The 144179-nt window shown below is 35.4% G+C and overlaps 9 protein-coding genes and 2 long non-coding RNA genes across 20 annotated transcripts; 5 read left to right on the forward strand and 6 right to left on the reverse strand.

Annotated features, from left to right (window-relative positions):
- Window positions 1–2671: 2671 nt before the first annotated feature.
- LOC105207480 (transmembrane emp24 domain-containing protein eca) lies at window positions 2672–4201 on the reverse strand. The gene is made up of 4 exons (XM_011176979.3): window positions 3867–4201; window positions 3472–3692; window positions 3168–3314; window positions 2672–3067 (listed from the first exon to the last, which is right to left on the reverse strand). The coding sequence occupies exons 1-4, from the start codon at window positions 3997–3999 to the stop codon at window positions 2918–2920; spliced, it is 651 nt and encodes a 216-aa protein (XP_011175281.1). The 5' UTR covers window positions 4000–4201; the 3' UTR covers window positions 2672–2917.
- Window positions 4202–6580: 2379 nt separating this feature from the next.
- On the forward strand, window positions 6581–9733 carry LOC105200467 (DNA excision repair protein ERCC-6). Its single transcript, XM_026142012.2, is given in 5 exon segments — window positions 6581–6592; window positions 6767–7081; window positions 7260–7457; window positions 7526–7675; window positions 8146–9733. Coding segments are annotated over 5 exon segments (939 nt in total). The 3' UTR covers window positions 8410–9733.
- Window positions 9734–9923: 190 nt separating this feature from the next.
- Window positions 9924–11308, reverse strand: LOC105200466. 4 transcript variants are annotated; one of them, XR_005576486.1, is made up of 3 exons: window positions 11241–11308; window positions 10525–10702; window positions 9924–10360 (listed from the first exon to the last, which is right to left on the reverse strand). It is a non-coding gene; the product is annotated as an uncharacterized LOC105200466 (long non-coding RNA). The 4 variants fall into 4 exon arrangements; XR_005576487.1 differs by having other exon boundaries at window positions 11237–11257; XR_005576485.1 differs by lacking the exon at window positions 11241–11308 and adding an exon at window positions 11126–11228.
- A 5946-nt stretch (window positions 11309–17254) lies between these two features.
- Window positions 17255–18175, reverse strand: LOC120359701. The gene has a single exon (XM_039458318.1). It carries the CDS (start codon window positions 18173–18175, stop codon window positions 17255–17257), a length of 921 nt encoding a protein of 306 aa, XP_039314252.1.
- An 8228-nt stretch (window positions 18176–26403) lies between these two features.
- Window positions 26404–71414, forward strand: LOC105201074. Of its 2 annotated transcripts, none has more exons than XM_039459212.1 (10): window positions 26404–26657; window positions 26731–26824; window positions 30467–30677; window positions 45032–45173; window positions 45258–45391; window positions 60001–60216; window positions 60404–60633; window positions 60709–60898; window positions 69659–70099; window positions 70183–71414. In XM_039459212.1, exons 1-10 carry the CDS (start codon window positions 26571–26573, stop codon window positions 71360–71362), a joined length of 2925 nt encoding a protein of 974 aa, XP_039315146.1. In that variant the 5' UTR covers window positions 26404–26570; the 3' UTR covers window positions 71363–71414. The 2 variants fall into 2 exon arrangements, with proteins under 2 accessions (XP_039315146.1, XP_039315147.1); XM_039459213.1 differs by having other exon boundaries at window positions 30524–30677.
- Window positions 28576–30424, reverse strand: LOC120359841. Its single transcript, XR_005576635.1, has 2 exons — window positions 30263–30424; window positions 28576–28980 (listed from the first exon to the last, which is right to left on the reverse strand). It is a non-coding gene; the product is annotated as an uncharacterized LOC120359841 (long non-coding RNA).
- On the forward strand, window positions 68044–69032 carry LOC105201073 (isoaspartyl peptidase/L-asparaginase). The gene is made up of 3 exons (XM_039459214.1): window positions 68044–68186; window positions 68345–68598; window positions 68687–69032. Exons 2-3 carry the CDS (start codon window positions 68361–68363, stop codon window positions 68998–69000), a joined length of 552 nt encoding a protein of 183 aa, XP_039315148.1. The 5' UTR covers window positions 68044–68186; window positions 68345–68360; the 3' UTR covers window positions 69001–69032.
- On the forward strand, window positions 69006–69796 carry LOC120359840 (isoaspartyl peptidase/L-asparaginase-like). Its single transcript, XM_039459215.1, has one exon. It carries the CDS (start codon window positions 69066–69068, stop codon window positions 69588–69590), a length of 525 nt encoding a protein of 174 aa, XP_039315149.1. The 5' UTR covers window positions 69006–69065; the 3' UTR covers window positions 69591–69796.
- A 44021-nt stretch (window positions 71415–115435) lies between the features above and the next one.
- LOC105199536 (DDRGK domain-containing protein 1) lies at window positions 115436–118790 on the reverse strand. Of its 2 annotated transcripts, XM_039458586.1 has the most exons (3): window positions 118537–118737; window positions 118000–118248; window positions 115436–117089 (listed from the first exon to the last, which is right to left on the reverse strand). In XM_039458586.1, exon 3 carries the CDS (start codon window positions 117085–117087, stop codon window positions 116296–116298), a length of 792 nt encoding a protein of 263 aa, XP_039314520.1. In that variant the 5' UTR covers window positions 117088–117089; window positions 118000–118248; window positions 118537–118737; the 3' UTR covers window positions 115436–116295. The 2 variants fall into 2 exon arrangements, with proteins under 2 accessions (XP_039314520.1, XP_011164983.1); XM_011166681.3 differs by lacking the exon at window positions 118000–118248 and having other exon boundaries at window positions 118537–118790.
- A 3622-nt stretch (window positions 118791–122412) lies between these two features.
- Window positions 122413–124785, forward strand: LOC113005425. Of its 5 annotated transcripts, none has more exons than XM_039458702.1 (5): window positions 122413–122552; window positions 123279–123453; window positions 123556–123788; window positions 124207–124378; window positions 124459–124785. In XM_039458702.1, the coding sequence occupies exons 2-5, from the start codon at window positions 123333–123335 to the stop codon at window positions 124608–124610; spliced, it is 678 nt and encodes a 225-aa protein (XP_039314636.1). In that variant the 5' UTR covers window positions 122413–122552; window positions 123279–123332; the 3' UTR covers window positions 124611–124785. The 5 variants fall into 5 exon arrangements, with proteins under 5 accessions (XP_039314636.1, XP_039314638.1, XP_039314634.1 ...); XM_039458704.1 differs by having other exon boundaries at window positions 122417–122552; window positions 123298–123453; XM_039458700.1 differs by having other exon boundaries at window positions 122428–122552; window positions 123204–123453.
- Window positions 124577–125982, reverse strand: LOC113006024 (the record flags this gene model as incomplete). The annotated part of the gene is made up of 1 exon (XM_039458705.1): window positions 124577–125982. A coding segment is annotated over one exon (417 nt), but the record flags the coding sequence as incomplete, so codon positions are not given.
- Between the last annotated feature and the right edge of the window lie 18197 nt (window positions 125983–144179).

Consider the following 144179-nt stretch of genomic DNA (forward strand, 5'->3'; position numbering starts at 1 on the left):
TCACTTATTCATAATCAATTTTCTTCTCCTCGGTTTATAAATTTATTTAAATATTCGTGGTACAAAAGCGGATATTTATAGGAAAAACCACCTAAATTTGATAATCCCGTAGATTATTGTTTCAAAAATTGTGAAGCTATATGTGCGTCATGCAATAATGTAGCAATTATAAAGTGTGCTTGGTGTGCAAACTCTTTATGCATTAATGAATTTTTTTTTTTGCATATCATTATTGTAAAAATTATAAACAATAATCTATTAAAAATATACAAAAAAATAAATTTAAAAAAGGTAAAAAAAGTATTAAAAATTAAAAAAGTTTAAAAAAATTAAAAAAAAATTTTTTAAATATTAAAAAACAAAAAAATAATGTTCTGCATTAGTTTTACTTTTTAGATAAATAGATTAGACATAGATAAAAATGTAAATAGGCTTTCGTCATCCATTCGTCGTAATAATAATTCCTCGTGAGAAGGGTGGTTTACCCTCTTGCAACAAGGGTGCATGGAAATTCGTACATGTAAAACTCTATTATTTAACATAAAAAACATTTTCAAAGAGCGACTGAAATTATTTCAGTACAAGAAAAGACAATTTTATTTTAAGGGCTGATTCACCCCCTTATTTTGGTTCTTTGGAAAAAAGAAAAAACACGTAACTTTTATTTTTTCTTGCTCCTTAATTTGGTATTTGTTTCATTAAAATCGGAGAATAATTTCTTCTGTTATATTCAAAATACTACAAAAATAAGCCATTTTGGGGGATGTTTTACCCCTTGCAACAAGGGTACATGGAAAGTCGGACATGTAAACTTTACTATTTAACATAAAAAACATTTTGTAACGATTTCGTGTTGATCGGTACATTATTTTTATGTGTAACATCATGATGATTCCCTAATACCCTCAACTTTGGGGGTCGATTTCACCCCTTTAATGTTGACCATTGCCGATAAAAAAAAATACGTGTCTATTATTTTCGCCTACTCTACAAATGTGCAAAGTTTCAATGAAATCGGTGAGTCCGGCAAAGGTAGGTTTACTTGTTAGTGATATATTCATTTTAAATGCCCGGGGAAAAATATTTTATATATAAAATATGTCCAAACATAAATATATACGATTATATATACTTACATGTAATTTATATTAGTGTTATGTATCTTTATATATAAATAAATATACATATAATTATATAAAATTGTAAATAATTACATATAATATAATTATATATACGGACATATTTTACATATAAGTGTACATAATTATATAATAATAATATATAAAAAAAATTTTTCCCGAGTGTCATTCTTTTATAACAAATGTAACAATTTTTAAGATCCATTTATTGCTATTAAAAAGTTGTTAAATCATGCAAATGATGTATGCATCTCTACACAATTTGCAGATCAAGATTATATACAGGTTATATGTTGATTTAATTGTGTATGCAAAAGAACACATATCGAATTCCGATATCTCGAATTTTAGTGCATAAAAACAATGTAATAAAAAAGTAAAATATATGTTATCTGTAGAAATTTAAATCTAACAAAGAAAATTCTTTTGTAAAGAGATGAACTTTTAACTGTATTAATAGGCTGATGAAGGCTAAGTAAAGCCGAAACGTTCCAATTATTAGCGACTATATTAATGTAATTGTAAATCCTGAATTAAATCAATTTTGCTCGTTAAATTGACCGTTTTCAATATTATACTTGTGTTTATTTATGAGATTTTGAGTTTAAATTTTGCTTTCACCTGGGCAAAACCGCTTCCGAGACGAGTGCCTTGGTTAATACGGTTTACAAAAACAATGCCCTGTCAAGGGCTCAGGTTTTTTGGTGGTTCAGTGAGTTTAAAAACGGACGAAAAACCGTTGAAGACATGGAGCGATCTGAACGCACTTCAACAAGTGGTTTGGCCAAAGTACAGGCACATTTTCGTCCAAACCACTCGTTGAAGGGCGTTCAGATCGCTCCATTTCTTCAACGGGCTTTCGTCCGTTCTTGAACTCATTGAACCACCAGAAAACCTGAGCCCTTGACAGAACATCGTCTTTGTAAACCACATTAACCAAGGCAATCGTCTTTGTAACCCACATTAACCAAGGCGATCGGAAGCGGTTTTGCCCAGGTGAAAGCAAAATTTAATCTGCTCCAGCAAACGCTCCATTTTTCTGACGTGACAAAAATTCAAAAACAGCTTTTACGCCACGCGTGATCCTCACTACGTCAGAGCTCGGACCATTGGATGCTGCTGCCGCCTGGTGTATTGCTTAGTTTAAACCCCCCATCGCAAATCCCGCCTGCAGGGAACGCGTTACTGGCAATTGGAGCGTCGCACAACGGCCAGTCTCATTACTTTATGGACAAACCATGTATTCTGACAACATATGAAAAAAATATTTTAATAGATTTTATACGATTATTCTGAATACATTATAGATATTATGTACATTCCATATAAAAACAAAATATTAGTATATCATGTTTTGTTAAAGGAAATATGCAAACACTATATAAAAATGCCAATAATCCATCTGAAAATATCTTTCCACATATGTAAGAATTTGGATACTACATAAAAATACCAGTGATTTGTTCGAAAAAATCTTTTCATGTAAGAATTTAAATGGAAACAGGAAAAAAATAATGTAAAATGATTTCAGATTAAAAAAATAAGTAAATATTTTATTTAAGATACTTATTTTATTCTTTTAACTTACTACATATTATGCAATTGTATAATCATATAATTTACTCTAGAAAATAACCGACAATTTCATACAAATATGTTGATATGAAATAAGCACTTTGCTCAAATATTATAATGGAAATTGCCTAAAGCTATAAATGTAATTTAAACATACAAATGATACTGTCCTTATTAAAATCATGTAGATTTTATCATGACAGTTAAACTAATTTTTTTGCCTCAAAGAAACTCTTGAGATGTTTCATTTGCCATGCACCCATAATTAGAACAACTATTGTCTGAGTGAGAGACCACCAAAACACCCTGCGATGAGTACTTTCTGATGTTTGCCTAAAGCGTTCTTCTCGGTACTGAAATATTATCAATGTTTTTGCATAATAATATTTTTTTCTTATATTTTCAATACTTAGGGTGTTTTTCTATATAGAAACTGTACATTTTGTTACATACCCTCTGGTAATTTTGCTCCTTGGTTATTTGCCCAACTTGATCTAAAAGCTGACGTATTCTAAGTTGGAGTTCTGATAATTTTTCCTTTTGTGCTACATTGGCATAATCAATTGCATGTTCTCCTACTTGAATATCTAGATGCACTCTCTGCAAATGTATTTTCAAACACATGATTTAATAATGTGACTTGTAACTTTTATTTCTGTTTTCTTTACATTTTAGCTGGATATGACAATAATTTTACACATACATACACACATCTTACATGCATACATACATATATACATGCATTTAGATGTCTTACCAATTGAGTACCACTGAACCAGGCAGTACTGTTGGAATACAAGCAGATCACATGTTCTCCCGGAGTATGCGAGGTAAAAGAAATTCGACCTTCAGAACTATAAACTCGAGAGAGAATAGGTTTGTCATCAGGATCCTTTATTTCAACATGCATACCAATGCCAGGACTACTTGGCATGAAACCTCCACTTCTTGGATCATAAAGCTCCACTTTATAATTAACTATAAGTTACAAGTAAATATTTGTTGAGTCAAATAAACAGTTGAGGCAAAAGAAAGAAGGAAAATAAATTCTTAATTTAATTTTGCTATAAAATGTGATGGAATGAAGAAAAGAAAAACAGTAACAGTCAAATTACTAACATAAGAAATAATGAAATTAGTCTTAAAATTTACCTAAAACTGTAGTATCATCAGGTATTTCTTCAATGAAACATTTCCGCTCAGTTTCACCGATATGAAAATATAGACTGGTCCCAAACTGGAGAATGCATAAAAAGATGAAAAAGATACTTGTATGTTTTAACATTTTTCGAGTGGTAGAAGATATCGTCAATGATAAAACGATGAAATCACGAATAAATGTTCGTATGCATGCCACAAGACGAGAGCCAACGAAACCGGAGCAAATGCAACCAGACGGAATATGAACAACAAATACACGTCACCTTCGAAAAGTGAAACAAAAATTCAGAGCACAAACTCACATGCATTACCATGAAATAGAGCTTAAGGTGCCTTTTCATGTTGAGGGTGATTTTACATATGTATATATTATAGCGTTTTTCATTGGGAAAACTAGTGCGCACTGAATGTGCACTTGCTACAGGTAATTGGGCGTTTCCATTAGCACCGTCATCGCGCAAACCGAAACGTCCAATTGCCAGCGGCGAGTGCACACTCAGTGCGCACTAGTTTTCCCAATGAAAATCGCTATTAGAGTCCTATATAGGCTGTGTTCCGTTTTTACTGGCAGTGCAGTAAATGTGACGTCATGACAGTACACTGTTACAACTGTTCCAATATTACTGCATTACTGTCAGCACTGCTATAGCATCGTATTTCGGAACAGCATTGCAGTAGCCATATTGCACTGTAGCTACCTCACCTTGGCTGCGTTCCGATATACACTGCAAGTACTGAAAATCTATAGTTCACGTTACGTATACTATAGATTTTCAGTACTAGCAGTGAATTTCGGAACGCAGCCCTTGGAAGCTGCAGTAGTCACAGTGGCAATATGGCTACCATTCATGACGTCATTGATGTTACTAGATGCTGTCGCAATGCGCTGCGTACCAATAACGGAACGGATTTTTCACCACTGCCAGTACTGGCAGTTATATCGGAACACAGCCATAAAGAGAGAAGCGACATCAGCGACATTGATGTCCGAAGCTCTGATTAGTAATCTGATTGATACTTGATTGGCTACGCGAGCAACCATATTGTGACCACAGCTGTTTGTAGAATGATACGAATGATGTTTGATGATGTTAGAGCGGTCCCAAAATGGTGGTGGAGGACTCAATTGGATACTGAAAGTTGTGGTGGGGGTTCGATGTCGCTTCTCTCTTTATATAGGACTCTAGTATATATGTACACTCAAGGACTTTGATTCTGTCCATGGGGAAATTTTCCAAACTGAGAAGTCACCACTTTCTACATACTTGCAGTTTATGATTAATGAAACAACTAGAGCTTATTGGTCGTTACGTTAATCATGAACTGTAAATATGTAGGTGTACACCCAAGGACTTTGATTCTGTCCATGGGAAAATTTTCCAAACTGAGAAGTCGCTATCTTTCTACATATTTACAGTTCATGATTAACGTAACGACCAATAAGCTCTAGTCGTTTTATTAATCATGAACTGCGAGTATGTAGAAAGTCGTGACTTCTCAGTTTGGAAAATTTCCCCATGGACAGAATCAAAGTCCTTGGGTGTATATACACCCACGGAATTTGATTCTGTCCATGGGGAAATTTCCCAAACTGAGAAGTCACCACCTTTCTCAATACTCACAGCCCATGATTAACGTAACGTCACAGCTTACGGCCGATCCGGCCGCTTACGACCACATTTGACATAAATGGGGTTAAGTAACCCAAAATCACCCGAGGTAAACATTGCTAATTTTTGTTTAACATGAATTTTTGAGTTAGAATTATAAATTTAAATGTTCAATTAAAAATACAGATATAAATAGATAAGGTAATTGTTAAGAATACCCACTGCACCTCCGATTTTGACGAAATTAGGCTCATTCGACGCGTTTTCACTCAAAATGAAAGAATCTGGCAAGAAAAAGTGTCGCTCTGGCCCGCGAACCGAGATATCAAGCGTTAAAGTTGGTGATTGCACAGGTTAAAATACCTGTCATCTCGGCGTTATGTAGCAAACTGAGCATGCGCTGTGATCACGTTTGCATGCTGGTGACCGCATGCGCATGCGTTTTAGTAACTTAATTTATTTAAAAAGTGTTAAATAAAAATTTTGAAATTTATGAATCTGTACAATATTTCTTATAATAACCCAACCTGAATCTTAGTTTTAAATAAAAAATTGTTTTGCATGAAAGTTGAAACTACCGATGTCTGTTTTACAGTGAAATTAACTTTTATCTTAATTTGCATGATACAAAGCACTTTCCACGTGAAGCGAGGTTCCCCATCCCACTTTCTCCACCCCCAGCGTACCCTCCCCCACAGATGTCTGCTTTGCAGCCAAATTAATTGTTATTTTAATTTACATGATATAGGGGGCTTTTTACGCGGAGCGAGGTCCACCCCCACCCCACCTTCCACCCCCACCACCCCCCGCGCATTTTGAGTGAAAACGCGTCGAATGAGCCTAATTTCGTCAAAATCGGAGGTGCAGTGGGTATTCTTAACAATTACCATAGATAATATATAGTATAAATATATAGTATAGTAAATGTTGCAGTTTATTAAAAAAATATATATATATTTTGCAATTTGAAATTAAAAGAAAACTTGTAAGGAAACGATAAAATTATATTATTAATTATATTATTAAATATATTATTAATTATATTAATTATATTATATTATTTCATGTTGTTTTTAGAACGTTCGGTGAGATTGGATGTCAACTATGGTAATTGAAGGTAATTAATTAAAAATTGAGTTAAGAATTAAAATTATTCAATTTCCATTTTTTACATTTTTACACATATTACTATAGTCTTATTATCTTGTATCTATTATTCTGCAAATGTTTGTTTCATAAGGGTTGCAAATATCAATATTATCTCTTATATTAAATTTCCAGGTAAGCCGAGCGGTGAAGCGATTCTCGACACCGCATCGATTGCTGCTGAGTGGTAGTCCAATGCAAAATTCCCTGAAAGAATTATGGTCCTTGTTCGATTTTATTCTACCTGGCAAATTGGGTACCCTACATGTATTTCTGGAACATTGCGCAGCTCCCATAACGCGAGGCGGTTATGCGAACGCCACACCGTTGCAGGAAGCAACTGCCCTCCAAGTAGCCACTATGTTGAAGAACACTATCACGCCGTACATGCTTCAAAGTACAAAGACCGATGTAAAGCATCATCTGACTCTACCACAGAAAAATGAGCAGGTTCTCCTTGTTCCTTTTTTATATAACAGATATGCGTTGTTAATATAATATTGTTCTTTGCTACTATATTACAAATAATATTGTTCTTCCATCTTATCTTTATCTGAATACCATTTTTTTTTAAATACCGACAAAACGAGCTTGTCAGTTGTTATTGAATAAATCTATTTTTTCCCAGGTATTATTCTGCAGTTTAACGGATGAGTAGAAAAAATTGTATAAAAAGTATCTGTGCTCCAATGATGTGTTTTTTTTTCTTCACGAGAGAAATACTTATCGCGACATTGGAAGATATAGAGCAAGATTTCTCATTGCCTTATCAGCATTAAGAAAGATATGCAATCATCCAGACTTATTTTTATATACTAGAGAACAAGTAAGCTCATGAACTTACATAGCATTTAATTTATAAGATTTATAAATGTTATTTTTTTTCTATTTAAGGATTCTGATGAAGATATCGATTTGTCCAAAGAAACTTTAGAGAAGTTTGGTTATTGGAAACGTTCTGGAAAAATGACAGTGGTTCGATCTCTTTTGAAAATCTGGCAGAAGCAAGGACACAGGATGCTACTTTTTACTCAGGGAAGACAGGTAATTCATCTTTTCTTTTTTTACATATAGATTTTATATATTCGAAATATTCATTGAATTTCAAAAGTATCAGTAGCATAGAATGTTTCTAAAAAAGAGACAAGTAAATTAAAATATGATAAACAATTTAGATAAACAAATTAAAGTGATGATTCTTTTACAAAAGATAGTTTTTCAGATAGTTTTTAGAAAGATTCAGTTTTTGTAAATTATTTATTAGAATTACGATATGTTAGATATATTTATCTAATTAATCCATTAAATATCTCCCTTTCTTTGTACAAATGATACATATTGTGGAGTCTCTTTTTCAATGCGAGGGATATACTTATTTGAGAATGGATGGAACAACAACGATGTCTCAACGACAGCAAACGATTCACAAATTTAACAATGTACATGTTAATCGTTGGACAGATTTATGACCGAGATAAATATTCCTGAAAAATTAATTTTTCTTTTTTCTAAAGGACACGTCGTATTTCGTGTTCCTGCTGACGACGCGCGTAGGAGGCCTGGGAGTAAATCTGACTGGGGCGAATCGAGTGATCATTTACGATCCTGATTGGAATCCAGCCACGGATGCTCAAGCGAAGGAACGCGCATGGAGAATAGGCCAGAATAAACAAGTCTATAGGTTAATTACCGCTGGTACGATCGAGGAGAAGGTTGGTACCAGCAGATTAACATGTTTCACCAATTTTAAAGAAAGATGTTACACAATGCATTTATAATATTTATAAGATTTGATCAGTCGAGTAACAATAATCTGCCTCTTTTCAAATATATCACAGACAGATTTTCAAGTTACTGCTTTCGAACAAAGTTCTTGACGTACTAAATCAACGTCGCCTATTCAAAACGACGGATCTGGTGGAACTGTTCAATCTGAATGTGCCGATGGACGGCGAGTTTTCCGAATCGGATCGCTTATTTAAAAAATCTAAGTTGACACTCAGTGGCTTTTCGTGAACGTTTAAAATTTTTATGAAGATATATAATGTTGAAAGAGAGCAAATAGAATCATCGCGAGCAAAGTTTATAATTCCATGGTAAAAGACATAGAAGAAAATTTTACAATAAGGTGAAATAAGAGTTTCCTTCTAGACATATTGTATCTAGCGTTTGATGATAAAACCAATGGCAAGAGCGTCATTTAATTCTGTTACATAAAAATTTTTATTTTACGTAAATATTAAAAAATTCAAACGTACAAAATTAAGAATAATAAAAGTTCAGTGAAGGCTTCCTTTTCTAAATTAATAATATCTAATGTTCATGTGGTTTAAGTGTACTTTTTCCACGAACATTTCAATAGTCTTAATAACGCTATGTGACTGAATTATGACATATTAAGATTGTACTTAAGACAATCTTAAATATAAAAATGGATTATGAATACCAGCCTTAATTGTAATTTTGTTATTCTTAAGGGTTTTCTTTATTTTTGTTATTTTATCATCTAGAATCATTCTTTAAATTTTTTCTTACCTATTGTTCCATATGCAGGATAAAGAAATAAAGTTATGTTTGATTCTGTTATAATAAATACATCTATACACGTACACACTAGACAAATACATTATATATGTATGTTTAATCTTGAATAATTGTCCATCTTTATAAACTTATATATAAACTGAATAAAGAATTTTTTATGAATATATATGTATGTACATTCTATATATGTATGTACATATATAGAAAATATTTGAAGAAACTTCCGCATTAGTGAAAATCTTCATCCGCTAAGTGGGAACGTTAGATAATTAAAAGAGAAAATAATATGAGAGGGTTATCTTCATCCTTATCTAATGTTGGACGCGCATTGAGCTGAATGTAGCTGACAAGTGAGGAGCTATCTCTTTCTCTCGCATCGAGACTATTGAGGGGTCTCTCATTTTCTGTCTCCTTCTATTAGCTTACGCATTTGTGGCTACCTTTTTCACTCTATATACAATCTCTTTGTAGTGTCCTAGAGACTTGTAATTCTAAGCAGATTTGCTTGTGTTGGTCGAAGAACCATTTTTTAAAAAATAAAGTGCAGCTGTTTAATGATATTAAAATGTCTAAGATCCAGGATTTGTCAACCAACCCATTAAAACCAACCATCAGAAAATTCAATGACAATTTAATAATAGTGAAAATGAAACATTTAATATAAATTATTATAAATATAATTTAATTTTATAAATAAAATAAATAATATATAGTAAGATTGGTGAAGAAAAGACATCATAAAACTTTATTTAATTAATTTGTTTTTAATTTTTTTTATTTTATACATTTTTCTTTTCATATTTTTGTTAAAAAATACAATTTATCTTTGTAGGCCGCTAGAAATACAGTACAATAAATTGTCACACAAGTTTAGTGCAGCGTAAAAACTGCCAGGAGATAGGTGTAGAAATATGAAATAGGTAAAGCTGATTTGTTTCAAGACCAACAATGTTTCAACATGCATTCAAGATGCATGACTCCGGCTGAAGATGAAGCAATTATTCAGCAAATAAGAGTTAACCCTTTTCAGCCAGCAAATAAAATACCCGAAACTCTTGAACTAAACATATCAGGTCAGACAGCTCAAAACCGGCTGCTGCATAATTCTTTCAGGGAATTTTGCATTGGACTACCACTCAGCAGCAATCGATGTGGTGTCGAGAATCGCTTCACCTCTCGGCTTACCTGGAAATTTAATATAAGAGATAATATTGATATTTGCAACCTTTATGAAATAGACATTTGTAGAATAATAGATACAAGATAATAAGACTATAGTAATATGTGTAAAAATGTAAAAAATGGAAATTGAATAATTTTAATTCTTAACTCAATTTTTAATCAATTACCTTCAATTACCATAGTTGACATCCAATTCTCTCATAATCTCGTAAGACTTTTCCTTGGAAAAGTCGCCATTGCTTGGCAAACTCTTGATATGTACGTATTTTTCCATGTATTATTGTCTACTAAAATAGTATGATTTGTCATCGCAGTTGTCTGATACCCATAATCTCACTGAACGTTCTAAAAACAACATGAAATAATATAATATAATTAATATAATTATTAATATAATTAATAATATAATTTTATCGTTTCCTAAAAGTTTTCTTTTAATTTTAAATTGCAATTTTTTTTTTAATAAACTGCAACATATACTACACTATATATTTATACTATATATTATCTATTTATATCTGTATTTTTAATTGAACATTTAAATTTATAATTCTAACTCAAAAATTCATGATAAACAAAAATTAGCAATGTTTAGCTCGGGTGATTTTGGGTTACTTAACCCCATTTATGTCAAATGTGGTCGTAAGCGGCCGGATCGGCTTTAAGAGGATGCTATACTGACGGAAATTACCGACCATTACAGTGTTCATTAATTTTTGAATTGGCTTTACAGATCACAAAATCCTTTTGCAAAATAAAAGTACGCACCAAAACAAAGTCTGCTCTGGTAAATTTTATGAGAAAATCGATCAAAAAGTTAAAAATTCATTTATTTTCGACTCGTGGATCTGACAACCAAGGTTAATTTTTGTTATTTACTGACGTTCTGCAGCTCGCATGTATAAAATGAGACCAGGGCGAACTTCAGAAAACTCTAACACACAACACTGACTGTGTATCGTTTCAGTCAATAACCTAACAAAAAAGTTTAATAGGTGAACAGCTGTATGTTGTACGTGTCCAAATTTCGCTTAGCGCACGTAAACGATGGCAAGAAGAGCAGTGGCTGTAGTTGATAGGTCTTTTCGCAGATGGCGAAATAATCGAAAAACTGTAGCGACTTAATGTATAAATCACTAGATTTATTCGAGAATGAAAGATATTTATTATAAACGTGTTCATTCCTTGACAGACAATATATTAATAAAGAAGTAAATGTTTTTAACAAAAGATGTTTAGTGTGTTGCTAAGTAACAAGTGTAGAAAGTGTAAGTGTAAGAATAAATAGTGTAAGTGAAAGAGTGTAAGAATGCCACAGTACTCCCCCCTAGGCTGCGTTCAGATTCCCCACCCGAGTGCACCCAGGCACCTAAAGAGCGTTCAGATTCCTTTAGAGTGCCCCTACCGGACATTAGGTGGGTCGTTCACTTTATCACTCTGTCTATCCCGAGAGAGTGGAAAAACCACATGGGTCCTTGAGCCGGGTGAAACGGGTGGGTGACGTAAAGGTGCGTTCCAAAATGTATCGCTATAAAAATTTCTATATATTTGTGATAAAGCTCGTATATTTAAAACAAATTTAAAATAAAAAAATAAATTTAATTTAAAATATTATAGTAAATAAAAATTAAAATGTATAAATATAATAAAGAAAAACGTTAATAACCAAGTAAAGTTTAAACGTTTTGTTTATTATTCTGTTTATGTAATTACAGATTAATAAATATTAATCTTTTATTCTATTAATGTAAGGTTTCTTGGTCTACAGTCTCACAAAATCGTTATATAAATATTTATATTTGAGATTAGTATGTTAAAGATTTTTAGTATTATTAAATATTTTCTGATACTAATAAAATATACTGTTTGTTTTCTGTTCCTGAACTCCCTGAATTAGTGTGCACTTAAAGTGAAATAGTTATATATTTGAAAGTTAGTGAAAACAAGAAGGAACGTTCCAGTGCAGTCTAGTGCAGGAATAGAAAACAAGCCTATACATATAATAGATGATATGCGCAATATATATCTTCATCTAATTTGTTAAAATAAAAATTTATTTTCATTGTTTAAATTGATTCGTCCTATTCTACTAACATTTAATTTTCATCTACTTTAGTTATATTGATAAAAATATTCATAGTAAAATATTTATGTATTATCTTTATCGTTTATCTTAATTTATTATGTAATTTATTCTGAATCTGAGATATTTATGTTACTATTTCTCAGCGTTATTTGCTAAACACACCCAATGTTTGAGAGTGCGTTCAGATTCCATAAACCACTAGGGAGCTTTTCATTAGCTCCGCCCATTTACCCAGTCACCCAGAGATCACTCACCGGGTGGAGAATCTGAACGCAGCCCTAAGCGACGACTACGTTGCGAAATGAACTTTCTTCTTATAGCGTTTTTCACTGGGAGAACTGGTGCGCACTGAGTGCGCACTCGCTACGGGCAACGTGTTTCACTGAACGTTTCGGTGCGCATGAAACCGGTGCGCGCTGTTTCACTGGGAAGGCTAGTGCCGAATTTTTGCCCTTTCGTGCAAGATTTCGGCACGAGCTCCCAGAGACGGTGCCAGTTCAGTGCAACATGGCTGCGCGGGACGCACGATTAGCAATTGCATTACTAGATTTGCTTTCTTCATCATCATCTAGCAGTGATGAAGAAGAAGTATTAAAAAATCCACGGAAAATTCCGAAAATCAAAAATTTTGTTCAGGTGGTGCATAACTTAACGGATAAAGATGTAAATACATCTGTTTTCATTGTTTCTGCAGATTATATTGTATTACACGTGAAGCAATAATATATATTGTATAAATATATAGTATCAATACTACAAATAATTATCAAAATATTTAAGATAGACTTGGTAGTATTAAAATTAGAGAATAAAACGTAGGAAATGCGAATCAAATGCGGTAGTTGGTGCGTCAATAATATAAATAGTAAATATATTTCGCTATCAGTACATAAATGTGAATACAAATAACGGACGCGTTTCGACTTTCTTTGAAGTCATTCTCAACGATAATTTTAAATTAACAATTAGCATATATGATTTTGTTAATTGAAAATTATCGTTGAGAATGACTTCAAGGAAAGTTGAAACGCGTCCGTTATTTGTATTCACGTTTATGTATTAATAGCGAAATATATGTATTATTATATTGACGCACCAACTACTGCGTTTGATTCGTATTTCCTACGTTTTATTCTCTAATACAAATAATTATATTATTAATAATTGTATTATTAATTATATTATTATTATTACTATTATTACTATTACTACTATTACTATTACTATTATTATTATATTACATTATTATTATTAATTATTTTTAATCTAATGGAGTCTGTGGTACTTACCAATTAATTTTATTATTTTATTAATTTTATTATTATTTTTATTTATTAATTTTATAGAAATTTATCAATTTCTTTTCTAACATGTGCATTGAATAACCTCAAAAACCAAGATCATAAGTATATACTTACTCTTTAATTTATTATATAAGTCCGTTTCAAGCGGCTCAAGGGTTAAAGTTAATATTTCAGTATTTATTCTAAAAGAAATACACAAACTAATCGATCCTTCCATATTAAATTACAAATTTTTGTGATGCTAATGTTCAAAAGGTATCGAATATAATGCGCCATAAAACTGCACGGAAAATAATGGACGTGTTTAGCTGAGAGTGCAAGAAACTCGCACTGTCAGTGCACTCGGGCAGTGTCGCCTGAACTCGGCGAGTTTCCAGTGCGCACTCAGTGTCGTCCAGTGAAAAACGCTATTAGCCGGGTAAGTTCTTAAAGGTCTTGAAACAGGAACAGAAATAGAAGCGGGAACATCCAAACTGGTTACAGGTTCCGTAGAAGAAGAGCAAGGTAAGGAAGTAGAAATTGCAGAGAAATCTTCTCTTGGAAGAAAAGCTGGTTTAAGCCGTTCCGTAGAAACATTAACAATATTACCTGAAACGTTTATAGAGAACAAATAATCAGAAATACGTTTGACAACAAGAAAAGGCCCAGAATAAGGAGGTTGAAGAGCATTCTTGACAGCATCATCACGAATCCAAACGTGAGTACAATCACAAAGATTTTTATGTACAAAAGGAGATTTCTTGATGTGATGACTGGTTGGTGAAGATCTAACATTCCTCATATGAATTCTGTGTTTTTCTAAAAAGATTTCAGGATCCGCAGGAAAATCCTCTTCAATAAAAAATTCTCCAGGAATCCGAAGAGTGGTTCCATAGAGTAGTTCCGCAGGTGAAGCTTTTAAATCTTCTTTAAAACATGAACGAAGACCCAGAAGAACTGAAGGAAGAGACTCTAGCCAATTCTTCGTCTGATGACACATAATGGCAGTCTTGACAGTCCTATGCCACCTTTCCAAAATGCCATTTGAAGCAGGATGATAAGCCGAAGTTCTTTTCCTGTTACAACCAATCAAATTGGTTAAAGCCTTGAAAAGAGATGCTTCAAACTGCGATCCTTGATCCGTGGTGATGGTTAAGGGAGAACCGTATCTAGCTACCCAATGAGTATAAAAAGCTGTAGAAACAGTATCAGCAGAGATTTCCTTAAGAGGGATAGCTTCAGGCCAACGTGAAAAACGATCAATAATCGTGAGGCAATAACGAAAATCTTGACAAGATGGAAGAGGACCAATCAAGTCTAAGTGGACATGTTGAAAACGTTGATCCGGAATCTCGATTCTAACAGGAACATTCTTCGTGTGTCTTGAAATCTTGGAACGTTGGCAAGGCAGACACGTACGAGTCCATTCTTTAACATCCTTTTTTAAAGATGGCCAAATAAATTTATGCAAAAGTTGTTTAGCTGTTGATCTACCACTGGGATGAGCAAGACCATGAACAACATCGAAAATCCTCTTGCGAAGAGATTTAGGTACATAAGGACGAATTAGTTCAGAGGAACAATCACAATAAATAGGAGAAGTTGAACCAGAAAGAATAAGTTTCCTTAACTGAAGAGAAGAGTTCGAAGAAAGTAAGTCTTGAAGTTCTTCATCTTCTTTTTGATAATCAGCTAACTCATCAAGAGAAACTATAATTGGCATTGAAACTGATTCAATTCTTGAAAGAGCATCGGCTACAGAATTTAACTTGCCTGAAATATAAACAATATCAGTAGAAAATTGGGCTATAAAATCCAATTGTCTGATCTGTCTAGGAGATGCTTTATCAAGTTTCTGCCGAAAAGCATAAATCAAAGGCTTGTGATCTGTTCTAATAATCAGTTGACGTCCTTCAAGTAAATATTTAAAGTGCTTAATAGCTAAATAAATACTAAGTAGTTCTCGATCATAGGTGCTATAATTCTTCTGAGTTTGATCAAGTTTTTTAGAAAAGAATGCAATAGGTTTACTAACATTATCAATGGTTTGTTCTAGAGACGCTCCAACAGCAAAATTAGAAGCATCACAAGTTAAAATCAAAGGAACATGTGGAGCAGGATGAGAAAGAGTAGTAACTCGGAGAAGTTCTTCTTTACAATTTTGAAAGGCTGTTTCAGTTTCATTATTCCAAGGGATAACTCTTCTATCTCTCTTGCGACTATCCTTTAAAAATTCAGTAAGTAAAGCTTGATGTTCGGCTGCATTTTTAAGACAGCGACGATAATAATTGATAATGCCAATAAATCTGCGCATATCATGAATTGTCTTAGGTTTAGGAAAATCAATAATAGATTTTACTTTTTCTGTTGTAGGTTTAATACCTTGATCTGAAACTAGGTATCCAAGGAAAGAAAGTTCTTTTTGTCCAAAAAGACATTTGGATACATTAATTGACATTCCGGCTTGTAATAAACGATCAAAAATAATGCGCAAATGGGCAATATGTTCTTGTTCATTTTTGGAAGCTATAAGAATGTCGTCAAGATAGCAAAAAACAAAATCTAAATCACTGAGCAGTGAGTTCATTAATCTTTGAAAAGTTTGAGCTGCGTTACGAAGACCAAAAGGCATGACTAAAAATTCAAAAAGTCCAAAAGGTGTGGTAACGGCGGTCTTGTGAATATCCTCTTTGGCGACGGGTACTTGATAGTACGCTTTTACTAAGTCAATCTTGGAGAAGATATTCTTACCATAAAGCCCAGAAGTAAAATCTTGAATATGAGGCAGTGGATAACGATCAAGAATGGTAGCCGAATTTAATGCACGATAATCACCACAAAGTCTCCAAACATTTTCCGATTTGGGAACCATATGTAAAGGGGCTGCCCAAGTACTACTCGAAGGTCTACAAATTCCTTGTTCCATCATAAACTTGAATTCCTCCTTGGCAAACTTGAGTTTTTCCGGAGAAAGTCTTCTGGGAACTGAAAATTTAGGAGATCCTTCCGTGATGATACGATGTTCAATTCCATAAGACTTCACCGAAGAAAGAGGAGCAAATCGAGTAAGTCCAGGAAATTCCGCTAAAATCCTGTGATAAGGAGAGTCAGGAGACATGGTACATATGGATAATTGTGAAACTTCTTGGATCTTTCCAAAATGTTTAAGGCCAGTAACAGAGTCGACCAAGCGTTTGTTTTTAATGTCAACTAGGAGATTAAAATATCCAAGGAAATCTGCACCTAAAATGGGACGTTGAATATCCGCGATGCAAAATTTCCAACGGAAATTTCTCCTGAGGCCAAGATCCAAAGAAAGAGTTTTAGAACCATAAGTATGAATTTGAGTACCATTGGCAGCAAAAAGTTTAAAATTAGCTGGTAATGGTTTAAACAAAACTCTCTTAGGTATTAAGGAAATATCAGCACCAGTATCAACAAGAAAATGTAAATTAGTTGATTTGTCAAAAATAACGAGGCGATGACAAGGTAAACCGTTGTAAGCAGCCTCAATCTTCAACGGCGCTTCTAGTTTTCCTGAGAGTCGGTAAGAGTTTTTGACATCAAGCAAGGAATGGTACATCTCTTTGCCTTATTACCAAATTTTTTGTGATAAAAACAAATTGACTGATCTTTAGAATTAGATCTTTTATTTCGTGAATTTGATCTAAATTTTGATTTGCTTCTAGATCGGCTAAAAGATCTGCCACGACGATGAGATACTTCAAGCGCAGCGATTCTTTGTTCCAAATCAGCAAAATCAGATTGTTTAGAGGTTGATTGCGTATTAACTTCCGCGACTTGAAAACCAGTATCACGTTCAACTATTTTATCCGCGAGTTCCGAGAGCTTGACTAAAGGTACATTTTCAACCACTGCAAGAGTCGCTTGAACTTTATATGGTAAACGTTGTAGCCAAATCGAATGTAAAATGTTATCTGCTAAAGAACCACCGGATAATTGACGGATTTCACGTAAAAGTTCTGAAGGCTTTTTGTCATTTAACTCAATACCAGCTAATAATTGTCTCAAACGTTTTTCTTCAGAATCCGTGAAACGATGAATGAGTGCTTTCTTTAACTGATTATATTTATCAATTTCAGGCGGATTTTCAACAATCTCCGAAATCGCGACTAACGCTTGTTCATCAAGATGACGAATAACTGAACTATATTTAATATCCTCAGAACGGATACGGTATACAGTAAATTCACTCTCAATCTGAGCAAACCACAGCTTAGGTTGTTTATGCCAAAAGGTTGGAAGTTTCAAAAGGCGAAATTCATTTGAATGGATCTGAGTGGACTCACCCGATGACTGATGTTCAAAACCAGAAGATAAATTTAAAATCTCTGTTCCGACCTGTTCTTGTAGGCTTACGGTTGACGCTGAAGTAGTAGAAGTTGACGGAGTTGACTCAGATTTAACAGGAGTTCTGTCCACAGGCATTTTATTAAACTGATGCTTCCAGAGAAGAACCAAGACGATCCAGAAATCAAAATTCGAAGATTCTTGTAGACACCAAATGGCACTTCGGAAATCAAACTTCCCGCGTCAAGAGATATTTCAGCTCACACCGTGATCACGTCGGGGTCACCAAAAAATGTAGCGACTTAATGTATAAATCACTAGATTTATTCGAGATTGAAAGATATTTATTATAAACGTGTTCATTCCTTGACAGACAATATATTAATAAAGAAGTAAATGTTTTTAACAAAAGATGTTTAGTGTGTTGCTAAGTAACAAGTGTAGAAAGTGTAAGTGTAATAATAAATAGTGTAAGTGAAAGAGTGTAAGAATGCCACAAAACAAAGACAGATCTATGCGTTGGACAAAGAGCGATAGCCTGGTCTCCCTCGAAAAATAATCTGCAATGCCGACGTCGAGGAAGTTCTTCGGTCACTATAGCATCCTCTTAAGGGCCTCGCACATGAAATGCATAACATAACATAAGCAAAACATAAGACCGTCGGACCAATGAAAATGTTATGTAACTCAATATGGCGACTTTATACTGGATGCTCATTGGTCTATCGGTCTTATGTTGTGCTTATGTTATGTTATGCATTTTATGTGCGAGGCCCTATAAGCTGTGACGTTACGTTAATCATGGGCTGTGAGTATTGAGAAAGATGGTGACTTCTCAGTTTGGAAAATTTCCCCATGGACAGAATCAAATTCCGTGGGTGTATGTACACCCAAGGCTGCGTTCAGATTCCCCACCCGAGTGCACCCAGGCACCTAAAGAGCGTTCAGGGGGTCGATTGTGTATCTTTGTCGACTTTTCTCACTTCTCGTATTTTCATCTCATATGATTGAAAAAATACGCGCGATTGGCTATGAGCATAGTGAAAATGCGATATCCCTATGCTCACGTGAGTGAAAATCACAAATGCGAGTGCGAGAAATGGTAGAAAACTTCACATAACCTTTAAAAAACGGTGCATCGTCTCTGAGTTAAGCCTGCCGCAGACGATACGTTTTTTCTTACTGGATTTCTAACTGGATTTTCTTACTTGCTACCGTACGGGCAATGGTACTGGCAGTGCTACTGGCCGTGGCTTCACACGGTGTGAGTTTTCGTACGGGCTGAGCAACTGAAATTTGTTTCATAGAAGCGGCACGCTTAAATATGGATGAGATAGATGAGATGGATGAAATTATTGCAACAGTTGTACACCCAAGGACTTTGATTCTGTCCATGGGGAAATTTTCCAAACTGAGAAGTCACCACTTTCTACATACTCGCAGTTCATGATTAATGAAACGACTAGAGCTTATTGGTCGTTACGTTAATCATGAAGTGTAAGTATGTAGAAAGATAGCGACTTCTCAGTTTGGAAAATTTCCCCATGGACAGAACCAAAGTCCTTGGGTGTACATTGTCGTAAAATTGCTATTGCGTTATTTTTAATTATTGAAAAATTGCGACAACAAAATAAATATCGCCGACGTTTATGGAGTCGACAGTCAATACATTCTTTAATGCCTTATTTTTACTGTGCTTATTATGGTAATTTGATGTGTTTATCGCATATAAACATGGTTCCTATTAGTAGGCCTCTATTAAACATAAAATACTTTTTTTGGACTATTTTGAAGTATTTTCATTTTTACACAACGTCATGTTTGCGAAATGAATCCACGTTTGAACTTTGACAACACTTCGACAGTATAACCTGGTATAACCCAGTATAACCTATACAGACTGCGTCTTGATTGGCTTTCACAATAAACCAGTACAGAATCACGTAAGAAAAATAGGACATGATCTATTACGAAAATCCAGTACGCGAGCCAGTAGCGTAGCCCGTAAGCTACCCATTTCCAGTACGGGAGCACGTAAGACTGCCAGTATAGGAGCACGTAAGCAATCCCGTAAGAAAAAACGTATCGTCTGCGGCAGGCTTTAATCTCCAATAATCTCAAAGTCCCTCCTGTTGACGACGCGTGTTCCGAGTAAGATATCAATTAAAAAAAAACGGTGCGTAAATATTGCATAATTGATTTACAATATATACTTATATTATTTATATCTTATTATTTATTTATTGTTATTTATTATTTATATACTTATATAATTATTAATTTATTTATATACTTTATACAATTTTACAATGTATTATCTAGAATATATTATCTAGAATATCGAATGTATCCTGAGTATCTCTCAGTCTCTTTCTTAATAAATTTAAATTTCTTTTTCTAATTCTTTTTCTAATTCGCATTTTCCTCTTGATCGATAAAAAGTAAAAGGTACTCCATTCTGCACAACAATACAAGACTCCGCAAACTCGACCAAATTCGACACAGTTTGATTGAACTCGACATCAAAATACTTGCCGAGCAATGTCACGTGAGAAATGTCGCATTTCCACTACGGTGAAAAGTAGCCAATCGAGTGAGAGCTCACTTTTACCATTTTCACTAGGTTTTGGAATACGCAATCGACTCCCTGATTCCTTTAGAGTGCCCCTACCGGACATTAGGTGGGTCGTTCACTTTATCACTCTATCTATCCCGAGAGAGTGGAAAAACCACATTTGTCCTTGAGCCGGGTGAAACGGGTGGGTGACGTAAAGGTGCATTCCAAAATGTATCGCTATAAAAATTTCTATATATTTGTGATAAGCTCATATATTTAAAACAAATTTAAAATAAAAAAATAAATTTAATTTAAAATATTATAGTAAATAAAAATTAAAATGTATAAATATAATAAAGAAAAACGTTAATAACCAAGTAAAGTTTAAACGTTTTGTTTATTATTCTGTTTATGTAATTACAGATTAATAAATATTAATCTTTTATTCTATTAATGTAAGGTTTCTTGGTCTACAGTCTCACAAAACCGTTATATAAATATTTATATTTGAGATTAGTATGTTAAAGATTTTTAGTATTATTAAATATTTTCTGATACTAATAAAATATACTGTTTGTTTTTTGTTTCTGAACTCCCTGAATTAGTGTGCACTTAAAGTGAAATAGATATATATTTGAAAGTTAGTAAAAACAAGAAGGAACGTTCCAGTGCAGTCTAATGCAGGAATAGAAAACAAGCCTATACATATAATAAATGATATGCGCAATATATATCTTAATCTAATTTGTTAAAATAAAAATTTATTTTCATTGTTTAAATTGATTCGTCCTATTCTACTAACATTTAATTTTCATCTACTTTAGTTATATTGATAAAAATATTCATAGTAAAATATTTATGTATTATCTTTATCGTTTATCTTAATTTATTATGTAATTTATTCTGAATCTGAGATATTTATGTTACTATTTCTCAGCGTTATTTGCTAAACACACCCAACGTTTGAGAGTGCGTTTAGATTCCATAAACCACTAGGGAGCTTTTCATTAGCTCCGCCCATTTACCCAGTCACCCAGAGATCACTCACCGGGTGGAGAATCTGAACGCAGCCCAAGGACTTTGATTCTGTCCATGAGGAAATTTTTCAAACTGAGAAGTCGCTATCTTTCTACATACTTACAGTTCATGATTAACATACCGACCAATAAGCTCTAGGCGTTTCATTAATCATAAACTGCGAGTATGTAGAAACTGGTGACTTCTCAATTTAGAAAATTTCCTCATGGACAGAATCAAATTTCGTGGGTGTATAGTCGTGAGCTAAAAGGTTGCAACACATTTTCTTCAATGATTTTTTGGAATGTAGACTTGCTCATTAATCGGCAAAAGTAATTGGTTGGATTCACAGGTAAGACCCAATTACGTTGGCCGGTCGATAAACAAGTCTACATTCCAAAAACCATCGAAGAAAATGTGTTGCAGCCTTTTAGCTCACGACTATACAGTCGTATTCATTACAATTGCAACACTTTTTCTTCGATGGTTTTTGGAATGTAGCCTTGCTCATCGAGCGGCGAACGTAATTGGTTAGATCCAGAAGTAAGAACCAATCACGTTCTCAGCTCTCGTTATAGTTGCGCGTTCAGAAACGCATCTAAGAAAAAGTGTCACAACTATAATGAACACGACTGTATACCCACGGAATTTGATTCTGTCCATGGGGAAATTTTCCAAACTGAGAAGTCACCATTTTCTACATACTTTCAGTTTATGATTAATGTAACGACTAGATTTTATTGGTCGTTACGTTAATCATGAACTGTAAGTATGTAGAAAGATAGCGACTTCTCAGTTTGGAAAATTTCCCCATGGACAGAATCAAAGTCCTTGGGTGTACAGTCGTGTTCATTATAGTTGTGACACTTTTTCTTAGATGCGTTTCTGAACGCGCAACTATAACGAGAGCTGAGAACGTGATTGGTTCTTACTTGTGGATCTAACCAATTACGTTCGTCGCTCGATGAGCAAGGCTACATTCCAAAAACCATCGAAGAAAAAGTGTCGCAATTATAATGAACACGACTGTACACCCACGAAATTTGATTCTGTCCATGAGGAAATTTTCTAAACTGAGAAGTCACCACTTTCTACATACACGCAGTTTATGATTAATGTAACAACTAGAGCTTATTGGTCGTTACGTTAATCATAAACTGTAAGTATATAGAAAGATATCGACTTTTTAATTTGGAAAATTTCTCCAAGGTCAGAATCAAATTCCATGGGTGTACACCCAAGGACTTTGATTGTGTCCATGGCGAAATTTTCCAAAATGAGAAGTCACCACTTTCTACATACTCGCAGTTCACGATTAAGGGTGCCGTCACATGGGGCGTAACTTGCGTAAGCGTAACTTGCGCCGACCAATGATATTGTTTTACTAGAACATCAGCTTCCGCCTAGTTACTTTACGTTTTTTACGTTATTAGCGTTACGTCGAATCCAATTTTCACCTCAGTGAAGTTAGCCGAGCAACTTCAACGTATCGAACTTTAATTAATTGCATTCGTTTGGTGGTCGTTTGGTGGTCTTTGGTAGTCTAGTCCGATCATTTGGTGGTTAGTCGTTTTCCTGTAAAATAAAGAAGTAATTTTCGGTGTGAAGTTAGCCGGACAATTTTTATTTTTCAACCGATTTAACTCAAACAGGGCTCATTCGACGCGGAATCGTTTGGTGGTCAACTGTTTTGTTGAAAAATATATGTACAAAACCCATATGCCCACTTTTTTGTTCATAAACGATTCGTTTCATAACGAACGATTTCAAAAATAGGTACCCAGGACGCGATGTGAATCAGCCAGTAAGTTATTGCTCCGGCCGTCACGATATATTTCATCATCAACTCGTGTGCAATTAAGGCCGTATCAGACTACGCATTGAAGATTGAGATTGAAGATTAAAGATTGAAATTTGACCAATCAAAACAAGGAAATTTTAACTCCTTTTATTTTGATTGGCCAGAACTCAATCTTTAATCTTCAATCTCAATCTTCAATGCGTAGTCTGATACGGGCTTTATGCGTTCTTGCCATACAAAATTTTGTATCATCGCGATATTCGTGACCACCAAACGATTCCGCGTCGAATGAGCCCTGTTTGAGTTAAATCGGTTGAAAAATAATATTTATCCACCAAATTACACAGCTTAGGTCACGTTTTCATGCAACCCATGGCGTAAGCGTACGGTTTTTTCTATTTTCCGGAAAAACGATTGACCACCAAACGTTTTCATCGCGATATTCGTGACCACCAAACGATTCCGCGTCGAATGAGCCCTGTTTGAGTTCAATCGGTTGAAAAATAATATTTATCCACCAAATTACACAGCTTAGGTCATGTTTTCATGCAACCCATGGCGTAAGCGTACGGTTTTTTCTATTTTCCGGGAAAACGATTGACCACCAAACGTTTTCATCGCGATATTCGTGACCACCAAACGATTCCGCGTCGAATGAGCCCTGTTTGAGTTCAATCGGTTGAAAAATAATATTTATCCACCAAATTACACAGCTTAGGTCATGTTTTCATGCAACCCATGGCGTAAGCGTACGGTTTTTTCTATTTTCCGGGAAAACGATTGACCACCAAACGTTTTCATCGCGATATTCGTGATCACCAAACGATTCCGCGTCGAATGAGCCCTGTTTTGAGTTAAATCGGTTGAAAAATAAAAATTGTCCGGCTAACTTCACACCGAAAATTACTTCTTTATTTTACAGGAAAACGACTAACCACCAAACGATCGGACTAGACTACCAAAGACAACCAAACGACCACCAAACAAATGCAATTAATTAAAGTTCGATACGTTGAAGTTGCCCGGCTAACTTCACTGAGGTCATTATCTCTGGGAAGGTTCCGATAGCGCACAGTACTATTGCACGCAGTCATATGGCTCTGGCAGACCAACGCGATTTGCGACACGCGACGCACGATTATCCAATAGGCGTTTACAATTTTTTGAAAAGACGTACAGTCGTGAGCTAAAAGGTTGCAACACATTTTCTTCGATGGTTTTTGGAATGTAGACTTGCTCATCGAACGGCGAACGTCATTGGTTTTTACCTGTGGATCCAACCAATTAAGCATCGAATCATCTAATCATCGAAGAAAATGTGTTGCAACCTTTGACTATATAAATATGGACTGCTAGTACCCCTCCACTTTCCTATGTTTTCGTGTAAGAAAGATCTGCAACGCTTCCATCTCCTAAATGGCAGAAATGTGAAACAAAAAAGCGAGACAGCAATAGTAGAAAATCAGAAAAGAAAGAGACGGAATACAATATATTGCTTTGAATTTATACGTTCACTCCAAAATGTGCGATTATATTTCTGTAAAATAAGAATTAATTTCACTAAATTAAAAGAAAATAAATATAAAATATACACATTTTATTATTAAAGATATATATAAAAAATTATATAATTAATATATATATATATATATATATATATATATATATATATATATATTTATATATATATATAAAATAATAAAATATATAAAGCAAAAAATAGAAAGTAATTAAAAATAAAAACAAATAAGTGATGTCATATAAATAAAAGAAAGCCTCATTAGAGAACCGTCATTTTCGGGTAATAAAGTGTACAGTATAAATTATTGCCCGCTGAAAATAACAGTTTTAATTAAATTACGTTTTATGAAGTCTTTGCGTTCATTCAACGTAATTATTTTACATTCATAAGCTAATTTAACGTTCGAATAATACGTAATAATTAATTTTATTATTACGTATTTGTGATTCTCTAATATTTCTAGATCTTTAATATGTGTGTCAAAGTTAATAAATAATGTATCTAATCTTAGATTTCTTAATGTTTCTTGAATCATTGTAGGAATTATATTTCTCATTTTTAATTTATTTTTTAATTTAAAATTACTTTTTAATTTAAAAATTAAAAAGTTTAGGTTACAATGCAATTAACTGATAACTTACCCAAAAAATGGTACAGGAATGTGTTTCTCCTTTACACTTTTATATTTGGTTGATTTACAACCATTTATAAAACAATATAATACTATAGTAGTATATCACTCAATCGTACAAATGTTTATTACTGTCGCGTATAAAAGCCACACACCACACCATATGTTATTTTATACTGGAAATCGTCGCTTAGGAGATGATGGCGCTGTAGATGTTTCTTACTAGAGTCCCTAGAAGTAGAGAGTCTGGACATTTGTGGATTCCACGTGATTGGATGCACGTGACTGTGCACCTAAAATGGCAGCACCAATACGGATCCCTGTTTAATCCTCTTTAGCCAATGCGATAACAGTATACAATACGTTCAAGTGCACACAATGATAAACATACACACACATAAAGCTCACATACATACACTGACATATTCATCACCGACATTTTAGGGGCAAATGTCCAGACTCTCTACTTCTAGGGACTCTATTCTTACAGCCTAAAAGAGCCAACTAGCAGTCCATATTTATATAGTCAAAGGTTGCAACCTTTTAGCTCACGACTGTACGCCTATTGGATAATCGCGCGTCGCGTGTCGCAAATCGCGCTGGTCTGCCAGAGCCAATAGACTGCGTTCAGCAGACTCAACATGTTGAGATATTCTTCTAGATCATCCAATCAGACTTTTAGATTTAGACTTTAGATTTAGAAGAATACACCAATAACAGCAAGCGCTCACTAAACTGTTGAGTCTGCTGAACGCAGCCATAGGCTCAATGCACACAGGATGCGTCAACGCGTTACGCGTGGCGAATAGCCAATCATTTTTTCGTTTTTATGACAAGAAATAAGAAAGCAAAAGAATGATTGGCTATTCGCCACGCGTAACGCGTTGACGCGTCCTGTGTGCATTGAGCCATAGTCGTAACGTTCCTATAACTGTGGGGACGGGTACCAATAATTTAACTGAACTGAGTGTTTTGTGTAATTTGATTTCAAACAAATCAAGAAAAATGCTGAAGTGTGGAATTTGTGGCTATAGCGATTTTTATAAAGCATCCGGTTATTTCTTTTGTACGATATGTCAAACGCAAAGCCAGGTAAAGTTTTTATTTATAATATGAGTATCTTGAAAAGTACTAATACTATAATTTCAACTTTTAATTTGCTTAGGATGTTGGAGAAGAGGTAGAGCTGGAACTACCCATAGAAAGTACTGCAAGGTTGCGAAAAACGAAAATCCATCGTGTTAAAAATGACAAAACAGGTTTATTTTTATACATTTTGGAAGAAGACAATACAAACCAATACATATTGATAAATAAACACATTTCAGTTTAATGTATTATCATGATTAGTGTAGGCTACAGTTCACTTGATACTATAGATGCTAAAAATACATTCTTTAATTTATCAATTTGTAAAATTCTTTATTTTAATTGGTCAATGAAACGTTTCAAAGCATTTGTACTATCAAGCAACTGTAATTATGCTTTGATGTTAGAAGTATATTTGATAATTTAGATCTCCATTTTACCTCCTAATTTTGATGAAATTAAGCTCATTCAACGCGATTTTGAGCGAAATGAAAGGATTTGGTGGAAAAAAGTATTGAACTGCCCTGCAAATTGAGATCAATTGTTAATGTTAATGATTGTTCAGGTTTAGGTTAAAAAATTTGTCATCTCAACGTAATGTAATAAGCTAGGCGCTGTGTATGTATGTGCATTAATGAGATCCTTTTTTGGTGTAGCTAGTGCAAAAGTCAGCAATTTTAGCCCATCAGATGAACTTACTAAGCCAATGACAACAAATGATTGGTTAAATTGCTGGAGTTTCTATATAGAAAAAGGACCTCATTAAAGGTCTGTCTACAATGATGGTAGTAATATTGAATTAAGGAGTAATGTCGGAGTAAGCAAATGGGTAAAGGCCATTTCCTATGATCTACTCTTACTCTCAGCTAATGACAGCTCAATAATAATATGAAAACTAGTGCGATTGACTTATTATAACTTTTATTATACGTTGCTATGGACACTTGGCCATAAGAACTTCTTAATTTTATAGCCTATGTCTAATGCTTACTCCTTAATCCACTACTTCTGCTGTTGTAGAATGATCTTAATGCACCTCATTGTATCGTGCTAGAAAGTGCAAAATTTGAAATTATACTGTTTTAATTATATAAAATATACTTGTATAGTTAAAATATGATAACATTGAAATTTTGTCTTACTAAATTGATGAGTCTATCATATACTAAAAATGTAAACTTAGTAAAAATTAGCAAAGGCTCCTATGCAAGGTATAGCAAAATAACATTTCACAAAATTATTGCTGAAATCTTTTATTTTACTGAATTAATGAGTATAAAACAGATTAAAGTAGGCAACAACTGTCTGCTTTACAATAAAATTAATTTTTACTAAATTATATTTTTTAATATATAAGACTTATAAATTAGTAAGATGGAAGATTTTAACATCATATTTTAAATATAGTGTATTTTATATATAATTTATGAGTATCATATACTAACAAAGAAAATTTAGTAAAAGTTAATTTTGTTGTAAAGCAGACATCTGTTGCTTGCTTTAATTTAATACATTTATACTTATCAGTTTGGTAAAGATGAAAGATTTTAGCAATAATTTTATGAAATGTATTGTTCTGTTCCACATGGGTTTGCGACTTTCCATACAAAGTGAAGTCACTCCCTTCTTTACTTAGGGGCGAAACAAGGTCCTATGATTATTCTGTTCCACATGGGTTTGTCACTTTTGATACACAGTGAAATTTATCCCCCCCCTCCCCTTAGGGGCAAAATGAGGATTGTAACTGTACTGTTCCACATAGATTTTGTAATATTTCATAATACTATTGCTAAAATCTTTCACCTTACTAAACTGGCAAGTATAAAATATATTAAATTAAAGCAGGTAAAAGATGTCTGCTTTACAACAAAATTAAGTTTTACTAAGTTTTTATTTTTAGTATATGAGACTTATAAATTTAGTAAGGCAAAAGATTTTAACATTATCATATTTTAACTATGCAAATATTTTATATAATTATCCAGTAAACGACAAATGATTAGATTGGATAAATTTATATGAATCAAGTTTCTGAATCCGCGAAAAAGATATGGAATTTTATAGAAATTGAACACATTGAATCCATTTCCTATATCTCTAGTTAAATATAATTTATTGCATTTTTTCACATGGATCTTTCAAATGGAATCTACGTAAGCAAAACAACATTTTTGTAATATTTTTAAAAACAATTTTTGCAAAAACAATTCCATTTTTTAGGAATTTTTTTTTTCGGAAATTTTCAAGCGTTCCCCTATCCAAGTCGCGACTCCGGTGAACCTTGCTTGACCTCCGTGATTGTTGCGAATTGATCCCTCCTGATGACCTGTAAACACTTAATGCTGATATGTGTATATAACTGATAGATCAGGTTAATATAAAAAAATTAAATATAATATATGTATAATTAAAGCCCATTATTTATATAAACAAATATAAAATTATAGTTTTTTTAAATTTTACAAATGCAGAATGGCATCTGGAATAACTTTTCTGTTATTTGTTTAAATAAGAATGCAATTAGAAAATATATATTAATATAATACAATAATTAAATATGAAAAAATTTTTATTAAAAACCAATTAAAAAATATTGTTTGCTCATTGGGATCTAGATCGAGGTTTCTTCATATTTCTATTGATATGAATATTTTTGTTTCTCAACAATACATGATGCACACAGGATTACAGGACCACAGGTGCCTTTTTCTAGATGTCTTAAAATCAACATTTGAAAGACGTCTGCAGACGTCTATGCAAAGTCCACTTGCAGTTAACTCTGAAAGCCTGACTTAGAAAAGTTGATTTATAATTGACATATGGATGGTTATGCTGTTAGAGTAGTTGTTGAGTTAAATATAATTCATTGCATTGTACATTGAATATTATACCAAAAGCAAATGGCCAATTCACAATTATGGATTCAAACGATAATGGACGTACGTTCATTGCATTGAATATTGAACATGATAACAAAAGCAAATGCCCAATCCACAATTACAGATTCAAACGAATTGGTCGCACGTTTATTGCATTGTATGTGCATACATTGAATATGACACCTAAAGCAAATAACTAATTCACAATTACGGATTTAAATGAATAGGTCATATGTTTTACTTTTATGTACATTGAATAAGATACAGAAAGCAAATAGCAAATCCGTAACTATTGATTCAAATGGATTACGGATAGAAAACGGATTCGAAAAATCCAAAAATTTGATTCAATTTTGTTTCATTTAATAATTCTAAATATTTTGCAATTATTTCTCGATTTCTGGATAAATACTTATAATTTTAAATTTTGCACACTTCTAGTGCAGCACATACACAGCGCATGCTCAAGTTGTTACATTAAGAACCTGCATACAATAGAGGAATAGTAGATCTTAGGCATTAAAATTTTAGGATCAGTTTCCTCAATGAATATTATAGATAAAAAATATTGTATTTTGTACGACATGTCTTATGTTTTATTCGTATCCAGTGTTGATTATATTTAATATTCATTGAGAAAACTGATACTAAATTTTTAATTCTTATTTCTAATATCTTATATTTCTCTATTGTGCGTAGATTCTTAGCCGATATAGTAGGTTTTCTAACCTCAATAATCGTCAACTTCAACGCTTGATATCTCGATTCATGGAGTAGTCTGACACTTCCTGCCAGATTCTTTTATTTCATGTGAAAACGTATCGAATGAGTCTAATTTTATTGAAATTGGAGGTGAAGTGAAGAGTTCTAAATAATTACTCTTTTCTCAAGCCATGAGTGAAACAGACTTCTCTAATATCTCTCTTTTCTTAGATGTAGGTGAGGTGCTCGAATGGACGTCCTGGGAATTATATAATTTTGTTTTAATAGGTTTGACAAATGAGTTTATTGAGCTCGGTATATCAGCTGATATAAAGATAACAGTATTACAATTATGGGCTCGATATCTGGGAAAACTAGAAGTAGCTTTCATCTCTGCAAAAGAGAAACTGATTCCAAAACTGGCCAGAAGATATAAGAAAAGGTGTTTACAAATTTTTGTATATTATTTGTTTCAAAGACATTACAATCCTGTAAATATGTTTATTTCAAGATATTTATTCTTATCTTATTTAGATTTTATCTGATAATTTTACTTAAAATCTATTTTCAAAAATAGATACAAAAATCAATACACTAATCTTTCAATTTATGTGAAGTATCTATTTTATGTAGTTTTTTTACACAGTTGAAAATTTAATGGACATGTTGAGACAAACAAATTTTATTCATTGTTGTTCTGAGTACTGTACTTTAAAGCAGTCAATAAATATAATTAAGTAGACACTTTTGGCACATAATTTTTAAAATAATAAATAGGAAGTAGGGACTAAATACTGAAATAATTTTATTAGCAATTTTATACCAGTATTGTATATGCTACGGTAAATTTGATGAATACGGTTATTATACATAATAACTGGTTAATATGCATAATAATCGTTTTGGTAAATTTGATGAAAGCAAAAATGTCCAAATTAATTAAACGAAACGAGGTCTACAAATGTACTGTTCCACATGGATTTACGATTTTCCATGCGAAACGAGGTCCACCTTACCCGCCCCCTCCCCTGCCCTTGCGAGCGAAACGAGGTCTACAGATGCATTGTTTCGCATTGTGAAATAAAGTATACTCGTATAAATGGATAAATATATTTTATTTACGCGCGCGCGCGCGCACACACACGGAGGGGGGTGCAAGAGGGTAGACTATAGGTCTTGTACCTTCCTTCGTGTGCGTGCGCGCGTGCGTGCGTGTGTGCCAACGTACGTTCGTCTCTTAATTTAATATTTGTACGGAATTCAACTTGTAGGCTATCGAACTGTAGGCAAAAATTTTGTGTGTTATGTGATTTGTGCGCAATAATGTCATGTGTGCTAACGTACATTAATTTTTTAATTTAATATTTGTGCACATTAGAGCTTGCAGGCTACCGAACTATAGGTAGAAATTTTTGTGTACGACAAATTTTGTGGATTTAAATTTTTGTGTACGAAAAAATTAGGGGTAAATGTGCATTGGCTATTGACACTATAGATTTGTAGGCAGCTGGGGCCCTCCCAAATGTAACGTTGAAATTAAAAGTGAAATAAAAAAAGCCAAGTAGTACTTTATCTACAAGTCGATACTATGTAACACTGTCACAGTGTTTGACTGTATTTTGTTGTTGGAAAACACCCTCAGACTGCCGAGAAAATAAAATGAGATTTATTGAAATAATCGTTTGGCATTGCGAATTACGTATAATAACCGGTAAATTTGATTTACTTACTTTTATTTATCATATTATTCAAACAAATTGGGAATTATTCATAATAACCGGTTATTATGTGTAATATAACCGATTAATCAAATTTACTGTAACATATACACTACTCAAAAAAAAATAGGGAACACTTTCCAGACACCAAAAATTAGGCTATTTTCAAATGACTGTAACTCGGTGAAAAATCATCGTAGGTAAAAAATAAAAAAAGTATTTTGAAGCTTGAAGATCGAGCTTTAACGTTCTACTAGCAGATTTTCAAAATTATTTTAATTTCCTTGTCTTACGCAGTAAAAAAGCACACCTTGTTTTGTTCGTTAAAATTTTGTATGTTTGACACTTTGCAGATCGACCAACAAATTTTTTTTCGAATAATTCAAGTAAAATTTCATAAACTACAACATTTTATCTACAAAATGCTTTTTTAAAAATTTTTCTACGATTTTTTTTGACCGAGTTACGCAACTTTGAAGCTAAACCTGCATTTTTTACAAATGATATCCGTACTCCGTGAAAAATCATCGTAGACAAAAAATCAAAAAACCATTTTAAAGCTCGAAGTTTTAGTTTTAACATGCTATTAATAGTTTTCAAAAATTTTGTCAATTTCTTAGTACTATGACCCAAAAAAGATACACTGTTTTTTCCTTAAAATAACGTATATTTAACAGCCTGTAGCTTAATAAAAAAATTTTTCTCGACAAATCCAATGCAAGTGCCATAAAGTATGACATTTTCTCTACAAAATGCTTTTTTTAAAGTTTTTTCTACGATTTTTTTTGACCGAATTACAAGACTTTGAAGATATACATTTTTTACAGTACATTTTTCCGAAAAATGACGTCTACCGCCGACATTAGCATTACCCAATGTGCACCACGTGGAGGTTGTCGGTCGGATTTTTGCACATCGTGTGTGTGTGTGTGTGTGTGTGTGTGTGTGTGTGTGTGTGGGTGTGTCACAGCAGAGATAAGGACCCCGCAGTTCGTCACTTCTGCAGTATTTAATGACTCCAAACCCTCTCTGCTGTGTGTGTGTGTGTGTGTGTGTGTGTGTGTGTGTGTGTGTGTGTGTGTATGCGTGCGCGCGCATGAGTGTTCAATAGTGTGTATTTTCTTTTCTCTGATCAATTACTGCTTGCAAGCGTTTTCGCATATTTATACATCTTGCAATACGATCTTGCGGAATGTTGTGTCAAATTTCCGTTAAAATTTCTCCCAATTCTTCTAAATTTCGCGGCTGTTCCTCGCGACGCCTTAATCGTCGTTCCATTTCATCCCAAATGTGCTCGATTGGATTTAAGTCCGGGCTATTGGCGGGATGATTTAACAGTCTAATTGCGTGTCGTTGAGAAAAACGTCGCGTTATATTCGCCGTATGAGGTCGAGCGTTGTCCTGCATAAAAATAAAGTTCCGACAGGTTCGATTTAATAGCAAAACGTGTGGTCGTAGAATATCGTTGATATAACGAACACCCGTCATTGCCGGAGGTGGCAGGATCACTAGATCACTTCGTCTTGTAAGTGATATACACCCCCACACCATCACAGAACCGCCGTTGTAGAATCGTATTGGCATAACGCAACGTCGATCATAGCGTTCATTTCGTCGACGCCAAGTACGTATACGAGCATCATTGCCATAAAGGCAAAAACGTGATTCGTCGGAGAAATAAACATTTCTCCAATCCCTAGCGGTCCAATTTATGTGATCGCGCGCAAATTGATAACGTACTTGGCGATGTACGAGTGTGAGTCTTGGTACTTGTGCACGAACACGAGAACGAAGACCGGCTTCTCTCAAACGGTTGCGAATTGTTTGTTCGCACACATGGCGCAAATGAATGTCATCGCGAATTTTTCTTGCGGTAATTATTCGTCTTTCTAATGCATAACGAACAATGGCTCGATCTTGTCTATTTGTCGTTAATCGAGAACGACCACTACTTTCACGTCTCGTGTAATTTCCCGTGTCTTGATATCGTAACCAAGCTCTACTCTACTATTCTACGACCACACGTTTTGCTATTAAATCGAACCTGTCGGAACTTTATTTTTATGCAGGACAACGCTCGACCTCATACGGCGAATATAACGCGACGTTTTTCTCAACGACACGCAATTAGACTGTTAAATCATCCCGCCAATAGCCCGGACTTAAATCCAATCGAACACATTTGGGATGAAATGGAACGACGATTAAGGCGTCGCGAGGAACAGCCGCGAAATTTAGAAGAATTGGAAGAAATTTTAACGGAAATTTGGCACAACATTCCGCAAGATCGTATTGCAAGATGTATAAATATGCGAGGACGCTTGCAAGCAGTAATTGATTAGAGAGGAGGAAATACACACTATTGAACACTCATGCGGGCGCACGCACACACACACACACACACACACACAGCAGAGAGGGTTTGGAGTCATTAAATACAGAAGTGACGAACTGCGGGGTCCTTATCTCTGCTGTGATATACACACACACACACACGATGTGCAAAAATCCGACCGACAACCTCCACGTGGTGCACATTGGGTAATGCTAATGTCGGCGGTAGACGTCATTTTTCGGAAAAATGTACTGTAAAAAATGTATATCTTCAAAGTCTTGTAACTCAGTCAAAAAAAATCGTAGAAAAAACTTTAAAAAAATCATTTTGTAGAGAAAATGTCATACTTTATGGCACTTGCATTGGATTTGTCGAGAAAAATTTTTTTATTAAGCTACAGGCTGTTAAATATACGTTATTTTAAGGAAAAAACAGTGTATTTTTTTTGGGGCATAGCACTAAGAAATTGACAAAATTTTTGAAAACTATTAATAGCATGTTAAAACTGAAACTTCGAGCTTTAAAATGGTTTTTTGATTTTTTGTCTACGATGATTTTTCACGGAGTACGGATATCATTTGTAAAAAATGCAGGTTTAGCTTCAAAGTTGCGTAACTCGGTCAAAAAAAATCGTAGAAAAATTTTTAAAAAAGCATTTTATAGGTAAAATGTTGTAGTTTATGAAATTTTACTTGAATTATTCGAAAAAAAATTTGTTGGTCGATCTGCAAAGTGTCAAACATACAAAATTTTAACGAACAAAACAAGGTGTGCTTTTTTACTGCGTAAGACAAGGAAGTTAAAAGAATTTTGAAAATCTGCTAGTAGAACGTTAAAGCTCGATCTTCAAGCTTCAAAATGCTTTTTTTATTTTTTACCTGCGATGATTTTTCACCGAGTTACAGTCATTTGAAAATAGCCTAATTTTTGGTGTCTGGAAAGTGTTCCCTATTTTTTTTTGAGTAGTGTATATTTTTATTTTTGTAATAACATTTCCGTATTCTTAGACATCTAGGCATGTAAGAGTACGTAAAGGCTTTAATCAACGTTTAGGTATTTTTTGAACTTTTTTAGATGAATGTTTTTATTTTTATTTTTGTTTTTTTTTATTTGTCAACTTGAGTAAAATATTTTTTTTTAGACAGATTTTGTTCAAGTTGAAATTTACATGGAGAACAACTAAGTATTTTAAATTTTCTTTTTTTTTCTTTTTTTTTGTTCTATTTGACATCCAGAATAGAAATAAATAAATAAATAAATAATAATAAGTTATTTTGGACTGATGAAACAAATAAGTTTGTGTCAGTCAGCGATTTTTGGTGCTAAATAATAATTTTTTTACAATTTCCAACTTAAATTGCGCACCGCATATTTGTTTGTCTTGAAACACAGTCATGAAGGCGAAATAGTAATATTAATGCTTTTAGAATTGTGTATAATATCCTCCTTCCCCAGAAAAACTAAAGTATTTTATAACGAAGAAAATAGTATTTTAGCCAGGGAATGTAGCGGGGATAACCAACAAGAGGGAAGATATCTGGAAAGAAGTTAGGAAGTGGGATGTAATTATAATGAGCGAGACGTGGTTAGATGAAAAGGGGTGGATAAGAACTAGAGATTTTTTTCCAAGGGGATATAGATGGGAAATGCAATGGGCGAAAAGGAGAAAAAAATGAAGAGCGATGAGAATGGTATTAGGAATAAAGGGGGGGTTAGAGATAAGGAAAGTAGAGGCAAGGAAGAAAGAGGAGATAATTGAGATGAAAGTAGAGATGAACAAGGAGAATTGGAGGATAGTGGGGGTGTATTAATGGAAACATGGATAAAAAGATGAAAAGAGTGAAGGAATAGATGGAGGAAAGACTATAATAGGGGAGATTTCAATACCAGAGTTGGGGAGGAAGGTGGAGGAATAGAGGAGCAGAATTGGGAAGAGGGAGAGAGAGGAAGAAAATAAAGAGATAAGAGGATGAATAAGGAAGGAAGGATAAGAAGAATAGAGGAGGTGGGGTGGAGCGATCTTTAATGGGAATATAGAAGAGGACGGTTATGGGGAATGGACTTTCATGGGGGTAGGGAGGAAGATAATCGTAGATTATGTAACAGGAAGTATGGAGACTAAGGAGATAAAAAAAAATAGAAGGTTGGTGATAGAAGACCGTATAGACTCGGATCACCATCTATTGGTAGTGTGAATTGGAAGGGGCAAGGGAGAGCAGCGGAAAGGAGAGGGGAAGATTAGAGGAGTAGGATATGGTTGGAGGAGGGGAAAGAAGAATTTAAAGAGGTGCTAGGGCTGCTAATGGATGAGGGGGAGGTGGGCAGAATATGGGAGGAGGTGAGAGATCAGGTAAATAATATTTTGAAGAGAGGTAGCAATGTGTGTGAGAGGGGGGGGGGATAAGAAAAGGTTGGTGGAATGAAGAATGTAAGGCAAAGAAAAGAGGGACGAGAAAGGCATTGAGGAAGTGAAGAAGAGGGGAGGAATGTATGCAGAGATACAAAGATAAAAGATTAGAATGTTAGTAGAGAATTAGTAGAGAGAAAAAAGGAGGAGAAAAATAAATGGGAGAGAGAGTTGAGGAAAATCAAAACGGAAAGTCAGGTTTGGGAAATGGTGGAATATTCTACTTTAAAAGTTAGTCTTTGTATTATTTATATTATGTATTATCTTAAATCTATAAGATTAAAAATCTTAAGGCTTCTGGCGCCATAGCTGAAAACTCTGCGTTGACGGTGGCGATCTACCGTCGTGGACAAAATTAAAATTAACAGGCATGAAATGTGACACGTTGACGATGAAATTTTGTTTTGTATATTTTATTATGTGTTTTACTGTGAAAATGTGATTTGTCTCGTATTTACTAAATTTGTAAAAATGGGCCGCAAGTAAAGTTTCTTTGAATTTTATACATAAAAACATTTTTCGCTCCTTTCAACAATTGTGTTTTCCTGTCTGAATAGGCTCCACTTTATGTGCTTTAACAGCTATGTTTTCCTGTCTGAATAGGTTTCACTTTATGTGCTTTTTACGACTATTTACTGACTATTGGGTTGATTTATAATAGCCGTTACCGTAAGAAATTCACCAATCATAGTCGACTATTCTTCTATAAATCGATCGTGATTGGCTAATTTCTTACGGTTACGGCTATTATAAACCAACTTTTAAGCGGAAAAGGGATAAATCAAGGCTCATTTTTACGAGTACTTTCAAAGCAATTTTATTATTTTGTTTTATCCCAATTTTCTTTATTTATGCCATGGCTGAAACTTTAGCTTAATCTTTAATAGTTGTAAAAAAAACTTATGAAATGAAGCTTATTTAGGTAGAAGAACAGTTTTTCTGCCTGAATAAGCCTGAAAAAAGCTTTATAGATTTTTTTTTATTATTTACTGATTGTAGGGGGAAAAAGGATAGTCGAGGCTCATTTTTACAAGTGTCTTAAAGCGATTTTATTATTTTGTTTTATTAAAATTCTCTTTATTTACAAATATAACACAGCTAAAACTTAGGTGTTATTTCTCGCTTACAATGTCACGATTTCAATATGGTCATGCAAGGAGTCAGGAGCCTTAAAGCAGTTCTCGCAACAAAATGGACACCTCGGGCTGATTTTTGAGACGACGCCTATTATCTCTTCACTACTGCTCGAGACTAGACGACCCAGCTGCGTAGAGCGCTGTAGCCTCAGGGTCTTCTCATGTTAGAAATATACCCCTTTTATCAAACTGTTATTAAAGCATCTATTAAAATAATTTATTTTTAATTGACTAACAAAAATTAATAATAGGTAGATTGACCAATAAAAACTAGCAGATATTTTTGTGCAATTAATTTTGTATTTATTTATATAATTGATTGCAAAAGGCTTACTATAAACGCTAATAACGCACATTATAATAAATTACGTTTTGACTCACATTTTGAGTCTACTTCAGTACAGAAAATTGATTATGTTTTGTACCTTTGAAATATAGAAGCAGCTGTGTTATCATAACCGACGTTTTTGTCGTTCTAACAGTGAGTTCTTTTGGACATATCAAATTGTTACGTTGTTAGCAAAAAATAGCGAATTTGAACAGTTATTAGGAATGTGAAATAGATCAACCAAATATGACATATTGAATGTAATTACGAAATTTGTAACATATTTTTTAATTATAATAAATTAAAAATATTAAATATGGACATATTAACAAATTTTACAAAAAAGAAAATTTCTTTAGTTTTTCAGGGTGGGGGAAGGGTTAATATTAATTTCAATTTTAATAATACGTGATATTACTTAATCTTGTTCAATGTAGGGCTGTGTTATGACTGAAAAAACAATTTGGCGCACAGTTTATTGAATTTGAGGAAAGTATATAAAATAACAAACAATATAAGCACGAAGATCTAGCTGTGACTGTAAAAGGCGTTCTTGTGTAAGTTGTGTTTACAAAAAAGATTTACGTATAGAAAATTGCCAAATATGTTCTGAGATTGGGTATAAGTCGCTTAAGTTAAAATGAATATGAGAGATCATGTACACCCACGATCATCGATTCTGTCCCTCGGAAAATTTTCTAAACTGAGAAGTCGCTATCTTTCTACATACTTACAGTTCATGATTAACGTAACGACCAATAAGCTCTAGTCGTTAATCACGAACTGCGAGTATGTAGAAAGATGGCGACTTCTCAGTTTGGACAATTTTCTGAGATAGAATCGATGATCGTGGATGTAAATATATAAACATAAAGCTCAATATGACAAGTGAATACTAAGAGGGGAAGGCATTAAGATTTCTCTAACTTGTCAAGAATTGTATCATACATTCAATAACTCCGTATCTATCTATAAATTTAAACCGTGAGTTTGTCTTTTTATTGTTTTTGATATTATTTTCTAAAAGATTTTTTCTTAATAACAATTTGAATATTTTCTCAATCAAATTCATGTTGAAATTTTAATTTATGCTTACAAGAAAAACTCGCGATCAACGAGTCACCGATTTTAATAAATTTTTATGGATGTATTCATTCAAACTTTTACTGTAGTAAAGTCGTAAGTTGCGGATATTAGGCATTTTCAGGTAAATGACGATTAAATATTTCAAGCACCTACATGGTGATTATTAATGATTGGCACTATTTACCATAAGAGACGACTTACCGATTGCACTCCATGTAATTTATATCAGTACAAAATTACTTTTTCAAAAAAGGTAAAAAAAGGCGCCTATGTGTGTGCGCGCGCGCCTAAAAATCTTCATTTTTTTTAAATCAAAATGATATGTATTAATATTTTCTACAAAGTCTCTTATTCAAACCTAAGTAGTATTTACTTAAAATAAATATCTTAAAATTGTGTAATCTAATAAAGATGATATGCGTTTCTTAAAAAAAAATGTTATGGAATGAACCTAGTAAGTCATCTCTTGGAACAAGTATGGTAAATAGTTGTTTCAACCATTAATAATCACCCTGTATAGTACAGAAAAATGATTGTCAAATCAGCGGTATAGCGTGCGGCGTTAGGACGTTGACTGCTACTCTCGGAGTCTTAGGTTTGATCTCCGCGGACGAGACTTCATTTAAATTCTATATTTTTAAATTGTATGTATATTTAATGTTTTCCTTGGGGTTACATGTATTTACAAATTTATTATTATTATAACTTAACTCTACTTACAACTAACTTAAACTACACTTAATCTACGCATTGCCTTGCCGCACGCCTTGCTTATTGTATCACCACTCTCACTCCGCATATTTGCACTTACAATTTAAATATCTCTTTCTCTTTACCGCCAACTTCGTGACTTTCGCTTCCATTTACAATTTCTTGTTTTTTACATTCTTTACTTATTCCGTTCTTCATACTTATTCACACTCCCATCTCCTATTCCTTCTCCTGCTATATATGTGTGCGTGTGCGTGTGCGTGCGTGCGTGTGTGTGTGTGTGTGTTTGTGTATCTCTCCCCCCTCTCTCCCTCTCACCCTCTTTCTCCACCCCCTCTACGGCCTCTCTTTTTCTTTCTCTCTCTCTCCTTCCTCCCCCTTTCTTCCCCTCGGCCCCTTTTCCTGTCTCCCCCCTCTCACTCTCCCTCTCTCTCCACACCTCTCTTCCTCCCTCCCCCTCTCCCCCTTTCCTCTCTTTCTCTCTTTCTTATTCCCTCCTCCCCCTTCATTAGCCTATCTTCCCCCATCTCCCTCCCTTTCCCCCATCTCCCTCCCTTTCCCCCATCTCCCTCCCTTTCCCCCCTCCCTCTATCTCTCCCTCTCTGTTTCTCCCCCTCTCTACCTGTTTCTCTCCCCCCTCTTTCTCCCCTTTTTCTTCCTTTCCTTCCTCCCTCCCTCCTTTTTTTCCTCTCCCCTTTCTCCCTTACTCCCTCCCTCTTTTTCTCCCTTCTCTTTTCTTTCCCTCCTTTTCTCTTCTCTTTCTTTCTCTTTTTCTCTCCTCCCCTTTATCCATCCCGTTCTTTCCCCCCTCTTTATTCCTCCCCTTTATCCCTCCCTCCTTTTTTTCCTCTCCCCTTTCTCCCTCACTCCATCCCTCTTTTTCTCCCTTTCTTCTCTTTTCTTTCCCTCCTTTCCTCTTCTCTTTCTCCTCTTTTTCTCCCCTCCCCCTTATCCATCCCTCCCCCCTCTTTATCCCTCCCCTCCCCCTTCTGTCTCTCCCCTTTCTCTCCCTCTCTCCATCTCTTTTCTCCTTTCCCCCTCCCCCCTTTCTTCTTCCCCCTACGCTAAAATATATATTTTACTTTAAGTGCAAAAATGTTTGTAGATCTTAAGCAACGCGAATAAATCTATAGTTATAAATTTATGTCTAGATGACTTACAGTAGTAAAACGTAGAGCAAAATTTATCATATAACAAATTACATAACACTTACATTGCTGTTATTTTGTTGTTGCCAGAAGATAACGGACAATATAACTATTTCATTACAGAATTACATAGCGTAAACAAGAGACAATTATACCGGGTGACCCATTTTAAAGTATCCCCTAGAATATTTCGAAAACTAAGCATTTTCAGCAAAAATGTTTCAGACAAAAGTTATATGGTTTCGAGGGAGACATAAGTTGGTATTATTAATTTGACCTTGAATAGTTGCTTGAAGGCCACGTGAAGGTCACTTTCAATTTTTTTAATGGAATAGCCTACTTTTTATTACATATTCTTGTAGCTTATCTCGAGACGTTTTCAAAACACTATAAACAAATGTTTTTTTGTTAAGTATTTTTCGAGTTGTGAGGCTTGAAAGTTAATTTTTCAAGAATTACACTTAAGATCAAAAAATTAAAAAAAAACAGGTGTTTGATATTTTTTTAAATGCTATGTAATAATGGCTATATGTTTTCATCATACCGCCGGCTTTAGCGTTGCCCGATGTACACCGCGAGGAGGTAGCACGGTCGGATTTTGTACATCATGTAGCCCTTAAAAGGGCTGATGTTATAATTGATCTTTTTAAGCAATAAGATGCTCAAAAGTGGTACCGTTAACTTGTTGACAAAGCTGGATTCGGCGTTAAAAATGAGTAACAGTATGCAGAAGAGTATCGCGTGTGATATTATTGCACGCTATTCGAATTTTTTCTATTATATCGACTCTGGTGGTTGGTCTTTCTCGATAGACATAATCTTTGAGGAAGCTCCACAAGTAGAAGTCAGGAGCAGTTAAATTTGGTGACCTTGATGGCCACTTAATTGGACCTCCTCTGCCTATCCACTTTTCAGGATACATTTCATTAAGATAGTTTCTCACGACGTGTGCAAAATGTGGAGGAGCACCATCTTGCTGAAACCACATTCTCATTCTTGTATGCAGATCAACGTTTTCTAGCAAAAATGGAAGATCGTTTCTTAGCAGTCGCAAGTAACTTTCACTGTTGACAGTGTTATCAAAACAATAGGGACCTATGAGGTAGCCATTTACAATTCCGCACCACACATTGACGGTCCAGCGGTGTTGATGATCTATTTGCTGCATCCAATGTGGGTGTACGGGGGCCCAGTAGTGGTTATTGTGTCGATTTAATGATCCATCATTGTGAAATGTGGCTTTGTCAGAGAACATTACGAACTTGAAAGTTTTCATCGTTTTGAAGTTGCTGTACTGCACACTGACAAAACAATTGCCGTTCTTTGTGATCCTGCTCATTTAACGCTTGGTTCAAGGACACATGAGTGTTTACATTGTATTCACACTGTATCCACGTTACATCCAAGTAGTTACATCTGAACCTTAAAGTCATTAAAGTCTTTTGTTTTGTGTCTTCCTTGTGTGTAAAAGTTTTCATTATCTGTTACTTCGATTTCTGAACAAATTGTTAGATTTACATCATCTGAGAATCGGGCGGAATGGGTGATTACTCTCCGAATGAAATCGTGGATATTCTTTTTGTTCTAGGAGAATGCCACCGTTTTTATAAAAGAGCAGCAGTATTGTATTGTCGACGATATCCTATGCGACTGCATCACCCGAATGCTTTCGCAATTCGCAAAATTGAATCAAGAATTTGAAGAGGAAATAGTCGGCGACAACGAAAACGACGTATGATCGACGATTATTGTATGAATGCGCGCTTTCTTACAGTTTTAGCAGCAGTTCATTTGAATCCTAACATATCAACGCGCCAAATTCAAATTCAAATTGGTATCCCAAGAGAGACTGCACGAAGATACTTGGAAGTCCAACCCATACCATTTGTCCTTGAATCAAGCGTTAAATGAGCAGGATCACGAAGAACGGTTATTGTTTTGTCAGTGGGCAGTACAGCAAATTCAAAACGATGAAAACTTTTTCAAGTTCGTAATGTTTTCTGACGAAGCCACATTTCACAGTGATGGATCATTGAATCGACACATTAGCCACTACTGGGCCCCCGTGAACCCATATTGGATGCAGCAAATAGATTATCAACACCGCTGGACCGTCAATGTGTGGTGCGGAATTGTAAATAGCTACCTCGTTGATCCCTATTGTTTTGATAACACTGTCAACGCTGAAAGTTACTTGCGACTGCTAAGAGACAATCTTCCATTTTTACGAGAAAACGTTGATCTGCATACAAGAATGAGAATGTGGTTTCAGCAAGATGGTGCTCCTTCACATTTTGCCCACGTCGTGAGGAACTACCTTAATGAAATGTATCCTGAAAAGTGGATAGGCAGAGGAGGTCCAATTAAGTGGCCATCAAGGTCACCAGATTTAACTGCTCCTGACTTACTTGTGGGGCTTCCTCAAAGATTATGTCTATCGAGAAAGACCAACCACCAGAGCCGATATGATAGAAAGAATTCGAATAGCGTGCAATAATATTACACGCGATACTTTTCTGTATACTGTTACTCATTTTCAACGCCGAATCCAGCTTCGTCAACAGGTTAACGGTGCCACTTTTGAGCATCTTATTGCTTAAAAAGATCAATTATAACATCAGCCCTTTCAAGGGCTACATGATGTACAAAATCCGACCGTGCTACCTCCTCGCGGTGTACATCGGGCAACGCTAAAGCCGGCGGTATGATGAAAACATATAGCCATTATTACATAGCATTTAAAAAAATATCAAACACCTGTTTTTTTTTAATTTTTTGATCTTAAGTGTAATTCTTGAAAAATTAACTTTCAAGCCTCACAACTCGAAAAATACTTAACAAAAAAACTGTTTATAGTGTTTTGAAAACGTCTCGAGTTAAGCTACAAGAATATGTAATAAAAAGTAGGCTATTCCATTAAAAAAATTGAAAGTGACCTTCACGTGGCCTTTAAGCAACTATTCAAGGTCAAATTAATAACACCAATTTATGTCCCCCTCGAAACCATATAACTTTTATCTGAAACATTTTTGCTGAAAATGCTTAGTTTTTGAAATATTCTAGGGGATACTTTAAAATGGATCATTCGGTATAATCTTAATATAAATTGTATATAACAACTGTTATATTAAGTGTTATTCCCACGTTATATAACATTTATATTTGGTGTTTACTGGGAATAATACTGTAACTTCCAAGTGGTACTGTAACTTCCAACATCATAATTTCAAAAGTACTTTTTGACGAAAAGCCTCTTAATTTGAATAGTACTTTTTGAAAAGAAAAGATTTTTTTTGAAGTTATTATTTGATCATCAGAAAATATTTAACTACAAAATAAGATTTTTGAGTAAAAAATTGTGTTCACAAAATTCCTCAAATTTTGAAAAATTTTAAGCTTTATATTCGAGTTCAGCAGACCTAATAAAGATAGACCAATTTCAACCGTTTCTCAAACAAATTTTGATCCTTAATTGCGATCTTTCTTTTGTATTGCCTATAGAACACTACCTCAAAACGTTCAATATATGATTATTTTGAAAATCACGTATTTGTCACAATAGTAAGCACAAAGAATAGTAATCTCTCCTACTATTTAACAAATATCTCAGTTAGTGAAGCCATTTAGTAGTTTCTTCTAAAGTCTAGCCGACACTTATGTGACAAATCGTATATCGATGTTGCATCATATCAGTATTTATTATGAACCAATTTTTATTTTAGTTTATTATATAAAAACTACTGATATATTGATTATATTTTTGATATTATTTTAAATTTTTGATATAGGAAGATAGATTTTTGACTGTATAAAATGATCACCTAGAACTGAGACCATGTATAAAAATTACGTAAATCAAGGGATTAGTGTATTCTCAAGTTTAAACTAACGCTATTGAGAATAATAAATAATGATATATTTTTATAGGGATGCTGAAATTATATATGGCAAAGTTTTGTCGCAAACGAAATCCAAAAAGCAGAGAAAAAGTACAAATAACATAGCAGATTCCATACCTTCTGCCTGTCTAAATGAAGAAACTTCCTTGAGAGAATTAAATAGGAATAAAGTATGATTTGACAAATGCTAATAGCTAAGTTGTAAGATGTGTTTTATACAAATTTATTATAAATGTAATGTGTCTTGTGTTTAGAAACTTATGATTACTGCAGACTATGATAGATTTATGCAGTTACAAACAAGCTCAGAAAGAGATGTTCTCAGTACATTTAGTCAAAGTGTATATAGTACACACTCCAGTACAAAACAATCTTGTGAAAGTATGAGGTAAAGAAACAAGTATATAAGATTTAAATGTATAAAAATTATAATTTCACTCTTTTTATCTCTTATTGTTTTGGTGTATCTACTAAAAGTGTATCTACTAGTTGGAAATGCAACATCAAGAAAAAAATATTGTTTTGCGATATACACATATGCTGGGAAAAACATTGTGAACAAAATTTTAAGAGATTTGTTGTATTATTTGAAAAATATTAAATTTTATAATATTTTATAATTTAATATTGGGTATGGCTGTTACGTGCTTGAATACGCCCTAATTTTTGTTATTTGAACAAATGTCTAATATTATTCTGTGATGTTGTGTTCCAAGTTTGTTACACTTATCATGAAAGAATAAAAAAGAAAAACATTGTACTTAATACTGAACAGATTTCTGAAACTTTAATCATTTAATTATGAAATTACGGGCTCGGAGTTTGCTCATTTTGAGCCTATTCTTGAAGCAACACTTACTGCCCCTCTACTACTAATCACTGGTCAAGCCGGCGATCACACGGCAGGCGCTTTGCATCAGAAGCGTCCCTGGATGAAAAATACGCTGGTAGCGTACCATTCGAGAAATTTGTTGTAAAAAATTTTTCTTTCAACTTAGTTTTTATAATAACAATAATGTACGGTAATAAGAATTTAAACAATAGTTTTCCACATCACCTTTGAGGTACTATTGCAGATGCGTTTTTTTTATGTTTTATGTTTTATGGTTTACCCAGAAGGCCTAGTTCACTAAAAAATCTGAGAAAATGAAATATACGGCTCAAGATTAAAATATTTCATAATATAAAATACTTAATCAAATACAAACAAGGGAGAGTAGAATGTTTTTTTATATATTTAACTGCTTAAAACGCAGAATACATTTTTTAACAGGTTATTGCGCATAGCGCAGAATATTTTATTGCATTTTACTGCGTAAAACGCAGAATAGATTTTTCAACAATTTACTGCGCACAGCGCAGAATATTTTATTGCGTTGCACAATCCGTGCATTCCTCCCATATATGTTCCCACGTTTCCTTTCCCCATCCACATATCCTACACTTTCTTTCCTTTTCTTCTTCCCAATAGCTACCTCCTCTCATATCGTCTCCTAACCTAAACCTAAACCTTGCAATTTTTTTCCATCTTTCTTCCTTCTAATCCCTCTTCAAGTACTTTGGCACTCCTTTCCCCTTCACTCTGTTATGCCATCTGTCCTAATTCTTTCTTATCTTTCCTTCTTTTGCCGCCTTCTCTCTCTCTCTCTCTCTCTTGCTACCACCTCTTCCCCTTTTAACCCTTCCTCTTTTCTCAACTTTTCTATCTCCTTGATATTCCTCTTTTCTTCATAGAAATCTCTCCTTTCTTTCTTCCATTTTTCCATCATCTTTCCCTCCTTCGTTCTATCTCTTATCTCCTCCCCACACAACTTTGCCAACTCCCCCTCTGTCTTCTCCCAGTTTCTTTTCATAACTCTATGCCCTCATTTCTGCCCTTTCCTTTAATTTTTCCCTCTGCATCTTCTCCCTTACCATGTACCCCGGTGTGTACCTTCTCACTCCCATTTGAAATACCTGCCTGTATCCTCTCTACCCTTTCCCTTTCTTTCCATCCCCAAATTTCTGCACCATAATTAATTACCGTCCACACTAACCTATCAAATAACCACATCCTTCTAGCCCAGTCCTTTCCAAATTTCCTCTTTCCTATTCCCCATACCTTTTTCATCACCGCTTTTTTTTTACTCTCTTTTCTATATGCTCTTTCTGTCCCCCATTTACCATCATCACGTACTCCAAATATTTATACTTTTTCACTTTATTTTATTTTTTTTTTATTTCCATATTATCTTTTTTTGTCTCTTACCTCCTTTTCTACACCTCATCACTTTTGTTTTCTCCACATTTACTTCTAATCCTGTCTGTTCTACATATCCTTCTAATATTTTTATCAACCTTTTTATTCCTGTTTTATCCTCTGCCACCACCGCCACATCATTCGCATACGCCAGGGAATAGATTTTTCTTTTCTTCATCTTTACTTTCCCCCATCCCCCCTTTTCCAATTCCTCATCCAAATCCGCTAGCAATAGTGTGAACATGCATGGGCTCATATCCCTGTCTCACTCCTCTACTTGTCCAAAAGTTTCCCTCCTCTCTTTCCCTCACCCTTACTCTACTTATTATCTCCTCCAAAACTTCCCCACACCTCATCACCAGACTCTCTCACTCCCTTCCTCCTCATTGTCTGTACCAGTATCTCCATATCCACCGAGTCAAACGCTGCTTTCATATCCACAAACATCACTACTATTTTGCCTTTCGTTTCCGCTATTTTCTTATTTATTAAATAATTTAACACATATATGTGGTCTATCGTTCCTACCCCTTTCCCAAATCCCGTTTGACTCGGTGGTGATATTTCTTTATTTTCCACTTCTTCCCTCAATCTCTCCGCCAAAACCGCCGCGTGCACTTTATACGCCATTTGCGTAAGCGTAACCCCTTATAGTTTTCTACCTTTTCCCCTTCCCCTTTTTTCACTATCGGTACCACTATCCCTTCTCTCCAATCTTCCGGCCATTCCTCTCCCTTCCACACTCTATTACATATCTCCCACAGCCATTCCCTTATTTCTTTTCCCCCATATTTCCATACTTCATTCGTAATTCCATCCCCTCCTGCCGCTTTTCTGTCCTTCAATTTTATTATTGCCCTACCAATTTCCTCTCTACTAATCTCTTCCTCCTCTAACCCTCTCTCCATTACCTCTCCTCTTATCCTCCACTCCACTCCCCCCTTTAAAGTGTTTTTCCCACTCCCCCATTTCAATCCCTTCCTTGACTCTCTTTCTCTTTCTCCTTCCTTTATTTACTACCTTCTACACATCTTTTTTGGATCTTATACCTTCTATTTCCTCTCCCATTTCTTCTCTTCACAATGTTCCCTGTATCTCCTCCTCATTTTCTTATATTTTTTTTCCTCTCTCTCTTTCTCTTTCTCCACCTCTTTAATTCTTCCATAACCTCTCTTTTCCTATCCCTACATTCCTCATCCCACCATCCTCTCCGTTCCTTTTTCTCTTGTCTACTCTTTCTAATGCCTTCTACTCTTCATTTTCCTCCAAACCTCCCCTACTCTTTCACCATCACTATCCCTCTTCCCAAAGTATTCCTCAAATTTTTTTCCCTTTTCCGTCCAAACCTTTTTTTTCTCTTCCTTTCTTTTTCCCGGTTCTTACTTCCCTCCGTCCTCCTCTCTCCACCCATACCGTTATCGGCTGATGGTTGGAGTCCTCCCAATTCTCCATTTTCATCTTTTCCACCTTCCTTCTTGTCTCCTCATTCTCGATCACGTAATTTGTTACGATCCCTCCCTTCCCTCCTGTATACGTCCATTCCCCCTCTTCATCCCTTTTTACGCTTCTATTCAAAATCGATCATCCCAATTCTCCTATATTATCACATAGTTTCTTTCCTTCTTTATTCACTTTTTCATCTTTTGAGCTTTTCTTTCCCTGTTCTACCCCTCTCTCTTTATTCTCATCTACTTTTTCCCTTTCTTTTTTGTTCTAGCATTGAAATCCCCCCCCCTCCCCTATTAACACCCTCACTCCTTTCTTTCTATTCTCCATCCACTCTCTTAGCTGTCCCATTTTTTTCCTCCAAATTTCCATTCACATACACTCCTATTAGTCTCTACCACTCTTCCCCTAAATTTACTTTTATTGCTTGTAATCCTCCCTCTTTTCTTTCTTTATCATCCTTTTCTCTATCCCCATCCTTTCCTTTATCCCCATAATCATTCCTTCCATTGTCCTCTCTTTCTTACTTTTCCTTGCCGTTTCTTGCACTTCCCACACGTATTCTTTTGGCAGCCATTTTCGAACTTTTTTCCATCCTTTCTTCTGTAACCAAGTCTCACTCAGGAACATCACATTCCAATCTTTTAGTCTCCTTGAAATCCTTCTCTTGTTTTTCATGCCTGCCATATTCCAAAAGCCTATCTTATACTTTTTACTATCTTCTTTTTTTTATTCCTCCTTTTTTTCTATGTTTCTCATTTTCTAGATTTTTTTTCCCTCTCCCTCTCCCTCCGTCCAACACCCTACTAAAAATCCCTTTTTTTTCCACTCTTCTACCCTCCTCTATCCCCTCTTCCATTCTTTTACTTCTTTTCCGTGTCATTCCTTCAACTCATCCTTAATCTCATCCCATACCCATAATTTCTTCTCAATCCATATTTTCATATATCCTACTCTTATGGTACTTTCTTACTTTCCCCCTTTATCCTTTCCACTTTCTTTCGTCTCTACCATTCTATCTTTCTCTCCTTTTCTGTCAGATTATCTACTCTTCACTCCCTTCTTTCCCTCAGCTTCGCTTTTCCTTTCATGACTTCAATTTTTTCTCCTACACTTGCTAATTTTACCCATACCATTTTTCTTCCCTCCTTATTTTTCTTCCCTATACTTCTTATCTCTTCCACGCTTGCTGTCACCCCCGTCGCCCCCACTATCTCTTCTATTTTTTAAGCCTTCTATCCCTTTCTTCTTTGCTTTCACTCCTTTTATGATTATATTTTTCTTCCCTTTTCCTTTTTTTTCTCTCTAACTCTATTCTCTTCATCTTTTCTTCTAATTCCTTCATCTCTCCCTTTCTCCTTCTCTCTATCTGCTTTATCTTTTCCTCCTTTTTTTCACCCCCTTCCTCTTTCTCTTTCCTCCCCCTACCTTTCTCGATCTCTTCCACTCTTTTCTTTAAACTGTCTAATCTTTTCCTCATATCTTCCATCCACTCTCTCATCTATGCTTTCTCTTCCTTCACCTCATTTAATTCTGCTTTAATTTCCTTAAAACCCTCCTTCACTTCCCTTAATATCTTACTCAACCCTCTTTCTTCCTGCTTTTCCGGCTGTTTTTCCGGCGATCTCAATATCTTTAAACTTTTTTTAAAAATATCTGCCTGTGATGCATCTATCTCTTTCCTTTTCTCTCTTCTTTTAAACGCATTTATCAGCGGCAGACTGTATACTCTACCCTCATCAAATCTTCTGCTTTGCTCGGTTTTCTCACCTTTCTCTTGTCCCCCCCTTTCCCCTCTTTTTGCCTTCCTATCTCCTTTTATCTTCCTCTTTTTTCCTTTCTTCATTCCGTTTTTCTCCTATCTTACTATCTTTTCCTTTTTTAAATTTCCCGCGTCTCCGTCTGATCTCTTCCCTTTCCCTTCACCTCCTCGCACTCCACCACGTCTCACCTTATCCCCTAACATCTGCTTATCAATCACACTCTCCACACACGTCAATCACTCTTGCTACCGGAAACGGAAGTCCGCATTGCACTATGTAAACCGCAGAATAGATTTTTCAACAATTTACTGCCGACAGCACAGAATATTTTATTTCATTTTGCTGCGTAAAACGCAGAATAAATTTTTTAACTACTTTTCTAAAAAGTTAATTTGATCTTCTGGGTTGTTTGAACGATACTAAAGATGATATATCCACGGGGATTGTAGATGTACCAATTTGCATCAATGAAGACAATGATGCATCATTTAAACAGGAACGTTTATCCGTTTTTATGATCTTTATTTTAGAGAAGGAGCATTCACAGAGATATGTAGATCCAAACATAGAAAAAATTTGAAGACCAAAATTTCTAAGTTATGGATAACGCCATACATCTAAAATTTTGTAGAACTCAACTCCCTTTTTTTGTCGTGCTTTTAAAGAAACGTTACACTGCAAATCGCAAAGTTTTTTCTGAAATTCTAGGCTTTGTTTCTTGATTTGCACAGTGAGCGGATTTTCAAAAAGAATTAAATTAGTCTTAACCTTTTGAAACGCGTGTTAAGTTGACTTAAAGACTATTAAAGACTCAATTACATGAAATTGGTTTTTAAAATTACATTTTTTGTCGTGTTTTTTAAAGAGAATCTGGCAGGAAAGAAAAAATGAAAATTATTTTTTAAATGATTTTTAAATAATATTAATTTTGTGCGGAAAGAATCGACATGACTAACGAATTACGAAATGGTTTGGTTAGTTTTTTGCAGCTTTAAATTTAAAGTATTTAAATGATTTGTCATATTAGTTATTAAAAAAAATTTGTAAAGTGAATCTAAATCTTCAAAGAAAAATTTAAATTTATTATATTCAGTAGAAACCTGATCTTGCAAGAAAAGAAAGACCTTTTTTCTTATTGCGTAGAATTTTTCTAAACATTTTTCTGCGCTGAGTCACCGAACTTACAATAAAGGGGCACATCTAAAAGTGCGTTATGTTCCTCAAGAAAGTTTTGAAACTTTTAATGAAAAAGGAATTTGTGACTGCCTTTAATTACGTTAATAATTTTTGCATTACAGTGCATAATTTTACAACTTTTCTGCATAATGCTTCTTCGTATATAATGCAATGAATAATAGGAAATGTTAAACCTCACTGCTTTCTTTGACCGAAGAACCCATTTTTTGAACCTACCATTGCTTTTGCACCATCGATTACGATAGTCGAACATTTCGAAAAATCTATATCAAGTTTTTGAAGAGTTTGATTAACAGCTTTAAAAATATCAATTTTCCTTGTATTATATAATAGGACTACATCTAAAAGCTCCTTGACACGTGAGAAATTGTTTTTCACGATTCGAGCAAAAATACTCAATTGACTCACATGCCGATTGGTGTATTTATTGAGACATAATGAAAAGTAAGAGCAAGATGCTAATAAAGATTTTAATTTATTTTTTAAAGAAAAAGCAGTGTCTCCGATTCTTGATTTTATAGTTTTGTAACTTAATGGAATGCTGCTAGCTTTTTTAAGAGTCACAGAATTTCCGAACGACTCTACTGCTGTGATGACGCATTTTTTTATAAATTTTCCTTCAGTAAACGGCTTAAAATTTTTCGCACTTAAATTTGAAGTTGCGTATGACGCTGTAAGAGTTTTTACTGAAGGTGTAGCATTTTTGATAGAAGAATTTGAACTATAACCTTTTTAATAAACTAATTTTAAGCCCTCAATATCGAATTTTTCCTTGTTTACATATTCTGAATAATTACTCGAATGTTTGATATTATAATGTTTATGAACATTATATTTTTTTACAACGGATGATTCATAGAAGACAAGTGGTGTTATTGTTAATTGATGCAAAAAAAAATTTTCACGTCTTATCAAAAGATTGCACGTATTTATCCATACTTTATCTATCATACGTATCACTATCACATATACTACATGGGTTGAAAAGTCCCGGGATTTTTCAGTAGGTGGCGCCACTATAAAATGAACATGATTTATTTCGAGAGGTTTATCTATCACTAGTTTATGTGTGAAGTTTTATGACATTTTGTTCATTTGTTTACAAGCTACAGTCGTTTAAGTGTCGCTACCTTTGCTTTCGTAAAAAGAAATAGAAAAACAGAAATATCGCATATTGATCAAACATTGTTTTTTGATGGGAAAAACTCCTGAACAATCAATGAAATGTTATCCCACATCTGTTTCTTCGAGAACAACAGTTTATCGATGGTTTAGTGAATTTAAAATGAGTTGTACAAGCACTGAAAACGCACCTCGCTCTGGAAGACCAAAAGAGGCTACGAATCCGGAAATCGTAAGGCAAGTGCATCGAATCGTTTGAGTGATCGTAAAGTGAAGTTGCGCGAGTTAGCTGAGGTTGTTGGCATCTCAAAAGAACGGTTGGGATACATTTTACACGATGTTTTCGATATGAAAAAGCTATCTGCGCGATGGATGCCGCGTTTGCTGATCATCGACTAAAAACAGCAGCGCGTTGATGATTTAATGGCCGGTTTGGCGTTGTTGCAGCGTAATTGAGCGGACTTTTTTAACTTTTTGTGACGATGGATGTAACGTAGATTCTTTACCATACGCCTGAGTTTAATAGGCAGTTTGCAAAGTGGTTGAAAAGCCACGAAAGCCGACCAAAGCGACCAAAAGACCAACGCTCGGCCGGGAAGGTTTTGGTCTCCGTTTTTTAGGATGCGCATGGCATAATTTTTATCGATTACTTGCATAAGGGAAGAACAGTTACGGGAGAGTATGCAGCATTATTGGACAAATTGAACGATGGAATAAAGAAAAAACGGCCCCATATTGCGAAGAAAAAAGTTCTTTACCATCACGCTAACGCACCGTCACACAGGTCCTTGAAAACGATGGCCAAATTGGACCAATTACGATTTGAATTGATTGCTCACCCACCGTATTCTCCAGGTTTGGCCCCCAGCGACTATTATTTGTTCCCAAACCTCAAGCGGTGACTCCAGCGAAAGATGTTCACATCGAATGAGTAAGTCATCACGGAAACCGAGGCGTATTTTGAAGGCTTGGACGTTTTGTACTACAGAAAAGGCATTGAAATGTTGGAAAATCGCTATAACATACCAAATGTGTTGCACTCGAAGGCATCTATGTTGACGAATAAATATAACTTTGTCCTAAAAACGCTTGTTTTCAAAATTCCGGGACTTTTTAGCCCATGTAGTAGCACAATCACATATAGCTTTAACACGTTAATAATATCTTTTGTTTTTACACATTTACGAGGTGTGATCAAAAAGTAAGGTGACTTTTCATTTTTATAAAAAAATATTTATTTATTCATCCAAAATTATGTTATCCCCTTCAAAATAATCCCCCTCTGATACAATGCATTTGTGCCAGCGCTTTTTCCAGTCGTCAAAATATTTTTGAAATGCACTTTTGGATATTGCCTTGAGCTCCTTCAGCGATGCAGCCTTAATCTCCTCAATCGTCGCAAATCTTCGTCCTTTCATAGGCCTTTTCAATTTTGGGAAGAGGAAAAAGTCGCAGGTGGCCAAGTCTGGTGAATACGGTGGCTGAGGCATGATGATAGTATTGTTTTTGGCCAAAAAAGTACTCACTAGTAACGACGTGTGCGCAGGTGCATTATCATGGTGCAGAATCCATGAATTTTCTTTCCACACTTCCGGACGTTTTTTTCTTATTGATTCACGCAAACGCCGCATAACCTCAAGGTAATACTCCTTGTTTACCGTACGACCTTGTGGTAGGAATTCTTGATGCACAACGCCATGGTAATCAAAGAAAACTGTGAGCAAAACCTTCACATTCGAACGAACCTGGCGTGCCTTTTTCGGTCTTGGCTCTCCTGGGCTCTTCCACTGGGATGATTGGGCTTTGGTTTCGACGTAATAACTATATACCCATGTTTCGTTAACAGTTATAACCCTTTTGAGCAGATCAGGATCATCATTGACGTCGTTCAACATGTCTTAAGCGATGTTCATGCGACGCTACTTCTGATCAAAATTAAGCAGTTTTGGAACGAATTTCGCTGACACACGTGTCATACCCAAAACATCCGTTAAAATTGATTGGCATGAGCCAAACGATATGTTAAGATCATCAGCTATTTCTCTAATCGTGATTCGACGATTTTTCAACACAATTTCTTTCACTTCCTGAACATTTTCGTCGGTTTTTGACGTGCTGGTGCATCCAGAGCGAGGTTCATCGTTAACATTTTCTCGACCCTCTTGGAATAACTTATACCATTTATAAACATTTTTTTGCTCAAAATTGACTCACCGTACTCCACTGTCAACATTTCAAGAGTTTTTGAACACTTAATACCATTTTTTACACAAAAATTAATACAAACTCTCTGCTCCATTATTTTCAACAGCAAAAAATCGCTGAGCACGAGTCTAACCTTTATGCCTCTCACATAAAAACAACACATGCTATATAGTCAAAACTGTGAACATATGATCGTGACGAGTGTACCAACACGAAAAAATAAATTTTGAAATTAGAGTGTACAGAGCGCGCGAAATTCAAAAAATCACCTTACTTTTTGATCACACCTCGTACACTATGAATCCTTAAAACTCAATAATCTTAAAAAAATATAAGATTATACATATATAAAAATTATATGGATGTCCGATAATGTTTGCCTGTGGTCTCGTGGACTGAGCTAGTCAAATTGAGCAGAAAAGTCCTCTATTATTTTTCAATACTTGCAATAGTTACCGAGATAAAAATTAATAAAGTCGGTAAATGAGCACGTACTTTCTCCACCCACCGCACGCGGGGACCGCTCGTCGGCTACCGAACCAGTGGCAGGCGTGCGGTAAGAAGAGAGAAGCAGCAATGGCTGTATTACCCGCTTTACCGCGCCACGGCTGTTTGGTGGCCAACGGGCGGTGCCCGCGTGTCGTGAGTAGAGAAAGTACGTGCTCATTTGCCAACTTTATTAATTTTTATCTCGATAACTATTGCAAATATTGAAAAATGGTAATGAACTTTTTTGCTCAATTTGACTTGTTCTATCAACTCACGAGACCACGGGCGAACTTTATCTGACACCCTGTATAAAGATATAAGATTATATATAAAGGAATAAGAATTTTAACGTACACGTGTTGCTGAGACTCGCTGGTCAACAACCGTTGAGAAACAGCGAAAGAGGAAAAACAATTACATATCAGCACAACAGGAGTAGGTGCGCGCTATAAAAATACTACAAGCAAAGTATAATAGTGAATTTGTGAACATTATTTCCCTTTTTTTTAGTATAATATTACCATTAAATGCATTTAAGGAATGGATAGATACGTGTAATCTTTTGACAAGACGTGGGAATTTTTTTTGCATTAATTTATTATATAGGATGTCCCAGAAATGCACATTTTCCCGCTATGGGGAGATGAAACATAGAGGAGATGAAAAGGATCAAAAAAGTCTTATACCATTTTACAATATTTGCAATAGTTAACGAGTTATAAATTAATAAAAATAGCGGATTTAGTCCCGACCGCCGCGCCGCCAAATCCAACCGCGCGTTCGTGGTTGCCAAGCGCGCGGAGAGTTGTTGTTTTCTAACAGCAATGGCTGCGCAAGAACGGCGCGTAATGCTGGTTCTTTGTTTTGAATCGTGAATGTTCTCCGTCATTCTTATCAAAACGAAATCTTTTAACAGCATAAAAAAAAACTTTTGAGCGTATATGTAGGCGCGCAATATTATTTAATGTTAAATAATATTCTAATTAATATACTATAATATAAAATCATTTAAATTAAAATTATGTTAAATAGTATTTTTGAAATATTAACATAAATATGTATTTTCTTAAAATAAAATAAAATTTACGTACAAAATATAGTATGTAAAATTTTGTACCACACAAAAAAATGAGTTAAATATACCATTTATTATTATAATAATTATATAAAAAACAGTTATTATTTTAAATTTCAAAACTATAAGAATATTTTTATAATATTACATGAATATTAAAGTAATACATCAACAAGAATATGTAAGTGAACATGTAACATTAACAGAATATTTCTGTGATACTAAAAAGTATTAAATAATATTTTTTTAAATATTTATACTAATATTATTTTAATTTTTAATAATATTTATATAATATTCTAGGAATAATAATTCTATGAATGTTTGTTCTTTTACAACGCAAAAAGTAAAGTTGGATATGGCGGCGGGCGGGACTAAATCCGCTATTTTTATTAATTTATAACTCGTTAACTATTGCGAATATCACAAAATGGTATAAGATTTTTTTGATCCTTTTTATCTTCTTTATGTTCTCCATAGCGGGAAAATACGCATTTCTGGGACACCCTGTATAATAAAACCACCTGTCTTTTATGTAGTTATCTGGCGTAAAAAATACCATCTTTAGACATAATATTATTCAAGTGAGTATTTAAAATATATGGACAAGGAGAAATTTGATTTGATTGAGGGATTTTAAAATTAATTCATCAAAAAGGTTGTAGTTCCTACAAACATAAGGTTCGAATCCTTATGCCGATAATTAATACATCTTTAGTAGAAGCTTTTATAGCGTCATACGCAATTTAATTATAAAAAATTTTAAGCCGTTCACTAAAAGAAAATTTGTAAAGAAATGCCTCATTGCAGCAATAAAGTTGTTTAAAAATTGTTTAACTCTTGAAGAAGTAAGCAACATTTTATTAAGTGACAAAATTATAAAATCAAGAATTGATGAATTTTTTCTTTAAAAAAAAAATTAAAATCTTTATTAGCATCGTACTCTTTCTCCGCGTTAAAGATGATGTATGTTCCAGAAACGACATAGAAGATCAAATTAATTTTTAAGAAAATTAGTTAATTCTCCTGTGTTCGTGTTTAATTAAATGTTTTACATTAAAATATTTCATTCTCGAGCCGTCTATTTTATAATCTTCTTAGACATTTTTTTAGTCAAATAGATATATGGGAAAAATCACTTTAAAAAATGAATCTGCAAGTACCTCAAAGGTGATGCGAAAAACTTATTTTAATTCTAATTATTGTACATTATTGTCATTTATATTTTTGCAAAAAATATATATGTAAATAACAGAAAATTTTATTTATAAAAATTATGTAAAAAAGAAAATTTTTTACGACATATTTCTCGAATAATACACTACTAGCGTATTTTTCACTCACAAGGGGAAGATCAGGTGAATCACCTTGGGATTTTGATCCCAATTTTTTTAGTTATTCTAGAGACCAAAAAAAAGTTTACGTCTCCCGGCGTTTGATCGAATAGGCCTTAGTTTCGAAATAATAAATTTGTTTTGAAAATTGGCCATACCTGAATTCAAATTCCCTTCAAATTAAATTTAAATTAATGTTTAGAAAGTAATATTAAATTAAATTTTTTATTTTTGAAATTTGCATACTATATCAATATCATCAAGATAAATAAATACACTTATTTAAAAAATAAGAAATAAAAAAAATTATTGCATACATCCAGGAGCGAACCTGGATCTTACGATTGTGAAGCAAACACCTAACGCACGGAGCCGACTGCACTGGTTGGGAGAACAGTTACCGGGAAGGTTCATATGGCGCGTCGCAGTATGGCCAATTTTCACAAATTTATTATTTTGAAACTAAGGCCTATTCGATCAAACGCCGGGTGACGTAAACTTTTTTTTCATCTCCAGAATAACTAAAAAAATTGGGATCGAAATCCTAGGGTGACTCACCTGATCCTCCCCTTGTCAGAGACGTTCCTGGCGCAGAGCGTCAGCCGTGTGATCGTCGACTTAATCGTCGAGTGGCGAGCGGTAGTGGGGGAACAGTGGGCGACGTTTCAGGAATCGGCTCGAAATGAGCAACTAACTCCGATTACTGATTTAATTATACTTGTATAATTCCTTTAAATGATAATGTAGAGTTTTGTCCTAATCAGATTTTTTTAGTTTTTGGTGTTGCAATTTCAATTTTTGGCAATGTGAATTGCGTATGCAATTTGAATATATACTAAAGTTAATAAGTTAATATTTTATTAAACTAAATTAAGTCAAAGTTATTGCCTTATAAAATTAATTAGTTAAAAGTTGCGAAAATGAAAAACCAAATTTGAAAATGTTAATTTATACAAATAACGCATTCTACTTTTTGTAAAATATAAATCATCATTACTTGTTTAGAAAGTTTCCTTTTTTTATATTTTTCAACAATATTTTAATAACTTTTAATGACACTTAATTGTTTATATCGTTTGACTAATTTAATACAAAATCTATAGTGATTTTGATTTATAAAGTATTTTATAAAGTAGCGATAAAAAAGATGATGAAATTCATATTAATTTAAACAATCGAAATGTCTAATTGATTATAGCTAGATCTTAGAGCTGATATTTATAATGTGATTTTATATCTTGTTCATCAAATTTTAACGAAACTGCGCACCGAATAACTTTCAGACTTAAAACACAGTTCTAAGTTGATCAAGAAATGGTAATATCACGTTATTAAATTGAAAGTCAATTTTATAATAAATAATGTTAACAAGCATCTAATGTAGCAATGATGCTAATGAGAACCCTTTTTCTTTTAAAAATTGTAAAGAATTTGTTGCGAAAAATAACACTTTAACCTGGGACTTCCCGGGATATCGCATTATTAAATTGAAAGTAAATTTAATAATAAATGATGCTAACAAACTAATTTTACCGGTTGCGCAGAATATCACCACTGTTTCAGTGGTCGAGGTGATGATTGAGATAGTGATGATATTCTTTGCAACAACCAGTAAAATTAATCAGCATCATTTATTATTAAACTTTCTTACAATTTAATAACGTGATATTATATTACCATTTCTTGTTCAATTTAGAACTGTTTTAAGACTGAAAATTTATTTGGTGCTTTTCGTGAACTTGAAAAAGATATAAAACATAATAAATATCAGCACTAATAGTAAGAACTAGCTATGATTGATTAGGCATTTCAATTGTTTATATTGTATTTTGTTATATTGTATGTTTTGACATGTATCACGTCTGATTATTTTGTTTTATTATCGTAGAAATCGATAAAGTCATCCGTTTTTATTTAAAATTAGTTTTTTAAGAAACCATTTAATTTGTTTGAAGAGAAACTATATATATATATATGTGTGTGTGTGTGTGTGTGTGTGTGTGTGTGTGTGTGTGTGTGTATGTGTGTGTGTGTGTGTGCGTGTGTGTGTGTGTGTGTGCGTGCGTGCGCGCGCGCGCGCGTGTGCGTGTGCGTTTGCGTGTGTGTGCGTATGTGTGTGTAATACAGGATACAATTCAATTCTTCTGCTAAAGAGGAAACTAGCAGAATAAAGAATATGGCAAAAAAAGTACCAAGATATAAACGCAGCAAATATAAACAAAGTCATGTGACAACTCGATATAAAACAGGGCCGGACTTAATTACACCTACGAAATTGTGGGCAATTTTGTATCTGGCTTTAAGGATTCATAATCAGGATATACATTTAGGTGATATGATAAGGTAATTGATATTTTGTATTTGTTTTAAAGCTTTAAAATAAATAAGATTATTAATGCATATTGATATAAACCCTTTCTGTTAATGTCAATATTATGTTATGTTTTATCATATGCATTAAAAAATTATGTCTAATCTTTTAACAGTTTATTCTAATGTACTTATTTTTTACATATATACATTTTTACAGGTATGGTAGAGAAGGACGTTTATCTTATTACAGACTAGATCGTTTGATACCTCCTGAAGTGTCTTTAACAAAAAGCGATATAAATTTTTTATCACGAGCTATGGACATAACGCACAAAGGCATGAGAAGAATTATTGGACAAATGGCGAAATTTCTTGGAGTCACGAGAATAATTTGTCCAGATCTTTTATCTCTCGTTAATCGATATTGTACTGAATTAGCTCTACCAAGTATGAACATTTTATAAATTTCTACATCTTTATTATCTATGTCTACAAAAATACATACTACTATGATATTCATAGAAGACATCTCATCGTATGCGGAAAGATTAATAAGTTTATTTCCTCCGAAAATGATGTTTGATAAAAAATCCTGTATTCCTAATTACGAAGGTCGTGCCATGGCATTTATTATTGTAGTATTGAAAACATTATTGAGCTTGGATGACATTACAGAAAATGAAATTAGTAATGTCGTGGACAAAATTAATAGGTATGTATCCAAATCACTGTATAAGGTTTAACTACTCGTCCATACTTCGATTAAAAAGCTTTGATCAAACGAAGATAGTTGAGGCACAAAACCCTATATGGCAGATTAATCTTGATTTCAATAGGGATCCTTTAATATAGTATAAGGATATACAGTAGGAAATGGCGTCGGCATCTTTGATCTTTTTCAGTTGAGCTTTCAGGGTCCGCTGTGTTTTTGGGCTGCAAAATGTGCCAGTACAGTATCAATAATATTAGAAACCACTAATAATTTTATATTATATTTATATATCTCTTTATTGAACATTTTTTGAATAAAGAAAGCACAAAGTTATAAAATGTTAAAGCACCGTAACGCTTCATAATTGGACGTGGTACTTTATTTTATTAAGTTTAGTTATGTTTCTCTTTCTTTTTTATGATCAGAATGATGGCAATATTGGGATTCTTTGCTTTGAACAGGATTGGTAAGCCCAAATACACGGCCGTTTGATATGCAAGCAAATCTGCGTGTCTGATTTGAGAATGTCACATTTTCCTACTTTATATTCTTATATTATGCTTTTAGTAAGGGATAGAACAATAATCGATAGTCATAGCCGATTCTTATTTGAAGATCATCTTAAAGGTAAAACTTTATAAAAGGGGAGCAGCCTCTGACGACCTTGACCTTGATATATGTTTGTACTCCTAATATTTAAACAATATAAAATAATGGATAAAGGATTATAATAAATATAAAATTATTTACTTTTTAATTGAGGATATTTAACTTTTAAACAAGTATTATAAAGGTATTTTATTACTACAATCTTCCCATCTTACAAATGCATCTTTTTAATAAATACAAATTATATTCGTTGTATATACTCGATGAACTTCTGTCTATAGTATAATCGGTAGAATTCTATCTATTAATTACAATTTGTATTCATAATTATGTAGTATTAATATTTACTGATTTATCTCGAAATAAGTTTTACAATCTTCTATTCTCTAATTTTATAATAAACACAATTTTTTTTATATAAGTTGATGCCGTAAGAGCCAGCCAACACAATATATTCATGTGTAAATTAATGTAATTAACAAGCACTTATTACAATACAGACGTTTTGATCCTCAGTTTTAGATCATCTTCAATGTAAATATATTATTCCATTTTACATGTGATGGTTGAGATAATCAAACTTATGTAGCACAGGTACAAAAAATTGCTATGTCGCGAGCCAAAAATAATGTAGTATAATTGTGTAGACAATGTGGGTTTTTTTATACGTTACGCGTCGTTGCATAAAAAGTGAATAGTCATAACGATAAAGGCCGTTGTTTGACAAGTGAATGCGGATGAATAAAGTAACAGCAATGTGGTCGGAATGAAAGGTTACAGAAAACTTACTTCAGTCTGTATCACACATGAACATCTTGTGTTGGCTCTCACAGTATTAATTTATATTTTGATTTACTTCTTCAGAGCTTTTCCCAGTTTAATTATAATTTTCTTTATATAATATACATAGTGAAAAATAATATTTACGACAAAAATTTGATTTAATTGCTTTAAACTCAATTTCATCTTCAGCCTTGAAATTAGTGAATTTCTGAGTAAACGAGATGACGATTGATTTAGTTATTAAGGATTGGCATATTATTAAAACGACTTGAAGTTTTAATTACCCGATTTGTCTGGAATTATAACCGATTATTTTTTAATTCGGCCGCGAATTGAGTCGATTATAACCGATTAAAATAGATTACATTTTTAATCGGTTTTAATCGCACTTTTTCAAGAGGGCTGACATTATCTGTCCACATGCGCGACGTTTCTTCTTCTTCTTATGGTTATTGGCACCCGTTCCCACGCCAACGAACTGGGAGCGTTACGGCCATCCTCTAGTGAAAATGATTCAGCGAAAGTCCCTGTGAGAGTTCCGGATCGCGCCAGAATTTGTGAATAGGAACAGAATACTGTTTGTAACCGTGATCATGTTGAGAGCTTAGCTATGAAGTGATGTCCTCAGACAAAATGAAGCAGTTGGCAATTATAAAACATAACCGAGCGGGTAGGGGGGGGGGGGATATCAAATGTTTAGATTGCAAGATTTCAAAAAAGAGAGAAAAAGACGGCAAAGTTTAGCGCATGGAGTGATAAGATATAAAATATGCTGATAGGAGAATTTGGGAATTCAGTTTTGAGGTAGTTAATAAGATGCTTGGCTTTTTCTTTATAAAGAGGACAATAAAAAATGACGTGATTGATATCTTCTTTCTTTTTTCCACAATTGCTGTACTGACACTGTCGATATTTTTGCGATGTAAGCTGAAAGCAAGGTTGTAATGATCGCTTCTTATTTTGTTAACGATAACAATTTCTTCGCGGCAAAGATTTATTTTATGAAACCAAGTTTTTTTTTATTAAATTTCAGGTATAATTGGCCTTACATCCTGCCTTTACTTCTGAAAATATTTTTTTAAAAATGCTTGATTGTTTGGTTCTTGACTCTTGAAGTTTCGATGAAGAGGTCCGAATGCGGATTTTTGAAGCAAACTCTGCTCCCATTGCGTGCCGCTTTCTTTGCTACTTGATCAGCTACCTCGTTGCCGCAGATTCTTTTGTGTGCTGGAATCCACACAAATGCGATTTGAAGGCCATTAATTTGAGCTTGATGAGAAGCGTGTCTATGTTTAGCAATGATATGATTGGAGCAATTGCTTTGACAGTTTTTGAGGGCTTGTAAGAGGCTGAGAGAGTCAGTGAAAATAACCGTTTTTTTCCATGATCTATCAATAGCAAGAAGTACAGCTTGTAAGGCCGCCCAAACTTCGGCGAAAAATATGGATGTGCCTGCAGGCAATTATGTTGAATTCTTAGGTCGATAAAGGGCGCATATACTCCGACAGTATCTCTTTGGTTTATTAGAGCCGTCCCGTAAAGATCTGTAGAAAGTCGCTGAACTCATTGTTAATAAGCTCCAGTAAGAAAGGCTGGACTGCCTGTAAGGTGTCTCTGCGTGGGAGGTGAGCAATCTTGTCAACAATATTTGAAACGTGTAAACAAGCATTGTAGTCTGCGTTGATACTCGGGCAGGTTCCAATTTCGAAAATGTTGCGACAGTTGCCCGCAATTCTTAAGAAGCAGCCAAAAAGGGGGAACCTGGCAGTGACCTTGTTGTAGGCTGTAGGATCCATGGACTCGACTATACGTTTCAGCTTGGAGAGATGATAATACCAGACCTTCGGGATAAGCATAGATTTTGTAAGAGTATTTTCTGGATATCATAGCAAATCTAGCACTTAGGGTCGTGAGCCTCTGCCAGAATGACGTTAATTGGATTGAACTACCTAAAGCCGCATGCGGTACGTAGAGCCTTGTTCTGCAGTCGTTGGAGCTTAATAAACAGCGTGCGATTACCCGGGAACGAGAAAACTTATGCACCGTATTCGATAGCACTTCTAAAAAGACTGCGATATAAAGCTAAGAGAGTTTGAGGGTGTGCGCCCCACCATGTACCCGCGAGAGAGGCGATGATGTCTACAATTTTTTCCCCCTTTGGCATAAGAATTTGAGGTGTTCCTTACCGGACATAAACCTGTCCAGGATTATTCCGAGAAACCGAGTCTTGTTTACAATGGGGACCTTCTCGCCATTGATCTGAATAGGGAGAAAAGGAGCGGCTTTCCTACGCCTATCGATGACCATGAGATTGGACTTGAATGGTGCAACATTCAGCCTTTTGGAATTGAGATATTTTTGCAGGTAATTTAGCGCAGATTGAATTTTCTCTCTGGCAGTAGAGATGTTCTTGGAGGCCGTCATAATGATGATATCATCCGCGTATTGTAAGATGTGATTGTCTTTGCGCACTACAGAGACGATATCACGCAGATAGACATCAGAAAGTAATGGGCTTAGGGAGGAGCTTTGAGGGGTACCCTTGCGGGCGACGAGAGGGTCCACCAGGCTACCTTGTTCCACGAAGAAATTTTTCCTTTTGAATAACAAGTTAGCTATGAACTTACGAGTGAGAGCAGGTACTCCCAGCGCGCGGATATCCTGAAGAAGAATGTTGGGATCAACGTTGTCAAACGCCCCTTTCACATCAATAAAAGCGGCGACTACTGTTTCACCGCGAAGGAGACAGTCGTGAACGTAACCAAAGAAAGAGACTAAAGCGTCGACGCAAGATCTATGCGGTCTGAATCCGAACTGGAAGGGAGGTAAAAGGCTGTGCTTTTCCGCGTACCATCTTAGCCTGAAATAAATTATTTTATAACATATTTGTAATTTAAATTATTTTTTCCATAGTTTTGAACGTACAAGACATCAGAGAAATGGGTCGAATACTCCCTCCGTGCGGTTTAGGAATGAAGACCACTAAAGATTCGTACCATTCTTCAGGAAACATGCTCTGCAAAAACAAATCATCAAAAATTTCAGTGAGACGGATAATATAACTAAAAGGGAGATCCTGCAAGATATTATAATCGATCTGATCAATGCCGGGCGCGGATTTCTTTTTTATAAATTTGAGGGCGAGAGTGACCTCTTGCGTAGAGATTGGTTGATCGAGCGAAGGACAGAGGTTGTTTGCCTGAAAGTTTTCAATCCGCAATTAAGAGATCGAAACGTTGCCATTAGAAGTGCAGGCAGGCGGGCACAGTTTGTTAATAACTTTTTCTTGTGAGATAGCCAAATCAGCAGTCCCGAAGAGGGAAGATTGCGGAGCAAGATTCCTCTTTTTGAAAGAATTAACCTCCAAACTCTAGGAGTGGGAGTCTTATCGTTGAAGGAAGAACAGAAGGCCTTCCAGCTTTTCCTTTTTTCTTTTTTTAGCAACTTATGACTCTGTCTTTGGACCGCGAGATATTCGCGAAGATTCTCGATAGAAGTTGAGCGTCTATAAACGTCTAGGGCGGCTTTTCTTTTTGCGATCGCGTCTTTGCAATTCTCATTCTACCAAGGAAGAGGTTTAGAGTTTCTTGCTTTAGAGATCCTAGGGAATCTTTTGTTTGGAAGGATAAATTTGTTGACCAGACTGCAAATGTGTGAAAAGAACTGGCGAAAATCTTTAACTGGATTTGAGGGAGAACGAACATCCCCGAGACATCGTTCAGGAAGAGCCATAGAGCTGCATAATTGACTGAACATCTTAATTTGTGAGTCGTTAAGAGCAAGCTTATAAGAAAACCTACCTATAGAAGTGGCCTCCATGCTGACTTCAACATAAACCGGGAAGTGGTCATTGCCCCAACAATCACCCCCGGACCTTGGAGAAACACCAGACAGCTAGTTGTGGAGAGGCAATGCTTAAGTCAATAATGTTTGCACCCCTGGACCTGTCCTGCATGAGAGTGATAAGAAAAGTGGAGCTGTTTTCATTAAGCACGACGAAATTTTCGTTTTCTAAAACAGAGGCCAAAATTTTGCTTACGCTGTCCTCGAAATTACAATGCCAGAAACTGTGGTGTGCATTTATATCGCCTAAAACCAGCACGTACGGGTACGAATGTTGAAGACGAAATATATCAGCCCAAACGGCTGCTGGTGTCCTCTGAGAGGGTCCTCTGAGAGGGGTGCCTATAAACATTAACAAGTAAGATATCTTTATTGTGAAATTTGACAGATATGCCCAATAATTCAAGAGAAGAGTGTGACAAATAATCTAAGTTTACGGATAGGAGCAAGCTAGGTGATTGCGAACTAAAGTGCAAACGCCGCTGCTACTTTGAGCAGCAATGTCTCTTCTGAATATTTGGAATTCCTTGCATGAAAAATAAGTATGATTTTTAAGCGGAGATTCCTGTATGCAGACAACGTCTGCATTGAGAAGATAAGGAAGAGTGATGGCGAGCTTGTCTTTGAGACCCTTACAATTCTAATGAATTATGCGAAATTCCATGAAAAATTGAAAGCAAGTGTCAGAAAGAAAGAATAAATTAATAAAAATGCGTACGTGTGCGAATTACACAGAATTATTGGTCCCATAATCTTTTATTTATTCGTTCGTTTAGTTAGAATATCCTGTAGAAACCGCTACAACTCTCATATTAACAATGTCTCTCCTAGTAATTTAAGGATGTTCCAGTGGAACTGCCAGAGTTTAAGAAGCAAGCTACCTTTTCTTCAGGCCCAAGCTGAATTGTTCGATATATTATGTATCCAGGAAACCATTCTTTATGAGGACTCCACTTTCGCTCTCAAAGGTTTCCAGACTGTTAGAAAGGATGTTGTAAATCAGGGCAAGAGAGAGATTTGTATACTCATAAAAAACAACCTAGCTTACTCTGAAGTTCTATCGAAGGATGTTAGATGTGACTAGGATCAATTTCAGAGGATAAACGCTCACAGTTCGACACAGTCCAACTTTTAGCAAAACGACGCTGAAATTTAAATATTATATTCCAAATTAATTATCTTCCAAAAGTGAATATATAAAAAAAAAATTATGACTGAAAGGTTAAATCAATCGACATCATCTGAAAATACAAACGAAGTTAATATATATTATATACATATAGTAAGCATACTTTTAGGCTAGGTTGCTTTTTGTTTTTTATTTATGTTAGATAGCTTTATTTGTTATATTATGTTAATAACTGTGTCTTTAATATTGTAGGAAATTCTGTTATACTTCTGTTATACCCTCATATACTTGTGGTGTGTGCAAAACAATTGTTTGTACCATACAAGAAAGTGAAGAAATATATCGGCACTCTTGTATGGAGGGATATAATGAATGTTACATAGATAAAAATTCATATTATTTTTATCCTAAAAGCGGTAAATACATTAGTAACAATTTTGGCCCGATGCAAAAAAGAAACTGTGCTCATTACGATTTACAAAAATCGGAGCTACCAAAAACTTTTTTTTTTATCTATTTCTTTTTCTTTTTTTAACAAATACATTGCAGCAATTGCAGCAGCTATACGTCGTCTTCTAATTTCAGCTATAACTGCCACTGTGTGTTTATAATATTTTACAAACTCGATATATTGATTATAATATTCCAACTCTATTTTTGCGGTTATGTCAGATTATGTACTTAGCAATTGCCGCTTTTAACGCTGCTTTGCGATGCGGTGGAGTTGGGTGGAGAAAGAGTAAAACGCCAGCTTTTATTCGCTACATGAAAAGGATAGAGGCGATAGCGTTTAGCTTTTTAACGCTGCTTTGCGTTGCGATTGAGTGGGGGTAAAACGCCAGCTTTTACTCGCTGCGTGAAATTGCACCTTTAAAGGGAAAAAGTTTCATGATCGACCCCCAAGAAATAAACACGAAACAAACGGTAATTCGGAACGACTTTCTATGCGCTCTACGCACTTCAAGCGTAATTCGGAACGCACCCTATATTCATCTGTCAAATAATCTCAAATTATCTGTATTAAATTAATATAAATAATTTATAAATTTGATACGAAAATTAATTATCTAATTTGATATTAGATATTATTTAGACATTATGCAGTGTCAGTGTGAAAACTTCAATACTCCATGCATATTTGTACATAGTGATGTTGGAAATTTTCATGATGCACTTATTATTGAACAAACAATGAGTTGTAAAAGTGCAGCATCTGCTGGTTATCAAAGTTTATTAAGTGGCGCAAGTTCTGTACAAGCTGTAGAAATTGCATTACGATGGTTAGAATGTGATGAATTCTTTAATTGTGGTTATGGATCGGTTTTAAACAATATAGGTATAATAATAATATAAAATTATTAATTGCTTTAAAATACATATATAATAAAGCATAATTATATACAATATCATGTTGCACAAAATAGGAAATATACAAATGGATGCATGCATAGTAGATGGTTTTAAATCGGAATGTGGATCTGTAGCTGCTATATCAGATGTAGAGCATCCAATATCTCTTGCTAGATATGTTTTGAATAATTTTCCTGATTCCATCATAGTAGGGGAAGGTGCAAGAAAATTAACAGAATATGCAAAATTAAATTGGTTGCCAAAAGGAAATATGACAGCACCTATGGCATATATAGCTTATAATAAATCGGAAGAAATAGACAATTCCAATATTAATTTGGATATTGACGATCATTACTTATTAGAAATATTAGCAAGTAAATTGTAGATATAATATTTCAGAATGTCATTTTCATATTTATTATAATCTTCTAAGAAAAATGTTGTCGATACATGATTTTTATTTACATAGATAGTAGAAGCACAGTCAGCTGTATAGCTTATGATGGATATGCCATTGCTGCAGGCGTTACAAGTGGTGGTTTAAACAAAAAATTAGTGGGCAGCGTAAGCAACTCTTCTGTTCTGGGTTGCAGTATATATGCTAATCAAAATGTAGGATGTTCTCTAACAGGTTGTGGAGAGTCTATTATGAAACTTGGTTTATCAAGGATCATTATCAGCGATATTGAACGAGGATGTTCCTTACAAAAAGCTTTAAAAAAAAATCTCAATTTTATGTCAACTAGATATAATTATCCTTTTGGGGGTATTGTATTTAAGAAACCTGGAGAATGGAATATATATTTTACCTCACATAAAATGCCACACGCTATTATTATAAATAATTGTGTGACTTTTGGGTCAGATTTAGGTGAAAACAATGTGGAAAAATATACAGAATGTCACAAATATATTCCATGCACTTGCAATTATCCTTTTGTAAATAATATTATATTGCAATTTATCAATTTTTAATACACTGTTATCTATTTTACAACTTCTTCCTTATTGATGTAATGTATTTTTAATGTTTTTTTTTTCAGTGCAATTAGTGACGAAGGTATCTACGATACAAAACTATTTAGTTTTCGAGAATGGCAGAAATATGTTGAGTGTAGAAGAGCCGTCTTAATTAACACGCACTGTCCTACCAAGTTAAAATATAATCCAAATATACCAGATGTCAATAGTTTATTTATTAAATTTTTAGAATCTATTGGTTCTAAGACAGACAGAGAAGAACCTGAAACAATTATGGATAAGCATTTGATACCACGTGAACTTCGTCATGCAATGAAACAGTGTATTAACAATGTAAATTCAAATGACTTACCATTGAATGCGGTAAATGAATTTTCTTCGACATTGATGCCAAATCACTTATATCTTCAACAATTGTTGGAATATCCACTATATGATCTCCCGAGTATGCTTCGAAATGATTTTTCGTTTACAGAAAGTGAATATTTGACAAAATCAGAATCGTAAGTAACACTGAGAATTACCTACAACTTACTATTGTCAAATCTTATAAATCTTATAATCAATTGTCTCTTTTTCATTTTAGTGTTTACAAACTGTTGGCTTTACAATATAATATTCAATTAAATTCTATTGATTCAAATTTGCACTTTATCGAAAAAGCTGTACCACTTTTCGAACAAACAAAAATCATTAGTGTAAAAGATTTAAAATGCGATATTGCAGTAGAAGATTTTATGGCAAAAGATATAAAATGTGTTGCGAGAAAAGAAGATTTTATTGATTATCTACATAAAAAAATACCCTGTCGACTTAAAATTGATATAAAAAAAAGACAGTACTATGATAATATTTGGAATACAATGACAAATGTGAAAGCACTTTCGTTAGTCAATGAATCCGCATTAGTCAATGAGTTTATATTTAACGATATTCTCCCAGATGGTAAATTATCAATCTCAGGTAAATGTCCAGATAATAATGAAAATACAGATGATGATGATGATGATGATATATACTTGAAAGATATTGTTTTTGAACAAACAAAATTATTTTCCAAGTTAAATAAAACGTACAATACAAATTTCTCAAATACAGAAGAAAGAGCTATGTTTAAAGATTCAAATTGGTTAAAGAAACAGAAGCGCAAACTTATTCGAAATAGATATGGTAAATTTGTTCAGCAAAAAGATGCATATCTCAATATAGAAAAAGAACATAGTTCAAATAAAGATGATTATTATGCGGAAGAAGTTATTTCAGCAACAAACACTTCTAAAATTGAAAACATAATACCAGAGATACCTGATGTATTAAACTTGAGTACTAACGCATTTGTTTTTGATAATTTTATTCAATTTAAAAGCGGATATAACATGGATGATCAATCTGAGAAATTTTGTAAAGTAGAAGAATCAATGATTGATGAATCTTTTTTCACTTTGGATAAAAAACCGAATGACATTTTTACATTGTTTAAACCTTTTAAAGATTATTGGATGTATCATTGCAATTTTAGTCGTGTGAAGCCAAAGAATTTTGAATTACTCGAGAAAATGATGCCAAGGAGTTTTCGATGGTTACTAAATGAATGCGCGAGCGTCATCGAAATATCAACAAAAGACCTGTATGAAGAAGTGTGCCTCATCGAAGGTTATTACGCATATGTTTCGGAGCAATCCAAGATTTATTCGTCGAATACAACAAACAAAATTGAAAATTGTAACAACCAAGCATATATTAATACAATTTTGAAGAAATGGTGAAGTAAATTAATGAAAAATATATTGTCCGATATTTAATTGATACATTTTCGAATTTGGAGCAATATTTGTAATATACCGATATTAAATTTCTTTAAACAAACAATTAATAAACAAGTTAGTGCGAATCAGTGCGGGTTTTGAAGCGCAATAAACAATGTTCAAATAATTATTTTTTCAACATAAATTCATACAACGAACGTTTCGGCTCTTTTTGGAGCCCTCTTCAGCGTAGATTACGAGTAAAAAACTGTGATTCTAGTCAACATTTGTCAGTTTACGGGAAATAATCGAGTCACTAATGGTTTGCCAAATCCGCTGTGGAAGCATTGCCCGTTGCAGTGTCGATGAAATTGACATTTTTCTAAACAACCATTGCGTTTTTAGATAGCTGATCATTATTGATTTATTTACGTGACTCACCCATTAGAACTGATGAAGATTAGTGAAGCTTTGGATAAATTTGTCCATTGGAAAAGAAATCCGCTTGTCACAGTATACATTTAAACTTTCTATAATGCTGCGTGCTTACTGTCTCACGCAGAAATGTACTGACTAAATCTTCGCTCGAACATTCTACCTAACCGCTAACGAAGAATCAAACAGTCGAGAGTGTACAATAATAAATACATACAAACATAAATACGAACGGAGAAAAATAAGTCATTACAAACAAAACAAAAATAAATCGAACTAGAAATAAATTAGCAGACAATAATTAAAATGTCAAAGGTTAATATATTTTATCCATTTATTTTATTCACTAGTCTTCATCAGTTCTAATGGGTGAGTCACATAAATAAATCAATTACAATAATGGTCAGCTATTTAAAATCGCGATGGTTGTTTAGAAAAGTGTCAATTTTATCGACACTGCAACAAGTGATGCTTCCACAGCAGATTTGGCAAATCATTGGTGACTTGATTACTTCCCATAGACTGACTGATATTGATTAGAATCACATTTTTTTTACTCATAATCTACGCTGAAGAGGACTCCAAAGAGAGCCGTTCGTTGTATGGATTGATTCGTGTTAAATAAATAATTATTTGAACATTACTTGTTTATTGCGCTCCAAAATCCGCGCTGACTCTCACTAACCTGTTTATTAATTGTTTGTTTAAATCTTGAGAGTCCTTAAATACATTGTTTTAAATTTCTTTATACTTACTTTTTTCACATATTTCTATATATATAACATTAACCCTCAACTAACACTATATTGGATTTGATATTTTGCCGCACTTGGGTGTACACCCAAGGACTTTGATTCTGTCCATGGGGAAATTTTTCAAACTGAGAAATCGCTATCTTTCTACATATTTGCAGTTCATGATTAACGTAACGACCAATAAGCTCTAGTCGTTTTATTAATCATGAACTGCGAGTATGTAGAAAGTGGTGACTTCTCAGTTTGGAAAATTTCCCCATGGACAGAATCAAAGTCCTTGGGTGTACGTCACTCGACCATTTTCAATTGCGTATATCTCGTTACATATGCATAAAATTTAGACAATTTTTTTTTAATTAATACGCCAGAAGGTCAAGGAAAAGACTAACTAGGTGCGAAAATCGAGAAGTTGAATATATTTAATATACTCAAAAAAAAAGGAGCAAACGATTTATGAATACCAAACATTTCTGTAAACAGCCCAGGGGGTCTATCATGTAACATTTCCCCTAGGGCGGAAACGTGAAAAGTGAAAAGTTTCACGTGAACTGCACGATCATGTAAGATTCCACGGAATCATGTAATTCACTCATGAGCGGAAATATGAACTTTTTCACGTGAACTTTTTCGCCATCAGCCGTGATAGCGAAAAGGTGAAAATTTAGGGAATTAATAAATTGTATGTATTTCGAAATTAGAATAAAAATGTGATAACAGCGTGGTAACAGTTTGAAGAGGTATTATTGAAGGGGTTAACCTTTTTAGTATTGCATTGCGTTAATGGGATAAGCTAAAATGTACACCCAAGGACTTTGATTCTGTCCATGGGAAAATTTTTCAAACTGAAAAGTCGCTATCTTTCTACATACTTACAGTTCATAATTAACGTAACGACCAATAAGCTCTAGTCATTTTATTAATCATGAACTGCGAGTATATAGAAAGTGGTGACTTCTCAGTTTGGAAAATTTTCCCATGGACAGAATCAAAGTCCTTGGGTGTACAGTCATGTTCATTATAGTTGCGACACTTTTTCTTAGATGCGTCTCTGAACAAGCAACTATAACAAGAGCTGAGAACATGATTGGTTCTTACTTGTGGATCCAACCAATTACGTTCGCCGCTCGATGAGCAAGGCTACATTCCAAAAACCATCGAAGAAAAAGTGTCGCAACTATAATGAACACGACTGTACATACGTACGTAAATAAAAATAAGGTTTTTGTGATATAATTAGGTTTGATATTTATATTTGAAAAGTTGATATTTTGATAATTGTATAGAATGAGGCTTCATCAAACGCAAATTTAGATAAAAATATACTTTAACGTGTTTTGATACACAATGATATAAGAAATGTGTGTCTTGTGAAATAGAATATTAATCAATCATATAAGTGTTTATAACTTATAAATTTGGAAAATACATGTGTGAGCCGTGAATTCAGTTTTGATCAAGGTCCGTATTCTAAATTATTCAATATTTTTTAATTAAACAAAGTTAAATTTAATGACTAATGAAATTAATTTACTTTAAAATTTGCATAAATATAAAACTAAATTAAAGTTAATTTTGAAAAACAATGCTTGAATTAAATTACAATGTAATTTTGAGTATTAGATTATTACATAATAAAATAGTTGTTACAATATATGGATCATTAAAAATAAATGTAATATATATTATATTTGTAAATTAAGTTTATGCAATATAACTAAGAAATATTGCTATTTATTTATGAATATTTTTTTTACAATTTTTTTTTATATAATAAAATTTTTACAGTAAAAGTTATATTGTAAAAGCAGGTAGAAACCTTTTTCACGATCGCTTGATAGTTGCAATGACAGAGCCTCTAATGGTGAATTTCGGAACGCAAACTAAACTTCCGCGCATTATTCATATATACCGTTTGTTTTCTGTTCCTGAACTCCCTGAATTAGTGTACACTTAAAATAAAATAGATATATATTTGAAAGTTAGTGAAAGCAAGAAAGAATGTTCCAGAGCAGTCTAGTGCAGGAATAGAAAACAAGCCTATAATCGCTGTGCGTGAAAAGATTCACGTGAACTCTCTATGAGTGAAAAATGAAAAATGAAAAGTGAAAAGTAAAACGTGAAAAGTTCCACGTGAAATTACATGATTGACCCCCAGGTGTACAATGCGTTGCATTGATGCCTGGGGTACCGATTTTAAAGATCACGTTTCTTTCTTGGTTATTTTTGCGTTCATGATCGAATGCTGCGGTGATCATTGATGCAGCATTCGATCATGAACGTAAAAATAACCAAGAAAGAAACGTGGTTTTTAAAATCAAATCCCAGGCATCAATGCAACGCACTGTACGACACTCAATTTGTCAACTGAGGGTTAAATTAATACTATCAGTAAAACTACTTTTGTTCAATAAAAATAAGGATTTATTAAATTCTCTTTTAATTTAATAAACGCTTTTTTATTAATTTAAAATTTTTCATAGTTGCTATATTTTTAATTCAAATTTACAAATCTTATTAGGATATATTGTATAAATTTCTTACACACACTTTAAATGATACTAAAATATTAATATTATTAAGCATTTTCATATACATATATTTTAATATCTGTTTATGACTGGAAGTGTATCACCACATTTGTTCACGATACAAAATCGTAAGGGTGAAGCGTTTCGAGTGAACTGATGGGCTGATTTCGTTCCGCGAAAGCGCAAGGTAATCTTCGGCGTGACTGGTCGGCACGGCGACTGGAATTCTCTGTGCGAAAAGAGACTGGAGCGTGAACGAGAACGAAAGTGAGAAAGGCGGACGCTCGCGTGTAATGCGAACGGCCGACTTTGGGGTGCGGAGGATCGATATGAGCAATGATAGAATGCGTAGCGTTGAAATAAGTAAATTGTCGGTATAAGTAGAAAGGTCCTTTGCTACTTTATTATGCACTGGTTGTCCAAGCGCGATTACACCATATTCAATTGGCCTTGCCGTTTATTACAAATTGTTTTTCGTTGCGCCATAATGTAGCGATGGTACTGGGTGCAAAAATGCAGCATGACCATCGCGTGTGCGATCGCACGCGATACATAAAATGAATTTTACGCGATTCGAATCGAATTTGTCGCAATTCGGCGATCGTTGTAGCAGTCCGATCACACTCTTGGCTATGCGTTATGCAGTGAAGAAATGTATGTAGACGATTGACTAACAGACTCATACTACCCTGTAATTCATATTACGTGCTATACAAATACTTTATTTACAAATCAAACAGTCGTGTATTTTGAAAAGTTAAAGTCAGCGATCCTGTTCGATATAACAGACTTCATACGAGCGCGTGAGAACAATGTTTACAATTACGGAAAAGTGTGATATGCTCGAGATGTGGTATTACAACAGAAGTTGGGGGTATATTAAGGATATTGTTTATGCAACTATTCCTGAAAATGAAGAAGATTTACGACATAAAATCACTAGAACTGTTGAAAGTATTACAACAGAAATGCTGCAGTTAACAATAAGAAACATTATAAAACGCGTTGAATGCTGTATCGATCATGATGGTAACAATTTCGAACCATTTCTTAATTAATTTATTAATAAATATTTCATGAAAAAACAATGTTTACTTTCTCAACCTATTTGATATTCCAAATTTGTTCAACAATACTCGATCCAAATTATTACTTTAATACTTTGCATGCCGATTATCTCGTAAACGATGCGTCGTAGCAATTTTTTTCCTAATATAATTTTGATTGAAAATTACCTCTACTATGTAAATATGCAAAAAAAAATTATAGGTACCCATTTAAAAAACCTACATTGACCTTCATAACTCAAAAAGGTGACGAGTAAAAAAAATTTCTTTACGTGCATTTTGTAGCCGACTAAAAACCATGTAAATTTTCCTTATTAAACTTTCTTCTAACTTCAACCAGTTACGAGATATTTGCTCGAACATTTATGGACGGACACCCTGTATATACAGGGTGTCCGGGAACTAGGGAACATACCGCTTTGACAACTTAAAGGAGATAAAAAGGGACAAAAAAGTCTTATATTATTTTGCGATATTCGCTATAATTATCAAATTATAAAATAAAACGTATGAGCCAATGTGCGGTGACGCCGCGCCATCGCGCCTAGCTCGTAGGCAAGAGCGCGCGGTGGGACGCGTCGTTGTTTGAATTTGCATGGCGCGACGATCTGAATTCGCCGCAGCGCGTGTACATACGTTCCAAAAATCAAATGTGTTATTTATCAAATGTGTAAGAAGACGTTTTAGTTAAAATAACACATTTGATTTTTTGCAGTGTATGTACACCCAAGGACTTTGATTCTGTCCATGGGGAAATTTTCCAAACTGAGAAGTCGCTATTTTTATACTCTCACGCACTTTTCGGACGCCGGAGAGCAACGGCGAAGTCCGCGATCAAACAAGGTAGCGGAGACGCTACACGAAGCGCGCGCGAGAGCGACGAGAATACCGACAGCTAGATTCCAACCAAATCGCGAAATTGGGCGCTAGACGCGATTACGCCGGTCGCGTCGCCGGGTTCACTTTTCCACGCTAAACGCCAATTCGTATCACGCGATAACTCGTCACACAAAAGCGGAATCGTCGTTCGCACGCGGCCAGCTAGCTCCTCTAACCGGTAGAGGGGCGGGGTAGCGGAGACAGGGACGAAGCGGCTCTCTTACTGGAGGAGACGGGTAGGCGAGAAATTAAGTAAAGTCAGGCCGATATAACAGAGAGAGAACACATGTATTACAGTGAATAATAGCGACGGTATACAATCAAATAAGAAAAAAAAAGCGGTTAGCGTAGTAAAGAAAAACAACGAGATAAGGAGTAGACAACAGAAATTAGTAAGCCGGACGCGGGAATTATTTCGACTCCGACCATACTTACGCTACACGCGCCGATCACGACGACTGGTCCTGCGTGAAGCGCGGCAGCCAATCACGCGCGCTCTGACCGGCGCGGCAAGAACGCGAACGCGGAGCCTCCGCTAAAGCGAGCCCCGTAATTCCAAGACGAAAGCGCGTACAATAAGATTCGCGCCGGCGACAACGCAGTCGCCGGAACCGCGCTACAAAATTAATATAACGCACGCTGTAACAACGCACCGATAGCCCGAGCGGCCGTGCGATCGCGGCCGAGACACGACTCGCGCACGTGCGCGAGGGCTTTGCGGCTTCCCATAAAGCCGGTCGTCCGCAAGCTTCTACGGCGGGACAGCCAACGTACCCGCGGCAGCCGACAGCTGGGTGCCTCGACAAGGTCTCACGCTTGAGGTGGAGAGCCGACCAAACACTAAAAGCCAGGTGCGTTCAATCGCCACGCGGCGGACGCACTCGCACACGAACCTAAGGGCTCCACCTCAGAACGCGAGCCGGTCGACACCGACAGCTCGTGGCTTTACACGAAGGTTAGAGGGTCACCTCGACTTCCGCACGGTCCTCCTTCGGGTCCTCGGGTGTCCTCCGACGAAGCTCGCCAAGGCCGGGCACTCCTTCCGATAGCGGACAGGCCGATAGCTGACCGATATCTCGCACTCGCTCGCTCGTTTCCACACACGCACGCAGTCGGACGGGTCGCACGCAAAAGCCGAGAGGATCGCGCTCGATACGCGATCGATGAGCGCTACCCCTTCTACAGGGTGCGCGATATCCTTGCGCCTAGCGGCGCGGCCTATCAGCGGCCGCCCTTATCTAGCCGTGACGTCATGGCAGCGCAGTGTCGGGTCTCCGCAGGTGTCGTGCGGTCCCCGTCGCCATCCGATATCCTCGTCGCTCTCGTCGTCCTCGCGGACGACAGCAGCAGAGATTTCCCGCGACGATTCTTCGCCGCTACCCTTCTCGACGGACAGCCGACATTCGACGGCCTTTGTCCTGGCCGTTCGTCCGCCCTGGCCTGTCCCTCGGCTGCGCCAATGCGAGCCTCTTTTGCGTGGCGCATATCTGCACCACGTCGAGTCTCGTCCTTCTCTCCGCCGTCGGTTTTCCGTGCGCCGGCCCTGGACGATCGCCTTCTCCTTGTCCTGCTGCTGCCCATCCTCCTCGCTGCTGCTGGTCCTTAGGCGACGTTTGTCGAGGTGCCCGCGGATACATGAAATAAGCCGCGAATAAATAAATGAAATCAATACGCGCCGCAGTCCCGCCGGAGATTTCGCTCCCTCGCTGAGTGCCCGACCCGGCCTTACGCGCCTCCTTGCGCTATGCTCAGGCGGAGGACGAAGTGGCGAGGCAGATAAAACTGCCACGTCACAATACATACTTACAGTTCATGATTAACGTAACGACCAATAAACTCTAGTCGTTTCATTATTCATGAACTGCAAGAATGTAGAAAGTGGTGACTTCTCAGTTTGGAAAATTTCCCCATTGACAGAATCAAAGTCCTTGGGTGTACACGCGGTGCGGCGAATTCAGACCGTCGCGCCGTGCAAATTCAAACAACGACGCGTCATCTGTCTCGCCGCGCGCTCTTGCCTACGAGCTAGGCGCGATGGCGCGGCGTCACCGCACATTGGCTTATACGTTTTATTTTATAATTTGATAATTATAGCGAATATCGCAAAATGGTATAAGACTTATTTGTCTCTTTTTATCTCTTTTAAGTTGTCAAAGCGGTAAGTTCCCTAGTTTCCGGACACCCTGTATATATATATATATATTGTGGGACTTGGTTAGGTGGAGCGCATGGGCGAGAACGTGTGTGAGAGCGTAGCGTATTTGAGTAAGCGATTGAGGAGAAGAAAGGTGTGGGAGAGAAGTACGAAAGGGTAGAATAGGTAGAAGAACGAGCGGAGAAGACAGGGAAGTGGAGGCGTGCTTAGAAAATAGGAGGAAGGCGGAATTTGAGAGCGGATTAGAGATAGGCAAAGAGTGAGGTTATGGCGAGTAAGGAGACGGGAGCGGCCGGTAAGGCGGGAAAGACGAAGCTGGAGGAGAGACAGAGAAAGCTAACGGTAGGAAGTAAGGAAGAAGGTAAGACGGTAACTCTCAAGGTAGGTGAAGAAAAATATTGGAAAGAGGAACGAGTCAGGATAAGACAAGAGATTAAAGAGTTACTGAGAGAGGAGGTAAAAGGTTTGAAAGAGGATAGAAAAAAAGCAAATGAGGAGATGGAGGTTTTAAGAGCGAAAGTGAGGTTGTATGAGGAGAGGATAGAGAAGTTAGAGGAGAGAGTAGAGGAGCTAGAATTAGAAAGAAAAGAAAGAAGAGAGGTAGAAAGCGTGGAAAGCGATAGGAAGGAGGTAAGAAGTACATATAGTGCAAGATCAAGGGATAGCAGCGTAGGTAGTTTGAGCAGCAGAGGCAGAATAAGCGTATGTAGCGGCTTTAGCGAGAGCGAAGTAGGAAAAATTAAGAAATGGGTGAAGGAAAAGGATAGGGAGGAAAGAAAAAACAATATTATAATGAGAGGTATAAAAATACCTAAAGGTGTAGAGAGGAATGAGAAAGAGTGCAAGGAATGGGCAGAGGCCTTAATAAAAGAAAAGATAGGTGTAGATATAGATGGTAAAGTAGTTAACTGCAGAGAGAGCGGTAAGATAATTTTAATAAAATTAGACAATAAGGAAAGTAAAAAAGAAATAATGAGAAACAAATATAAATTGAAAGGGGAAAACTTATACATAGAAAACGATTTAAGTTGGGAGGAAAGGAAAGTGCAGGAAAGGATACATAGATGGACAAAAGAGCAAAAAGAAAAAGGTGTAGAAGTAAAGGCAGGAACAGGTAGGGTGAGAGTTAAAGGGACGTGGAAAATGTGGGAGGAAATAGAGTGGGAATTAGAAAAAGAGGAGGAAAAAAGAAGAATGGAAAAGAGGAGGGGGGAGGAAGAGCTGGAAAGGAACAACAAAGAAGAGAGTGATCAGGATTTCAAGTAAGCCGGGAAGTGGAAAGGGAGGGTAGAGGAGGAGAGGAGGAAGAGAGAGGGGTAGGAAATAAAAATAGGAAAAGATACGTATTTTGGAACGTAGCAGGAATAAGTAATAAGGATAGGGAGTTTTGGGAATATGTAAAAGGATATGACATTATTAGTATGTGTGAAACCTGGGTAGAAGAAGTAGGATGGGAAAAGATTAAAGATAAACTGCCAGGAACACATGACTGGGTGTGTAGCTTCGCGAAAAAAGAAAGGAAAAAGGGAGGGCGAGGGGAGGTTTCATAGTAGGGGTAAAGAAAGAAGGAATAGGACAGGTAAAGAAGTTAAAAATAATAAAGGAAGAAGAGGAGATGATAATGACAGAGGTAGGTAAAGAGAGAGAGAGAGTAAAAATTGTATCAGTGTATGAAGCACAAGGGGGAAAGGGATTAAGAGAAAAACTGGAAAAGTTTATAGGGGAAGAAGAGGAAGGTAATGTGATAATAGGAAGAGACTTCAATATAAGAATAGGAGAATTAGGTGGAAAAGATATAGGAGAAGGAGAAATAGTGAGGTATAGCAAGGATAAAGTGATAAGAAATGGAGGAAGGAATGGGTGGGTCCCGATGGCGCACATTCCGATAGCACACAAACCACTCACAATGGCAGATGCCTAGAGATTTTCCGTTGGTTGGGTTAGATAAGTCAATATGATTGGTTGGTGGGCTATCGGGATGTGCGCTATCGGCACCCATCCGGAAGGAATTTGGTAGGATGGATAATGGAGAAAGGGTGGTATATTTTGAATGGGACAATGGAAGGTGATTGGGAGGGAGAATTTACATATGTAGGGGCGAGAGGATGTTCAGTTATTGATTTATGTTATTGTAAATGAAGATGTACGCGATAAAATTTGTAAGTTTACAGTAGGGGACAGGGTGGACTCAGACCACTTGCCATTGGAGATAGAGGTCATAGAAGAGGAAGGAAGGGACCCAGGAGAAGAAGAAGAAGAGGAAAAAGAAATAGAAATAATAGTATGGGACGAAGAAGCAAGAGAGGTATATGCAGAAATAACGGAGGAATTAACTGTGTAAAGTGAAGGAGTTGGAAGAAAAGGAGGACGATACGATTGAGGAAAAATGGGATAAGATAAAGAGGATAGTGCACAAGGCCATGATAAAGAAAAAAATAAGAAAGAGGAAAAAGGTGGAGCTTGGAGACAAGGATTGGTGGGATAGAAGCTGCACAAGAAAAAAGAGAGAGGTAAAGAGGATATACAAGAAATGGAAGAAAGGAAAAATAGGAAGAGAAGATTATATTAGGAGTACAAATTGAAAACCGCCGTTTTCCAGTAGATGGCTCCAGCGGTAAATGCTGGCGCCAAACATTAGATCAAAAATTTTAAATGTAAGGTTGGGCATCTGGCAACAATTCCTTAGCATTGCAGTTGTGAATTTTTATCGGCATTATATATTTTTTTGTGATCGAAAATGTCGAAATTTGTGCCCAATAAGCGTCATTTGCGGGAAGTTTTGCTTTTCGCCTTCAATTCGAAAAAATCTGCCGCTGAGGCGCGTCGAATGATTGTAAAAACTTATGGTGAGGCTTCCATTAGTGAAAGAATGTGTCGAGAATGGTTCCAACGCTTCAAAAGTGGTGATTTCGGAGTAGAAGACAAGGAGCGTCCCGGACAGGTGAAAAAGTTTGAAGACGCACAATTGGAAACATTACTGAATGAAGATTCATCTCAAACGCAACAGGAGCTTGCAGATTCATTGGGCGTGATTCAACAAGCTATTTCACATTGTTTGAAAACCATGGGAATGATCCAAAAGCATGGACACTGGGTGCCATACGAATTAAAGCCGAGAGACGTCGAACGGCGTTTTTTTGCGTGCGAACAGCTGCTCCAACGGCAAAAACGGAAGGGTTTTCTGCATCGTATTGTAACCGGCGATGAAAAGTGGATCCATTATGATAATCCAAAGCAAAAAAAATCGTGGGGCTACCGCGGCCAAGCATCAACATCGACGGCCAAGCCAAACATCCATGGCTCGAAGCTCATGCTGTGTATTTGGTGGGACCAGCTCGGCGTGATTTATTATGAGCTGTTGCAACCGGGTGAAACCATCACAGGAGCTCGTTACCGAACATAACACGACAACGCTCGGCCACATGTTGCTCAGGTCGTTAAAACCTATCTGGAAACATTGAAATGGGACGTCTTACCTCATCTGCCGTATTCTCCTGACATCGCCCCTTCAGATTACCACTTGTTCCGATCAATGGCACATGGCCTGGCTGAGCAGCACTTCCATTATTACGAAGAGGCCAAAAACTGGGTCGATTCGTGGATCGCCGCAAAAGACGAGCAGTTTTTTTGACGCGGGATTCGTATGCTGCCCGAAAGGTGGGAGAAAGTAGTGGCCAGCGATGGACAATACTTTCAAGAATAAGTATGTAACCATTTTTCAACAATCAATCCTCAAATTTTGACAAAAAGCGGCGGTTTTCAATTTGTACTCCTAATACCAAGGAGAAAAAGAATTTTAAGGAACTGTTAGTAAAGAAGCAGAGAGAAAAAAAGGAGAAAGAGGAAGAAGAATTAAGAGAAATGAAGAGTGAGGCAGAAGTATGGAAATATATAAACAAAAAGAGAGGCAAAAGAGCAAGAATAATAAATAGGATAGGGAAAGAGGTATGGAAGAAATATTTTAAAGACCTGTTGGAATGTTCGGAGAAAGAAGAGAGGAAGGAGGATAAAAGGAAAGAAAAGAGGCAGCGGCGGCGTGCGATGATGGGTTTGGGCGGAAGCCTACCTGGAGTAGACGCCGGTGCAAACATAATGGAGGAGGAACAGGGAGAGGAAGAATTACAAGAAGCAGAGATTACGAAAGCTCTGAATAAAATGAAAAAGAGGAAGGCTGCGGGAATTGATGGACTACCGATGGAAGCATGGAAGTACGCTGGTAAGAGCCTATGGAATAGGATGAAGAATCTGATAAAACAAATATGGAAGGCAAGAACGATACCGAAAGATTGGAAAAAAGGCATCGTGGTTCCCCTGTACAAGAGAGGGGATAAGGAAATAGTAGGCAACTACAGAGGAATATCCTTGCTGTGCACAGCATACAAGATATATGCAGAGGTAATTAGAAATAGGCTGGAGATGGAGGTAGAAGAAAGAGGTATAGTGCCGACGAGTCAAGCGGGCTTCAGAAAAGGAAGATCAATGATGGACAATATATTTGTTTTGAATCACGTGATACAAAGGGAGAGGAGAAAAGGAGAGAAAAAAGGAAAAGTATATATGATGTTCGCGAACTTGAAGGCGGCATTTGATAAAGTAGACAGAGAGACAATGTGGAGTATTATGAGAAGAAAAGGAATAAAGGAGCAGCTGGTGAGGAGAATAGCAAAAATGTACGAAGGAACGGAAGTCATGAGGACGGAACAAGGATACACGGAAAGTTTTATCACAGGAAAAGGAGTGAGGCAAGGCTGTGTAATGAGTCCACTCCTGTTTAATTTATATATAGCGAAATTGGGGGAAAAAATGGAAGTTAGGAACATAGGTGGGGTAGCAATAGGTAGACTTAGGATATGGAGCTTAGCGTATGCGGATGACATAGTTTTGATAGCGAATAATAGGGATGCGATGTTGGATATGATAGGTACGTTTAAACGTTTTTTAACGGAAAGGAAACTGGAGTTATGCCCAGAAAAAACAAAAATGCTGGTAGTGAATAGGAAAAGAAAAGAAGGAACCGAGAAATGGAAATGGGGAGAGAAGATGATAGAGGAGGTAAAAAGTTTTAAATACTTGGGTTATGTGTTGAATGGGAATGGAAATAGTAAAGAACATGTTAAAGAATTATGCGGTAAAGGAAAAATAGTTGCGAGAAAGGTCTGGGGTTTAGGTGAAAGGATATGTAGAAATGACTTTAAAAGAAAGTGGATACTATTCAAGTACTTAGTGCAAAGTGTAATGTCATATGGAGTAGAATTGTGGGGATGGGAAGAGAAGGATAATTTAGAAAAGGTGATGATGGATTATGTAAGATGGATTTTTGGCTTGGAATTCTGTACACCAAGGTACATTATAACGAGGGAACTAGTGATGGATAAACTAAGAGTAGGCTGGGGGATTAAAGCTAGAAGGTACGAGAATAGAATCAAAAAGGGTAGAGCAGGGCATATAGGGAAAGAATGCTGGAGGGAGAAAGAACAATACGATTGGAAGGACGAATACGGCAAAGAAAGGAAGAGGTATTATAATAGGAACGGATGGGGAATAGAAGCTAGGGAGGTAAGGGAGATTGGAGAATATGATTTAGAAGCAGAATTGATAAAAAGAGAGAGGGAGGTGCAGAGACAATGGGAAAACGGAAGGATAGCTAAAGCAAGATATAATAAGAGGTACAGGGAAATTGATTTAAAAGGTAGAATGCCTAGGTATTTAGAGATAAGGAATATTACAAATTCAAGTAGGGGTAATGAGGTGAGAGCGATGATAAAATTAAGGTGTGGAAACTTAGAGTAGGCGAATAAATATTGGATGAACGAGGAACAATGGGCATGTTTATTCTGTGGTAAAGGTAGCGATAGTATGGACCATTATGTGAAAGAATGCGAGGAAAGTAGGGAATGGTTTGCGGACTTAGGTAGAGTAAGCGACAGAATTTTAGAAGAGATATATAGTGAAGATATGGGTGGGTGTAAAGGAAAAATAATTCAAAGAATATGGAAAGAAAGGGAAAAGAAACTAAAAGAAAAAAAAGAAGCGGAAGAGGAGAACGAAAAAGAGAGTGGGTAGAATACCGGGAAATAGGAGATAGTAAAAAAAAAAGAAAACGTGGTAGGGAAGTAGATGGTAAGGTAAGATAGCATTATAACGATAGTATTAAGTGTGACAAGGTAGTTCGTAGGGTGATGTACTGTAGAATAAAGGCTGTGAACGGCTGTGAGTAGGAATAGTATAGACAAAAAGAGGAATAAAATATAAATGTAAATGTAAAAGTAATGTAAAAGGATAGGAAACGAAAAGAGATGTAAGAGCGCGGTAGAGTATAGATAGGAAGGGCGTAGAACATAAGAATAGTATAGGGTGTGGATGTATGAGTGGATAAGGAACGATTGTAAACCAAGTCCCCTTCTCGGCAATGTAAGTTTGAAGAGAAATAAATTATATATATATATATATATATATATATATTATATATATATATATATATATATATATATATATATTGTGACGGTGTTTTTACCTGACACAAGTTTCAGTCGCCCGCTCACGGTGAATCTCAGGAACGCGGTATTTATTTCTCTCAAATAATTATTAGCGGACGGAATTGGGCGCCAGGCACGAGAGAGCGTGCCACTCTTTTCGGTTCAAAAATTTCGCGACTCTACATTAACGTACTAACCATGAGCGGTGACGACACGACCATCCGGCAGCTCCCCGCTAATGGCTCTGGCAGTCCAGCGCGATTTGCGATACGCGATGCGCGTTTATCCAATGGGCGTACGTCTTTCTCAAAAAATTGTACATCTATTGGATAATCGCGCGTCGCGTCATCGCGCTGGTGTGCAGGAGCCATAAGTCGGTAGAAGCGTGGGGGTGGGTTAGTGCGGAAAGGTGGTGATGGGGTGCGCACGATTGGACACCACCACTCACAGCGGCCGATGCCTAGAGTTTTTCCGTTGGTTTGGTTAGATAAGTCAAGATGATTGGTTGGTGTCCAATCGCGCTGTGTCCAAAAGAGTGTCACCCGGTGGTGATCAGGGGAGCGAAGGAGAATCGCAGAATAACGAGGCCAGAATTAACAAAGAGCATAACAATGTATATTTGGAGTTTTCGGGTTAGTAAACTACAAAAACTCGCACGCGGTTTACCAGCGTGCGGAATGCGGTACAGATTCGCGGAATGTTACTCGAAGCGGCTTAGTAATCGGACGGTATCGTACGGCCGCCGCAAGCGTAACGATTCAATCGCCTCGGCGAGGGGGTCACCGCAGGAGAAGATGCACACATCAAGGCGGAATTTCGCGAAGCGAGTCATGCACACGCTAGCCGAAAGATCTCGCGTTTTTTCTTACCGCTATTACCGTAACTGAGCTACATTCAACCCGTGAAATCAGACAAAACTCACACACGTACAATTACATGAACTTACACAACGACGGCTTGACTGTGGCGATACAGGCGCGACCGAACTAAAGAAACTGCATTAATACGGCAGGATTGGGCGAGCAACGTTGCGGCTGTAACAACGGCTACGCTTACGATATTACACGCGAATACGAGACTGTACGGAGTGGACTCTACTTAATCCTGTTAGTCGCGGTGTCAGACTCGTCCTCGATCGTGAAATCTTTACAATACTTGAGTTACGCTCGTCTCACCCTTCGGCGCGGCACGGAACCTCTTTCTCCCCTCGTGATTTAGCTTCTGGTGTTCTGCTCTCCGGCTCGAGACACGCTCACAGCACAAGTGAGCATTGATCCTTGATCATCCCCGATCCTGCAGGAGGCAGCGGTGTTGCGCCCCACTTAGAATCCCTAGAAGTAGAGAGTCTGGACATCTGCCCCTAAAATGTCGGTGATGAATATGTCAGTGTATGTACGTAAGCTTTATGTGTGTGTATGTTTATCATTGGTGCACTTGAACGTGTTATATGCTGTTATCGCATTGGTTAAAGAGGATTAAATAGGGATCCGTATTGGTGCTGCCATTTTAGGTGCACAATCACGTGCATCCAATCACATGGAACCCCGAAATGTCCAGACTCTCTACTTCTAGGGACTCTAGCCCCACTTATCGCCGCTGCCGCTTCCACATTGGCTGTTATCAGGCGGCTAGATCCTGGCTGTGTGCGCATTATTCTATCGTTCTGCGCTTCTGACGTTGATAGCGCGCGAGGCCCAAATTCCGAGGTGACCCATATAGCAATAAATCTCCTTAGGATATCCTATTTTGATCGGATTGATCCTATTCTGATCCAAAATGTAAAATCATCCATAGGATGTCCTTAGGACATTTGTAATTGCTATTAAAGTCCTTAGTATATCTTATTCTGATCTGAGAAAAAACATTTTTTTATTGCTAATAATATACAAATCCTAACAGCATAAAACGTACTCAGGACAACCTTGAATCCGTTCTGAATGTTCAGGAACAGTGAATAGGATAGGTTTAGAGCGTTACAACATCTCATGGACGTCCTTAGGACGTCCCTACGAGGTTTGCCGTCTGGATTAAAAACATGTCAAACTCGTGTGATTTTGATAACCCTTATAATTTTTTCATCTGCGGAACTATTCCATTGAGCTATATGTAAATACTTAAGTTTTTGAATAGCATATATTAACTATTTAAAACTTGTTCTTTTTTTATTTAAAAGTTTGAAATTTCTATCTTAAACACAGTACTATTGAGAAAAATAAATATTATCAATAGACAAAATAAGTCCATAGATGAAAAAACCTCGATTTACATCCCAATAAGCAAACAATATTTCTAAATGTTTTTTAAATGTTTTTTTAAATAATTTTTTCATATTTAATTTAATTATTGTATTATGCATTTTTATTTAAACAAATAACAGAAATTATTTTAGATGCTATTTCGCATTTGTAAAAATCACTAAAAAAACTATAATTTTATATATATTTATATAAATAATATGCTTTAATTATACGGTTCATCTTTTTAATAATATATATTCACCTAATCTATCAGTTATATAAATGTATTAGCATAAATTGTGCATAGATCATCACGGGGGATCCAGTTCGCAGCAGTCGTAGAAGTCAAGCATCGTTCATCGCGGTCACAACTTGGATGGGTGACCGCTTTGGAATTTCCGAAAGCAAATTCCCAAGATTTTTTTTTTGCGAAAAACGTTTTTTAAAATTTTACAAAAATATTGTATTGTTCATTAGAATTATGTGGTGCAATAATATTTATGTAAATATTTTGGAAAAATTCATAAAATTAGAAAGTCCTGAAAGTTATTTTAAGACATCCATTGGCCATCTTCAGGAATAAATTTGATTATTCAAAGACATCCTAAGGATATTTGAATTACGATATCCTAGGGCTCTACATAGCGGACATTCAGACATCCACAGGATATCCTTAGGACCTTTTAAGTTTATCTAAGCACATCCTCAGGATATTAGAAATCCCTTGACATACATCCGCAGGATATCCCTGGAATCAAGTTTTGTTATGTGGGGATTCTCGGCTTCCCCGGGAACTGATATCGGTCGGCCTTATCTCCAGTGGCAGATGGCCGCCGCCTCAGGGCGGTGATGCCTCCTTTACACGGTTCTCGATCTCGCCTCGTTCTCGTTTTTGCCTTCTAACTTCGCATAACTTTCGCCTGCGGAATCGTAACTTTGCCGTTCCTGAAAAATTAACTCCTGACAGACAAAGTTTTTGTTCGACGGCAAACGAAAGGGATAGTGTGAGCGGTACAACCTGCGAGCCCCCGCGTCTCGGGGTGCTCCGTAAATCCCTCGGCGATGTTCCTGGATTCTTGCTTCTTTCCCGGTGCCTCTGGGTGGACGAGACGTTTTACCCGTACAAGATGTTTTCCCGCAGTCACCGTCTCTCTCCTCGACGGACCTACCGCTTACTTGAACTTAATAGTAGGCGCAGGGACGAACACACATTTAAACGGTTGCGTCAACGGAATCGCGCCTGCTCCCGAGTCGGAAGGACGCAGCATCCGTGTCGCGCTTCGCGGTCAGGCCATACGGCCCCTGTGACGGACAACGAACGCAAGTTGCACCGTCACAAAAAAAAAATATATATATATATACACACACAGGGTAATTATTTAACGAATGTTCCCACTTTTTATCATCGGAGCGCGCATTTGTAATTTCTAATATAATAATATGTTAGAAATACGTATTCGTCGGTAAATCATGCTCCGATGGTAAAAAGTGGGAACATTCATTAATAATCACCCCGTGTATATACAGGGTGATTCAGAATGACCCATGTGTCCCTGTAAAGACGTGTTCTTGGATAAATTCTGAGACAATTTTTCCTGTACGAAAATTTTGTCCGACGCTTACTTTTTGAATAATAAGAGGATAAAGTTAGCAAATCACGGGCCGTGTACACGTGATACGGGTAAGCGCCCGCGTCGGACGGTGAGTTGCGCCGCCTTTGTCTACCATGTGTATAGTCGTGAGCTAAAAGGTTGCAACACATTTTCTTAAATGGTTTTTTGAATGTAGACTTGCTCCTCGATCGGCAAACGTAATTGGTTGAATCCACAGGTAAGAACCAATTACGTTTGCCGTTCGATGAGCGAGTCTACATTCCAAAAACCATCGAAGAAAATGTGTTGCAACTTTTTAGCTCACGACTATACAGTGCGTTGCATTGATGCCTGGGGTACCGATTTTAGGGACCACGTTTCTTTCTTGATTATTTTTATGTTCATGACTGAATGCTGCGGTGATCGTTGACAGCAGCATTTGGTCATGAACGTAAAAATAACTAAGAAAGAAATGTGGTCCTTAAAATCGGTACCCCAGGCATCAATGCAACGCACTGTACAAGTAAAAGTTAAGCCTACCGCAGACGATACGTTTTTTCTTACTGGATTTCTAACTGGATTTTCTTACTTGCTACCGTACGGGCAATGGTACTGGCAGTGCTACTGGCCGTGACTTCACACGGTGCGAGTTTTTGTACGGGCTGAGCAACTGAAATTTGTTTCATAGAAGTGGCACGCTTAAATATGGATGGGATAGATGAGAAGGATGAAATTATTGCAACAATTGTACATTGTCGTAAAATTGCTATTGCATTATTTTTAATTATTGAAAAATTGCAACAACGAAATAAATATCGTTTATGGAGTCGACAGTAAATACATTCTTTAATGCCTCATTTTTAATGTGTTTATTATGGTAATTTGGTGTGTTTATCGCATATAAACATGGTTCCTATTAGTAGGCCTCTATTAAACATAAAATACTTTCTTTGGACTATTTTGAAGTCTTTTCATTTCTGCACATCATGTTTGCGAAGTGAATTCACGTTTGAACTTTGACAACACTTCGACAGTATAACCCGGTATAACCCAGTATAACCTATACAGACTGCGTCCTGATTGGCTTTCACAATAAACCAGGACAGAATCACGTAAGAAGAATAGGACATGATCTATTACGAAAATCCAGTACGCGAACTAGTAGCGTAGTCCGTAAGTTATCCGTTTCCAGTACGGGAGCACGTAAGACTGCCAGTATAGAAGCACGTAAGCAATCCCGTAAGAAAAAACGTATCGTCTGCGGCAGGCTTTAGACATGATGCAGTTCCAGTGGAAATCAGGGGGTCGATTGCGTATTCCAAAGCCTAGTGAAAATGGTAAAAGTGAGCTCTCACTCGATTGGCTACTTTTCATCATAGTGGAAATGCGACTTTTCTCACATGACATTGCTCGGCAAGTATTTTGATGTCGAGTTCAATCAAACTGTGTCGAATTTGGTCGAGTTTGCGGAGTCTTGTATTGTTTCAGAATGGAGTACCTTTTACTTTTTATCGAGCAAGAGGAAAATGCGAATTAGAAAAAGAATTAGAAAAAAAAATTTTAATTTATTAAGAAGAAGATTGAAAGATACTCAGGATCCATTCGATATTCTAGATAATACATTGTAAAATTGTATAAAGTATATAAATAAATTAATAATTATATAAGTGGGACGTTTCACGTCAATCGGATCACTTGTCTGCCCAAAATTTGAAGCGACCTACAGAGACGTTCGATAGCTCAAAAAATTAGTCTTTACTAGTACTTTCGAAAGTCATGTGGCCCGTTTTGAAATTCAAAATGGCGGATCCAATATGGCGGCTGACAAGAAACAGTAGGCAACCCGAAAATTAAAAAAAATTTGAAACTTTGTGTACAAATAGAGGAGTTCATCCATAACACAAAAATAAATATTATTAATTATTATGAATAAAAAAAAAATTTTTTTTTAATTATTCAGGGGCTAATCATAATCCTAGAGTTGTGTCACTGAAATCCAAGATAACTGATCCAATATGGCGGCTAAAAGTTTGAAAATTGAAGAAAAATCTACATAATTTAACGTAATCATGTTTTTCTTTTAATGATTCGGTTTTGAAATGGCTTGGTAAGGAGTTTTCAGTGTCTGTGATGTTGAATCTGGATGGGTTCGGTTCTATACCAGTAACTGATGTTTCAAAATTTTTAAAGTAGTTAAAAATCTGCAAGGTATATTGTCTTCTCATAAATGTGTGTTCACATAAACACTTTCGGTATTTTTTTACATGATGGTATTAAATGTTCTTAATAATGAATCATGGCATAGTTAGTAATAAAAAATAGGTTTTTATTGAAACTATGATTTTTGGCTTCAATATTGCACAGTAGAAATGAAATCCTTCGCAGCAGAATATCTTTTTATTTTCAATACTTTATTTGATGTCGGTATAAATGCATGGCTCATTTGAATGTTGGTGACTGCTGGAGCTGTAGAAAACCTTTTATTCAAAAATTTTTTTGTCTTTTGATGATTTTCTTTAGAATAATAAAAGAATTTAATATTTTCAAATTTTTCTTTTGCCCAAGTGAAGAGCTTAGTTGATTTTAATATAGCATTATTCTGATGTACTTGTAGGCTATAACGAGTCGCCTCCCTTTTCAAAGTAGCTCCAAGACCGTCACATGGTCCTTTACCATGTGCTGTTGCATGAAAGTGCCATTCGGCTTCTGCGTCAAAATCGTCCTTGTGATTCATTAAATTAATCATTTGATATCTATTTTTAAAGTGCTGTTTAGCACCATCCGTAACGTAAATGATTTTTTTAAATTTTGGACAAATTTTTCTAATTATTGGTATCACATTTTGCTGCATTATATATACAGCAGCTGTGTCATGAGTTGTACTATCTGACAGTAAAATGATGCTTTGATGTTCTAATTGTTCACCAGAACGGTAATAAAACAAAACTGTGAAAACTGTGCACTGATCATTATTGTAATGAAAACCCTGTGCTGCGTCTTGTAAAACGTAGGCGTAATTTTCAGCGAAATCGCACTGAAGTAATACCTCGTCTTCTTGTAAATTTTCCTTCTTAGTAGAAATGAATTTTGACTGAGCTTTCGAGATGAAATCGTGAGAAATTAGTTCTTTTAGCTTTTCGCAAAGTTCTTCTACGAAATCTTCGGTTGGAAGACATTCTTGTCTTAAAGTGCATCGATCAGTAGATTGCCATTTACTGAAAATTATTTGCCGAATATTGTTTTGATTCAATATTCCTAACAGAAGATCAGAAAAGTTTTTTAGTTTAGGACAATCCTTGCATTGAAGCACATGACAGGTATCTTTAGGTTTATCACAAAGAATGAAACGAATGCAATCATCAGAGTTGTTTAAGATAGTTTTTAAATTTTTGCTGTATGTTTTCAAACCTGCAGCATCAATCATCGCCTTAACATTTTGATGAATAACACAAACGCATACAGTATGTGTTCCCGAAGTACCAGCAAGGACACACCATTTTGGCCGAAGTTCAGCAAATTTGGTCAAACCAATAGGAAATAAAGGATATTTCTTTTTGAAGCAAGTATGCAGTACTTTAATGTCACTCAATAATAAACGCTTCTGCTTTTTTTCCTTACGATTATTGATACGTACAGTGACAGTCTCCTTTTTGTGCGGCATTATACGACTGTTCTCATCATTTTCGTAAAACTGAATCACTTTGGAAACTGTTTCATCAGGTAAATTCTTCCCTTTTTTAAGTGGCGGTATTGCTAAAACTCCGCTCGATTTTCTAAGATCTTTTGCTTGTTTGGCCATTCTATAGGAAGTCTGGAATTCTTCAGCTATTTGACGAATACTCCAACATTTTGGAGCTATTGTGAGTATACTTACTCGGAGAGGATCATTCTCAGGTAAATTTTGAAATTTATGTTTTAAACCTTCCAAAAGATCTTCTAATTGTTGTTCTCTGGACAAGCAAATCTTTTTACTTGGAGAATGATCATTATCATTGAAATCCGAATCTTCAAGGTCCTCACAAAATGAGGAATTCCTTGCCTTTGTCTCATTACACATTTTTCGGCATTGACTGCAAATTTTTGCGTTCTGACTTAAGTTTGGGAATATTTTAGAGATACTCTCTGAAATATTTCTCAGATTTTTACCAATATGACCATCCCTTCTGAATGGGTTTGAGCATCTATCGGAAGATAACTTTTTTTGTTCATTTGTAGCGTCCTTGCGTTTCTTTTCCATTTTTTTCTAATGAACACGTGTAACAACAAAACTTTTTGTCTTGGTATAAAACTTCCACTACACACTGATGGTGTAACGGCAGCACAGATTTTCAATATGAATAGTACTCGCTCGCAGACTTATCGTTTCGATCGCTAGAACGGTAGTACCCGAAGAAGAATCGCCGCGTAAATCGGCGCAGGGGGGTAGGTCGCGAGACCGCGAGAATCGACGTTCGAAAACAAGCAATGTTGTCAGCTTGTTAGGCTTCCGCAATGTTTACCAGATTTGTGTTTAGAGGGCAAAAATATATGGGACGGCATGTAACTTTTATTCAAACAATGGAAACTACGTCGGCCAATGAAATGTTGGTCGTGGCGTGACTACACGTACAGAGATTAAGTCGGTAAAAGAAAAATGTGTTGGTGTTAAAAAAATATATTTTAAAGCTAAAAGTTGACACTTTAAGATAGCGTAAGCGGAAGTAGAAAAAAAATTTACTTTGCCAGCAAAAAATCACAAATATGTCAAAAAACGTCGTTTTTGACACTTTAACATCACTTTTCTCAAAAACCTAATGTGATGGAGCAATTTGCTTGCCGGATTCGTGCTCAGCGCGCAAAAATACATAGAAAATAATCAATTTTATTCAAAACCATGTCCCCTAGTGTAATTATTCATCCATTCAGCCGCCATATTGGATCCGCCATTTTGAATTTCAAAACGGGCCACATGACTTTCGAAAGTACTAGTAAAGACTAATTTTTTGAGCTATCGAACGTCTCTGTAGGTCGCTTCAAATTTTGGGCAGACAAGTGATCCGATTGACGTGAAACGTCCCAAGTATATAAATAATAAATAACAATAAATAAATAATAAGATATAAATAATATAAGTATATAAATAATAAACAACAATAAATAAATAATAAGATATAAATAATATAAGTATATATTATAAATAAATTATGCAATATTTACGCACTGTTTTTTTTAAATTGGTATCTTACTCGGGACATGCGTCGTCAATCGTCAACAGGAGGGACTTTGAGATTATTGGAGTTTATTTAACTCGGAGGCGACGCACCGTTTTTTAAAGGTTATGTGAAGTATTCTACTATTGCTCGCACTCGCATTTGTGATTTTCACTCACATGAGCATAGGGATATCGCATTTTCACTATGCTCATAGTCAATCGCGCGTATTTTTTCATGTGAGATGAAAATACCAGAAGTGAGAAAAGTCGATAAAGATACGCAATCGACCCCCAGAGGACAACGAAATTTCCGGAGGGTCTCGATAGCGCACATCACGATAGCACACAAACCACTCACAATGGCAGATGCCTAGAGATTTTCCGTAGGTTGGGTTAGATAAGTCAAGATGATTGGTTGGTGGGCTATCGGGATGTGCGCTGTCGGAACCCTCCCCGAAATTTCCACGGATAACGATTTGGGGTGTTTACGATAACTAATCGGATCTCGGATTGGATTGAACAATGGTACTCAATGTAAGTATAGAAAATTTCCCTAGGCTAATCGGATTGATGATCTCTGTCTCAAATATGTCTGTTCGAGTTGCTTGAAATCCCCCAAAATTTTTGCATTTGAGATGAGATAAATATATATTCGATCGTAAGAAACAGAGAGACAACAAAGAAATTAATTCAAAAAGGGCAGCAACACGAACAGGCTTAATAGGCCTGTTCGTGTTGCTGCCCTTTTTGAATTAATTTCTTTGTCGTCTCTCTCTTTTTTACGATCGAATATATATTTATCTCATCTCAAGTGCAAAAATTTTTAGGGATTTCAAGCAACTCGAACAGACCTAATGTGATCCGATTAATGACGAAAGCGTGGAGACGCAGAAGCATGCTTGAAAAGTAAGTCTCTTTATTTTTTTTAAATAATCACACAAAAAATCAAAGATAAAGTTAAAAAGAATGATTTGAATTTAAATTTATTGTAATATTTTTTGTCTAAACACTAAATTTCGTTTAAATTTCTATTTGTAAAAATTAATTAATCTATTCTAAAGTTTGTGGTTATATCGGAAACAAATCAAAATTAATAAAACAATTATTAATTGTTAGGTACAAATTAAAGCATATAATATTTTAAGCATATCATATAGAATTTCTGTTTATTATAAACTTAGTAAAAATAACTTTAAAATCATTCAACTACATTACACATTAATCAATATTAATTTATATGTTAAAAATCAATAATGTTTCTAAAAATGTTCTTTTTATTCTTTTCCAGATCGTAAATAAACTTCAATTCCATGAATAAATAAAAATTACTGGAAAATGGATTTATATGAAGAGGGCATTATTGAACAATATCAATTTGTGCTAACTTAAAATTTGTAAAATCTGCTTTTCTTTATTAGTTGTTTATTAGAGAGTAATAATATAAAAATGGAATATACGCATCATATATGCATACAATTATTTTAATTTTATTTATGTACATTCCGTTCTTATATTATTACTCTCTAATGAACAACTAACAAAGAATAGCAGATTTTATAAATTTTAAGTTAGCACAAATTGATATTGTTCAATAATGCCCTCTTCATATAAATCCATTTTCCAGTAATTTTTATTTATTCTTGGAGTTGAAGTTTATTTACGATCTGGAAAAAAATAAAAAAAACATTTTCAGAGACATTATTGATTTTTAACATATAAATTAATATTGATTTATGTATAATGTAGTTAAATAATTTCAAAGTTATTTTTACTAAGTTTATAATAAACAGGAATTCTATATGATATGCTTGAAATATTATATGCTTTAATATGTATCTAATAATTAATAATTGTTTTATTAATTTTGATTTGTTTCCGATATAACCACAAACTTTAGAATAGATTAATTAATTTTTACAAACAGAAATTTAAACGAAATCCAGTGTTTAGACAAACAAAATTACGATAAATCTAAATTCAAATCATCCTTTTTAACTTTATCTTTGATTTTTTGTGTTATTATTTAAAAAAATAAAGAGACTTACTTTTCAAGCATGCTTCTCGGTCTCCACGCTTTCGTCATCAATCGGATTACATTTGAGACAGCAATCGTCAATCCGATTAGCCTAGGGAAATTTTCTATACCTACGTTGAGTACCATTGTTCAATCCAAAGGTTTGTTTTCTATTCCTGCACTAGACTGCACTGGAACGTTCCTTCTTGCTTTCACTAACTTTCAAATATATATCTATTTCATTTTAAGTGCACACTAATTCAGGGAATTCAGGAACAGAAAACAAACGGCAATCCGAGATCCGATTAGTATCGTAAACACCCTTGGGTATACACCCAGGGTGCATTCGGGGAGACGCTAATAGCGCTATTCAGCGCTACAATCTGTTCGCGCAGCTACTATCAACGCTGTCATGACGTCACTAATGGTAGTGCGTGACGTCATAACTTCGCGCTGCAAACGCTATTCCTTCCGAGGTAGTGTAGCGGTAGCATTAGCGTTTGCGGCGTTTGCGAACTTCGTGAACGTTTGTGACCGTGACTTACAGATTGCTACAGAAAGGAAGAAATTTTGAATATTTTTGTGAAACAAAAAAATAATAATATTTTTTATTTATTTATTTTTTTTAATATTTCCTCTACGTAATTTTGAATCCTAGACACCTTTCTACGTTTAATTATTGGTGTATAGGCTTCATCATCACTTTCAGATGATGAAGAATCTAACTCCCTCACTATTAATGCTATTCCGATTAAAATTAAATTTCTTCGCTCTTGCTCCATTATTATTTTTATCTTTTTCTCTCAGAAAATAAAGAGGTTAAGAAACGCTAACGCTGCGCTAATGGGTGTTCATGGAGCTTGCTATAGCTATCGCGCTATTGGCTACGCGAACAGTATCAATAGCGTTTGCGTTTACAGCATTGACAGTGAGCTCCACGAACGTACCCCCAGTTAGCAAAATGTTAGCACCATGGTGTAAGAAGAAAGGTGAAACAAATAACCAGATGCGCAGTAGACCATATACTCTAGACCAATCAGAACTGGGTCCAAATTTTGAGATTCAATATGGCTACTGCTCCGGTACTGGGACGTATGTATACTTGTATTTATACGTGAATCTGAGATAATTGGTGAATCGAAGAAATTCAAAGCTACTTAAAAAAAGAAGAACGTGAAGGTAAGGTTGAGACTTTGTACATTAATGAAAATTTTGATTTCAAATTTTTTAAACTTGGATTAGAAGAAATTTGGAAAGTTATAAGAATGAGCTTATGTGTATGGCTAAATTGTTATATTTCATGTTTATAACAACAGTGTTTATTGCAACAGTGATTTGTGTTAAAGATAATAAATTTTAAGTATTTTTACATTTTTATATATATTTTTTTTAACAACTTCTACATTTTAAGTACGTGTGACTACATATGATTGTTTCGTATTTAAATTGCGCGGATATATTTGGACCCAAATTTCATTGGCGCATCACATTGAGCCACGCCTCTTACCGCGCATCGAGCCACCGACGATGCGCGTTGTTTCACTTTGTTTTTTACATCATGGTTAGCACTGTGTCGGCAGGCTGGCGACAGATTCGATCGAGACGTGTCGACAGACTGAACTCAACTGATCTCAAATTCTGCTTACGTTCTGTAACAGAACCTGTTGATATTTTATGTCAGCAGAATGACAGCACTAGGCGAGAACGCCGTGCTGCCAGCACATGACGCCAAATAGGCGGCAGAATTCTAACATGATATGCGCAACACAATCTGATGACAGACTGCTAGCACAAATCGAGCATGCCATGCTGACAAGTTCTGACGTCACGCTGGCAGCAAAATTCAAGCATTTTTATTTAAAAAATTTCAAAAATTTTTATTATAAAAAAATTTTATTTAGTTTTCGTGCAGATTTTATTCTTATTTTTATTATAAGTTAATCTAATTTGCATATATTTTATTTTACTAATTATAATTACGCATTATTTTACAATTTTTAAAAACATGGGCGCCGGCGGGATTCGAACCTAAGATTTCGGGACAATAACCTAATACGCTAACACTGAGCTAATCGTACACTTGTGATATCATTAATAAAAAGTTATATTTGAAGTAAAGTTGATTTGAACAGGAAAAAACTTACAGTTACGTGTTGAGTATCGCGTAAACATTCTCACTAGCCCTTTGATTATTTAGTCTTAAATATTTTTAAAATAAACTATAAACTACATAAATAATTAAAACCCATTTCAAACTAGTCAAGAAAATATAATATAGTCAAGATAATATACTAATATAGTCAAGAAAACAACAATTAAAAATAGTACCGGAGCATGAAAAAACATTATTGACCTAAAAAGCACGCTGGAAAAAATCAATTTTGCAACTAATTGTTATAAACAAATTATTAAAAATTGACTGTAGAGAAAAACTGATTACTCCAATCGATTCTCCGGGAAAAATGACTCAAGAAACATGTATAATACTTTCTTAATTGTTATAAACAAATTAATTGCAAAATTTATTTTTGCAACGTTTCTTTAGTAATTTTTCCCGTAGAATTGATTGGCGCAATCAGTTCTCTTTTAGACTAAATTTTTAATAATTTGTTTATACCAATTAGTTGCAAAATTGAGTTTTGAAAAGTTTTTTTTACATCAATAATGTTTTTTCATGCTTTAGTCTTATTTCCGATTCCAATTTTTTTAAATATTTTTGTTAGTCAGACCATGGCCAGGAACGGGTTTTAATTATATATATATGCGGGCAGATGCAGATAGAAATCTGGACAAATACATGCGAATAGATACGAATAGGATTTCTATACGCAATCACGGACAGGTGCAGATAGAAATTGCAAACAGAAACAGACAGAACATATGCATAAAGAAATTGATTGGTTCAATAATTAAGCAAATGCATAAGAAAATAGATCAATTACTTTCTTTATGCATATGTTATTTATGCATGCAATTATGCAAGTTTGTCTGAATAGATCTTTAATAAATTCATGAAGCCACAATTTAAAAATATGCAAAACAGCACGGTTTGCTTGATTTCTGCTGCCAGCGTAACGTCAGATCCTGTTAGTACGGGGTGCTCGATTTGTGCTAACAATCTGCCGTCAGATTGTGTTGTGCAGGTCTTGTTCTAATTCTGTCGCCTATCTGAGATTAAATGTTGGCAGCACGGTGTGTTCGCGTGGTGCTGCCAGTCTGCTGTCAGATTGTCACCTCAGTGATGGGTTTTGTACATATTTTTCAACAAAGCAGTTGACCACCAAACGATTCCGCGTCGAATGAGCCCCGTTTGAGTTAAATCGGTTGAAAAATAATATTTATCCACCAAATTACACAGCTTAGGTCACGTTTTCATGCAACCCATGGCGTGAGCGTACGGTTTTTTCTATTTTCCGGGAAAACGATTGACCACCAAACGTTTTTATCGCAATATTCGTGACCACCAAACGATTCCGCGTCGAATGAGCCCTGTTTGAGTTAAATCGGTTGAAAAATAATATTTATCCACCAAATTACACAGCTTAGGTCACGTTTTCATGCAACCTATGGCGTGAGCGTACGGTTTTTTCTATTTTTCGGGAAAACGATTGACCACCAAACGTTTTCATCGCGATATTCGTGACCACCAAACGATTCCGCGTCGAATGAGCCCTGTTTGAGGTAAATCGGTTGAAAAATAAAAATTGTCCGGCTAACTTCACACCGAAAATTACTTCTTTATTTTACAGGAAAACGACTAACCACCAAACGATCGGACTAGACTACCAAAGACCACCAAACGACCACCAAACGAATGCAATTAATTAAAGTTCGATACGTTGAAGTTGCCCGGCTAACTTCACTGAGGTCAGATTGTTGCGTAGATCCTGCTCGTTTTTTGCTGTCAAACTGACGTCAGGTCTTGTCAGCACGCGGTGCTCGATTTCTGTTGCCAGTCTGGCGTCAGATTGTGTTGCGCAGGTTATGCTTGATTTCTGCCGCCAATCTGACAATAGTCCTGTCAACACTATTTGTTCAGTTTCTGCTGGAATTAAATGCCAACAGTTTCTGTCCTATTTCTGGCAGCAGTTTGCTGACACCGCAGATATTGCAGAGTCTGTATGAAATCTGTTGTCTTTCTAGCAACAGAAATTGATAGCAGACTCTCGGAATAATCTGTTTGTTCACGTTTGGCTGACGGGGCATATGGTCTATTGTCAATATTTAAAATGATTATTATAATATAAAACATTTTAAGCAATGTTTATATATTTAACTATTATAAATTGAGACATTTTGTATATATTCCACTTTTTGCTATAGTGTACGTACAGATCAGGGGTGTTTACGATAACTAATCGGATCTCGGATTGGATTGAACAATGGTACTCAACGTATGTATAGAAAATTTCCCTAGGCTAATCGGATTGACGATTGCTGTCTCAAATGTAATCCGATTGATGACGAAAGCGTGGAGATCGAGAAGCATGCTTGAAAAGTAAGTCTCTTTATTTTTTTAAATAATAACACAAAAAATCAAAGATAAAGTTAAAAAGAATGATTTGAATTTAGATTTATTGTAATTTTTTTTGTCTAAACACTGGATTTCGTTTAAATTTCTGTTTGTAAAAATTAATTAATTTATTCTAAAGTTTGTAGTTATATCGGAAACAAATCAAAATTAATAAAACAATTATTAAGTACATATTAAAGCATATAATATTTCAAGCATATCATATAGAATTCCTGTTTATTATAAACTTAGTAAAAATAACTTTGAAATTATTCAACTACATTATACATTAATCAATATTAATTTATATGTTAAAAATCAATAATGTCTCTGAAAATGTTTTTTTTATTCTTTTCCAGATCGTAAATAAACTTCAACTCCAAGAATAAATAAAAATTACTGGAAAATGGATTGACATGAAAAGGGCATTATTGAAAAATATCAATTTGTGCTAACTTAAAATTTGTAAAATCTGCTATTCTTTGTTAGTTGTTCATTAGAAAGTAATAATATAAGAACGGAATATATATAAATAAAATTAAAATAATTGTATGCATATATGATGCGTATATTCCATTTTTATATTATTACTCTCTAATAAACAACTAATAAAGAAAAGTAAATTTTACAAATTTTAAGTTAGCACAAATTGATATTGTTCAATAATGCCCTCTTCATATAAATCCATTTTTCCAGTAATTTCAATTCCAGTAATTTTTATTTATTCATTTGGAATTGAAGTTTATTTACGATCTGGAAAAGAATAAAAAGAACATTTTTAGAAACATTATTGATTTTTAACATATAAATTAATATTGATTATGTGTAATGTAGTTGAATGATTTCAAAGTTATTTTTACTAAGTTTATAATAAACAGGAATTTTATATGATATGCTTAAAATATTATATGCTTTAATTTGTACCTAACAATTAATAATTGTTTTATTAATTTTGATTTGTTTCCGATATAACCACAAACTTAAGAATAGATTAATTAATTTTTACAAATAGAAATTTAAACAAAATTTAGTGTTTAGACAAAAAATATTACAATAAATCTAAATTCAAATCATTCTTTTTAACTTTATCTTTGATTTTTTGTGTAAATTGAAAAAAATAAAGAGACTTACTTTTCATGCTTCTGCGTCTCCACGCTTTCGTCATCAATCGGACCCCTTTTGAGACAGAGATCGTCAATCCGATTAGCCTAGGGAAATTTTCTATACTTACGTTGAGTACCATTGTTCAATCCAATCCGAGATCCGATTAGGTATCGTAAACACCCCAGACAAAATATCCACAAGCGACTGAACATAAAATTTCGGAATCAATTAAAACATGGTTTTGTCATGCCACTGAAAAAGCAAAAAGATACAACCTGCTGCAGTATAATCTACTTTAAGTTTAGCATAAAGCTTTAATTTCTAAATAAAAAAAAATTTCTAAAAAAAATTTATTAATATTTATCATAAATATTGTGTGCTATTTGGGATGAACCCTAGTAGCACAAAATATTGGTTTAATATTGGGAAATAATGTAAACCTAATATTCTATATTGGGTGTGAATTGATTTTCAGTAATGGTCCAATATTGCAGAGTATGATATCGACTCTTATTTAACCAATATTGAAGTTGCAATATCGGTCCAATATTGAAAAATTATGTCAACCTAATATTATCTATTAGATGTGAATTAATTTTCAATATTGGTCCAATATTGCAAAGTATGATATCGACCCTTATTTAACCAATATTGAAAAAAAAAACGATATTATATATTGGTTGTGCATTGGGTTTTCAACATTGGTCCAATATTAGAAGGTGACACTTTAACCGATATTAGTCAAATTTTTTTTTAACCCAAGCGGTCACCCATCCAAGTCGCGACACCGGTGAACGTTGCTTGACCTATGTGATCGCTGCGAACTGATCCCTCGTGATGACCTGTGAACACTTTGTACTGATACGTGTATATAACTGGTAGATCAGGTCAATATACGTTATCAAAAAAATGGAATATGTATAATTAAAGCACATTATTTATATAAATAAATATAAAATTATAGTTTTTTTACTAATTTCACAAATGCGGAATAGTATCTGGAATAACTTTTCTGTTATTTGTTTGAGTAAGAATGCAATTAGAAAATGTCAATATAATACAAATTAAATATAAAACATTTTTATAAAAAATTTTTTTAAACAATTGAAAAATATTGTTTGCTCATTGGAATGTAGATTGAGGTTTCTTCATTTATGAACCTATTTCGTTTATTAATAATATTTACAATACAATTATTGACTCGTAACATTGGCAGCACATTAATATTTTTTTTATAACCAATATTCGCTTTAGATTTGGAAATCTTGAGCAATAATGCGCTTCCAATATAAGTGCAATATTGTACAATTGTTAACTCGTAACATTGGCAGCACATTACCGTTTCTTTAAAAAACAATATTTGCTTTTGATTGGCAAATATTGGCCAATGCACTTCTAATGTAAGTGCAATATTGTACAATTGTTGACTCGTAATATTGGCAATACATTACCATTTCTTCAATAAACAATATTCGCTTTACATTGGCAAATCTTGGCCAATGCACCTCCAATGTAAGTACAATATTGTACAATTGTTGACTCGTAATATTGGCAGTACATTACCGTTTCTTTAATAAACAATATTCGCTTTACATTGGCAAATCTTGGCCAATGCACCTCCAATGTAAATGCAATATTGTTTATTAATTGGCGAGCAATATTATAAGTACATGTGCAATAGATTCTATGATCAATATTGGGAAATATTGGCCAATGTACTCCCAACATAATCAATGTTTCGCCAATGTTAACCAATGTAAAGCCAATGTATTGTGCTACTAGGGAACTGTTTAATAAATGTTATTGTTTACGGATTTTTATAAAAATAAAGTTATTTTATTATAAATTGTTAATAAATTTTACATATTTATTTTATAAATATATTCCGTTTCCTAGAAAATAAGAGCCTTAAACATCCCAAAAGATATTTTAAGGACATCTATTGGACATCCTCAGGATCAAATTTGATTATCCATCTGAATTACGATAACCTAGCTCTATATAACGGACATTCAGACATTTACAGGATATCCTTAAGGGCCTCGCACATGAAATGCATAACGTAACACAAGCACAACATCAGACCGATGGGCCAATGAGCATCCAGCATAAAGTCGCCATATTGATTTACATAACATTTTCATTGGTCTATTGGTCTTATGTTGTGCTTATGTTATGTTATGCATTTTATGTGCGAGACCCTTTAGGACCATGATGTAATAGCGTTTTTCATTGAAAAAACTAGTGCGCACTGAGTGTGCACTCGCCGCTGGCAATTGGACATTTCGGTTCGCGCGATGACGGTGCCAACGGAAACGCCTAATTACCTGCAGCAAGTGCACATTCAGTGCGCACTAGTTTTCCCAATAAAAAACGCTATAAAAAACAAGGTGAAACAACGCGCATCGTCGACGGCTCGATGCGCGGTAAGAGGCGTGGCTCGATGTAATGAGCCAATGAAATTTGGGTCCAAATCCGCGCAATTTAAATACAAAACAATCATATGTAGTCACACATACTTAAAATGTAGATGCTGTAAAAAAAAATAAATATAAAAATGTAAAAATACTTGAAATTTATTATCTTTAACACAAATCACTGTTGCAATAAACACTGTTGTTATAAACATGAAATACAACAATTTAGCCATACACATAAGCTCATTCTTATAACTTTCCAAATTTCTTCTAATTCAAGTTTACAAAATTTGAAATAACAATTATCACAATTTTTATTAATGTACAAAGTCTCAACCTTACCTTCACATTCTTCTTTTTTTAAGTAGCTTTGAATTTCTTCGATTCACCGATTATCTCCGATTCACGTATAAATGCAAGTATAAATACGTTCCAGTACCGGAGCCGTAGCCATATTGAATCTCAAAATTTGGACCCAGTTCTGATTGATCTAGAGTATGGTCTACTGCGCATCTGGTTACTTGTTTCACCTTTCTTCTTACATCATGCTTAGGACCTCCTAAGTTCATTTAAGCACATCCTCAGGATATTAGAAAGTCCCTTGACATACATCTGCAGGATATCCCTGGGATCAATTTTTTTTATGTGGAAATATGATTTGCTCTATCAACTCACGAGAGCATGGAAAGTTATTATTTTCTGACACCCTGTATATATATGTATACACATGCACGCACGCACGCACACTACTTTTTATGTAAAAAAAATCAAGTAACCCGAATCGTAAGAGGTAAAAGAACTCACGTAAATCAAGCAGAATTAGAAATTTGTATTTAAATATGATTTTGTGTGCATACGCGCGGGATGTGTGCGTGTGTGTATGTGTGTGTGTGTGTGCGCGCGCGCGCGCGTATGCTTGTGTGCGTGCGCGCGCGCGCGCGCGCGCGCGTGTGTGTGTGTGTGTGTGTGTGTGTGTGTGATGTGTGATATGCGTGTGGTGCGAGTGTGTGTGTGTGTGCGCGCGTGCGTGCGTGCGCGCGCGCGTGCGTGCGTGCGCACGCGCACGTGTGTGTGTGTGTGTGTGTGTGTGTGTGTGTGTGTGTGTGTGTGTGAGAGAAAGAGAGAGAGAGAGAGAATAAATAGCTGAGTGAGTAAAAATAAGAATGTTTATTTCTTGTTACTGAACATAGGCCTAGTTTACACCGGGTGTTTGATACACGTACTACGTACTATATTCGTACTAAATTAATTTAATTCGACGGTGTAAACGATGACGTATAGTTTGGTACGATACGAATCAAACAGACGTATCGTATCAAAATAGTACGCACTTGATCAGCACACATGTAACGGTGTAAACATTTCCGTAGTAACAGGCGATTTAGGTTTTCTCAAGTTTTTTTCAGTTATTGGTTATGTCTTTGTTTTCTGATAGTGAATCTGCAATAATTAGCATAATGTGGTGTAAAAAAGGACAAATTGGAGGGAAAAGAGACGCGTGTTTTTTTTTAGAATTATGTACACCCAAGGACTTTAATTCTGTCCATAGAGAAATTTTTCAAACTTGAGAAGTCGCTATCTTTCTACATACTTGCAGTTCATGATTAACGTAACGACCAATAAACTCTAGTTGTTTCATTAATCATAAACTGCGAGTATATAGAAAGTGGTGACTTCTCAGTTTGGAAAATTTCCCCATGCACAGAATCAAAGTCCTTGGGTGTACTGAAAAACGAATTTTATTAGAAATGGATGGAAAAAGACATAGACACGTTGAATTTTTCTGGCTACTTTTAATTAATTTGTAAAATTTTCTACGGATATTTTAAGTACATAACCTTTTAGCTTGTCTTTAAGCAAAGTTATTTTTTCTATGCAACTAAAACAACTGTTAGCAGTAAGATACTGGCCTAGTTTACACCGAGTACTTGATACACGTACTAACTAGTAATTTTCTATTAAATTATCTTAATTTCGGCAATAAATTTAAAGAATAATATACTAAGCTGGTACAATATAAATCGAGATAATTAAATATATGTATCATGTATACATGCATCGTTGAAAATAAGATAATTTAATAGAAAGTTACGAGTTAGTACGCGTATCAAGTATTCGGTGTAAACTAGGTCATGTTCTATGAAAGTGTCCTCCTTCAATTTTGACAGGCGTTTAATACGTTGTAATGCAGATCAAAATAAGAGACACGTATTTTTTTATACATGCCCAATCTCATTTTTAGGGGTTTAACAACCCTTTAAAGAAAATTGGATTTTTTTCTTTTGAAGCGTATAGTATATCGACGAAACTATTATATAAGAGATATAGAAAAATGTTTTAATTCTAAGTTAAATGGCTCGAAGAGTATTTTATAACAGTAATAAAAACATAAAAAAATTTGTTTTATACTTTTTCCCACTACTTACCTGTTTTTTTTCCAAATTTTTATTTTTTTTATTTTAAGCAAAATCTTTCAATTAGAACACTTTTTTCTATCTTGTAATGTTTTGTCGCTATATGCTTCGAATGAAAGAAACTAATTTTCTTCAAAAGGATGTTACACCCTCTAAAATTGAGATTGGGCACGTATAAAAAAATACGTGTATCCCTTATTTTAAGGTGGCTCAAAAGTGACATCGTTAGTCAATAATACAACTCACATAAAACTTGATAAAATATATTATGATTTTTCCTAAACATCTTATCTAAATAAAAATTATTAATATTGATAATGTTCCCATCGATTTTTATAAGTAGTTTATAAATTTATAATAATTATAAAAGGTCGATTGATTAATGTTGTCTTGATCGCAAGACCCATCTTCTTTCGCGTCAGTGCGCAAGTAGTGTGAAGATAGTGTAGATCTGTGGGGACTGGCACCACTGCTTTCCTCTAGCGCTGCAGTGACAAGCATACGATACGAAGTTGGCTGCCTGCAAGCAGCACGTTGCGATTCACTTCGTTCTCGGCGCCCGAACTAATCAGTCGTACTGGATTTGAATAAATCATCTCTTGTATCCAAGCTGTGTTTCTCATTACCACGAACGACCTACCGCACGCATACGACGTACGTGGATACGTCTGGGAGCAGATATCAACCATCACTATCCCACATTGGTAACCCTCGTGCTCTCGTTCTGAGAAACAGCAGAATTTTGGCCCTCGGCCGATCAACGCACAACCACGTGTGAGTAATCTAAAAGAATACACACGTAGTGCGAAGCGCAGCCACAACAGCCATTGCCTTCGAACTAAGGCGCATCGGGAAAAGCCGACAGTTTAGCATTGTCAAGGGTGCAAGTCAAAGAAAGCACCATCGCCCTAAAGAGCGCGAGAGATACAACGCAGCACGGCAGCAAAGGCAGCAACCAGCTAGCCCGGGACATCAGCTACAAGACGCCATGCAACTTCGCAGCTTCGCCTAAAGCTCAGCCGGAACATCAGCTACTAGGCATCACGCAGATTCGCAGTTTCGCCTGCAGCACAGCTAAGGCATCGCAGTCAGCAACAGCAGAGACCACCTTAATCAAATCTGTGTTTGAGGTACCATTTGTAACACGCATCAACCGTTTGTAAGCCCTTCGTTCTTTGCCAAGCGCGTCGCGCATCTACCGCCATTTGTAATCCAGCATTCTCGCGCCGGTACGCATAATAGCGGACGCCATTTTGGAAACAATCGCGCGAGTTTGTGCACGCATCGCAACAGTGAAACACGTCGCGCACCACGCAGTTCAAACAACGCAACGCGTTCAACTCGTTTTTGTCTCAGCAAGCGCCGCAGAGTATAAATAGCGTAACGCGTTTTTATAACAATGCCTCCCCCCACAGTAGAAGAATTGCAGGAGCAATTACGGCAAATGCAAAACACGGTTCAGCAGATGCAAGGCCTATCGGGTGCGGGCGTTTCGCGAATCGACTCGTATAAAATCCCTAAAATCCCACCGTTTCTAATCAAAGATCCGGTTATTTGGTTTATCCAAGTTGAGGCAACCTTCGAAACGGCGCGTATCACGGATCAAAAAACGAAAGCCCATCATGTGATAATGTCGTTAGACGCCGAAGCGATCGCGGCATGTAGAGACCTCATATCAGAACCAGACGCGAACGAGCCCTACACTAAGCTCAAACAACGCATTATCGAGTGTTTCTCGGCATCGGCCGAAACTCAGCTGCGCCAATTAATTAAGGGTCAGGTGCTAACTTCTGGAAAGCCCTCGCAAATTTTAGGAAGGTTACGTAATCTCAACGCGGACAAACGTTGCGACGACACCGTTATTAAAACAATTTTTTTAGAACATCTCACTCCTTACGTACGGGGAATCTTTGCCATCTCGGACTGCGCGGAGCTTTGACAAATTAGCGAAAATGGCAGACAAAATTGCTGAAACGTCAAGCAAGTCCGTACAATGCGCGGCCGCGTCCACCAAGAAACCGCGATCGTCGGACTTGGAAAACAAGGTCGACCGTCTCTCCGCCGATCTCGCAGCCCTCACCGCGCAACTTAAACGATCGAGCAGATCGCGAAGCAAAGAAAGACCGAACAAAAATCGCAATCGATCCAGCAGTAGAAATTCCAGGGTCTGTTGGCCGCATCGTACGTTCGGGGACTAGGCGTGATCGTGCAAGGGAACCGAAAAACTTCCGTGTTCATGGCCCAAAAACAAATCCGATTCAGACAGTAAGGGGAAATAAACGGGTCTGTTATTTCGGAGGCAAACTTAACAGACCCCTCGTCAGTACGCCTCCATATTCGTGATCGCGTCACGGGAGAACTATTTTTAATTGACACCGGGGCAGAAATTTCATTACTTCCGATGACTAACGCCTCAAATAAGATACCCAACAACTTCAAGTTGTACGCGGCAAATAACACACAAATAAACACATACGGAGAATCGTTTCGCACTCTGCATCTCGGGCTACGACCACTCACGTAGAACTTTTGTATAGCATCGGTACCGTACCCTATTATAGGGGCCGACCTGATTAAGCACTACGGCCTTCTGCCCGACCTCAAAGGTCGTAAACTCATCGATTCACAAAATCACGTGTTCACCGCAGGCATCGTGAAGGTAACACCGTCAGTAGCAATCGGTACAGTCTGTCCAGGCACCAAATTCGCGCGCATCTTAGCGGACTTTCCAGAAGTTACCGGCCTCGAGCAATCGCATACGGCTATTAACTGCGACGTGCAACATCATATCCTAACAAAAGGCCAGCCGGTAGCCGAACGTCCACGCAGATTAAGCTTGGATAAATTAAAAGCAGCAAAAGCTGACTTTCAAAAATTAACAGAATGCGGAATCTGTAGACCGTCTGACAGCCCGTGGGCAAGCCCCATTCACATGATAAAAAAAAAAGACGGAACGTGGAGAATCTGCGGGGACTATAGACGCCTCAACGCGGTAATCGTGCCAGATAGGTTTCCCGTGCCGCATTTGCACGATTGCTCCTCCAACCTACGGGGTAGAACCGTGTTCTCTAAACTTGACCTTCACCAGGCGTACAACCAGATTCCGGTCGCGCCGGAGGATATTCCTAAAACGGCGGTCATCACGCCGTTCGGGCTTTTTGAATTCAAATACATGACCTACGGCCTTAGAAATGCCAGTCAGACGTTCCAACGCCATATCTTCCGTGCGCTCGGCAATCTGGAATTCGTCTTCGCATTCATTGACGACATTCTAATAGCGTCCTCCTCCCTCGAAGAGCATGAAAAACACCTGTGCATTGTTATGCAGCGTTTGAAAGAATACAATCTTCGACTCAACGTCGAGAAATGCGAGTTCGGCAAACATGAAATCGAATTTCTCGGCTTCATTATAAACAACGAGGGATGTAAACCGTCTCCCTCTAAAGTTCAAGTCGTTCTCGACTTTCCCAAACCGCGGACGATTGTAGAGTTGCGTCGCTTTCTCGGTCTCATTAATTTTTACCACCGACTTCTGCCCAACGCCGCCAGCGACCAAGCTCCGCTTAACGAATATCTCCGCGATTCTCGCAAGAATGACAAAAGAAAAATTGAGTGGACGACCGATGCTGAAGAAGCATTCGTAAAATGCAAAACAAGCCTGGCCAACGCAGTGATACTTTCACACCCGGCGGACGCTGCACCAACGCGTTTAATCAGCGACGCTTCCGATTTTGCCATGGGAGCCGTCGTCGAGCAACAGCTCGACAACGCTTGGAAACCACTCTCGTTTTTCTCACGCAAATTCTCTCCAGCGCAACTCAAATACAGTGCGTATGATCGCGAGCTTACAGCTATTTTCGAAGTGATCAAATATTTTCGGCACCTCTTAGAAGGTCGTGACTTTAAAGTCATAACAGATCATAAACCTCTTATCTACGCGTTTCTGCAGCGTTCCGAAAAAGCTTCACTGCGTCAACAGAGGCAACTGTCTTACATTTCGCAGTTCACCACATGCATCGAATACCTTCCCGGTAACGACAACGTGGTCGCCGATTCGCTTTCCCGCGTCAAAACGATTCGTTTGCCCGTAGAAATCGAGTTAAACGAGCTCGCCGAGCAACAAGAACGCGACGACCAATTGCGATCGATCCGCGACACTCCGGACTATCCACTCGCCTTAAAAAAAATTCAGTGGGGTCCCGCACATACTACGTTGTACTGCGAAATGACCGGAGAAGCCATCCGGCCTTACATTCCAGCATCATTACGCAATCGCGTTTTCCACATGTTTCAGCGCACTCAGGTCCTAAAGTCACGGATCGCGTTATACGCCAGCGCTATGTGTGGCCTAACATGCATCGCGATATCGCAAAATGGTGCAAAAATTGCATCGACTGCCAACAATCAAAAATTTCGAGACACGTTCAAACTATTCCGGAAAAATTTGTAGCGCCGGATGGCCGATTCGAGCACGTACATCTAGACATAATAGGGCCCTTGCCCGAATCGAACGGTTTTAAATACTGTCTAACTTTAATAGATCGATTTTCGCGTTGGCCAGTTGCAATTCCGCTTAAAAATATTGAAGCCGCCACAGTTGTACGAACATTTTACGATCACTGGATCGCTAATTACGGTGCACCCAAAACATTAACGACTGACCAGGGCAGTCAATTTGAATCCCAGCTCTTTACAGCGCTTCTTCAGCTTATCGGCTGCCAGCGCATCCGTACAACAGCGTATCATCCCGCCGCAAACGGCATGGTCGAACGCTGGCATAGGAGCTTTAAAGCCGCAATAATGTGTCACGCCGACAAAGAATGGACACAAGTAATTTCAACAGTACTATTAGGTTTACGCAACCACGTCCGTCTCGATACCGGCGCATCACCCGCGGAATTCGTCTATGGAACAACCCTGCGCATTCCAGGCGAATTTGTAATTCCAGACGACCTCACCCCGAATCCTCATGCGTTCGTCGAGGAATTCAGGGAGGTCATGCGTAAGATTAAGCCAGCACCTGTAGAACACAAGCACAAAAAACGCGCATTTTATTTTAAAGACTTACACTCCTGTTCTCACGTATTTCTTCGCGTAGGGAGCACCAGAAAATCTCTCGAACGTCCTTACACTGGTCCCCATCGAGTCATCGAACGAGTGTCTGACCGTGTTTTCGACATCGACGTCAACGGCATTAAACGCAGCATATCTGTAGAAAATCTAAAACCAGCATACTTTATACGCGACGATCTCACCGATCTCATGTTAAACAGCGGTCAAGCGCACGTCACGCCCAGCTGCGAACGCCCAGGATTAAAAACCTACACGCGTAAAAAGGTCACGTTTGCTTTGTAATATCATGCCAATGTACTCATTGTCACTCGGGGGGGAGTATGTGGGGACTGGCTCCACTGCTTTCCTCTAGCGCTGCAGTGACAAGCATACGATACGAAGTTGGCTGCCTGCGAGCAGCACGTTGCGATTCACTTCGTTCTCGGCGCCCGAACTAATCAGTCGTACTGGATTTGAATAAATCATCTCTTGTATCCAAGCTGTGTTTCTCATTACCACGAACGACCTACCGCACGCATACGACGTACGTGGATACGTCTGGGAGCAGATATTAACCATCACTATCCCACAGATCTAGCAGCCGACTCGCCATCTTCCCGCGGGCGTCTATAACCTCTTAACCATTTTACTTCCTTGACACGCATGCATCATCACTTTCTCAATTAAATTTTCTTAAAAATCCATGGCAACACACAACCTTTCATACACCACTGGAAAGCTTGTGATTTCATCTTTCAGTAATCAGTTTTTTATTAACATCTCTAGTTTTTCTTAAAAGATATCATATCATTTCCGGTAAAAATTCAATAACCTCCCATAAGAGCTATGTTAAAAAGTGATTTTTTATATTGTTTGTTTGCAATAATTTACATGGCAACAGGGTCTCAAATTTTAAGAGATGGTTTATTATATATTAAAGAACAACTTCCCAAAGTTTTATTTATGTGGCTAGTCTTTTAGTTTACTTTCGAACCACCTTAATCTGTATTACAACATACCGTTTGTTTTCTGTTCCTGAACTGCCTGAATTAGTGTGTACTTAAAGTGAAATAGATATATATTTAAAAGTTAGTGCAAATAAAAAGGAACGTTCCAGTGCAGTCTAGTGCAGGAATAGAAAACAAGCCTACATTAAAGACTCGTCAATATCGGAGAGGGATACTTCCGTAGTGCACGGACGGGTGCGTGTACCAGCGTGTAGAGACGTTTTTAATTATTTTTGGAAAATGTCGGAACAGAACTTTATCCATACATCGTTAAATTTGTAATAAAATAAGATTTACTTTGTTTATAAAAAAAAATAATTTTGAAAAAGACAGGTAAATGGTGGAAAAAGGAATAAAAAAAAAAAAAATATCATTTTTATAAAGTACTCCTCAAACCATTTAACTTTTAATCAAAACATTTTTTTTTTCTATCTCTTATAGTTTCGATGATATACACTTCGAAAGAAGAAATCCGATTTTCTTTAAAGGAGTGTCACACTCTAAAAGTGAGAATAGGCATGTATAAAAAAATACGTTATTTTGATCTGTGCTACAACGTATTAAACGCTCGTCAAAATCGAAAGGGGACACTTCCATAGTACACGGATGAATGCGCGTATCATGCGTTATAATGTGGTTTTTAATTATTTTTGAAAAATAGAAAGATCGCATCATAACTTTGTCATATACCGTTGAATTTGTAATAAAATAAGCTTTATTTTGCTATATAAAAGGAAATAAAAATTTTGTAAAAACTAAATAAGTGGTGGGAAAAAGTATAAAAAATTAAAAAAAAATTTTTTTATTACTATTATAAGATACTCTTCAAGCCATTTAACTTTCAATTAGAACATTTTTTCTATCTCTTATAGTTTCGACGATACAGGCTTAAAAAAAAACCAATTTTCTTCAAAGGGGTGTTTTATCCCTTAAAAGTGAATTAGGGCATGTATAAAAAAATATGTATCCCTTATTTTAATCTATAGTACAACGTATTAAACGCTCGTTAAAATCGGAGGGGAACACTTCTGTCACTTTCCTTATTAAAAGAAAAGCAAGCTACGGATCTCGATAGCGCACATCCCAATAGCACTAGAGTCCTATATAAAGAGAGAAGCGACATCGAATCCCCACCTCAACCTTCAGTGTCCAATTGAGTCCTCCACCGCCATTTTGGGACCGCTCTAACGTCATCAAACATAGAGTCCGTAGAAGTAGAGAGTCTGGACATCTCGGGGTTCCACGTGATTGGATACACGTGATTGTGCACCTAAAATGGCAGCACCAATACGGATCCCTGTTTAATCCTCTTTAGCCAATGCGATAACAGCATACAACACGTTCAAGTGCACACAACGATAAACATACACACACATAAAGCTCACATACATACACTGACATAATCATCACCGACATTTTAGGAACAGATGTCCAGACTCTCTACTTCTAGGGACTCTAATCAAACACCATTCGTATCATTCTGCAAACAGCTGTGGTCTGCATATGGCTGCTCGTTTAGCCAATCAAGTATCAATCAGGTTACCAATCAGAGTTTTGGACATCAATGTCGCTTCTCTCTTTATATAAGACTCTACTTGAGATGAGATAAATATATATTCGATCGTAAGAAAGAGAGAGACGACAAAGAAATTAATTCAAAAAGAGCAGCAACACGAACAGGCCTATTGTGAGTGGTTTATGTGCTATCTAGAGTCCTATATAAAGAGAGAAGCGACATTGATGTCCGAAACTCTGATGGGTAATCTGATTGATACTTGATTGGCTAAGCGAGCAGCCATATTGTGACCACAGCTGTTTGTAGAATGATACGAATGGTGTTTGATGACGTTAGAGCGGTCCCAAAATGGCGGTGGAGGACTCAATTGGATACTGAAGGCTGTGGTGAGGGTTCGATGTCGCTTCTCTCTTTATATAGGACTCTAATCTCAAGTGCAAAAATTTTTAGGGATTTCAAGCAACTCGAACAGACCTAATGGCAGATGCCTAGAGATTTTCCGCAAGTTGGGTTAGATAAGTTAAGATGATTGGTTGGTGGGCTATTGAGATGTGCGCTATCAGAACCCTTCCAAAAGCAAGATGTAGATGGTTTTAAATTATAAAGTGGAATCAATTGAAATAAAAGTACGTAAATGGAAGTGTTAGTAAAAGAAAAATTTAATAATATAGGAGTTCAAATTCATAGTTACTGTCGACATATTAATTTATATTATAGATAAAAATTAATAAAGTAATAACAATTTTATACTCTCGTTATTTCTAAACAATAGAATAACAGGTCAATAAACGAACTATTAAAAAAGATATATCAAATATGTTATAATTTGATAACACAATATTGAACTATAATAAAAGGAACTTTGCTTAGTCATTTTCAATCTAATAACAATAATTTATATAAACTTAAACATAATATAAATATACAAAAATGCTGAATATTGAGCATATCAAAGTTTTTATATATAATTGCAATATTGACGAAATGTTTTCTTTATGATGTTATCCCATGAAAATTTTGTATATGTTCCATGGCCATCAGTTGATTCAGATATTTAACAGAATGCGTTTCTCAGTTTTTGACAATACTTCTATTCGCTATCACTATTGACGAGCCAATAATTGATGGAACATATGAAAAATCAATTCATTGCATACATAATTGGCACATGCTGATTGACACACATGTTCCTAACAAGATTTGATCTTAATTTTGGACATTGTTAAATTGTTTTACGAAATGACATCATTAAAGAAAACATTTCATCAATATTGCGATTATACACTTATATAAGAACTTTGATACGCATCCAATGATTTCGATATTCAGTGTTTTCATATATTTATATTACGTTCAGATTTATATTATGTAAATATTGTAAATTATTCATATTAGGCTGAAGATGAGGCAAAACATTCCTGTTATTATAGTTCAATACTGTTATAAAATTATAATATATTTGCTATATCCTTTTAATTGCTCGTTTATTGACCCATCTTTCTATACCATTCTTTTATTAGAGTATTACTTTCTTACTATATACAATAATCATATTCGTTTATTACTAATCAGTACATGTACAATAAAAACTTAAAGTACCATCTAACTAACTGAAATGCTACAGTTTTTTGTAGGAGTTAAATTAATTAGATTATTTGAATTTTCAGCTAATTCACTAATACTAACTCGACCACGTTGTCGCACAAACTTAGCGACAATTTTAAGTTCATCTTCCGAAATATAAATAAATTTGCCTCTATCATCAATTACGCCGGTTAAATTACCATTCGCTTGTAGTTGTTGAATTCTTTCAACTACATTTGCTGTCTTCAATCCAAAATGTGCAGCTAGATCTTCTAAAACCAGTACCTTGTTCATCTTTATATATGCAAGAAATTCTTGCAATATATTTTCCTCGCATTCCTTATTTTTTTGTCCATAACCTTCCTCCTCTATGTTAAAAGCTTCCTTCATCTTCAAATATTCTTCATACTCTCGTTTCTCTTTTTCCTCTTTAGTTTTCTTTTCCACTTCTTCCATTTGTATCTGTTCAGCGTGTTCCTTTTCAGCCTGTTTTTCTCTTTCTTCTTGTAAAAGTTGATCTCGTTTTTTACGTTCCTGCCTTTCTCGTTCAGCTGTCTCTCTTTGGATCTTCTTTTCAGCTTTAGCTGCTAGTTTTGCCCGTTTCTTTGCTCCTACCTTATGTTCTGGCAATTCTGCTTTGTCATCATCGTCGTTATCTTGGTCAACGTCGTTATGTCTATTGTCCTCTTCAGGTCGGTAATTAGCATTTCCCTGCATACGACGTCTGACATTTCTTACAGCACCTACTCGCCTCAATGGTCTAGCTTCAGCCATACTAGCATCTCGAGCGTTGACTCGTACTTTCCGCATAGCTAAAGATAAAACATGCTTATTTATTGCTATTGAGGCACCTTTGCAATTATTTTCTTTAATAAACAAAATATATCAAACATCTTTTATATTTTTAATTATATTTGAATGAATTATCTAGATTTAAATTTACTAGTTTAGTAAATCTAATTTATCGATTCAATGAAAGATGTTTTTAATTACATTAAAAGTTAAAAATTATCAAAAACTGCAGATTTTCTAGATTTATTCTTTTTCCCTTAATAAATGGCAAAAAAATTTAATCATAAATACTCCAATTTTGATTCTGAACAGCTATAAAGAACGAAACAAATGAATAACTTGGCTTATGCAGCATAAATTATTACATTTTATTGCAGTTTTAATCATTTAAATAACTTATACAAATAAATAAACTTTTGTAATAAACTAAATTTTTATTAATTTTATTAATATAAATTCATAATGTTACTATATCATAAAATTTATATATAAGTTGACAGTTATCTAGAATACTCCAATTATTTCCAATTTTGACAAAGTTAGTTTCATTTGACTTGTTTTTGCACAAAATGAGTAAATCTTGCATACCAAAGTTTTCATTTTTATTCATTTTAAGTTCATGATAGACTGATCAATTTAATAAAGCAGTTTTAGGAAAAATTTAATGAAATCTTATTGATAATAAAACCTTGTCTAGAAGCCTTTGTTAATCTTTACAGAATATCTATTTTTAATATATAGTAAACTCAGTTTAGTAAAGTGAAAGATTTTAACATTATATTTTAAATATACAGTATATTTTTAAATATACAAGTATATTTTATATAATTAAAACAGTATAATTTTAAATTTCATAAGTACACTTTTTTTAGCACAGCATATGTACAGCGCATACTCATATCGTTGCATTTAGTTGACAAATTTTCTAACCTATGCAACTATCAACTTCAACGATTAATCTCGGTTCGCGGAGCAGAGTAACTTTTTTCTGTCAAATTCATTCTTCTTTGCTTGTCCTTGGATATCCGTTTTCTATGAAGACTGTAGTACCATACTTTTAAATTTGTCAGATTCGTTCATTTCATACAGAACACGTCGAATGACTAATTTTGTCAAAATTGAAGGTGGTGGAGTATTCTGGATAATTATCAATATGTTATGGTTATTTTACTTAAGAATCTAAAATAAACAAAAAATTAAATAACTTTAAAACCGATATTATGCTCAAAATTTACACGGATATTCAAACATAATGGTAGAGCACTATGAAATTTTTGATAATACTAAGTTGTGACACATGCACGCATCATTAAATTTTCGCACTATATATTATTTAATTCACAGTCTAAGGTTAAGTGACAACAGATGGTTCCGAGAAATAAATCGCAAAATGATTTCATATGTAAAACGACTAGTTTATGAAGAAAGCTGTATATGACTTATCAAACAAGAATATATTGCATTTACTTTGTAAGAAAACTGTACATATGACAGTTAATAAAATAATCGCCGCAGCGACAAATGTTAACAGATAGACGTCCATTCTTAACAAAAATCACAACAATCTACAATTTTATATGTATATGTTTTGTGATCTACAACAATCTTTTGTGATCTACAACACTACTGGTCCATGATGTAAAAAACAAGGTGAAACCATGATGTAAAAAGAAAGATGAAACAAGTAACCAGATGCGCAGTAGACCATACTCTAGACCAATCAGAAGTGGGTCCAAATTTTGAGATTCAATATGGCTACGGTTCCGTAGTGGGGCGTATTTATATTTGTATTTATACGTGAATCGGAGAAATTCAAAGCTACTTAAAAAAGGAAAAACGTGAAGGTAAAGTTGAGACTTTGTACATTAATGAAAATTGTGATAATTGATATTTCAAATTTTTTAAACTTGAATTAGAAGAAATTTGGAAAATTATAAGAATGAGCTTATGTGTATGGCTAAATTGTTGTATTTTATGTTTATAACAACAGTGTTTATTGAAACAGTAATTTGTGTTAAAGATAATAAATTTCAAGTATTTTTATATTTTTATATTTATTTTTTTTAACAACATCTACATTTTAAGTACGTGTGACTACATATGATTGTTTCGTATTCAAATTGCGCGGATATATATGGACCCAAATTTCATTGGCTCACCACATCGAGCCACGCCTCTTACCGCGCATTGAGCCGCCGACGATGCGCGTTGTTTCACCTTGTTTCTTACATCATGGGTGAAACAACGCGCATCGGCGGCGGCTCGATGCGCGGTAAGAGGCGTGGCTCGATGTGATGAGCCAATGAAATTTGGGTCCAAATATATCCATAGACTAAGGTAGACGGAGCCTTTTTACGAGGGGTAGCTGAGATTAGCAGTAAGGGGGGGCTACCAGCTCTTCGGCTATTTCCGCAGCGTTCGGCTATGTTCGGGTTTACATAAAGCCAGAAGAATGTAATTACTCGGGATATGCCAGAAGAATGTAATTACTCGGAGCTATATTCAAAACTGAGTAATAATTGAATAAGGAATAAATGTAATAAAGGAATACATGAAATAAAATATATGTTTATTATTGATTTTTATTGGCCTTTAAATATAATTAATTTGTTTAATGTATGTCTGTCACTTAAATTTTCGTTTTTTATATAATGAGTTAACCTTATTTTAGCATATAATTCTATAATGCATCGCAATAAATGATTTAAATGATTACTAAAGAAACATTGACCATTAATATGCTCCTTTAATTGAATAAATATATTTTTATTGTAAGATATATTTTCCATTACGTTATATATAAAAGCATTCATATTAAAATTATTTAGAGCTTTATTTGTTCTTATGTACGTAAGTATTGCATTTTCAACTCTTTTGCATATATAAATCATATCTTCTGATGGAAATATTAAAGAACCTTTATTTTTTAAATGTATTAAATTCTGATTTATTCCTACATCATTCGCGATTAAAACATCAATACATTCAGCACAGTGTAAAGTCTTCTTTAATTTTTTAACTATATATCCTGCTATATATGTAATTATTTCGTTTTTATATTCGGTTGTACTGAGGGGTAATTGAGTGTGTAACAAATAATCATGATCTGTTTCTTCTGTATGCAAAATATCTAACCATTGGCTATTTGAATTTTTATATGTTGTAGCATTAATGATATCCAATGAATTTTGTGATGATGAAATATGCAATATGGGTATATTCTCCAAGGGTATGCAATTACCGGAATCTTTCTCGCGTATTTCTACATGTACAATTAATTTCTTTAAAGCAGATTTGAATTGTTTAACAGTTGGATTATTATTATGTCCGCCCTGGGATCTTATACTACCAAATATTAACTCTAAATGGTCTTGGCTGACTTTGTACATTGGTAAATAGTCCAAGAAATTGTTGTCAATACAAGTAAACTTATATAGATGTAACATACTTTCAATATTGATTAAAAAACCGAGGAAACCTGTTTTTAGTTTAGACTGTAGTATGCTTTGATGTCTGTTTTCTTGTAATAATGACAATTTTTTAATATAGTTAGCACACTCTTCGACTTTTTTAGTTATTTCCGATAAATTTGTTACGCTTATCGGCTTTTTAAATCCATATTGTCTTTGGTTTTTAGAATTCAAAATATCAAATAGATCATTGAACATTGATGTAAACTTAATTGTTTCGGAACAATGTTGAAATTGTGATAATTTTAATACATTTTTACAAAATTCGAACGAAGTTCCAACTGATGCGCTTAATAATTGTGATGCTAATTTAACTTTCATTTTATTTTTATGAAATTTTATGTGCATGCGTCTAAGTTTATTTGCTAAATGTAAACCTTCGACTTCTTGTAATTTATGCAATTCTTCAAAATACTTCCATTCAATTGTATCCTTGTTGTTAGCATAAAGAATCTTCAGTTTAGCCAATGTATTCCGTATCAATTTCAACATATGGCTAGGATCCAAAAATACATAAACGTTGAAATCATTAGATGGATGTTTGAACCATGTCTGAAAATTTTCAGAAAAATTTAAATTGCATCCTAAACTCTGGAACATTGTTAAATTAGAGCATAAACCATCACACGTGAGTGACACAATTAACATTCCAGCTTCTTGAAGTGCAATCAGGCATTGAATAGTTAAATTTCTCTTCTGTTCAGTATTTATGCCATTTATTAGATAATATGCAATTGGCAATTTCCAAGAGTCATTGATGCATACCACACAAAAAACCAACGCTTCTTTAGCCAGTTTTGTTGAATCACATTCTACATTACTACCGCAGTCAACGTAACCGACAAATTTATCTTTGCAGTAATCCACATGCTGACGTATAGCGACCTCGTCAAAAATTAAAGCACCTATCAATTTATATGAAACAGAACGTGCATGCAATTTTATAGCCTCTAAAGCTTCAAAGTTAATACCAGGTTCTCCATCAACTGAACGATACCACTTTGAAATGGTTTTAGGATGAGGTAAAGCATTATAGAATTTACAGCGAACAAAATTATATGCTCTAGGTGAATAATAGTGTAAAGATCCCAGTGAGAAATGACAGGTTGAAAAGACGTTTATTCGACGTCAATGTCGTTGATGGTTGATATTAAGGCGATGCTAGACGTTTAGCATCGCCTTAATATCAACCATCAATGACATTGGCGTCGAATAGACGTCTTTTCAACTTATCATCTCTATTGTCGTCCAAATCATATTTCTTGCAAGACTTATTCATAAAATGCCCAAAACTTTTTAATTGCGATTTTCTCGAAAATGCTTGAAAGCAATGTTATTTGTATTTTTGTACATAATACTCAAAATAAGTAAAATTAATTACTGACTAATTTAATACTGCCAAAATTAAATTTCTGTAAAAGCATTCTTATAGAAATTCCATTATTGATCTTACTATTTCTGGTTAACTTAATTAATCGATCGATTAAATTCAAGAATTGTCAACTGTAAAACATAAAACTCATTAACTATTATATTTTATTTTTCTTGTTCACTTTCGATACATTATAAATTATTTATGTAAATACATATAATATTTTTATTTAATAATGAAGTTATACATTTAATTATAATTATATTAAGAAATTAAATAAGGGATCGATGATCAGTTTTCAATTTTGTAGTTTACAATTATTAAATTGGTGCAGCTATTCCATCAAATATATTTTTTAAAATGTGAGCGCGTTACACAACATCTCGAGGTCTGTTCTTTTCAATTGAACCTTTTACATGTGCAAAGCTAAAAGAACGGACTTCGAGACCGTTAAGCAAGCGCGCTGAGCCGGCCTACACGCGCGCTATCTCCCTATCATTTGTTTTCCGATGTTAGCGGAATTTTAGTGCAGATTGTTTTACGATACGTAAAGGTGTTGTTGGTGTTGCGTGTGTTGTGTTGCTTCCCATTGTTCCCATTTAGCAAGAACGGTTGTGGCGAAGATAAAGTTGGACAGTCATGTAAGTATTATATTTTTGGCTTTATCTATATGTATATACAATAAAGAAGTTTTTTATATTAACACTCTGTAAACACGACAAAAATGCCCAGTATATTTTTTCCTTTGAAATACTATGAACATCGTGATATACAACAGTTTTTATAACCTTTTTTTTAAAAAGTTAGACTTTCGGTGATATCCTTAAAACGTTGAATTTAGATCGCGCTTGTTCTTTATCACTTTATCAAGCATGCATGCGTGCGTGTACAATACATGCGTACGTGTGCACGCATGCATGCTGCGTATGTGTACGTGTGATATCTACTCAACAAGACTTTTCTTCAAAGAACGTAATATCAACTGATAATGCTAAAGTTAAGAATTTAGCTGTATTTGAAAAAGTTAAATCTAAACTTGATACAAGAAAAGAAAGAAGTGATAACAAACAAAAAAAGTCTTCGTCTCATAGTAATTTTCAAGAGGTTTCAAATTATTTTGAAGAGACCAACGTGGGGCATTTTTCTTCTACAAATATTCCGAAACAAGTTTGCTCTTCTGAGAAATCTATTATAGCAGAGACTTCTCCTTTTAAAATATCAGTAGAAAAGGAAATGCAAGATACAAGAAAGAGGCAAAATAATGTTTCAATCATACAACAATCTTATTCTAGCCAAACTCATCTGCCAACTCATCTGAATTGGCAGATGAGTTTGATGCAGATTCAATACAAACGAAGAAATTCCAGCAAAGATTTGATTCAGAAGGAACTTCTGACATCCCTGATTCTCCCAAAAACTTAATGTCTACGGAGTCATCTAACACAGAATTAAACTCAGATTGTACTACAGAAGTTGTAAGAAAAAGAAAAAAGTACAAAAAAACTTCACTTCCATCTTTAGAAAGACATTCTGTGAATTTAGGTATTATTAACAAAAAAATAATCTTGATTAACTTTTATATCATAAATATTCGATCGAACTATAATTAGTCTTCCTTTCTCTAAAAGTACATTATATTTACAGATTTTGACCAAGATATAAAAACAATTCTAAACAATATATATCTTAGAATGGACGAAATCAGCAGCAAGCTTGATGTATCAATAATAAATCAAACAAAATTAATGACTTTCCTTTTGCCTCATGAGAAAAAAATAAATAGACCCAATAATTTACCTGCCTTACCTCTACAATCTATAAATGATCTTCGAAAATTTGAGAAATACTTGAGAGAGCCAGAAAATATGTCAGCTACGGTAAATTATATTGACATATACATAATGATTATATATACACTCAGTATTTAAAAAAATTGTGTTCTCTTTTCTTATTATACGTTTTAAAATACTTTTAATTTCACAGTATATCCAGCGTCATCGTTCTGTCCCTCAGAAAATTTTCCAAACTGAGAAGTCACTATCTTAAATTTCTACATACAGTTTATGATTAACATAACGACCAATAAGCTATAGTCGTTACATTAATCATGAACTGCGAGTATGTAGAAAGATGGTGACTTCTCAGTTTGGAAAACTTCCCGAGCGACAGAATCGATGACCGTGGGTGTACCTTTTTTGTATTATTTATTCTATTTATGATTATGATCGTAGCTCTTTCTGTATTGTGTTTTTTTCTAAATTATATCCTTAGACCTTTATTCTTATATTTTTATAGATTAAATATATTAGTTTTTATGGAAGTGATCCAGATGAAACAAAAGCAACGATGAATGTGATAAAAAAATTAATGTACAACTGTTTGGCAAAAAACATAAATTTTAAAGGTCTTGATCCCAATTCATCAAAAATTCCTCTTGAACAATGTCATATGTGGGACCTAATTCAAGGTAAATTTTTATATTCTTCTGCACGTTGATTACAGATATTTTTAGAAATAATTCCACGATAATATAAATTTTCATTTCAGGTGCTGTGATGTGTAATAAAAAAGAAAATTGTGACATTAATAAACTGAAGAGAGCATGTCAAAATTGGTTGAAGCAAGCTCCACATCGGAAGCAAGAAATTGCATATATTCCTGTTAAGACTCCTGACGCCTCACCGAGAACTCCGTATTGACGGTAGTAACGTTTCGTCGCGGACAAAATTAGAGCTATAGTAGAAACGTGACAGATTGACGACGAAATGTTGTGTATGTCATTCCATTATTATATATTCCATTGTGAAAATTTGACTTATCTCATATTTACCAAATTTGTAAGAATGGACCGCAAGTAAAGTTTCTTTGAAGTAATATATAAAAGCATATTTCACTCCTTTCAATATCCATGTGTTTTCCTGTTTGAATAGGCATCACTTTACGTACTTTTAATGACTATTTACTGACAGACGGAAAAAGGATAGTCAAGACCCATTTTTACAAGTGTTTTAAAGCGATTTTGTTATTCTATTTTATTCAAATTCTATTTATAAATGCCACGTCGGAAATTTTAGTTCAACTGTGTGTTTTCTTGTCTGAATGGTTTCATTTTATGTGCTTTTTACGACTATTTACTGACTATTGGGCGGAAAAAGATTAGTCAAGATTCATTTTTACAAGTTTTTTAAAGCTGTATATTAATAGAAACGAATGTAAATAAACGTTATTAAAACTACGTTTATACGTCACCATTAATCGAGTTTAATAACATCGGTAGTTATAAAACTGGTTAATTACAAGTATTCATCTGAAGAATGGAATGACTGTAATTGGTCAGTTTCATAACTACGAGTGTTGCTAAACCCAATTAATGATGACGTGTAAACGTAGTAGACGTTTAAATACGCTTATAAGACGTTTCTAAGGCGTCTACATAAATGTCTAATAGTCGTTTAATAAACGTTTATTGAACGTCTTTAAGACGTCTACATAAATGTCAAATAGTTGTTTAATAAACCTTTATTGAACGTCTTTAAGACGTCTAATAGTGGTCTAATTTAGAAGACACAAAAACGTCTAATAGACCAAATTTTAGACGTCTATATCAACTGGTTTTTTAGACGTTGATTTGACGTTTTTTCAACCTGTCATTTCTCACTGGGATAAAGCAAACTGACGTAATTTAGGAGGATATTTCTTGGCTATAGGTAAGAGTTTCTTTTTTCTTATATCACGTTTTACTAATTCTTTCGTACCTTCATTTAAATGTTGCAATATGTCACCTTCATCTTCTGTTATTAGGTTTCGTTTCTGTAATTCCTTTAAGACAGTTTTTAAATCACGAATTTTCTTCTTTGCTTTCTTGTGGATATAATTTATGACATGAAGCTTTCTTTTAAGAGATTTTACTTCTTCTCTATGAATTTTTCGCATTAGAACTTTGGTAGGAGAATTAAAAATCCTATCAGGGGAGATGCTTGTTGAACGATGTACTTGAGAATTTACATTATGCACTGCAGCACATGTTTCATTATTTACAACATCTGTCTCAGGCAACTGACAAGAAATATTTTGTTAGTCATCACATTGTGTATATGTTAAATATATATATATATATATATATATAACATTATTTCTTACATTAACATGTGGGAAAGCATCTATCTTTAATTTTTTAAATGTTATATGTGATTCATAATCTTGTTTTTCAAAATGCGCAGAACACACAGCTGCTTTTTTCGGTGGACACCAATATTTTAAGTTTAATGCTTCAAGCCATTTATTTTTTCTATTAATATCTTTTGGTAATCTAAAAATTACGAATTATTTAAATACCTTATTATTATTATTATTTAAATACGTATAAACATAATTTTTTAATTAAATAATAAATTTCTTGCAAAAATTAACCAATAGATATATTCTAACTTACAAATGAAATGAAAATTTTTCTGTTTCTTTTTCTTTTTCTTGCTGCTCCCAATTTTTTCTATTGCAGTTATTCCGATTACTGCACCCAGATACAATGCAATAACTCATTGTAAAATATTCAAAGAAGCACGAAAGTGTATAATTGAATAATCGCAAAATGCAATGAAGCTGTAAGCAGTTTGAAGTGACAGCTAAGAGCCGAATGATTCCGAACAATTCCGAATCAAACCGATGTGCTGGTGGTCGCCCCTTACCGCTAATCTCAGCGCCACCCCTGTCCTATCTAACAGTATAAGCTCCGTCTACCTTAGTCTATGAATATATCCGCGCAATTTAAATACGAAACAATCATATGTAGTCACACATACTTAAAATGTAGATGCTGTTAAAAAAAATAAATATAAAAATGTAAAAATACTTGAAATTTATTATCTTTAACACAAATTACTGTTTCAATAAACACTGTTGTTATAAACATAAAATACTACAATTTAGCCAAACACATAAGCTCATTCTTATAATTTTCCAAATTTTTTCTAATTCAAGTTTAAAAAATTTGAAATAACAATTATCACAATTTTCATTAATGTACAAAGTCTCAACTTTACCTTCACGTTCTTCTTTTTTTAAGTAGCTTTGAATTTCTCCGATTCACCGATTATTTCCGATTCACGTATAAATGCAAGTATAAATGCGTCCCAGTATCGGAGCCGTAGCTATAATATTGAATCTCAAAATTTGGACCCACTTCTGATTGGTCTAGAGTATCGTCCACTGCGCATCTGGTTACTTGTTTCACCTTTCTTCTTACATCATGAACTATACTATACTCTAACTGGAATGGGCACTAGCCGCCAGAAAACGTGACGAGAGAGAGCCATTTCGAAAGGCCACCTCTCTTTATCAGTACAGTCACGTTAGAAAGTTTTGCAGTACCAGCACATGAGAATAGATAAACGAACGACTTGAGTGACATTGACCTAGTTTACATCGTTAAAACTTTGGTACTCGTATTAAGTTTGGTGCGCACCAATGCTTTAATACAGGCCTAGTTTACACCGAGCACTTGATACGCGTACTAACTCGTAACATTCTATTAAATTATCTTACTTTCGACGATGCATGTATACATGATACATATATTTAATTATCTCGATTTATATTGTACCAGCTTAGTATATTATTCTTTAAATTTATTGTTGAAATTAAGATAATTTAATAGAAAATTACTAGTTAGTACGTGTATCAAGTACTCGGTGTAAACTAGGCTACAGGCTCGTTTACATCGAACGTACTAACGTTTCTTACACGACATTTTTTAATATGTTATCGTTTCAGAGAGACCAACCAAATAAGATTACTTATCATAAGGCCGGTCAATTAAAGTTATATTTAATAGGCCTAATCCGCTACAAAATACGTTTCAGTGTTTACATCGTCATTTGTATCATTTGGTATAGGCCTAGTTTACACCGAGCACTTGATACGCGTACTAACTCGTAACTTTCTATTAAATTATCTTACTTTCGACGATGCATGTATACATGATACATATATTTAATTATCTCGATTTATATTGTACCTGCTTAGTATATTATTCTTTAAATTTATTGCCGAAATTAAGATAATTTAATAGAAAATTACTAGTTAGTACGTGTATCAAGTATTCGATGTAAACTAGGCCATAGTCGTGAGCTAAAAGGTAGCAACACATTTTTTTTGATGGTAGATGGTTTAATGCTTAATTGGTTGGATCCACAGGTAAGAACCAATGATGTTCGCCGTTTAAGTCTACATTTCAAAAACAATCGAAAAAAATGTGTTGCAACCTTTTAGCTCACGACTATACGCGTATTAGTTTGGTACGATACTCTTGCTTGATACGTTCGTACCAATTTGATCCGGCATCGTTTACATCGTGAGTACTAAAAATTTAATACGAATATAATACTTAATACGCGTATCAAGTGTACGATGTAAACTAGGCCATAGCCCTAGTTTACACCGAACACTTAACACGCATACTAATGGCTCTTGCACACCAGCGCGATGACGCGACACGCGATTATCCAATAGGCGTACAATTTTTTGAGAAAGACGTACGCCCATTAGATAAACACGCGTCGCGTATCGCAAATCGCGCTGGTCTGCCAGAGCCATAACAAGTAGAGTCCTATATAAAGAGAGAAGCGACATTGATGTCCGAAGCTCTGGTTGGTAATCTGATTGATACTTGATTGGCTAAGCGAGCAGCCATATTGTGACCACAGCTGTTTGTAGAATGATACGAATGGTGTTTGATGACGTTAGAGCGGTCCCAAAATGGTGGTGGAGGACTCAATTGGATACTGAAGGTTGGGGGGGGGGGGGTTCGATGTCGCTTCTCTCTTTATATAAGACCCTACTAACAAGTAACTTTCTATTAAATTATCTTAATTTCGACAATACGTGTAAATGTATACGTGATATCTATATTTAATTAACTATCTTGATTCATATTGTACCAGCTTAATATACTATTCATTAAATTTATTACCGAAATTAAGATAATTGAATAGAAAGTTACTAAATATTATGCGTATCAAGTATTCGGTGTAAACAAAGCCATACACCCATGGAATTTGAGGCTAAAGTCCCATGGACTGCGGGTGCCGTCACATGGGGCGTAACTTGCGTAGCGTAATTTGCGTATTCTAGTAACTTCTAAAATACGTTACGTCATTTTAAAAGCCTTCTTTCACATGAAGCGTATTTTGCGGAATTTCAAGAAATGCGTATCTAATGCAACCAATTGCTGATTAGAGTTTCTCTTGTACTCTCTAACAGAAATGCTAAACACATTTACGATTGGTTTTTGTAATTTACGCGTCTCGGAAAGTACGCATCATGTAGAACTGATACTCTGCACACTAGTATGTGTGAATCATCTTTGTGCGAATCTAACCTGTGCGGGCATACATTCCTGTTACTTGTAATTTTTTTAAATTTATATATTTAAAACAAAATAAATATATGTTAGGCATTTAAGAAAAAAAAAAGCATTTTACATGCAAGAAATTCAAGCAACACGAACATATCTATTAATGTACAACTATAACCTTAAAATTTTGTATCAACATATTGCAAGAAGGTTGGATATGACAGAATGTTATTACAGAATAGCTATTATAAATAATAAATTTGATATAAAACTGTTTCTTAATTTACCCTGATATCATTATCTATCTTTCAATTTTGTTCTGCTTATTTAAGTAATATATGTATTACCAAAACATGTATTACTACATGTATACAGCGTTTCTCACGCAGAAATTGGATTCGACGTAACGATAATAACGTAAAAAGCGTAAAGTAACTAGGCGGAAGCTAATGTTCCAGTAAAACGATATCATTGGTCGGCGCAAGTTACGCTTACGCAAGTTACGCCCCATGTGACGGCACCCTGATATTTTCCGCGATATTTTTATAAAGTTGATTGGTTACGCGATACGCGTTACGCGAAAAATAGCAATTCATGACACTTCAACCTCAGTTTAGAAAATTTACCCATGGACAGAATCAAATTCCGTGGGTGTACACCCATGGAATTGATTCTGTCCATGGAGAAATTTTTCAAACTATTAGGAGTACAAATTGAAAACCGCCGTTTTCCAGTAGATGGCGCCAGTGGTAAATGCTGGCGCCAAACGTTAGATCAAAAATTTTAAATGTAAGTTTGGGCATCTGGCAACAACTTCTTATCATTGCAGTTGTGAATTTTTATCGGCGTTATATATGTTTTGTGATCGAAAATGTCGAAATTTGTGCCCAATAAGCGGCATTTGCACGAAGTTTTGCTTTTTGCCTTCAATTCGAAAAAATCTGGGGCTGAGGCGCGTCGAATGATTGTAAAAACTTATGGTGAGGCTTCCATTAGTGAAAGAACGTGTCGAGAATGGTTAGGTTAGGTTAGGTTAGATTGCTTCAAAAGTGGTGATTTTGGCGTAGAAGACAAGGAGCGTCCCGGACAGGTGAAAAAGTTTGAAGACGCACAATTGGAAACATTACTGAATGAAGATTCATCTCAAACGCAACAGGAGCTTGCAGATTCATTGGGCGTGACTCAACAAGCTATTTCACATCGTTTGAAAACCATGGGAATGATCCAAAAGCATGGACACTGGGTGCCATACGAATTAAAGCCGAGAGACGTCGAACGGCGTTTTTTCGCGTGCGAACAGCTGCTCCAACGGCAAAAACGGAAGGGTTTTCTGCATCGTATTGTAACCGGCGATGAAAAGTGGATCCATTATGATAATCCAAAGCGAAAAAAATCGTGGGGCTACCGCGGCCATGCATCAACATCGACGGCCAAGCCAAACATCCATGGCTCGAAGCTCATGCTGTGTATTTGGTGGGACCAGCTCGGCGTGATTTATTATGAGCTGTTGCAACCGGGTGAAACCATCACAGGAGCTCGCTACCGAACACAACTAATGCGTTTGAGCCGCGCATTGCAGGAAAAACGGCCACAATATGAGCAAAGACACGAAAAAGTGATGTTGCTGCACGACAACGCTCGGCCACATGTTGCTCAGGTCGTTAAAACCTATCTGGAAACATTGAAATGGAACGTCTTACCTCATCCGCCGTATTCTCCTGACATCGCCCCTTCAGATTACCACTTGTTCCGATCAATGGCGCATGGCCTGGCTGAGCAGCAATTCCATTATTACGAACAGGCCAAAAACTGGGTCGATTCGTGGATCGCCGTAAAAGACGAGCAGTTTTTTCGACGCGGGATTCGTATGCTGCCCGAAAGGTGGGAGAAAGTAGTGGCCAGCGATGGACAATACTTTCAAGAATAAGTATGTAACCATTTTTCAACAATCAATCCTCAAATTTTGACAAAAAATGGCGGTTTTCAATTTGTACTCCTAATAAGAGATCCCTATTTTTCTACGGGTGGGTCCCGATAGCGCACATCCCGATAGCACACAAACCACTCACAATGGCAGATGCCTAGAGATTTTCCGTACCACTTTCTACATACTCGCAGTTTATGATTGTAATGACTAGATTTTATTGGTCGTTACGTTAATCATAAACTGTAAGCATGTAGAAAGATAGCGACTTTTTAGTTTGGAAAATTTCCTCATGGACAGAATCAAAGTCTTTGGGTGTACATAAATAAAACAAAAGCAAAATTGTATTATATATTTTTAAGTATTTAAGTAACTTTTTAAGTAAAAGTTAATTTCTTTCTCGTTTCCACGAATTCCGTTATATGCTGTATTAACATGAAAACAAAGAAGAAATTTAACTTTTGAGTAGGAATATAAGGTGAATGCTGACGCATGCGCAGAGAACGATTAGAAAAAATGAGGTGGCTCCTCGTATCATGCTGTTTCTATCACGTTTCCCGCTTACGGACGTTATATGGCAGTGCATATTCCAGTTAGAGTATAGTTCAATGCAAGAGATACAGGCGACACTGTGTAACACAGGCTGCGGTCCATTTGACGCTACAAATGCTTCGAAGCGTTTGATTAACCAATCGGAACAATGAATTTTACGAATTGACCAATCGAAGAATACTTCGAAGTCCCATACTTCCAAACTCCCCACCCCAACCCCCACTTGTCGCAACGGGGATATATAAGGACCACCACAACCGAAGGAAACTCAATATTGGAGCTCTCAGCCCTGATGATGCAAGCTGCAATGTTTGCGAAACATCGGCAAAATGCCCAACACGCACGTGGCATCCATCCGAAAACCTTCTCGGTTAACAATAGCAATGGCCACGAAAACCTCAAGACTAGAGTCCTATATAAAGAGAGAAGCGACATTGATGTCCAAAGCTCTGATTGCTAATCTGATTGATACTTGATTGGCTAAACGAGCAGCCATATTGTGATCACAGCTGTTTGCAAAATGATACGAATGGTGTTTGATTAGAGTCCCTAGAAGTAAAGTCTGGACGTCTCGGGGTTCCACGTGATTGGATGCACGTGATTGTGCACCTAAAATGGCAGCACCAATACGGATCCCTGTTTAATCTTCTTTAGCCAATGCGATAACAGCATACAACACGTTCAAGTGCACACAATGATAAACATACACACACATAAAGCTCACGTACATACATTGACATATTCATCACCGACATTTTAGGGGCAGATGTCCAGACTCTCTACTTCTAGGGACTCTATGTTTGATGACGTTAGAGCGGTCTCAAAATGGCGGTGGAGGACTCAATTGGACACTGAAGGGCCTCGCACATGAAATGCATAACAGAGCATAAGCATAGCATAAGGCCTTTGGACCAATAAGAATCTTATGTAAATTAATATGGCGACTTGATGCCGGATGCTCATTGGTCCATCGGTCTTATGTTGTGCTTATGTTATATTATGCATTTCATGTGCAAGGCCCTTGAAGGTTGTGGTAAGGGTTTGATGTCGTTTCTCTCTTTATATAGGACTCTACTCAAGACTGGAATACTTCGAAGTATTTGTAGCGTCAAGTGGACCGTAGCTACAGTGTCTACGGCTGTGTTCCGTTTTTACTGGCAGTACTGAAAATTTATAGCTCACGTCACATATATATACTATACATTTTCAGTACTGGCAGTTAATATCGGAACACAACCTACATTGGTGCTTTCCAACTATGACACAGAGAGACACAGAGCGACACTGCAAAACACAGCTCAATCTTAAAGGCGCCTACTGATGGACGCGGCAGTGCCGTGCGCGGCAACCCGGCAGTTCAGAAAGAACAAGATCTAGGGGCTTCTAATTCTGATGCCGCTAGCCGCATGAACGCGGCGTTGTTGCATTTGCCGCGTTGAAGTGAAATAATATAACCTCAATTTTTTAGTTATAGTGAGACACAAACTGTAATAAAAAATATCTTAATTGTAAATATCTCATTGTCGGGACTGTAATTAATTTAATCAGCAAATCATGTCTGTGAAAATGAAAGATCGATTTGACAATGCGATGATGCAAAAAGAAAATTAACTAATTGCATTTTTACTTACATTTCTACTTTTTCATCGTTCATTTTTATTATTTATTACATGAAAGAAAAGTAGAATGATTTTTACATGTAATGATTTATAGAATCATTTGACATCGATTTGAACATATAATGAATAATTTTATTAGTTATCTGAAATGTTTTTCAGAATTTTTATATAAATTGAAACACTTTAGAAATACTGAGAAATCCATATTTTTTCTCCGAATTTTTCATATATATATATATATATATATATATATATATATATATGTGTGTGTGTGTGTGTGTGTATTGTTACATATTGTAAAGTTTACATTAAAAAATCTGAGAACTATTCTAAAAAATATGTTATACAGAAAATCAGGCAAATTTCAAGAAAAATTTTCATCAAAGTATATAAATTTGTCTCAGATTTTTAAATATAATTTTCAAAATTTTTAGATATTTTTTAGTCATTTCCAAAATTTTTCAAAATTTTTGTAATATTTTATAGTTTTTAGAAAATTTCTTAGTTGTTTTAATAGAATATTAGAATATTTTAGAATTTATGCATACATAAAATATTTAAAAAAAAACTCAATTACTTAATATTTTTGAAAAATGTTCTGTAATTTGTATAAAAAATATATCTCAGAAAAATTTTTATCAGCAATAGAGCTAATGATGTCTTTCTTCTCAAACCGATTTTTCTAGTTTTATCTTTTTGTATACTAAAATTCTTACATACGTTTATAAACTATTAAAAAAAAAATTAAAAAAAAGAAAATTACAGCAACATTGCAGCAGTGTTGCAATGTTGCAGATTGCAATACAATATTACGGAGACATTGCAAAAACATAAATTAACAATATGTCTGCAACATCGCATGGTATATGCCAATAATATGCCGGAAACATTGCAATATCATAATTTTTTAATAAAGTAGTGGCAATAAAAAGCCAAAGCAAAATTAAAAAATTAAAAAATGTAAAAATAAAAATAAAAAATTAAAATTAAAATTATTAATTAATAATTAATTTTATTAATTATTCATCGAAATTAATAAAAATTTTGAAAATTTTTGACTTGCATTTTTGACATTGAAACGATATCGTTTCGAGAAACTATTTCTGACTGGGTATATTTAACCTCCAATCTTGATAATTATAAACAATCATATGTATATATATTACTTTCTTAATTGGACTTGGTTAGGTGTGGGGAGTGAGAGCGGACGTGTGCGGAGCGAGCGTGTGAGTGATAAGCGTAAAAAGAGCGAAATTGTAGGTAAAGGAGGGTTGTTGGTTGGTAAGAGGTAAGGGAGGAAAGCGAGGAAGCAGGGTGAGTGGAGGGAGAAAGCAGGGCAGAGGGAGAATAGAGCGGCGAAGTGAAATTCAACGGGACGGAAAAACGTAGGTTATGTCGACGAGGAACGCGAGCAGTGCAGGAGGGTCAGGTGTAGGAGGTGCAGGGAAGACAAAGGGAGACAATAAGCAGAAAAAGTTAGTAGAGAGTAAGGAAGGAGGGAAAAAGGTAACTTTTAGGCTGTCGACAAAAAAGAATAAACATTGTAGTTGCGAAAGAGAAAGAAGGGAATTCAGGGACCAGATAGGCAGGGAATTAAATGCGATAAAGGAGGAAAGAAAGGCGATGAGGGGATATGTAGAGGAATTTAAAGTAAAAGAAAAGCTGTGGAAAGAGAGACTCGAGAAAATGGAAGAGAGGTTAGAAGCATTAGAGAGGGAAAGCGCGAGAGAAGAAGGTGCAGGGATGAGCGAAATGGAAGACGACAGAAGTGTAACGAGCAGGTTTTCACGGTACAGCAGGGCTAGCTCAGGGCTAAGTGATAAAGAAGCGAACAAAATAAAGAGATGGATGTCAGAGAAAGAGAGAGAAGAAAGATGACGTAATATAATAATAAGGGGGATCGAGGAAACGAAGGAGATGGAAGGAGATAAAAATAAAGGATGCATGTGGTTAAGGGAATAGTTTAGGGATAAATTAGAGGTAGAATGTAAGGTAGAGGATTGTAGGGTAAGTGGTAAGGTAATTGTAGTGAAATTAGGTAGCAGAGAACTAAAGGAAAGAATAATGAAAAATAAAAACGGGCTAAAGGGAGGATCAATTTTTATTGCAAATGATTTAAGTTGGGAGGATAGAAAGATACAAGAAAAGATAAATAGGTGGGCAAAAAAACAGAGAGATAAAGGAAAAATTGTAAAAGTGGGAAGAGGAAGGGTGAGAATAGGAGGGGGAATGGATAGATTGGGCAGAAATAGAGAGGGAGGAGGAAAATAAGAGGAGGAGGGAAGATAGCTTAGGAAAACAGAATTTCGGCTAAGCCAAGAAGGGAACATAGAGGAGGGGGGGAGAGTAGGTTTAGGGAAGAAAAAAAGGAGAAAACCAAAAATATAAAAAAAGGGAAAGGAAACAGAGGAAAAAGGAAGGGAAGAATTTTGTTTTGGAATGTAGCAGGGGTAAATAACAAGGACAAAGAATTCTGGGAATTTATAAGAGGCTTCGACTTTATAAGTCTCAGTGAGGTATAGCTAGAGGAAAAAGGTTGGGAAAATTTAAAGGGAAGGTTACCGAAAACTCATGAGTGGTGGTGCAGTTATGCGAGGAAGGTTAAGAATAAGGGAAAGTCTAAGGGAGGTTTTGTAATTGGAAAAAAGAAAGGATGGGGAATGGATGGAGGTAGCTTATGCCGTAGGGAGGTAGAAGGAATGATTCTGTCTGAGGTAAGGATGAAAAAGGAAAGGGTATATATTGTATCAATTTATATTAAAGAGAAGGAGAGGAAATTAAGGGAGGGTCTAGATGAATTTTTAAAGGAGGTAGGAGAGGCAAAACTAGTCTTAGGAGGAGATTTAAATTTGAGGATAGGAGAGATGGGAGGAGGAGATAAGGAGGAGGGAATGGGAAGATGCAGTAAGGACAAAAAAACAGGGAATGGAGCGGAGAATTTCATAGAATGGATACAGGAAAAAGGGTGGAGTATTTTGAACGGGGCAACGGAGGGAGATTGGGAAGGAGAATTTACGTATATAGAACTAAGAGGTAGCACCGTGATAGATTATGTAATAGTTAACGATAGGATGCGTGAAGATGTAATTAATTTTAAGGTAGGAGAAAGAGTGGACTCAGACCACATGCCTCTGTGCCTGGAGCTTGAAGGAACAGGAGAAGCAGAAGAAGAGGAACATTCGGAAGAAAAGAGAGAGGAAAAAGAGACGAAAGCGGAAATAATAGTATGGGATAGAGAAGCGATCGAAAGTTTCAATAAGGCAACGGAAGAAGGAGAGGAAGGAGAGGAGATACAAGTCACGGTGGAAGGAAGATGGCAGGAAATTAAAAACATAGTCAACAGCGCAATGGTTAAAAGAAAAGTAAGAAGTCGAGAAAAGGAGTTAGGACACAGAGACTGGTGGGACAGGAGCTGTACAAGAAAGAAAAGAGAAGTAAAAAGGATGCATAAGAGATGGAAGTCAGGGAAGATGGAAAGAGAGGAGTATATGCTAGAAAAAGTAAGGTACAAAGAATTCCTGCAGGAAAAAGTAAAGGAGAAAAGAGAGGAGGAAGAAGAAGAACTGAAGAGATTAAAAAAGGAAGCGGACGTGTGGAAATATATAAACAGGAAGAGAGGGAGAAAAGTCTGGAAAGAAAATAATAGAAGCAAGGAAAAATGGAGAAGGTACTTCCTGGAACTTTTGGAAGGAGAAGAAATAAAGGAAAGGAGAAAGAAAGGAGAGAGAGAGAGGGAGGAGCCGCAAGAGGGCTCCTCTCTCAGAGAGGAGGGCTCCTCCTGCACAGAGGAGGAGGATTTGGAGAGAGAAGAAATAAGCAGGGCAATTGGAAGGATGAAGAAGAAGAAAGCCGCGGGGATAGATCGGATCCCAATGGAAGCGTGGATGTATGCAGGAAGTTTCCTGAGATAAAAAGTAATAAGGTTGATACAACAAGTATGGAAAAAGGGAGAGATGCCAGAAGAATGGAGGAGGAGTATTATAGTACCCTTATATAAAAGAGGGGACCAAGAGAAAATAGAAAACTATAGAGACATCTCGTTACTATGCACGGCGTACAAGGTGTATGCAGAAATAATAAGGAATAGATTAGAGAAGGAAGTAGAAAGGAGGAGTCTGTTGTCAGAAGGTCAGGCAGGATTTAGGAAAGGGAGATCGACTATAGACAACATATTTGTTCTCAGCCACATGGCCCAAAGAGAAATAAGCGAAGGGGGAGATGGAAGAAAGGTATATGCCCTTTTTGCAGATTTGAAGGCGGCATTCGACAATGTGGACAGGGAGATGTTATGGAAAATAATGAGAAGAAATGGCTTGGACGAGAAGATGATAAGAAAAGTAAAAAGGATGTACGAGGTAACGGAGATGACAGTGAGGACGAGGTATGGAACAACAGAGAACTTCTACACAAAGAAGGACGTAAAACAGGGCTGTGTAATGAGTCCACTCCTTTTTAATTTATATATGATGGAAGTAGAAAATAGGTTAAGGGATAGGGGGGTAGGAGGGGTGAAAATCGGTGAAGAGAGGATATGGAGTCTGATGTACGCAGACGATGTAATTCTAGTTGCGAATAATAGGGAAGCTTTGCAGGACATGATGGGAACATTTAAAAGGTGCTTAAGAGATAGGAAATTAGAGTTAAGTGCGGAGAAAACAAAGGTATTAGTATTTAACAGGAAAAGAAAGGAAAGGAAAGAAGTGTGAAAATGGGGAAATAAAGAAATAGAGGAGGTAAATACGTTTAAGTATTTAGGTTTCACGTTCAACAGGAAAGGGAACTATAAGGAACATATAAAAGAATTGAGTAGAAAAGGAAGATTGGCAGCAAATAAGGTGTGGGGATTAGGTGAGAGATTAGGGAGAAATGATTTCAGAAGGAGGTGGACTCTGTTTAGGTACCTGGTTCAGAGTGTGATGGCGTATGGAGCGGAAATATGGGGCTGGGCAGAAAAAGAAGCGTTGGAGAAAATAATGTTAGATTACGTTAGATGGCTGTTTGAATTATATTTTTGCACACCAAGATACATTGTAACCAGGGAATTGAGAATGGAAAAATTACGTATAGGATGGGGAATAAGGACCAAAAGATATGAGAATAGAATCAAAAATGGGGTAGCAGGTAATGTAGTCAAAAACTGTTGGATGGAGAAAGAGAGGAAAGGAAGGAAGGATTTATACAGCAAAGAGAGGGAAAAATATTACAATAGAAATGGCTGGGGAGTGAGTGCAGTAGAGGCATGGAAGGAGGACGGGGGAGAGATGGAACTAGAGATAATTGAGAGGGAGAGGGATATACAGAAACAAGAAGAGGAGAATAGGATTTTAGAGTCAAGATACAACAAGAAATACAGAGAAATAGGGGTAAAGAGCAGGGAATCCGGGCCTAGGTACCTAGAAATAAAAAGTTTAAACAAGATAAAGGGAGGAGAGGGAATCAGGGCACTAATAAATTTGAGATGTGGAAATATGGAAAAGGCAAATAAATATTGGTTAGAAGAAGAGAAAAGAAAATGCGTGTTCTGCGAAGAAGGTTGGGATAATATAGAACACTACATAGGGAACTGTCAGGAATTGAAAGAGGACTGGGCGGAATTAGGCAAAGGAAAAGACGAGATTATGGAAAAAATATGAGAAGATAATCTCGATAAGATTAAGGAAAGGATTTTAGGAAGGATATGGCTTAAGAGAAAGAAAGCGAAAAAGTTGAGGAAAGAAATAAAGGAACAGGAAAAGAAATTAAGAAAGGAAATAGACGTTAATAAACAGAACGGGCAATAGCAATAGAAGAGATAAAGGTATAAGATTAGGTAAAAGTAGGGTAAACATTGGCGTAAGCGTATATATGCGTATATCAAAATAGAGGTAAAGGTAAGAGAGATGGTAAAGTAACAAAGAGCAGGATAAGGCGAAATGATAATAGGCAAACGAAAGTATAAATAAAGTACAAAGTAAATCTGTGAGTAGAATGTATGCAGTAGGGTAAGAGAACTGTAAATACTAGGTAATAAGGATGTAAATAGTAGGGTAGGTAGGCAGCGGTCGCGAGGCGAAAGTATGGGTTATGGATGGATGCGTGTGATAAGGAACTGTTTGTAAACCAAGTCCCTTCTTGGCATGTAAAATAAGCCGAAGTAATAAATATCTATCTACTTTCTTAATTGCTATTTTAACTAACATTTTAGTATAAAACTCCATATTACACACAAATATAGAACAAATATAAACATCTACTAACCTTTGGAATCTCCATATCCACTTCGGCTATCGTTACAACCTTTCAAATTTTGCTCTTGAAATCACTTTTGCGATGCCGCAAGTAAAGTTGGATTAATCCACAGATATCTATACCAAACTATGATGTAAGAAGAAAGGTGAAACAAGTAACCAGATGCGCAGTAGACCATACTCTAGACCAATCAGAAGTGGGTCCAAATTTTGAGATTCAATGTGGCTACGGCTCCGGTACTGGGGCGTATTTATACTTGTATTTATACGTAAATCGAAAATAATCAGTGAATCGGAGAAATTCAAAACTACTTAAAAAAGGAAGAACGTGAAGGTAAAGTTAAGACTTTGTACATTAATGAAAATTGTGATAATTGTTATTTCAAATTTTTTTAAACTTGGATTAGAAGAAATTTGGAAAATTATAAAAATGAGCTTATGTGTATGGCTAAATTGTTGTATTTCATGTTTATAACAACAGTGTTTATTGAAACAGTAATTTGTGTTAAAGATAATAAATTTTAAGTATTTTTACATTTTTATATTTATTTTTTTTTAACAACATCTATATTTTAAGTACGTGTGACTACATATGATTGTTTCGTATTCAAATTGCGCGGATATATTTGGACCCAAATTTCATTGGCTCACCACATCGAGCCACGCCTCTTACCGCGCATCGAGCCGCCGACGATGCGCGTTGTTTCACCTTGTTTCTTACATCATGTACACCCAAGGACTTTGATTCTGTCCATGGGGAAATTTTCCAAACTAAAAAGTCACCACTTTCTACATACTTGCAGTTCATGATTAATGAACTGACATAGACATAGGATCTATAGACCGAGCATTCGAGGAGTGGGGGTAAAGTTCTCGCGTGAAAAACTAGAAAGAGATAGCTTGCTTTGGACCACTATTTTGTCTTTGTCTACACGTACTGACTAGTAATTTTCTATTAAGGGGAGATATACACCTAGCATGGTCGAAAAAATCGATTTTTTTTTTGCATTTTCTTGATGCATGAGCTCTCAAAAATATCTGATTAAAATTGCAAGTCAATATCTCGATAAATAACGAAGTTACAGCCGAGAGAGTGAACCGTCTCGGAGAGCGCGCCGTACCGCCTGTTTTGCGGCCGAGCTGAGAGGCAGGTACACCCAAGGACTTTGATTCTGTCCATGGGGAAATTTTCCAAACTGAGAAGTCACCACTTTCTACATACTCGCAGTTCATGATTAATGAAACGACTAGAGCTTATTGGTCGTTACGTTAATCATGAACTGTAAGTATGTAGAAAGATAACGACTTCTCAGTATGAAAAATTTCCCCATGGACAGAATCAAAGTCCTTGGGTGTACACGGGATTAGTAAATGCGAAACCGTGTGGTGAGATTAGGCCTGTTCGTGTTGCTGCCCTTTTTGAATTAATTTCTTTGTCGTCTCTCTCTTTCTTACGATCGAATATATATTTATCTTATCTCGAGTGCAAAAATTTTTGGGGATTTCAAGCAACTCGAACAAACCTATTGAGATTATAAAAAAAGAATGCGTGGGACACATTCAAAAGCGAATGGGAACCCGTCTTCGCAAATGCAAAAAAAAATTCTGGAATCGGCGGCAAAAACAAATTGACGGCAAAGTTTATAGACAAACTGAGCATTTACTATGGCTTAGCCATTCGAAAAAACAGTAACTCCAAGGATGACATGAAAAAAGCGATATGGGCAACATTCTACCATTACGGCTCAACAGACAGCAAGCCTGAACATCATTTTTGTCCCGAAGGCCCCGAATCGTGGTGCAAGTGGCAACAAGCGAAAGCTAAAGGAGGACTAAGGAATTTCCGTCACGATTATTCAACATTGCCAAAAACGGTGTTAGATGCAAACCAATTTACGAAGACCTCAGCAATGACAAATTGTTGGAACGTTGTGTTGGCGGATACACACAAAACAGCAATGAGAGCTTCAACCAACTTATTTGGAAAATAGCTCCAAAATCGATGCACAGTGGGGCCAAAATCGTTAACATTGCTGCATTTCTTGCAACATGCACGTTCAACAATGGTGTCACGTCATTGTTAGAAATCATGAACGTGTTAGGAATATCGGTCGGATCGGGCGCGCACTTGTACGTTGCGCAAGAAGACGAAACTCGCATAGCGAAAGCCGAGCTGCAAGCGCAAGACTAAAGAAGGTCGAATACGGCGCCGACAAAATTTAAAAAATATGAACATTCCGTCAACCGTAGAAGACTTACACTATGGGCCTGGTATCGATAATTCCATGTAAGTTGACAAATTTAATGATTTATTCATTCACAAATTTTCAAACGCGTTTTTCTCAAAACCACCGTTTTTCAAATCGGTACCCAAAATTTCTCGAAAACTAATAAACCGATTGCTTTGAATTTTTTGTGGTTATTCTATACATCATTATCTAGTACTTGTCATAGGATTTTTTTTTGTTGCTTAGTTTTTGTTTTATAGGTAAAATAATAACTAATTTTTGGTCGAAAACTCGCTATGTTATGTTCAAACGTCCGCCATTTTGTCATAAATCAATATTTTCAAAATCGGCTATGACAAGTACTAGATTATAGTATCTAATTTAATAATCTTTTTGGTTTTTTGTTTCAAATGATTTTTGAGGAAACGCTAGTGGGTACCGTTTTTCCGGATTTTTTTACAGCGCTGTAAAGATTATACCACAACTTCGTCAATTTTTGATTTTTTTAAAAAAAAAAATTGGACATATTCCTGAATGTGTATACTTTTAGATAGAAAAACTCTCAATCCAAAATTTCAAATAATTTTCCTTAAAAAAATTCATAAAAATGACCTTTTTTCCGGCTGCTAGGTGTATATCTCCCCTTAAATTATCTTAATTTCGGCAATAAATTTAAAAAATAATATACTAAGCTGGTACAATATAAATCGAGATAATTAAATATATGTATACATGCATCGTCGAAAGTAAGATAATTTAATAGAAACCCACATAGCACGTAATATTTCTGTGATATCACAGAATCATTGCAATATCACAGAAATATTACATATTATTGTGAAATATCACAGAAATATTAGTGTGATATTACACAGTGATAATGACATTGAAATATTCCACTGATATCACAGAAATATCACAGAAATATTACTGTGATATTACATAGTGATAATAACATTAAAATATTCCAATGATATCATTGCAATATATTGTTGCAATATTTAATTCCAAAGAACATGGTAATGTCAAATGACGTTTTTATTATGTCTTATTAATGCAACGTCACTATCTCTTTGATTAATTTCGATATTTTTAGTATCCTTAATATTCTTGGTAATTTCGGTATCCTATAGAAGAAATCAACTTACAAATAAAATAATTATGTCTTTGCCCTTTCGTGGAATAAAAGTGAAAGTTAAGAAAAAAAGTTAATTAACTTTATTATTAGTTTAGATATTTACTTAGTTTATCCCTTAAACTGTATATATGTATAAACTATAATGTACGCTCTTCTATGTAATCTATCAATTTAATTATTGCTTTACAACTCGATCAATAATGATTTTATTAAAAAATTACAGAAAAACCTTTGTATTTGTCTTATTACCATTTATAATTTTTACAGGAGCACAAAAATCGATTTTAATTTTTAAAAATTTTTATCAAAAGGTATTTAAAAAAAAAATGTTTACAAAAAGTTTTGTTAATACACATTTAATATTCACTTGGCAATAAATATTTTAAAGTATATTTAGAAGTTTTTGAAAAAAATATACATTTTTACGTCGTTTAATATTTACTGCTCGGTACATTATTTTGTGAAATAGTTTATTCATTAATATTGATTAGACTATTAAACATCACAGTAAAAGGTTTTTCAAGTTTTTAAAATATTAAATTTCCAACAAATTTTTCTTTAGATTACATTTTTTTTTCAACTCTATTAAAAAATATGATTATATATATTCTATCATTAATTAGGTATTTTATAATGTTCATTAATTATATGTATGTATATAATGTTGCGGCTCGGTCACCGACCGTCACACATACGACGAAACAAGTGAGCGCGTGCACAGCCGCTATGCCCGCGGTCCCGCCGTGTGTATAAGACTCCATGCAAACAAGTGAGTGCTGGCACCACCGCTAGGTGGCCGCGCCGCTGGAGACCTTCTCGTGAGTCAAGTGCAGCCACAGGTGTTATATCTAGACGCCACTGCGGCCGACCGAGCCGACTCACCACGACTCACTAGCTCACATTTCAGTGAGATTTTAAAGAAAATCGTTGCTTGTTGTAATTTGGAAACGAATACTCGTTCTAATTTTTTTCCCAATGTGACGTCCCTTGAACAAAAAGTTGATAAACTTGTTTTAATGAACTGATTTCTGATCAGTAACGGATTATATTTTGTCAGTTAACTGATAAAATATCATCAGTTACTGATCAGTAATCAGTTTATTGAAACAAGTTTATCAACTTTTTTTTCAAGGGGTACGTGTGGAACGCTGTTCCACATAAAATTTTATATTTTTACATGTAAATAATATTTTGTATTGTTATTTAATTTTGAACATAAATTAAAATTA

This window comes from Solenopsis invicta, chromosome 16 (assembly GCF_016802725.1).
Source record: "Solenopsis invicta isolate M01_SB chromosome 16, UNIL_Sinv_3.0, whole genome shotgun sequence".
NCBI classification, from domain to species: Eukaryota; Metazoa; Arthropoda; class Insecta; order Hymenoptera; family Formicidae; genus Solenopsis; species Solenopsis invicta.

What these genes read in the sequence shown, in the direction of transcription:
- LOC105207480 (XM_011176979.3), bottom strand. Translation starts at nt 3,999, where the DNA reads ATGTTAAAACATACAAGTATCTTTTTCATCTTTTTATGCATTCTCCAG. An exon ending in GGTTCAGTGGTACTCAATTG is followed by an intron (nt 3,315 to 3,471) that starts GTAAGACATCTA and finishes ATACATTTGCAG; the next exon opens with AGAGTGCATCTAGATATTCA. An exon ending in AGGAGCAAAATTACCAGAGG is followed by an intron (nt 3,068 to 3,167) that starts GTATGTAACAAA and finishes ATAATATTTCAG; the next exon opens with TACCGAGAAGAACGCTTTAG.
- LOC120359701 (XM_039458318.1), bottom strand. Translation starts at nt 18,175, where the DNA reads ATGCCTGTGGACAGAACTCCTGTTAAATCTGAGTCAACTCCGTCAACT.
- LOC105201074 (XM_039459212.1), top strand. Translation starts at nt 26,571, where the DNA reads ATGCTGAAGTGTGGAATTTGTGGCTATAGCGATTTTTATAAAGCATCC. An exon ending in CAATCTTGTGAAAGTATGAG is followed by an intron (nt 45,392 to 60,000) that starts GTAAAGAAACAA and finishes TGTGTAATACAG; the next exon opens with GATACAATTCAATTCTTCTG. An exon ending in TACTGAATTAGCTCTACCAA is followed by an intron (nt 60,634 to 60,708) that starts GTATGAACATTT and finishes TGATATTCATAG; the next exon opens with AAGACATCTCATCGTATGCG.
- LOC105201073 (XM_039459214.1), top strand. Translation starts at nt 68,361, where the DNA reads ATGCAGTGTCAGTGTGAAAACTTCAATACTCCATGCATATTTGTACAT. An exon ending in ATCGGTTTTAAACAATATAG is followed by an intron (nt 68,599 to 68,686) that starts GTATAATAATAA and finishes TGCACAAAATAG; the next exon opens with GAAATATACAAATGGATGCA.
- LOC120359840 (XM_039459215.1), top strand. Translation starts at nt 69,066, where the DNA reads ATGATTTTTATTTACATAGATAGTAGAAGCACAGTCAGCTGTATAGCT.
- LOC105199536 (XM_011166681.3), bottom strand. Translation starts at nt 118,612, where the DNA reads ATGGACGTCTATCTGTTAACATTTGTCGCTGCGGCGATTATTTTATTA. An exon ending in ATGTACAGTTTTCTTACAAA is followed by an intron (nt 117,090 to 118,536) that starts GTAAATGCAATA and finishes TTTTATCTTTAG; the next exon opens with CTATGCGGAAAGTACGAGTC.
- LOC113005425 (XM_039458702.1), top strand. Translation starts at nt 123,333, where the DNA reads ATGTCTACGGAGTCATCTAACACAGAATTAAACTCAGATTGTACTACA. An exon ending in CAGAAAATATGTCAGCTACG is followed by an intron (nt 123,789 to 124,206) that starts GTAAATTATATT and finishes ATATTTTTATAG; the next exon opens with ATTAAATATATTAGTTTTTA. An exon ending in TATGTGGGACCTAATTCAAG is followed by an intron (nt 124,379 to 124,458) that starts GTAAATTTTTAT and finishes TTTTCATTTCAG; the next exon opens with GTGCTGTGATGTGTAATAAA.